This window comes from Amphibalanus amphitrite, unplaced genomic scaffold (assembly GCF_019059575.1).
Source record: "Amphibalanus amphitrite isolate SeventyFive unplaced genomic scaffold, NRLGWU_Aamphi_draft 000663F_arrow, whole genome shotgun sequence".
NCBI lineage: Eukaryota > Metazoa > Arthropoda > Thecostraca > Balanomorpha > Balanidae > Amphibalanus > Amphibalanus amphitrite.
The window spans coordinates 77,644-197,774 of NW_024882157.1; the positions used below are offsets into that span (position 1 = coordinate 77,644).

Below are 120,131 nucleotides of genomic sequence, written 5' to 3' on the forward strand. Positions count from 1 at the left end.
ACAGCCCAAATGCTACATGTTATACAAATTTTTAAACGGAAGTAAAAGTTGCCATTTTCTAACGAAATTTACGTTTTATTAATTTTGAATAAAACTAAGAGGAGGAAAGCTTTGACATTTGTCCTCGAGTTAGTTCTGCCGATGACAAATGAATAGAGGCCAAAGTTATTTCATTCACTTTTATCAGCTTTCGTACAGGTGGGGGCGGCCAATTTACACCACCGGCCAAATTACCCCACTCTCCCCTACTCTCACGAAACTAATTATTTGATTACCAATTCGTGTTCTTTACTTCTAATGTTGATAGTAAATACAAAAAAGACAGCATATAGTTTTAACCCGCGCCCCGTAGGGCTACCGGCGGACCCTACCACCCGTAGGGGGGGGGGGCCGTTTCGACCGCCCCCTAAGATCTCGGAAAGTTACCGGCCGATTTTCAAAATTCAAACGGCGTTCGATAGCCCCACCCGGGAACTACCTTGTGACCAAATTTCATTGACCTAGCTCAAACCGATGACGTCACAGGTCAGGTCAAAGGTCAGATTTTCACCGTTCACAGGCAATTCAAGAAATGTCCTGTGAAAGCGAGTAAATTGGTAATTTATTGAAAACCATCGATGGTACATTGTTCGTCAAACACATACTTTGCTATCTGAGGTCACTGATACCAGGTCAGGTCACAGCGAGGTCAGGTCACCGGGGGTCACAATATGAATGTGTCGTGTGATACATGTTTTATGGTCCATTTTATATGACAAATGCGATTATGTGGGTTAGGCAGCTTTTGGGGCCAGCCTAGGTCACGTTTTGGTGAAGGTCAGGTCAAGGTCAGGTCAAATTAGGTCAAATTTCAAAGTTGATATTTTTGCATAAAATGGGTATCGATTCGATGCAGCTCGTCACGGGGAGTCTAATGGTGGTCTTCGTTTTGCTCTACGAGTTCTAGAATTGCCAAAAATTGAGTTTGAAAATTTGACGTCATCATTTTTGAACAGTTTTTTCGCTATAACTTGGCCAAAAAACGAGGTATCGATCTGAAATTTGGTATGTGGATAGAAGACGGTAGGCACTATCACATATATTCCGGTTTTTTTCGAAACTCAAAAAACTTTTTGGATTTTTTGGCGAATATATCCAAAAAAATGTTTTTTTGATTTTTGGGGGTCAAAACTCAAAAAATTAAAAAATTCGAGATAGCAGTTTTGTAGCCCTGTCAATTCTACACCTTTTACGTATTGATCTTTTTTCTGTATCTTCAAAGCTGTAGTCCTGACAGGTCTTCTCGCGAAGGTCTTTTTTCGGTCGAAAATGACAGAACATGACGTCACTCTGACGTCATTTGTGGCCAACCTATCATAGCCTCTAGAAAAATTTTTGGTCACAATGTGTAAAATCGATGCCCGGAGGGGTCCTGAAAGTTTGGTGGCGATATCTCCGGCCGTTTAGGAGATATCGACCGAAAAGGACAGGGGGGCCGTTTCGGCCCCCCCCCCCTACGGGGCGCGGGTTAATAAAATGCTGTATTTCACTATTTCGCCTACCTGCGAGCAATTCATGTTTAGGCTAATCAATATGCAGTGAATTCAAATAAAATATATGGGTAGTGGGTGGTACGTCCATGCATGGGTTTGAGTAGCAATTTATTAGGAAGTCACATAACCGAGTCAGCATTTGCCTCGATCATGATCATAGAGGCTTCTGTTGGCTGGTTATGACTTAATTTATACAAGTCAATCCTTCTGATTACATTTCCTGGACTGGGGCGTCAAAATGACGAATGCATACGAGCTGTGGACACGTTCGCTAATAAGCATTTATAGAGGCAAACGACGTGCTATGACAAGGACGGGCGTGATTATGACACCCCTGACGCGGTAATTGGGGGCGTCAATCAGCGTCTAGCGCCGGTCATTTGGTGAATCGCGGAATCCATTCGGTCATGCCGCCGTCCGGCAGACGGGACCCGGTGATGGCTCGATTCGCTGTAGTCGGATGCACTCAATTCCTTGGCCAGTAGCCACAAGTTTGGGCATTAAATGTTCGTAGCGCTCGAAATCATGGCTGCTGACGAGAAGTAGTTTGCATGAAGGAGCAACATGGCGAGAGGCAACAATACTTTTGCTGATTTACATTGCATTTAATAAACATTGATGTTACGTCAAAGTTAGAATCACCTTTTTCATCCCTGCCATCACCAGCTTCGAATTCGCAACAACACACACAGAACCGACTAAAAATTAACCCGAGCAAAACTGAGCTGTTGTTTTGTTTGTCAAACCTAAGCAAAAAAAAAAAAAATGTGACTCCGTAACAGTGAAATTCGGTGACGCAAATATCAGTCCATCTTCCCATGCAAAAATCCTTGGTGTTTACGTTGATTCGGCGTTGTCATCATGGGAAAAGCAAGTCTCTCAGGTTACCCATCACTGTTTCCATGTCCTGGTCGGTTTATCTAAACTGAGACACAGAATATCTTTCGAAACCAAGAAACTACTGATTCAGGCACTTGTGTTCCCTCATGTGCATGTTTAAAGGGACCCTCCCACCTTAACATTACATTTGAGTTGAGATAGCCAAAATGGGGTCCCTGGCTCACAATTACCGGTTTCGGCACTCACAACATCGAGAAATGCCTTAAATCGGAAATATTGAATTTCAAAATTGCAGCATTTTGATTCAGAGGGGCTAATGCTTAGGAATACCCCTCTGAATGTGTGACGTCAGCGCAAATATCTAACGATTTTTAAATGTTTGACTAAAACGTTTTGTAGCACGCGGTGGTATATGCTATTTGCGCGCAGCATCTGCCGCAAACGCCGCACTTCTAAAATAAAGTCGCTAGAAACAGCGGAGATCCCAAAAAAGTAAACAAAAGTAAAAGTCTAATATCTTGAAAACCGGTGAATATTTTTCGGTGAAATTTGGTAGATATTCGTTTTCGATCTTTCTGAACCGAGCGACATCACTTTCATGCCAATTCATAAACTTCTTTGAAGGTGGGAGGGTCCCTTTAACTGTTTGGGGTGGTTGTTCTGCCACGCTTCGTCACCGAGTGCAAAAAGCCCTAAATTTTGGAGCCCGTATCGTCACTGGTCTGTCCCGGCGTGAGCATGTTACACCTGCCCTGGAGATGTTGGGGTGGGAGAGGTTTGAAGGCATGTTGGAGGGGCGTAACCTGGCCATGCTGTGTAAGCTAATGTCACCCGATGCACCGCCGGCGCTGGCCGATCTCGTTCAGAGCCGGTCCGATGTATTGGACAGGTCCACCCGCGGGACGTGTGGGCTGGGGGCCAACTAGAGCTCCCGAGAGTGAAAACTGAACGTACCAAACGGGCGTTTCCATTTAGAGCCGTGAGTGCATGGAACGCGCGCAAGACTCATTCATAACTGTCTAGGTGTGTGTGTCTCGATAGGATAGATGGGAACATTTTATCATGCTGTGTTTTATACTTTTAGTAGTTTTAAGTACCCTGGCTTTTAATCGTGTTTATGACGTGAGAACAGAAAAGCCATGTTTTATGGAGTTCTCAATAAAACTGACTATGACTATGACTATGACAATGCACACTGGTGGATCCAAGGGATATCCGATTTTGGCAGCAAAAGCAAAACCCCCTCCCCCACAGCGCCCGAAATCGATGAAAATGTATTACTGTTTTTTCCCAAAACAAAACGTGAGCAGAACAACTTTCATTCGGAAAAGCTTGTTTTAAACTGCACAGCAGTGCGTGAGGAAACGAAATGTGAGGAGCTTTTGAAGCTAGATAAACTTTTTCGGGCGTATAAGCCCCCCGCAGCCTCCGAAACCGCAATTCTGGATCCGCCAATGACAATGTATTATGTAACCTGGCATGCTGTGATATTTGATTGATTGCTGACTGAAGTTGGTTTAAAAATTGGGGCTAATGCTCGTATACCTCGTATGGTATCCACTCCCAGTTATGAAGACTGGCATCTGACCAGCTTCCCGTTTTGCTGAGTGGTTGTAACAGGGATGCGAACTTGTCGAACAATACCAATAGAACTTAGCCAATAACTGATATCCGATTGAGAACCGGGAGCAAGAATATAGAACTGTTAGCATTATCCTTTTAATTAGGATTAGCCGAAGTTGCGATTAAGTCGGCATCGCACTAAAGCCAGGGCGTTGCCCTGACAGCTCGACATTTGGGCGAAATATGCGAGCAAGTTATCCGGAGCAGGCCTCGTCAGCGCCATTATTTCGAAGTCGTCAAATAACGGTACTCATTGTAAGCCAACGGGTCGTCTCATCTGAATAAGGATCGTTTTAGAAGTTTCATACCTCGTTTATGACTTTGCGAGAAGACGGCATGGCATCAATTGTGCCGGCGAGCGACCGAGGAAATCGGATAATGATGTCTAATTTATCAGACCAAACTGAGGAGCCCGAATTTATTATGCGAGGGCCAGCTGTGGAGACTTGATAAGCTGGATAATGGATACGCACACGCAACGCATTACGGGGTATGCATTGCTTCAAGGGGAAATGAATTAATATAGACTTATCTATTATGATTTATGGACTCAACTCATATTGTTGCACCTATCTGCGTCAGACAAGCGCATGCCAGGCTTCACCGCTTTACAGTTAACTTATCTCCCACATAGTTATGTTTGACAAGCCCAGTCGTTGCTTGTTGATTCAGTCGGACCATGCCAGATCAGTTCCACTCAGGCTCCACCCGAGGCTCATTTGATAATTGAGCCCACGGCCACATCTACATGTCTACACCTAGCTGTCCCATCACGCCACGGGCCTGACAATTTCAGCAATACAGCGGCCACCATTGACGAGATCATGTATTAAACTCAATATCATAATAGCGCAGCAGATTGCGCTGGCAAGATTTAGTAGAACCAACATAATACCGGACAATTTCACAAGCCTTCACCTTCTGATCACGTATTTCAATAAGCGTGCAGCACCTCTTTCGGTATTGAAGCTAGGAGTCAATAAAAACGTGCCGGGCCGATCAGGCATAGAATGCATCAGCCTGCGATATAGGAGGCGATAGCAGTATCGTCTCGGACGGTCCAAAAGCTCTGCCCCTACTTCGACGCCTGCACCTATCTCGGCCCGTTTATACCCCTCCGATGCGCATGGTCTTTAGTTTGTAAGCGTCTGGTCTGTAAGCCCCAGGTAATACGCTTCTGGCCTGCGCGCTCTTGTTCTGTTATATACTTGTTATTTGAGGTCCGCTCCGAGATATGAAACTCTTTGTCTGTCTCTGTAAGCGATTGATTTCCAAGCACGATCTTCACGCGTGATCTATGTCATGCGCCTGATGTCCACGCTTCTGATCTTGATAATTATGAACTTCAAGCTCCTGTTCTGGAAGCATCTGAGCTGCTGTGGCTGAAACTGTGGCGAGCTTCTCGTGTCTCTTCAGCGAACCATGTATCGGTCTCCAGAGAACGGATTTTGGCGCCTGATCCTGGTCCAATGTCTGGTGCAAGCAGTTCACATCCAACGTCCAGTAAGCACCGATAAAAGTTCAAAAAGTATTGACCAAAAGTTCGCACTCAGCTTCCACTGAACGACCGCACTCTTCAATGAAACGCTGCGCTCACCGCTTCACATTTGGACAAATGAGCTGCAAGCAGACGCAAACAACCGTTGACCGTCAAGAGACGTGCACCTTTTCTTCGACGGTGATTGAACACAGAGGAACACCATTCTTGTGTTTGCTGCTAACGCTGTCCGCGGCTTCCACTGCTGCCGCTGTCTGCTCCCGTGTCAGGCCACGCTGGCCGGTGCGGTCACTGCCGGCTCTCCATCTGCCCTCGCCGGACGGTGTCACTGCGATCACTGCCGGGGCTCTCTATCTGCCCTCGCCGGCCGGTGTCACTGCGGTCACTATCTGCTCTCTGTCTGACCACGCCGGTTGGCGTCGCGGCAGTTTACAAACGCCGTCTGCGCCCCACTGACTGTCCTCGAGCACAGGATTGCCGACACGATTGGACGATAGGGGGCCGGCCCGATAATTGTTCGGCGACAAGTGCGCGCCGGGCCGCGCCCAGGTGGCAGTGTGAGGAGCTGCCAACAGCCGTCACATGCAGACACTGCACCAGACCCTAATTTATCAAAAAGACACTGACGTCCTTGAGAAGGAGTTCCGGGTCACATCTGAAGGACAGCACTGAAGTGGTGGGTCACAGCTCAGCCACCATTTTTTTTTAACTTTTCGGGATAGTTGTGATATTTTATATCAGTTCGTTCGTATAAAAAGCTGTGCTTAGGCTTAACCCTCGCATGTGTAGGGGGGGGGGTCGGATGAACCCCCCCATGGTTTTTCGCGAATAACTCGCGTAAAAAGCGGCCGATCGCGACGAAACTTTCAGTACCCTCTCATTGATCAATTTTACATCTACCCTGAAAATTTCATGACCCTGACCCAAATGACCTTTGACCTGTGACCTCTTTTCCGAGACCATGTTTGGCCTGAATCGCGATTCCGCGTATGTCGGCTCGCATTAGCCGCGCGTTTGCAAGCTTTTCGTGGTTTCAAACGTTCAAACATGTGATTTGATGTTGCTCCCATGCATTAGAATGGGTGTCAAGGTCACCTGAAGGTCAGGTCAGGTCATTGACCTTTGGTGACCTCGGGTGACCTCGGTTCACTTTTTCGAGTTTTACATGTTTCTAGGCTAGTTTTTGGAGCTGAATTCGAATTTAGCAACCATTTGAACATTTACGAAGTAGTTTTGGTGCCTTCGTAACATGTTACGAAGCTGTCAGAGGCGGTTGACACGTACTACGAATACCCGTCACAACCCCTACTGGTTGACCTGACCTGACCTGACCCGACCTGGTCTAAATGCTTAAAGACATCATCTGTGATGAAAACTAACACGATATTCGTGATGAGCACCCCGAAAAACCCCTTAGCAGCCACACTTTACGACTTTCTAATAGGTCCCGATTTTCCCGACTTTGGGTCATTGACCTGACCTGGAAGGTCAACCAATGACCTAGGACCTTAAAATTGGGTATCATCGGCTTCCTCTCGTCACGGGCAACACGCTCGTTTTTTCCGCGAAGCTCTAGCTCGATCAGGGGCCAAACGGCAAGGGGGGTCCAACCGACCCCCCCCCCCTACACATTAGAAGCTGGCAAACGCCGCACACATGCGAGGGTTAATTTGAGCTAATCATTGTCACTTCAGAAATTCTGATACCTATAGTTCCTTGAAAAATATTTATAGAGAACACACAAAAGAAGAAAATGTTAGGAAACAGAGGGCAAATTTATCATATACCGACGTGCAAATGAGAGGGCATCGCCGGGGTGTTCAAAATATCGCTATAAGCATGCCGTTTGAAAATCGCCTAAACATATCGACCAAACATAACATATAAAGAAGGGAGCTTTCGGTCGTTCTGGAAATCAATAGGTAATAATGCCGGCCCCCGGTCAACAGACATGGTAGCCCAAATCTAGTCGGATATGAACATTCTTCTAAATCCATAGACTTTAATGTTAAATTGACTATATTTGAGAGGGTTTTATGAAGATACATGACCAGATACAGAAAAAAGCGAGATGCTATCTTGTAGATTAAATCGTCGACTATCTGCGACTTTTGAAGTGTTTTTCAATCTGAGGTACGGAAATCGTGTTCCCAAGAGACTGAAAGTAGCCATGCTTTACATTAGACCCAATGGCAAAAATTCGGAATCTGACGAAATTGGCCATTTTTACGTCTGATTTATGAAAATTATAGACAGGATATGTAAAAACCCGAGATGCTATCAGGTGGGAAATTTCATTGTCTATTTCCGCTTTTTGAAGTGTTTATCGATCTGAGACCGGCAAATCGTGTTCCCAAGAGACTGAAAGTAACCCTGTTCTACAGCAAGACAATGGCAGATTTCTAATATTTGATGGAAGATATCTTAGGTGATAATAACCTTACTACTAATTGCAATGCTTCATTGGAAAGCTCAACACTGGCACTATCATCGGTCTTTGTATTGCTATTTCACAGAACAACAAGAAATAACGTTTTGAAGCCTCTGAATATTGACTTACTTTTCATCGACGGGCTCGATCCCCATTACCACCAGCAATTTTCCGGGAAGTCAGGATTTTGCAGATATTTAAGCAGAATTGCAGAGTTGTGTTAATACTACGGCACTTAAATACACATTTTAAGAAAACCGCTTTTTTCTTAGCATGAGTTAGGTCTCAGAAACAGCAATATGTGGATATAATGAGGAAAAATAAATGCAAATGATCGCGCAAGAGAGTATCCTTAGCTCCCTAGCAACCACCTAGCAACGTAAGGCAAAATAGTAAACAACTTCTGTTGATATCAGATACTCAGCCTTGGAAGCACACTAGAAGTTCACCATACTGGGCTTCATACTGAATTTTGCATACCAGAATGGGTGTTTCCAACTAAAATTATTTTTTTGCTAAATTTATCTTTGTTGCCCTACTATTTTTCGTAAAACCGAGATATACAAACTTCATGATATCAAAAATAATATTGTGATAATGAAGAGCGCCATATAAAACAAGATAATTGCTGAGATCATGCCTACTAAACTTGGTCCTACCCCCTAATTCAATATACCCTGAATAATGCGGCATTAAAAACACACACTGGGCCATAAACCAGTTAACGTGACTAAATGGTGCGGGAACCTTGCTGTGTTTTTGACTTTGTACTCGCCGAGATGAATTTGTTGACAGAAATCTTTCATGACGATTGATCCTTCGGGTTTTTTTCTGATATTCCTTGCACCTATGCAGCATTTCTTCACCTGAAACAATTACTAGATAACACCATTAATGCTTAGAAAACGACTTTAAAAGCAACAGATACCTACATATAGGTACAGTCCACAGCAGAAGTAATGTGTGGTTTCAGTCATGGGTATGTTCTGCTTCTGAAGCCTAGGAACGATTAGCCAGACTGCAACGAGACTTTAAATGTAGCTTACATGTATCTTCACCCTTTCAGCTACAACTTTATCTATTGACGTCTTCTTTTCAATCAGTCCGCATTTAAAAATCGTCGGTCAAAGCCATCCGTTGAGATTGGTAAAACCACACATTACTTTAGCGGTGGGCTGTACCTACACTGTAAAAAATATTGACGAGCTATGTGTCAAAACAAGGGTCTCGAAACAGTCACCAGGTTGTCAATGCTTCCGGTACCTACCACTTGACTAGTTACCGCTTAGTTAGCTTACAGGCTGAGAACTATCCAGATCGTTATGATCCGGTATTGTTATGATACCCTAGGTGTACCTTTGTTTTGAAGTGCTGAATTAACTATCAAGGTTGTTTGACGTTTGTTTTCGCCTCAATCCGAAACGAGGAAGACCCTCATCAAATTATTAGGTGAAAGCCAGCCTCAGGATGATCAAAATACTAGGGGTAGTTTTGTCATAGTAATCTGTGAAGGTTGAGGAACAAGCCGTAGCAATGCACTCGTCACTAAACCAGCCTGAGATTATTCGCCAGGTAGCGGCTGCGTTTCCCCAGGTATATTGGCGTTTCCCTACTTGCTGAATCATGTTAGCAACTTTCCATTTCCAGACACTTTTTACGGCAAATAAATTGTTGGGTTATTTGGAAGGTGAATGACAATTTTATTTCTATAAGTCAATACATTTGTATTTCCGATTGCCCTAAAACTTTTTTTTTAATCGTTTGCGGTAGGTTTTTATTGTTCGCAATAAAGTTGCGCACCTGTGAATCCTTCACTTAATGCGTTCCCGGCTTCCCGGCGCCAGCTGTTGCGCTGTGCCGTGCCGCGTTCGGTCGGGGGTGCGCGAGTCTGTGCAGTGCGAGTGTTTATCACTGGGCAAACCTGTATCGTTTCCATTTGTGCAGTGTCTAGTTATGAAGAATTGCTTGCCGATATATGACCTGCAGTGATCGACGTTCTGATTCAATAACTTGCCATAAGCCATTATTCTCAACGAAATCGCGCAGAGACGTTTGCAAAGTTGTCGAGGGGGGGGGGGGCGAAACAAGAGCGATTTTAAATGAATTGCTCTCCATGCAGTGCAATAGGACTTAGGTTTAATTTTTCGAAAGTTGTGGAGCCGCCCCCGGTGTCCGGCCTGGCCAACTCTCTCAAGAACCGACAGCTAACGGAGCACTGAAGTTTCACTACGACGATTTCCGCCAAAGTTATGAAGAAAGGGCAAGTGCAAGAAGTACAAAACTTCTCTTGGTAATCAAAACTTAGGTTTGGCAAATTCCAAACCCTAAGTCACTACAACTGTGGATATAAATAAGCTGGTTATTGACGGCCAAGCTCTGGCCAATCTGAGGTTCAGACCTATCATCAAGTTCATGAGGCAGCTGCGGTTGGGCGGCTCACGGGCTCCACTGCATAGGCTCAGACAGGTACTCTACAAAATGTCGTCTGTGTTCTTAGGTTCAGATCTATCGATAGGTATGTGCATGCTTCTGATTCGATTGATAACTGTAAACGGGCGCTGGAAGTGAAAGATTCGCTTGATATACGAAAGGTGCATTGCAAGAAAGCATATTATTTCAGAAATACACTTTCATTTTATCTTGAGCGTTTTTGGAATGGGCCGGATGAATTCGTCATCAAACTGGTAAGGGATTTCGTTTGAAGACCACCGATATTTAATAATATGATGGTCTTCAAACGAATTCGCTGGCAAATTCGATGACTGGATTGGGCGGCGTAGGATCTGCTGGTCATCTGACTATGGGTTGAGCAATACGTTAGTTTTGACCTAGTTTGAGCTTCATTCGTTAAGTAGGAACAAGACGATGCTTCTTTTGAGCATCGTCACTAAACAAGCCGCCCTCGTTTTGACATTGTTTTTCGTTATTATTGTTACTAGGTACTTTGTTATCATACACAGCATTAACGAGGACCTGCTTCCAAAACAAGGCAGAAACGCTCCAGCTATTTTTGGGACGTGGTAAAAACTAACCGACACCTGGTAACTGTCATCTGACGAACACAAAACAAGCCAGGGGCTCGCAGCGTGTGTCAAAAGTAGGATGCAAAACTAGTCTGTACCCCCGACATTTAGCGTTGACCTATTTATTACGGAATCAATTTTACAACTCGGCAACGTTTCAAAGCCTCAGTAAAGTGTTTAGGTAGGTAATTTAGGGGCTTTTGGTAGAAAAAACATGATAGGTACCTACGAGTAGTAAAGTAATCTTGGTACCTACTACCTAATCAATGATGTTTTCGATAGACTGCTGAAATTTTGACGTTGGTCACCAGCGTGAAATTTTGGAGATCAAACGGATCAAATAGGTGCCCACTGCCCAATATTCCGACGTGAAAGAAAAGGGCTACCAAACACGAACACTTCATCTGAGCAGATTGCGATACGGCATAGTTAGGTGCCTATTTACCTAAAAGTGACCTTACGAATGTAGCATATCACCGGGTGTCAGTATTCGGAACAATTCATTTTTTCGAAGATTATCTGTGATAGGTAATAGGTATCCCAGTCGCATGCTTTCAGTAAGTAACGCAGTATGAGTCTTTGCATCGTGATTCACGGGTCTTGATTCGAGCAATTTTATTGTTGTTTGTTTTGTTGGGTTGGGCCCTTTCGGTCTGACCAGACCATTTCATGGGGCCGGAAGGATGATAGGAATTAGGTATATGTAGGTAGTACATTGATCTGGTCGAGCACCCTGGTGAGTCGCCGGGGCTGAACCCGTCCAGAGGGAGAACAGGCCGACCAGCCCCCCCCCCCCAAGCACTCACCGCACCAGGCTACGGGCGTGCTATTACGGGCAATCCCGCATGGGATGAAGTTGCCCGTCCAGCCCGGAGCAGGAGAAAGAGGCGTGGAGGAGAAGGAATTGTATGTCCCGTCTCCGACTCTCCCGAGATGGAAGACATGGGGAACGAAGGTCGATCAATAACCGAGTATAACCTTTAGGTAAGAAGTGCGATTAGAGTGACTACCGTACCGATAATGCTAACCAGGGCATTGGCAGCCGAGAAGAAGTGAACACAGCCGAAAACGCAGTGTCTGCCTGCCGCTGCCGCCAAAGAAAACTGGATATATAGTGGCGACATCTACTTCAAAATTCTTATCAGTGAGCGACGAGCGTCACCTACGTTAGATCAGACCAGTTCTGAGACATTACCTTACCTAGTCTAGTACCTACCTATTAGGCAATTGTTAGAGAATTTATCACTTTGTGCTCATTGATGCAAACTGACTAGCCACATTCTCCTAATTTATTTATTCAATAATTCGAGTTCTTGATTCCACCAGAGCAGGGGTGTCGTTTTCCGAAAATGATTGGTAGGGCCCAAAGGCGGCGGCCGGCCATATGTGACGGGGCTTAAAAGGTAGGGTACCCCCAAATCTGCCTTTCTCATCGGATTTCGGCCACTTATTTTTTCGCCCTGGTCATTGACAAGACAAACCAAAATCTAAAAAAAAAAACATTTTGGAAGTCTAGGTCCTCACCGAGCTCCATGCACAAAACGTGCAGTTAAATAGGCAGTTATAATAGTGTCGGAGGAATGCACGCCATTCTGAAAGAGGCCCACGGCACGGCTGTGCTGCAAGGGGCCAGGAACGGTTTTGATGGACCGCGCCAATTGCAATTTGCAGGGTTCGACAACTAACAAGGTCTCGAAACACCACGATAGTTAGAAAGGCCTGCTTGCCAAAATAAAAGGATGACAGTACGAGCCGGCATTCAGAAAGTTACATGCCCGATCATGAAGAAGTAGAGAGATACATCATCGACTTATTAGACCAACAAGTTCATTTATTCAAATAACCACCGCTAAGACAAACACATTTCGCGCAGCGCTTCGGGAGAGCCCTCAAAGTCTCCATAATCAAGTGGGTTTCGGACCCATCCCACGTCCAAGACGGCTGCTTTAGTCTCCCTGCAGTCAGCGAAGTTGCCACTGCTAATTTCCTTATGTTGGGGAAGAGGTGGCAACCAGAGGGTGCAGGGTTCGGAAAAAAGTGGATGCGACAACAACTCGAAGCCACATTTCATCGCTTCACTGATCGTCACCCCGCGCATGTACGCAAGTGCGTGGACGTGGATCAGGTGCACACTTAATCAGCTTCCCTATAGCCTCTCCTCGATGTCTATCGAATGGACGCACATCATCAATTGTGCGCCCCTGTTTTAGAAAGTTGACAAGCAGAGCCCCGTCGGCATTCCAAAATGCAACCACTATCACCTTGCCGACTAACTTCAACTCGAAACACTCATTTGGTGGCCGTTACTCGGTGTGCTTCCACTTGCGCAACTCGGCACGGTGTCCCTTAGTGACACCCACGTGACACCCACAATTCCTTTACGGTGACAAGTCAATGACATCTTCTAGATATTCGAAAATGTTTATATTACTTGTATACCGCTGACGAAGTGACAATAATAGTCACGAAACTGTCCGGAAAAGCCGAGTACTTTAATTCTAGATATTCGATAAAGGGGCCAAAAACACCGCGCTAAGCCTCCTTTCGAGCTTGCCTTTTCTCTGCAGAGTCCACAAACGGGGGATACATCTTGCAGAGATCTTAAACATAACATGATAGATTCCAGTGGCGTAGCCAAGTGAGGGGGGGCGGGCACAGGGGGCACGTGCCCCTCCCATCGGGTCCAGGGGGCCCTTCGGGTCCCTGCGGCGCCAATCGGCCGCTGAGGGTCCACGCTGGCCATATTTCGTCTCAAAGGGACCCCACAGGGCTCGTCAGAGCTCAGCAGCTCTAAGGGTCCCACGCATATCTGTGATGGCCATAAACCAGTGTATCTGAGGACCCCGAAACGGCGCTTAAGAGAGCCCTCACCGGCGACTGTGCAGGTCCCACACCGGCGCCTCTGAAAGCCCCACACATGTGCATCTGACTAACACCCACCGGTGACTTTTGCGTGGCCCACACCGGCTATTCTGAGGATCCCACCAGAGTCTGAGAGTACCGTGCCGTTCTCTAAGGACCCCACTGAACTTCTGAAGGTGCTGCCGGCCTCTGAAGACCCTTTGCCGGTCTGAGGAGTGAGGACCCCTTGCCGTTCCCTAAGAACCCCCTGCCGGCTTGCGAAGGGTTCGCGACAGCAGCTCCTACGGCCCAGCAGGCTACACACGTCTGTGACGACTGTACAAATATGCTTGTTTGCTTATCTGTTTATTTTGATTTTTTTGCCAACTGATAAGTGACAAAAGATTGGTAGGGCTCAGCGAACATTGGTAGGGCCCAAATAAACATTGGTAGGGCTCGGGCCCTACCAGGCCTATACAAAACGACGCCCCTGCACCAGACAGGGGTGGAGAATTAGGGGTTTTGGGGGTGCTCAAGCACCCCCTGAAATTCAAAAGAGTCACCGTGCAATAGTGCTCCAGCGGTGCTTAACTTACGTCTGAGACACAAACTGCTTTGCGTAAGCCGCGAGGTGAGTGATGCTGCTTGGAAAACGTACCTTTACGTGCTTATCTACGCAAGAATTCGAAGCTTCCATTCGCCAGATGCTAGAAAAGCACCCCCTGGGATTATGACAATTCTCCGCCCCTGGCACCAGAGTCAAATAAGTCTTGAGTTGTTGACTACTTTGTATTGCTAATTGCTATATCTCAGTCATAACTCATCATGATCAATGCAATGTTTACACTATAATGGTATCACCACCCTGGTTGAATTTTGAATTTAAAGGCATGGTGATAAATCCATTTGATAGATTTATTCAGAATTCAAAAATTAATTCAACTTTATAACAAAGCGAAATTGCTGAAAGAACAACTTTGGAGTAGGGAGGTAAATTTTCTAAGACTTCAAATATGGCAGTAATTTGGTAGGAATTTCAGAAGATGTTAGTGACGCGTATAAGACATTTCGGAAAACTACGTCCTACGTCCCTTATAACATAGGTACACAAAATAACACAGTGTCAGTGTGATATACATAGACCAAACATAGACTTTCTGTGAAGAGCTTTCAGTCTTTTCAGTAATATTTTTTATTACTGTGTACTAGTTTGGTAGGTATGTACCTACTATCGGAATTGATTTCACAATTCTGCTGTTAAATTGAATACCATAAGAAGATAGAAGGGCAGACTACACGAGGTAAAGTAAAGCACATCATTTGGCTTTTGCCAGCTCAAGCTTACATCTAAAAAGCAAAAATATTTGTTGGTTTATTGCTCAACATTCACCGGTGCTATAACAACGGTTTTGAAAATTGAGGGAAATGCTTAATGAGGCTATATTGAATGCAGTATTAGCTTACAGTGTGGTTCTCTATGTATTCTCACCATCTGGGTGACGTGCAATTCCATTCCCAGTTTTTATAATTCTGATGCTTTGAACATTTGTGCTGTCAAATACATTCTTTTGCTGCTGAGAGGCTGCCTTAATGCTAGAATTTAAGAAGTAAAATCCCTCAATTTCATTGGTTAGAAAAAATATCTTTGTCTTTGACAGGAATCTCTTCATTTGAAACTGCTGTCCAGTTGTTGAATATATCTGCTATTCTGCTGTTTCAGATGATGCTGTGGCCTGTTGCTGTATGTTTACTGCTGCTGCTGCTACTGTTCCTGCTGTGCGACTGTGACCCAGTGCTGGCTGTGCTGTCGGCACTGGGCCGTGGTAGGCCGGCTCTGCGCGATCGCGTCATCTGGCTAACGGGAGCCTCCAGCGGGATCGGCGAGGCGCTGGCCGTGGAGCTGGCCGCCTGTGGCGCGCGGCTGGCACTCTCCGCCCGGCGGCCGGCCGAGCTAGAGCGCGTGCGCCGCAGGTGTCTGGAGGCGGGCGCTGCGGCCGACCAGGTGCTGGTGCTGCCACTGGACGTGACCGAGTTTGAGCAGCACCGGCCGGCGCTGGACCGGCTGCTGGCGCACTTTGGCCGGCTCGATGTGCTGGTAAACAACGCCGGCCGGAGCCAGCGGTGCGCCTGGGCCGACACGCGGCCGGCCGTCGACCGGCAGCTGTTCGAGCTGAACGTGTTCGCGCCGGTGGAGCTGACGCGCGTGGCGCTGCCGGAGCTGGTGTCGCGCCGCGGCGGCCAGGTGGTGGTCATGTCCTCCACGGCTGGCACCTGCCCGGCGCCCTGCTCCGGCTCCTACACCGGCTCCAAGCACGCGCTGCATGGCTTTTTCGGCGCGCTGCGCTCCGAGCTGTCGGCGGCGGGTCTGCGCGTGACGCTGCTGTGCCCGGGGCCGACGTTTTCGGACCTTCTGCGCAGCGCGTTTGTCGCCGAGCCGGGCCAAGTGTTTGGCGGCGAGATGTCCGCCTCCGACCGGCGCATGACCGCCGAGCGCTGCGCTCGGCTCTGCGCAGTGGCCATCGGCGCCCAGCTGGCCGAGGCCTGGATTGCCATCCAGCCTATTCTGCTCTTCCAGTACTTGAACCACTACACGCCGTGGCTCATCAACTTTGTGTTCCAGCTGACGGGCGCGCGTCTGGCCATGCAGCTGAGAGACAGTCGCAACTCGGTCCCAGTCGAGACCAAACAGAAATGAATACCGCAGAGATGAAGATCAATGACGGGAGGCCCGGTACGCTGTCCATTCATCGCTGTTTTTTTATACCCACCTTGTACTGGATTGGATATAAGGTTGAGGAATCTATAAGGGTAAGGATTTAGTGGGACTTGTTAGCACACATGTGTCGCCAATTCATGCCAATCGATAGTGTGTAATGTTGTATTTCCCAGTAAATAGTCTATATTTCAATATTTCGACCAGGGTACCAACATCGTAGCTATGGGCGGCTATCCACCTTACGTGGATAGGAAAACGTAGTTTTTCTGGCAGCCAGTTGTTTGCATTCGTCGCAATCAATGCCGTGTACGAGTTACAAGGTTATAAATGTTTTAATAGATATGAAAACAACGGCTAGAAGTGATAATATCTTAGGCATTTTCCGATGTCGCAGCTTTTTTCTTTTGGAAATTATCGAGCAATTTCCATCAAACCCAGACGTTTATCTGAAACACTGTTTGCCAGTCACCAAAATGTTGTTGTCCATAACCATTCTGCAATTGAACTGGAAATGGCTGTTCTGTGACCGGTTGATGAGCTTATTACCTCCCGCAATCGTAGCCGAGAAACTGTTGCTATTTTTACGTGGTGCTATAGGTGTAGCAAATGAAGCGCGTTTGTACAAGCCATCGATTACTATGTGACGGGGGATAAATATTTCGCAATATACGCGATAAAGAAAACAGCTGATGCGTCCTGCCACGTCTATGTAGTACAGTAGTAGTGTACAGTAGTAGTACAGTAGTAGTAGTAGTAGTAGTAGTAGTACTTTTAAGTTGAATTTTGAGGTCACAGGTCGGGTCAAGGTCGGGTCAAACACCTGAAATCGGGCTTTCAGTAGCATGGACTTCAGGACTTCGCAATGGGCGCCTCTCGTCACAAACTCGTTTTCATGTAGGGGTCAGTCAAGCATAGGTCAGGGTCAAGGTCAGGTCAACCGGGTAGGCACATATCCCCGAAAATCAAAACTGATATTCGCAGTCTGTGACACATGTTTTATGGGTAATTTGGGCCGTAGAACACGATGGTGACATTCATTTTATCATATGTGTACGTGTTTGGCTAAAAAAGTTCAATTTAAGAAATGCATACAGTAGTACAGTACAGTAGTAGTAGTGTATACAGATGCTAAGTCTGTGTCGTGTTAGTTCCAAATCGAAACGAATTAGTTGCAAATCGTTTACGTTTCAATTATTTGAAATGAAGAGTCGTTGGCAGGAAGCAGATCGCCCCCCCCCCCTCGCATCAGGGTTTGTGCGTATTCCACTTTCCGAATGCTAATGAAGGAACATTTCGGAGATGTCGAAATAAATTTACCATATAATTCGCTGGACGCTGGTCGACGCATAAGAAGCCACCAGCCCACAGAGTCGTAGCTGTCCGTATAGTCCCCACTCGCCTCATGCTCAATGTGACATTGTTCAATGACGCACTAGATAGGAGTTCCATAAAGGTGTCCAAGCCTTCCCGACCCACCAGTCCTTCGAATAAGAACTCGATAGAGCATCGATAGAATACTTGGTTTATTTCCATACAAAATATCTGAACGACTAAAAACATAAAATATCGAGGCGCGTCTCACCCCGACCAGGCCTGGCGGCTGGATGGCCGCCAGGCGCTTCGCGGCACGCACAGGAGATGACAAAAGTGGCTATTGATCGGGAGCGGCAGCGCACGAGGCGCGTGCAGCTCGCCGCGGAAACAGACAGACACCGGAAGACGGCTGATTCCCGTTGTACATTGTCCAGCGTCCCGCCCACTGGAGGCGCGTCAGTCGTCGGTGGCACGCGGCACGGCGCGCGCCCTAAAACGGTCCCTATCAGTCCTCAGTCGGCACCCCAGTCAGCATCACAGTGTCTCGGAGACCAGTCTCGTGTCGGGCGACGAGCGCCCCGTGTGTAACGCGCGCGGCCGCTGCCGCCGCTCTCCTAGAACTGGAAGCCGCCGGCCGTGGCCGCGTCCGTGTCGACGCTGAGCTGGAAGCCGGCCGCGTCGGCGGTCGGCGCCGCCACCTGGGCGTCCTCCTCGTCGTCGTCGCCGAAGTACTTGCCGATTATGAAGACGGCCTTGTTGTAGATGGTCTCGTTCTCGTGCGTCTGCAGTGACTCGATGCGGTCCAGGCCGCCGCACTCCTCCACCTGGAGAGCCACGGCGCCCTCCTGGCCCACCTGCTCGGCGTACTGGGGGGCAGACAGACACAGACGGTTACAAGCAGCACGGCACGTCGGATAACCAGCGGAAAGACGGCAGACTACAGACAATATAGCTAGTGGATCTTGCTGTAGAAACAAAACAACATTATCGAGCAAAAATACGCTGTCGCAATAATAAGAACTAGCCCCACGGTAGCACAAAGCCCTCTCACGAACAATTCCTTGGGCCGCTGTCACCAGCCCACAACGCCCAACTTCCAACTGAGAGTGAGCCCCGCCAGGAGCCCGTCGGGCCAATATCCCTCGCGTCCACTCACCCGCAGCACGTTTGACAGCGCGTCCAGGATGACGGTGATGAGTTTGGCGTCCTCGGCGGCCAGCAGGTCACAGAGCGGCTTAATGACGCCCAGTCGGCAGAGCTCGGCCACCTGCTCCTGAGAGCCGCCCGACGTCAGGTTCAGGATCACCCAGACGGCCTCCCGCTGCGACCGGTAGTCACCCTGTAACACGAGGAGAGGAGAGATGGGTCAGACACAGTACTGATTCAATGGTGAGCGATAGTCGCCGTAGACTCACAAATGGACAAACAGACCAGAAACGGAGTGAGCGGGTCTAACTTTACACGGCGACAGCACCGCTCAGAACGGCTTTTTATCTTGGCATCTTCACAAGACCTGCAGAGCGATGAACAATATTAACCTTTCGTCAGTTGATTGGCTACCAAAGACATTCGAAGGTCACAGAGACGCCAAACTGGCGTACCGTGCCGCGCCACACGCCGGACTCCCCAAACTAGGTCATCACGCGACTCACGCACACAAACATCGGCAGCCTTCAAAACACCCACTCCCCAACCCCACACCACCGGCTAATTAACGGTTCCACGACCCCGCGCCGCCTACCGTACCTTCTGAAGCACCTCCAGGACGGGCCCGAGGAGGCCGGCGTCGATCACCGCCTGGATCTGCTGCAGGTTGCCGGCCGTCACGTTGCTGATGGTCCAGGCGGCCTCCTTGACCACGTTGGCCTTGCTGTGAGCCAGCAGGCGCGGAAAGTAGCGCATGGCGCCCGCCTTGACCACGGTGTCCGTCTGCGCGTCACTGCCGGTCACGATGTTACCGAGCGTACGCAGCGCCGGAGAGATGATAGCGGCCTCCTGGGGACAGAGACGGGATAAGCTTCACAATGGGAGATTAGTCGTCACAATAATAGCAGATTTTTCAGAATCACAGAATCCGTGAAACACATCACACGATGGTTTTCTACCATATTCATAGTTAGAACCAGGGCTGCGGAGTCGGAGTCGGAGTCGGTCGGAGTCGACAGTTGTGACCGGAGTCGGAGTCGGAGTCGGAGTCGATTTTAGAAACCCAAGCCGGAGTCGGAGTCGGAGTCACCGAAAATCTGTCGACTCCGCAGCCCTGCTAGGTCTGCGGAGTCGGAGTCGGGAGTTGGAGTCGGTCGGAGTCGACAATTCTGCCCGGAGTCGGAGTCGGAGTCGGAGCTGGTTTTTGAAAGCCGGAGTCGGAGTCGGAGTCGCCGAAAATCCATCGACTCCGCAGCCCTGTAGAACTATTTTTCAGGGTAGAGAACATTAAAAAGCAGATCGGCCATGCCAAGCAGCATCCGTACGGTTATCACGAGCCTTTGAACTCCGGTTGCTAAGTCCAGTAACTGCGTGCGTGACACAAGTACATAACACGACAGTTGGAGCTGATCAGAAATATAAATAAACAGTATTACCTTCGACCATGAGTGACCACGAGCCCACCGTCGGCAACGCTTAGCAACCCAAAAGTTTATGTCAAGCGATCCCTCCCCCCACACCCATCCCACCTACTCAAAAGGCAGCAATCCCGTCCGTACCTCCGACCCGAGCAGCTCGACGAGGCGCGGCACCACGCCGGCCTCGATGACGTGCTCGATCTTGTCGTTGGATCCGTCGGTGAGGTAAGAGAGCGCCCAGCACGCGTCCGTCACCACCTCAGTGTCCGTGTGGTGGATCAGGTGCGCCAGCGCCGGCAGACACTGGCGCACCGCGTCGAACGGCGGCGGCGGGTTCTTGTTGCGACACAGGTTGCTTATGGTCCACGTCACGTTGCGCAGAAAGTGGGCGTTGGTGTCGGGCCGCACGAGCGCCAGCAGCGGCGCCACGATGCCGCACGAGATGGTGTAGTCGCGCAGCTCGGGCCCGTCGCCGGCGATGTTGCCCAGCGCCCAGACAGCCTGTTCGGCCACGTGCTGCTCGGTGCTCGACAGCAGGGTGATCAGGTGCGGCACGGCGCCCTGGTTGGCCACAAACTGTCCGAAACACATAGACGGGAGCGGGGCGTCAGTCAGAGACAGACAGACAGAGACAGGACGGGAAGAACAGGCGCACTGCATGTCCTCTAAACATCTTCACATGGCTATTTCTGAGTCTAATGAGTGATCATTGAAGATTCATAATACAGCAACATCAGCTGAACACATTCACGAATACAACTGTTTATAGTCCATAAGACATTAATTATCAAAAGAAAACCGCAACTTTATATTAAGAGCGCGTCTCAGGATCACTGCTTACATAATATAATAAATAAAACATTTCGCGCATTAATCGACGCAAAATAAAGTACAGACCAGTCGCTTGCGAGGCCCACCCATTAGCTGATAACGCCGAAAGATAGACCCTCCCCGGCCCGGCCGTCCGTCTACCTTTGTCTGCTCGGAGGTGCCCGAGGCAATATTGGTGAGCGCCCAGGCGGCCTCGAACTGCAGCTGCGGCTCGTCGGCGTGCGTCAGGAAGCGGATACAGTGCGGCACGATGCCCGCCTGAATCATAGTGTCGATCGGCGGGTTACGCTCGCGACTCAGAATCTTCCTCGCGGCCTGCACGGCCGTCAGCTGCATCGACTTGTCCGAGCCGACAATACCTGGGGACAGAAGCGCAATTAGACGGTCCATCGGGACAAGCAAACTGTGCATCGATTTCTTATTTGGATGTTTAGGGGAACACTCAGACCGGAAAAAAACCCTAAATGGAAAGTGAAAGTTCAACAATCGCCTATCACTGAATAAATATAAAACTGTTAAAAAAAAGAAAGGAGCATAACAGGTTTAGGGTTAAGCTGACAATCATGGGCAAGGTCATATTATTGCTTTGTAGCTATGTTTCCATCGAACATGAAACTGTGTGTCACGGTGATGCGTATTCGTTACGGGGTACCATCCGCTGTTTGCGACAGTCCCCGTACCCGCGTCTCACCTGCCACGATCTCCTCCATGGTGAGCGAGGGCTGTTTGGCGGTGCTCGGCTTATTGGTCGACTCCTGCAGCGGACTGGTGGCCGTGTCCTCCTCCGTCAGGCAGATGTTGCGCCGCTTCAGGATCTGGTCATCCTTCTTGGCCTTGCGCAGCTCCACGCTCGTCTCCTGACGCCGGCGGCGCAGCTCGTCAGAGTCCTTGCCGCGATTCTTGAAGTTGCGCATGCGCGCGGCGGAGCTGCGGTCGTCGGCGGACATTGTGGCACAGCTGGAACGGGATGAAAATACGTCGGTTAGTCAAAATGCTTCACTTGAAACATTCTTGGGGGATGTAAACTACTCTGTTTGCATTAATTAAATGCACAATACTTGATCCAACTAGAATAAGCTTTCACGGTTTGAGTTGGCCAGGAACAGCTCAAAAACGGGCCAGGAATAGGCTATTCAGCGGCAGTGAAGCATCACTAGTCTCCTCTCACACTTTTCCAACAACGTCATGAGATTCATATCATTTTTTGAAGCACTTCACTGCATATCCTTAACCCTGTTGTTGTTGTTGGTCTCCCCGGGTCGGCTCACGGCCGACCGTAGCCCAACGGCTCTTGGTGACTGAGGTAGCCGCGGCTCAAGGCCGCCACGGCCCCGCCGTCCCGAAGCTGCGTAGGGTCCGGTCTGATATTGCCGAGTAGGCGGAGCCTCGCGCCAGCCAAGCACGGGCACCTCAGCAGCACGTGCTCCGGCGTGTCTGGGCCCTCGCGACACACCAGGCAGCGCGCCGCCGGGCAGGCCAGATCACTGCACTGTGGGCAGTCGCGCTCGGGGCGGCGTCCGATTCTGTGAAGGTAGCTCTGCGAGCGGCTCCAGTGTCCCGCCCGCAGCTGGTGGACGTTGACCGCCTCGTCGCGAGACTCCAGGAGCACCGGCATCGGCATCCGGTCTCCCATGATGGTTTTGAAGAAGCTGTCTGGCCAGCTGCGACGCCATGCCTTGGTGGCGGAGCGGCCGACTGCCTTCACCATCGAGCGGACGTCCGTTGGGACGGCGTCTTGCGACAGGCTGGATGCCTCTTTAGCCAGCACGTCCTCTCTCTCATTGCCGGGTATTCCGCAGTGCGCTGGGATCCACTGCATGAAGACTCGGCGTTCTCCGTCCTCCGATCCTTAACCCTCGCCGGACCTATCAGTTTTCTACATACGCGCCGGCCGAGGGGGATTGGTACGACCCCCCCCCCCCTCGCCGTTTCGTCCCTGATGGAGCTAGAACGTCGCGGAAAAAACAGCGTGTGCGCCGTTAGACGCAGCGACTGGTACCCAATTGTAAGGGCTCAGATCAACCGATGAACTCTGAGGTCAGGTCAAGCGGCCTTAAAGGGACTATCCCACCTTCTAAAATGTTGTTAAAACCAGTTGAATTGTGCCTGACTTTATAGATTTGATGACCAGGAACACGGTTCTGGCATTTATTTTTCATTAAACATCTTAGGCTTCCCATATTCCAAACACAAACTTTCAAATATGTGACGTCACAGCCCAAAATTACCTCCTTCCCCAGGCCACATTACTGTCATAAAGCTGATTCTTTTTACTCTGTAGGCACCACAACAAAGTTCAGACCAAGTTTTAAGCGATTTTTCAACGACAAACCCATTTAAATCAGAATGACTAAACGAGGTGACGTCACACTAACGGTCGCTCCATGTTGAAGATAGGGCCTTGTACAAGGCCCATTTTCAAATGAAGGGAACGAATTTCTTCAACACCAAGAGGCCGCGGGGGTTGCAACCTAGATAGATAGTGGTTTCTGAACCTCGCCGCAAACTTGGCTATCTCAACTCAAACCCCATGTTAAAGGTGGGATAGTCCCTTTAAGTAGGGGTTCGGTTTTTGGTAAATAGCTTGTCGAAAAACGGCCGCAGACCCGCGATTTTGGCATCATCCTGTTCGCCTTGCTCAAGCGCGTCGAATGCTTTACTTTTTGTTTGGGTGAGGTCAACATGAGGTGTTGACATCGGGTCACGGTCAGGTCAGAGCCCCCAGGCCACGAAGCTGGTCGAAGGAGGTCATGTTGCATATCGTGTGATTCGGCAGATTTTCCTGAGGCCATTGGTGGCTTTCCCAACTCGCTAGGTCAATTTGATCAGGAGTTATTGACGAAAAATTCTTGACCCTAGTGATGTCATAAATGACGTCACACAAGGTTAACAATGCAAAAGTGAAGCATCGAAACTTGCAAGGAGTGCATGAAATCACGATTCCGTGCGGTTGAGATAGTACGAGATCGTCCCCGGCACCAAAATGGTAGCTTTCCATTTTTCACCATCGACTTTTAGGTAATGGTAAAGTCACGTTCAAATCTTTGTTCGCCCATAATATGCACGTGACTGACCTGACCTCATGTGACCTTTAGGAAGAACTGAGATATACAAGTTGTGAGACCTCTGGAGAATACTAGGCACTTGTAAGCTTCATCTCCCTGTGAAAGCTCCTCTGGCACTGAGGGCATTGCAAAGTTGCGACATCTGAGACCGTGCAGAGGTTCACTGATCACGTCATAGGTCAGTGACCCGACCTAACCCAAAAATGCGGTTGGTGTCAAAAGATCAGGCGTGAATCAAAGGTCAGGTATGTCACGTTTCTGGGCGGTGTTTCACGGGATGCTGCTACCACGCTGCTATCAAATTGCGCGAGCTGACGTCACACTTGTGGTAGTGTTGGAGCAATGGGCCTGTTGATGTTTCCATGGAAACCCAATTTGACACGTGTAAAAGCAGCGTGCTGCTATCACCTGTGAAACAGGGCCCTGCTCTATCTCCAGCGTGTTCGAAGCTATCGTCTGGCGGGGGCGGCAGAACCCCCCCCCCCCCCCCCGCGGCGACGAGGGTTAAAGAAGGTACAATAAAGCGAAATCAGAGATGCGGAGCCGTGAAAATTTCAGACGGCTCCGGCTCCGGAGAAAAAAATCGGCTCCAGCTCCGGCTCCGGGTGAAATGTCATGGCGACCCCGGCTACGGCTACGGCTCCCGCTCCGACTCAGTACATCCCCTATGTGCAGTTATGCGGAGCCGTGAAAATTTCAGACAGCTCCGACTCCGACTCCGGCTTCGGAGGAAAAGATCGGCTCCGGCTCCCGGTGAAATGTTATGGCGGCTCCGGGCAAAATATGCCGGCTCCGGCTCCGCGACCCTGACCGAAATATTTAAAATTTGTCATACATCCTTTAACCGCAGCCTGCTGGGGATCCTGGATTTCCAAGCCTGGAGGGGGGGGGGGGTGGAAGGGGCTGAAACCCCCTCTAACTCGGCTCCTGGTCCTGGGCCACGTAGCGATACGGGGTAGGCGGCCTGAGAAAGAACGTCAAAAATAATGACGAAATGACTTTGGCCACTGTTTGGGTTAAAATGTCAGGTCACCAGAGGTCATCAAAGGCCAAATTTTGCCAATTTTCAGGCCAAATGTCGGCAATTTCAACAAAACGGACCATGACAGAAAACCAAGCTACAACGCCTTGGAGAAGCACATTTGCTTTTTCAATGCTTTTTCTGAATACTTCCTTCAGATTTGACAAAGGTCAACGGTTTTGCCTGCAAGGGACAAAAACTGCCAAAATGGATGATTTTTTTTTAAGAAATAGCTTTTCTGCAATAGCGTTTCACTCAAGCATGACTGTGGCGTGGCGGCTCTAAATCCCAGTTACAATACAAGGTCAAACAGTGATTCGCAATTATGGCGGATTGAAACAGACACGCCAAAAAGTGTAAGCACCACCACGGTTTTAAAATGTCATTATCTTTACTATTTTGTATGTTTTTTTTCCAATTGTACCTAGCTAAATTAACATTTTTAAAATTGAATATATTTATTGTAATGAAACTAAATCTTATAATAATTTTCTTTCAAAATACTGATCCATTTATGGAATGGCCAGCTGATTGCAGACATGTGCATGGATCCGAGTAATGGATCTATGATCTCAGTGGATCTCGAGGCAAATTGAAGGTTCGGATCTATGATCCCACCGAATTCGGCGTGAAAAATTGTCCTGGATCTATGATCTCACAGGATCTGACAATAAACCAAAAGCATGCATCTATGGTCTGAGTGGATCCCACCATGAACAACATTTGAAACCAGGCTTCCAAGTGTTTCTCTGTCAATAAGTGCCATAAAACTATGGATTATGACGTGTTATCACATAAAAGCACTAAATAAGAACGTTTGTGAGTTATAACGAGTGATCTCTTGGGATTTCTGTGTTGACCAAAAATAAATGAGGATCTGATCCCACTGGATCTCAATCAAAAATACTAGATTCTGTTCTATGATTCCTACGGATCTCTCGATAAATTAAAGAGCTGGATCTATGATCCAGTCTGCAAAACGTGGCAGCCAGCTCGACGAGGTGTTTGGGGCAGCCGGAATACTGCCCCAAATGGGGCAGTTGACTTCCGGGCAGCCCAATTTCTGCCCCAAATGGGGCATCTACTCGGGGCAGGTTAGATTATGCCCTAAATGAACTATGTATGGCATAAAAACCACACATATAAATACATTACCCGTGCAAATGCTGAAATCGGTCGCGGTATGATTCTTACTTCTTAGGTCTGGGGCGATTTGATTAAGGCTCGTGAAATTCACACACAAACCTTTCCTTGGTGGCTAATACGAAACACGGCGCGGAAAACATTCATAGCCCTGATAAAGGGAAATTTGAATATGGCAGCAGTTTTAAATGACAATTTCTGCGCTTTAGCGACGATTGTGGCGCAGCCCACTTTTTCTCGCGCGTTTCAACAATACTCCGCTTCTTTATTATTTTCTCCCGGTACCGTGCGCCCCGCCCCCGGAATAGCCAAACTCTGCCCCAACTTCTCAAAAGCTGCCCCGATTTCTGCCTCTGCCCCACTGTGTCTGCCCCGACGAGATCTCGTTGAACCCTGCCACGTTTCGCAGACTGGTCTATGATCCCGACGGATCCGAGATCAGGATCTGTGGGATCAGATCCCAGATCCATTTTCTTGGATCCATGCACATGTCTGGCTGATTGTGATGCCCAGAACCTGCAGAAAGGCTGTTTTTCTATTGCCATTTTTGAGTGAATGTGTCAAATTTCAAATTGCTCTAATTTCTAGTGGAAAATGGAAGCCCTTTCACTCTGATACCTAAATGGACGCGATACCGCAGGTACCAGCACGTTATACCGTTTTTCATCTGTAGTAGAGGGCTGCATTTGTGCCCATATATCAGTTGGTGACATACCAGGGAAATAAGCTAAAATTAGAGCGCTCTATTTATTGCTCCTGCCCCATGTTGAAGAGATACCCCTAAAAGCGTGATCTTTTATCGGCCCTTACGCAGCAAGGCAGTAATTCTCAGACCGGTGGATGGTATCAATAGAAAGAGAATGCGTCAAAGATTAACATGAATTAATTAAAATAACATTAAAATGTTAATTAAGCGTGGAAATAAGTCCCAAACATAAGCTAATTATTGCTCCTACCTCGGCGACGGCGCTCCCCGCAGTCGGCGGAGAAGCTAAAATAAAAGCCACCATCCTCCTCCGTAAGTCAATTTTAGAGCGGCCGAGTGGGCCGATGCGGGGCCACCAAACTGAGGTGAGACGTGGCTAGTAATTGCAAACCGCCATAGAAATCAATATCTTAAGACGTACCATATGGGATGATTACTCTGAAGCTGGAGTGAAAGCATGAGTAGATTGCAAGAAACGAAATGCATAGATTGGTTGAATTATGTACAATAGGCACAGCTCAGATGAAGCCATTTCTATGATGTTGATATATGACATAACCCTTCCTCTCCTCACCTATGACCTAAGTGCATTGGCAGTTACCGGCAGTTTTTGAGCACGAGTGTAATTCGCCATCGGACCGCAATACATGTTGCCAGGCTGCTGCAATTACAACGAACATACGAATAATGCCTTCATTTGTAGGCGTTTGTTTTTTAGGCGGTCTTTGACGTGCAAGGGGGGCGGGGGCATACCTGTCGACAACTTGAGTTTCTCCGAATTTCAAAAACTCCCAGAATTTCAATTCCTTATGCACTGTTGTAGGTACAGCTATGTTCACAAGTTTTCGTTTCCTCCTGTTCTAAAAAGGATGATATTTGTCGATTTCGTGCGTCGCTGATAGGAGGGTGCGTTTAATAATTAGGCCCAACGCTTTCTGCATCCGCGAGTACCTTCAAAAGGGAACAACAGTTTCCATTTATTACACTATGGGACATGTGACAAAATGACCACTGGAACACGCATGAAACGGAGCTCATATTCCTAAAAATGTCTACAATCACTTCTTTTCTGACACTATTAGCAAATACCATCTCAAGTTAGGTGGTTGACAGACAGTTAATGCCTAATGGAGATCTGGGGAGACTGAGTGATGCCAATTCACCACTTAACTGATAATGAGGGCCGAGGGAAGAGAAACATGCAACATGCACAACTGACAACTTGACAAGTGACAAAACACTACCACTATTGTGCAGTGCAGTGTGCACAACAAATTACAGCAGCCAGCCCAAAAATGCTTTTGGTGGCTAATTGCAAACAAGTCACTAAAAAATGTCTTAGTTGCAGCTGAACACTGCACAATAATCACACTGTTCACACATTGAGTGAGATGCCACAGGTGGTTTGAATCACACTTTGGTTCAACTGCAAATCTGAAGTGTTGTCATGAGGTTCATGCCTCCATGATCACAGCACTTTGGTTGTGGTTGGCATAACACTTGTAGTCTGCAGAGTTCCACATGAACTGCAGACACCTCATCTGGTGGTCTTCATGTTGCTCAACTTCTTCAGGAGGCAAATGTCGACCACCCAGCGGAAGCATGGCCCTGCAGAAAAGAAAGGTAATGCATAAGGTACAAACATTATCTGCTGAAACAGCTCCTTCTGTTGGCTGTTATTAAACTTTTAACATAGGTAACATAACAACATGTATTCCATGTATATTACATTTGTTGAAGTAAAATACTGCCGGCTATTTCAAAACCAGAAAATGAAATTATATTGTGGCATAATTCACCTGCTCAGCTATCAGTATCAAATAATAATTAATTTAATATTTGGCATATTCTATATAACACATTCATAGAATATTATGCTTCACGTTACAAGGACTCACAATCTTTCTGTTGGGTGTTTGATTGACGCATTAACTGAGTTTGTCTTAGGTTTTATTATTGCAAAAAATTCATATTGCATTATTGTATCAAAATACTGCCAGCAATAACAAAACAAGAACATGAAATGCCAATGAGCAAGCCGCCATTCCTTAAAATGGATTACTTTGAAAGGAATTTTAGTTTCTTTTAAGGAAAAGGAGAAATGATTATCAGGTAATTATCAGAAAATCACTCAACCTGCAAGTGGCTGGGTGGTTTCACAGCAAACATCAAGCCAAAACATATACTTACATCTATCTAACAATTGAGCCATTTGACTACTACAAGGATATGTGAGCAAAATAAGAATCCAATTATCCAATGTTGACTTCCTTGCAAAGTTTATGCCTTATTTTATGAAAATGTGTCACTAGAATATGATACTTATCATCGAATATTATTTAATTTACGATTTATTTCGATCGGAATGCACATGGAGTCCCGCGCCATTTTCGTCGACGATGAATATGATCGTGTTTCATGAAGAGATAAGGGGTTTCAATGGTCTTTCAAAGCAATAATTTGATGCAAAAATGTGTAGGAAATAATATGAAGCTGGTTCAAATGGCCATCAACCATTTAAAACACCGAAAATACTCACAACTCCGTCCCGACGACCACGCAGCACCGCGAACGCCACACTACTGGCACAATGCCAAAACTGCTGTCACAGCGGAAATGTTTTTTTTCTCGATTGCAATTGTGGAATTATTAATTAAACAGAAGGTGATCTTTCCGAAAAACCGACTCATTTCATACACAGATGCATGGAAAATAAAAAAATCCCGGTAAGTTTATTTGTATTGTTTTGTCGATTTTGACATGCTCCTAGTTTGCAGCCATATTTCGATATGTTCTACAGGGAGTTCAGAATTATTTCAGGACCAATCTTTTCCTCATTCATTTTCCCGTCGATCATGAAATTTTTAGAGCGGAACAATTGGTTTCCAGGCGGTCCGAGCGATTTTCGTGAGAAGGGTGCAAAAATCGGCGTCATTTTTAGAGCCTCGACACCAGCTCAACACAGGACCCTATGGGAGACGGTGAAGTAGCGGGAGCAATAAATAGAGCACTCTAATTTTAGCTTATTTCCCTGGTGTGTCACCGACTGATATGGTCACCAAAAGTCTACTTATTGACCAATCAATTTTTGGATCTAAGCCTTGTAGTTTCCCTCGAGCTGCGCAACATATGTTATGAAAGTGACATCAAAATAACAAAACATGAAGAAATCGTGGTATATGGGAAAGTATTACGTAACTGAAAATGTCATCCAGCGCCATTTTCAGATTCCACCAAAATTCCAACTCTGCACTTGAGCCATCTTTACAATTATGTTTTCAAGACACATTTGGGCAGGGCTATTGAATATTTTGCATAAAAACACAGGAATAATAACACAGAAATCAAACGGAATACTTTTTAATTGATAAAAAATCAATAATGTTAGAACAATGCGAACAGCACGTGTTGCGCCGGGTTCGTCTCAACATCTCAAATAATCATGTACAGCTCAGTATTTGACGGAATATGGTGTAAACGTTATCCTTTGCATCAACAAGAATAGCATAGAAATATAACTCACCAAAATAGGCCCGGGAAAATATATAAAGAAAAACGTCACTCCCCAGTCACTCCGACCGACGCCGCGCCAGAAGTGAGCCGGAAAGTCAAAATCCAATCCGAACAGCTGATGCCAGTGACGATTGTTTGAATACACCAATCACAAAATAGGTTACAAATGCTGATAGTGATGAATAAGTCAGAGAAGATAACTTGAAGAACTAAATGTAGGTCTTTTTTCAATTTTATGTCATCAAATATATTTTTTAAAACACCCGAAACAACAAAAAATTTTGTTTCAAAGAAAAATCACTTTTATTTTTGCAAGCAATAGTGACGATGTTTATGTAAAGAAAGCTGCCACTTTTCCCGGTGACTTGCACGGAATTGGTGGGAATTGGCATAATTTGCATATGACTTATTTCTGTGCATATCATCCAACGACATTGATAATTTATAAAACATAATTCCTTGATTAACGCGTCAACAGGTTTTCCAGGTCCTCGTCTTTCGTTTCCCACCCATTTTGGCTGGTTTCATGCATCCTGCCGTCCTCCGGAACGCTTAATTTGAGATCACTACAATGTGCCGGTTTTTTACTTTGACCTTGACCTCTGACCTTGATAACTGACCTGAGATAAAACAAAAATTGGGTGCTTTAGAATCTTCCTGTGCAGATCTCTCGTCAGGTACCGTTTGTTTCCGTAGCTCCCTTATTTGCGGAGTTAGTAGGGGGGGGGGGGGACGGAAAACGGCCCCGGTTGCGGTGGTTGGGATTACCCCTCGGGTCCTCCTCAGATAAACCAGCGCAAGACTGAAATAAAGCTAAGTTTCAATTCGCGCCAACGTTGGCATTCTTCGTACTGAAGTTCGCATGCAGAGTTTTTGTAGTTTTAAAGCTATGCATGTTGTGTAAATATATCCTATAAGCACCTATATATCACCTGAAAAAAACTATGTGTGGATGCATACCTAATTTTCGAAGCTAGTACGTACTCCGTATATTCATTTCGTATTTCCATACTGCCACGATTCAATCATTGCGTGCTTACATACATCGTTGCACACGGACAAAGGTAGGTGATCTGTGCATCTACATATGTACTGCTTGTATTATGGCCCAGTCTAATGGTGCCAATCGGAGCTTGGACATTCGAAATTACAATCTTGTCCAATATCCAGTCCGGAATTTTGTTGGACAAAAGCAGCATGTTTGGACAACATTGTACACCTCAGCATTCCTACACCTCATCATTTTTAGTAATCGTGTAAGTATCTACCATTTTCACCCGGTTTAATCACCCGGTACATTTAGCATTGATTGGCGAATGGAAAGCTCAACTCTCGATATGATGAACAAAATTGGGCTGATAATAGTACATTCATGCATATTAAATAACAATGTTGAGTGTAAATTATTGCGTTGTTTGCGGACGTCTTTAGGCAAATGGCTGGCTTGGACATCGTAGGACGGGCAGTCGACGAAAACATCGGACACTGGACATACATTTTCCGAAACTTTCACCACTAGTTCAGTCCACCGGCTACCGCCGCGCTCCGCTGGCCGAGGTCCTCGCGGTGTGGGTGTAGGTAGACACCAGCGACCGCTGCCTCTCAGCCTGACGGTGGCCGGTGACGGTGGTCGGCCGGGGCACGGTGAGACGGGTGGGGCCGGGGCCCGGCGGCGGCGGTCCGGCCAGCCTTCCCGTCCGCTCGGCGCCGGCAGGCAGCCGCAGACTGTGCACCGTCAGACACAGCCGCGCCAGCTCCTCATCGGGAGCAGTCGGACCCTCGCCGGGAGCCGCCGACAGCCCCCAGCCGGCGAACTTGTCCCGGTGGCGGCGCTGGCGGCCGCTGCCGCACCTCTCAGTGGTATTGGGGCCGCTAGCAGCGGGGACGCGATCGGCACTGCTCACGGGTGACCGGCTGCCGCTCGGACACGTTACACCAGGGCGAGGGTTTCGTATGCTGGTGCCGAGCCCAGTGACACATTTTTCGTGATCGAGGCGTCCGTCGTATACCGCCGACTTTACCCGGCCCTGTTCTGAATCTGATGAACCAGCGGGGGTTACAAGTCCCACTGGTGTTGGCTGCACCAGAGAGCTGCCTGGCTGATTTTCAAACGGGTGCTTATCGTGCTCCTGACACTGAATGTTGAAATTAACCCGTCTGTGATCACTGCGCGTTTCAGCTGGCTTAGCAGCACATCCAGGAAGGTGTTCAAATGAACACAGTCTGTAGCCGTGCGATTTTAGGGCCAGAAAATTGTATCCGAGTCCTGTTTGGATTTTTGATGCCTGTCGCTCATTTGCGTCTTGAGCATCTATTTGAGCCGTAGCAACTTTGCTCGCGGTCTGAGGCATCATCATACCGCTTTTTGTTTGTTTGTGGTTTCCGAACCGCCGTTGGCGCGGAAATTGTCTTTGATATTCCTTCGGCGAAAGATTCTGGTCCATCAAGACAAATCCTCCTCCGTGGTTTTTACGCAAAAATGCATATTTTGACTGAGAGCTTTGTTTTACTATTTCGTAGCTTGATTTCGCTTTTATCATCGGCACCTTTGCACGAACCTTCTCTGGTCGGGGATGGCGTTCATTAGCAGTTTCTGACGGACTCTCCTGCCAATTATTTGTTGCTGATATCAGAGGAGACGACAGTGTGTCCTGAGAGGACCATCGCCTGACCAGACGAGAGACCAGCGGCTCCGACGACGAGCGTGTGTAAGTCTTCACGCGACGGGGCGACTTTGGAAGACCTCCGCGCTCCTCGGAGTGTGTGCTCACTGCTGTCGGAGTGGTAAGACCGCGAGCCCCTCGTTTGAAACTCTGGTCCGAGGAGATGTGACCTGACGAAGATGTTGCCATAAGCGAGGAATAAGACGTTTCAGAGTGCGTTTTTCCGTCTGTTGTTGGTTGTTGATTCTTCTGAAAGTGTTCGGGAGTAATCACCACTCCGCCACTGCCACGATAGCCCAGCTTGATGATTACTTCAGCCAGGTCCTGATCCTGAAAAAAGGAACGCATAGGCTATAAACTCCGAATACGTATTCGGGCTTTAGTCTCTGTCAGAATGATTATGTGATGTAAATGGTGTTGCCGATGTTCATGCTTTGATATAAAACTTATCGAGACGAGTGATAAGCATTATTACATCATGAATTAAAACATTTATGCTGGTCAAAGTTCAGATCAATTTCGGACATGCTCAAGTTATGTTAAAAAAAAACTTTGAAACAGGCAATAATTTAAGCGATTGTTCATTTTTGGTGACAAAATAAAACGATGTTATTACATCCGTGCGACGAGACAACAATGCACGGCTTTTTGTACTATTCATAAAAGGAAATGATAAATTGATGATGCTGGTAAATATTTATAGATCTGGTAAACATCATTTGTGATCCATTTCCTCACCTCGAGGTAGAAGAGGTCGTCGAGGGTGACCTGCGCGGCGACGTACTGCTCGTAGCTGCTGTAGAGCTGGGTGACGTCCTGCTCCTCGTCTGGTGACTCTGGCTCGAACACGTCGTCGGGAAACTGCATCGGACCTCTAGTCACCATCCACCTGCCACGTCGCAACAGACGGCAACGGCGGACACTGAACAGTTCCGGGTAGCGCAAAATACAGACAGCGAAATAGGTAGACCGGCATGGGCCACCATAGACATAATAAGTGAGACTTAGACAATTCCACAGTAATGTCGTTTTACATAGGTACGGAAGCGCCTGAGCCTTGTCAATAATTAAATAATTTTATTGCAACAAATGTAGGTATATGCTGCGAACAACCAATTATCCAGCGAAAAAGTAAGTACCTAAGCGGTAACCGACGGCTGATGCGCCTGGCTCCACCTCGCCGAGCTGTAGCTGCTGCACCCGAGGCCAACAAAGCCTGAGCTTCAACTGATCACCGGGTGGTCTTCCCCAATCGTGGAGCCCGGCAACCAACGAAGCAGGCGAGAGAGAGGGCAGGAGGCAGGACAGAGAATGGGAGACGGGGATAGATGGCCAAGGGTAGAAGAGGATGGAGAAAGAGAGAACTAGGGAGTAGACAAGAGAGTGAGAATAGGCAAAGCGAGAGACTGCTATAAAAAACGGCAAAGAAAAAAAGGGGATAGACGAACAGACACACAGACAGACAGATCAGTGCTATAACCCTGCTCGTTTGAAAGCTGAACATGGCCGCCGATTAAGCCTATTTGTTACTTAAATTTGCTCAATATTCGACATGAATTGGTCCTATTGTAATTCCATATATCGGATATAAACAGCTCCATTTCAGGTAGCTGATACGTGCTTAGTAGAACCCTGACGCGCCATCCAAAATCTAGGACCAATTTATATGATTTTTCACAGTAGTTATCGGTACCGTACTACCGTACCTTATATCAGGCCGATATCATGCCGTTTCATGCTTTCAGGCCTGGGCAGTGGTTAGCAGCACTCTTTCGTCACTCACTATTTACCCAGAAAAAAAAAAACGTTAAACGCGACGAGACAACGACTGACAGACCAACGCATACTTACGCTGTCGGCCGAAGGCCGCCCGGCGGCACAGCATGTTCCAGGCGCCATATCCCAGAGCCATCTAGTGAGAGTTCAGGAAACTGCTGTGCCATGCGGCACAGCATCAGTCAGGCGTTCTGCTTGCAAGACATCTAGCGGCAGGAGCAGAAACTAAACAGCCTGCTGCTCAGGACTCGCTACTCCGTGATGATAAGCGGGGTCGAACGCCTCATCGACACGATTTTTCGTCATTCAAGAACAGGTAGGTACGCGGGCTGGCATCCCATCGGCCGTCCCGAAAACCCATCCGAACGTCCACTCTGTCCCTGTCCACTCTGTCGCCTGTCCCGCTGCTGTCCGGTTCCACGATATCCAGTTACCCCCCCCCCCCCTGCTGTCCTGCTGCCCCCGCTGTTCCCTCTGCTGCTTTATCGTCTCTCCCTCTGCTGTTCGGCCGCTGCTCCACCGCCCCCCCCCCCCCTCCGCCCCATCGCTGTTCACCTTTCGGCCGAAGTCGCTCCAGGTTCCGGTCAGCACCAGCCCTGATCGGGCGCCATTAGGGCGTTCAATAGGACAGCGCCCGGCCGCGACGTCGGCGGCCGGCCGTGTGAAGAGGCCATCAGTGCTCGACAGGTCAGGGTCACGAGCACGCCCACACCGGTGATTTGACAAGCTCCGCACCATTAGACGTGTTTGTAGGCGCTCGTGTGAGGACATGAATGGACACTTGTCGTTTCAGAAGTTATGCTGTGTTGATACAATTCCGCGCTTACACGCTAGGGTTTCATATGAATATATATCTGAATATATATATATATATATATATATATATATATATATATATATATATATATATATATATATATATATATATATATATATATATATATATATATATATATATTTAGGGTGGTCCTTATTTTCGAAAATCGTATTTGGATACCTTGCGCCCCTTCAATCGGTGCCGTTTAACGAAAAAACATGTCTGTCAAAATTTCAGATCCCTACTTCATTATTTACTGGTAGCTCAACGCTCGTTCGTTCGTCAATGTTCGCTCAATGTCCGTTTCGTCGATCAACGTTCGTTCCCTCTTCCTCAGGTGTAACGGTTGTCTGCGTCGCAAACTTCTGGGTACATGGTGTCCCCCAGTTATGAACTCCTTGGCTCCAAGTTCCCAGTAGCGGCGGAACACCTTCAATTAGGGGGGGGGGGCACTGCCGACTTTTGGTCCCATTCTTTCCATGCAACGCCCATAGGGTTATACTAAAATGGCAAAATTAATGGGGGCACGGTGCTCCAGTGCCCCCTCCCGTTCCACCACCTATGCAAGCTCCCATCCCGCGGCCAATCTCTCGCCTACTTCCTCCACCGCCACCAAATCCTCTAGGAAACGGTCCGGGAAGTGGCCAACCGGACGTTAGAGAAGGTACTAGAGTAGAGGAGTTCTGGGCCAGGGCCAGGAATCCCACCCAGCACAAAGGGAGAGCGGTCAAGAAGGTGGAAACTCTCTTCGACGAGTGGAAACGCCTGAAAAAGAACAAGAACAGGACTTCCGCCACCCAAACAAGCAACGAGGACGTATTCAAGAAACAACTGGAAAATATCTTTGATATCGCCCACGGTGACGCAATGTCCTTGATACCTAACCATCCCGGAAGATCGCGCCTTCCTTCTCGCCCAACGTGAGCCAGGGAGACGGGATAGAATGACAGAGGCAGACATGGCGCTCCATTCCCAAGAAAAGAAGAAGAGGAGGAGGGATGACGCCGAAGAGAGGAGGAGGAGCAAGGCGTCGCGTCGGAGGAGGCGCGGGCGGCAGCCGACCAAGTGGAGCTGGAAAGCATAACCTCGAGTAGCTCCGAATCGTCCCCACTTCGCGGAGCCGTGAGACCTGGCCCCAGCATGGGTACAGCCACTCTGTCATCCCGAAAGCGTGGTCGAACCACGGCCATCACGCCGCAACTTTCCGCTATCGTCTAACGTGTGTGTGTGTGGGGGGGGGGGGGTCGGTTGGACCCCTCTGCCTTTTGGCTCCAGATCGCGCTAGAGCTTTGCGAAAAAACGAGCGTGTTGCCCGTGACGAGAGGAAACCGATGATATCCAATTTAAGGTCCTAGGTCATTGGTTGACCTTCCAGGTCAGGTCAATGACCCAGTGGTCAGAAAAATCGGGACCTGCAAGAGCTTCGTACAGTGAAGCTGTATTGTTTTTGGGGGTGCTGATCACGAATTTCATGCTAGTTTTGATCACATATGATGTATTCGTGCATTTAGACCAGGTCGGGTCAGGTCAGGTCAGGTCAGCCATTAGGCGTCCTGCCGGCTACCCATAGTAGGTCTCAACTACCACTGGTGGCGTCGTAACACATAACAAAGGCACCAAAACTACTTCGTAAATGTTCAAATGGATGCTAAATTCGAAATCAGCCCGAAAAACTGCCCTAGAAACATGTATACCTCGGAAAAGTGACACGAGGTCATCATAGGTCAATGACCTGACCTGACCTGACCTTCAGGTGACCTTGACACCCACCGTAATGCATGGGGCGAACATCATTTCACATGTTTGGACGTTTATAATCGCAAAAATATTAGAAACACGCGGATAATGAGAGCTGACATACGCTGAATCGCGACTCCGGCCAAACATGGTCTCGAGAAATAGGTCACAGGTCAAAGGTCATTTGGGTCAGGGTCATGAAATTTTCAGAGTATGTATAAAATTGATCATCTCGAGGATACTGAAAGTCTCGTCGCGATCGGCCGCTTTTTACGTGAGTTATTCGCGAAAACTCATGGGGGTCCATCCCACCCCTACACATACGAGGGTTAATATGCATTGAGCCACCAAAAAGCATCCGCCGATTTCGCTCTTTTTGCTCTTTTTCCACGTTTCTAGACGAATGGCATCATTTGAGGGGGCGCAAGCGCGAAAAAATAAAAATAAAAATTTTGTATGGAAATAAGGACCACCCTAATATATATGTTACAGGCAATGTGTGGAATCAGGCATTCTATAGAATGCCTAGGCATTCTATAGAATGCCTGACCGACCAGGCATTCTATAGAATCCCTGACTGCTTAGGCATTCTATAGAATGCCTGGATTAAGCTCCCAGGCATTCTATAGAATGCCTAAGTATTTTGATTGTCCGAAACACACTTCGAAAATAAGGGGTCAGTGGCAGTAATGCTATTTGTTTACCTAATTTTCATTGTTGGCCTAGGCCGGTCGTCACCTCACACCATTTCAGGGCAATGAGCTGAGAGGAAGCGAGGGAGGTATTGGGCTATGCCGACCACCAAATGGTGCGCCGCAAGCAGCAGCTGATCCAATTCCGTTGGCACGGGAGAGCCACGGCGCAAGGCACGCGGGAGAGTCACAGGCCAACCAGTCGCTTAAACGGTTACCCTCGGAGGATTATGCTGCTACAGATACGAAGCTGCATTAGAAGAGTGTTGGCTGGGAGGGTGGACCGTAGGCTTGAATCGAAAGTGATCGCGAATGACGATGGTTTTGTTCTGATGTTAGAAATGAAGGTGAAAAATACACCAAAGGTCACATTTTATGTCGTCATAAGCACTTCGTGTAACGACTCTCAATATACATACATGGACAGCTCAACCTACACCGTAATGTCAGGGAATAACCTGAAGAAATGGTTCATTATTCCACGTCTGGGCGGTGGCCCGGCCGTAACAAGAGCCGGATTAGGTGTTGTTCGATCTCCCCTTCCAGCTTGACTTCTGGGCCATGCGGTATTCGAAAGGTCGTCAAAGAGTCAAAATTATGAAATTTTACTTCAGTTCTTCTTTGGCAATGTTCGAAAGGGTGCCATTTCTAAAACAAATAGCTAAGCCATTTTTTAGGTCAGCCCAATTTTTGTCCATTTTTGGCTCGTAGCCGTTTTCTTCAGTTTGACCTTAAATCAATTCCTTAGAAGGCAAACACCTCCAAAAATGGACGATTTGTCAATTTTTTTCTGTGTAATTTTTTTTTTAACCAAAGGCGTTTCCGATATTGACATTACCACCATCGTCTTTCTAGCGTTAAGATAAATACTCTGTACTCTCAGAATGAAATCCTGATACAATTTGACCTAATAAGGTCAGATTGAATACCTGACCGGAAAATTTGACTGAATGAACATTTGACTGAATGCACATAAATAGCTGAACGCAAGGTAGCCTGGCAGAAAATAATAATGTTACATGTCGGTCTGTGCTCATAATCTTATACAACATACACTTATATGTTGGAAAGATTCGTGTATTTCCTAGGCATTCTATAGAATGCCTGAAAATCAGGCATTCTTTAGAATGCCTAGGGATTCTATAGAATCCCTGGTGGGTCAGGCATTCTATAGAATACCTAGGCATTCTATAATGCCTAGGCATTCTATAGAATGCCTGATTCCACACATTGCCTGTAACATATATATATATATATATAATATATATATATATATATATATATATATATATATATATATATATATATATATATATATATATATATATATATATATATATATATATATATATATATATATATATATATATATATATATATAAGTAAATTCAAACTTAATATCTACCTATACCTACATTTTACATGTAACTAACATACATGTAACTATAGGTATAAGATGAGAATTTGTATCCAGCAGTCCAAGAGTGGGTGTTGGCGCACCTGGCGACCATATTGACCGCGAGCGCATTTGATGCCCACATGGCACATACCTATGACATGTATGTATACGCATGCACACGCGCTCGCTCTCACCGAAAAGTCCAGTGAGCTGATCGGGGCAGCCCCAGTCGCGTGACCCGATGGAGTTCAACTGTGCGGATTCATCGATTCCGCCCGAGCCGATCGGAATTAATTGCCCGGTCCAATCCCCAGCCACCGCTGTTTGGCTGGCCTTCTGACGGTGGGCGGTCAGACGAGCGAGCACAGGGTAAGTGTCACGTGACAAATAATAAACATCATTTGACACATTGACTCGCTTATAATAATGTTAGTCTTAGACACGTAGAATCTTTTGGAAACTTTTTGAGGTATATCTATTTTATTGATGTAACTGCATGGCTTTTTTCGTCAAAAAATGGCAAATGTAAAATCGACAAAAATCAAGGCTTAAAACCCTCGCCGGGACGGTGCTCCGCGACTTCCGCGCCGGGCCGGGGAGGGGGGGGGGGGGTGTCTGAACATCCTCGCCGTCTAACTCGGCTCCTGGGCCACGTAGCGACAGTGACACGCAGTAAGCGGCATTCGAAAGAGCGTTAACCCGGCAGGCGGTGGGCCTACCAGCGACCTTCCGCGCGGTGGGGGGGGGGGCACTTTTTTGCCCCCCCCCCGTATCTCCGAAACTACTGGACGGATCCGGAAAATTCAAACGGCGTTCGATAGTCCTGTCAAATTTGTCGAGGGAAACCAAATTTCATTGACCTCGGGGTCACCGATGACGTCACAGGTCAGGTCAAAGATAAAATGTTTCACCGTTCACGGGGCTTCTAGGGAAAGCGCTACAACACCGAGTAAAACGCATTTTGTCGAAAATCAGCGATAAGGCGTCAGTTGTCTAGTACATATGTTGCCTATTAGAGGTCACTGGTCATACCAGGTCAGGTCACAGGTCAGGTCACCAAAGGTCACCAAGGGTCACCACATGAGCCCAACTTTACTAAGGTTATGCGATGCATGTTTTATGGCCAGATTTTCATTTCCAACTCAATGGTGTTGGTTATAAGACCATCAGGTACGGTTTAGGTCACTTTCTGGTGGAGGTCAGGTCAAGGTCAGGTCAAAAAAGGTCAAATTTCAAAGTTGATATTTTTGCATAAAATGGGTATTGATTCGATGCAGCTTGTCACGGGGAGTCTAATGGTGGTCTTGGTTTTGCGCTACGAGGTCTAGAATCGCTAAAAAGTGAGTTTGAAAATTTGACGTCATCAATTTTGAACAGTTTTTTCGCTATAACTTGGCCAAAAAAAGAGGTATCGATCTCAAATTTGGTATGTAGATAGAAGGCGGTAGGGGCTATCACATATATTCCGTTTTTTTTGAAATTCAAAAAACGTTTTGGATTTTTTGGCTATTATATTCAAAAAATCTATTTTTTGATTTTTGGGGGTCAAAATCCAAACAATTCGAAAAACCGAAATAGCAGTTTTGTAGCCCTTTTAATTCCACACCTTTTATGTTGAAACATTTTTCTGTATCTCTAACGCTGTAGGCCTGACAGCTCTTCCCGCGAAACCTTTTTTTGGGTCGAAAATGACAAAATGACGTCACTCTGACGTCATTAGCAGCCAACCTATCATAGCCTTTGGAAAAATTTTTGGTCACCATGTGCGCTAGCTGCTCCCGGGAGGGTACTGAAAGTTTGGTGACGATCGGCGCAGCGGTTCTCGAGATATATTGAAAAAACTAAAGGGGGGCAAAAAATGCCCCCCCCACCGCCTGGAAGGTTAAAAATAATGACGGAAACAGTTCAGTATTTTTTTTGGGTCAGGTCAAAGGTCAGGTCGCCAGAAGGCCATCAAAGGTCAAATGTAGTCCATCTCAACAATTTTGGAAACTGCCCACGGCTAACTCGGGAACTAATAGAGCTACAGCGCCGCGGAAAAGCGCATTCGATAGCCCTTTTACAGACCTTTCTGGTTATTGTTCTCAGAGTTGACGTCACGTCAACGGTTTACCCAGCTAACAGGAAACGTTACTACAACGTTGTCACAACGTCGTGTTTCGGTAAGTTGCGAAATTACGTTTTAATTACGTTGTAGCAACGTTCTGAACGTTGTGAAGCCATGGTTTGGTCCGAAAGTCGTGGTAAAACGTCGTGACAACGTTTTATTGGTACGTTGCAGCAACCGCGCACTGGCAGCATTATTTTTTGATAATGCATGGTGACATATATGGCCATATAATGCATTTCCTTTGACTTTCAATGCGCATATTCAGTTTTCATCGTTAAATTTGACATATTTTAACACTTGGACTGTTCACGTTGTCAGCTGGTGGTCGCCAACACGTTGTTAAAGGTAGTGTGCCACCTTTGAAAGATTTCCCATTTTATTTTTCCTAGGATAAGAAGCTTCTGTTTTTACCTAATATCGCAAAAAAAAATCAAAAATGGGCCTGGAATAGTGCCTTTTTCGCCTAAAAGTTTTTCGGTTTTTAGATATGTATAACAACTGTAGTGGGCTCACCTGCAAACAGGCGTCGGGCAACATTCGCGAATGCGGCGCACTTGTGACAATAAGCAAAGGTCATTATAGTGTTACGACCATACGACGTACGGGAATGAGTTATCAGCTGTCTAATCGTAGACAACACAATGTCGAGCCTTAAACTGTAAGCCCGTATTGGTATTGTTTCTTTTATTTGGCTGTCGAACATTATTTATGGTTTGAAATATGATTTTATGTAAAATAATTGATATGAAAAAGCCGTCTTATAAGTTATGACCCCATTTCACCACACGCAAGTGGCAGAAATGACAATGATCAGCTGACGCATTTTTCTTGGCCGAAGTCAGAGCGCGCGGCCCGACGCACCACGCGTATTTGGAAATTCCGACCTCGACGAGCATCAGAAGCCACCTAACAGGCGTGTTCGAAACCGCAGGAGATGATGATGAACGGGTTTATCGAAACTTGATTGGATGAGCATATCGGTAATAGCGATTTCAGTGTGTGCATTTATTGTTCATAGTGGTGTGAAATGTGGTTGGGGTACGACCGACAACCCGTCGGGGCGAATTTCGCACTGGGGTACTCAAAATTTGAAGAATTTAAGACGTTTCCATGAGTTTTGAAGGTATGGATAAGTTCTAAAAATCCGGTTCTCCTTATCTGGGCCATTAACTCCATACGGTCCAAGAAAGCTGGCACACTACCTTTAAAACGGTTTTTCACAACCTTGACATTATAGGTAGGTACTGAATAATTAGAGGTGTTTTTACAAGTAAATTCTGATACCTTTCTCTCTCTATCTCTCTCTAATATATATATATATATATATATATATATATATATAACATGTGTAAATTGCAGAGCGTCCTTGGCATGTTTTGCAACATCACAGGCGGAGCTAGAGGCTTGCAACTATCCCTGTGTAAACGCGGCTGTTATCCGCGGCTGCCAGCAAGCCACGCGGGCCGCCACTCAGGCGAACGGTGCACACAGGGCCGATCGCCAGGTCTAGCACGACATGGGCAAAAAAATCGAACTTTGTGGATGTGCAATGAAACCTATACCAATTTGTTCAGAAATGATCATACTACACTGCTGTGGTCTTTGTTTTCCAACACAATTGCTATTTCATGGCGAAAACTCAGCTTAAACACGAACTTCGGAATCGTTTGGACCGAACTCGTCCCCCGCACTCTTCGACAACGTATCTTTGATCCGCGAAAACAATCACAATTTGAGGAGGAATTCCACATTTATATACATCAAACGATAGCTCCGGGTCTGCAGAATACACATAACCACATCAAAATGGCGAACTCTTACTTGGTTATGATGTATTGGCACCGCAAAGATTTAAAGACGAAAATATAATTTCACATAATTGATGTCACACACAAATAGACTTTTAAAAAAAGTACCGCAGAGTACCGCTTCGAAAATCTCGCTACATGTCAATGATTCATTGCACTACAAGATCCAACAGTCATTTTCTGCGACTTTTTGCGACTTTGGATGTAGCAGCCAAACATCAACCCGCGCCGGACCGGTGCTCGGTGTCAAATGCGCCGAGCCGGGAGGTGTTGATTGAACACTCCCCTTCTAACTCGGCTCTTGGGCCACATAGCGACACGTAGTAAGTGGCATTCGAAAGAGCGCCCGAAATCCCAGATGGAGTAATTAGTCATTTCTAGGTCAGGTCAAAGGTCACGTCACCAGAGGTCATCAAAGGTAAAATGTTGCATTTATCAACACTTATCGAAAACCGGCTCTTACCTCGGGGACCAATAGAGCTACATCGTCGCGGAAAAGTGCATTCAATTGCTCTTTTAGCGGTCTTTCTGAAATAAGCCCTCAGATTTGGCTTAACCCTCGCTCCTAGTGGTGTTTTTCCAGCCGCGAACGTATAGAAGGGGTCCGCCGTTTCGCCCTTCGACCCCCGCCGTTTCGCCCCTGATCAAGCTAGAGCTTCGCGGAAAAGACGAGCGTGTTGCCCGTGACAAGAGGAAGCTGATGATACCCAATTGTAAGGTCCTAGGTCATCGGTTGACCTTCCAGGTCAGGTCAATGACCCAAAAGTCGGGAAAATCGGGACCTGTTAGAACGTCGTAAAGGGTGGCTGCTATGGGTTTTTTGGGTGCTGATAACGAATATTATATTATTTACGAGCATAGATGATGTCTTCATACATTAAGGCCAGGTCGGGTCAGGTCAGGTCAGGTCAACTAGTAAGGGTTTTGCCGAGTATTTGCAGTAGGTGGCAACCGCCTCTGACAGCTTTGTAACATGTTACGAAGGCACCAAAACTACTTCGTAAATGTTCAAATGGTTGCTAGATTCGAATTCAGCTAAAAAAACTAGCCTAGAAACATGTAAAACTCGAAAAAGTGAACCAAGGTCATCAAAGGTCAATGACCTTACCTGACCTTCTGGTGACCTTGACACCCACCCTAATGCATGGGAGCAACATAATATCCCATGTTTGAACGCTTTAAACCCAGAAAAGACTGCAAACCCGCGGCTAATGCGAGCCCACATACGCTGAATCGCGATTCCGGCCAAACATGGTCTCGAAAGAAGGTCACAGGTCAAAGATCATTAAGGTCAGGGTCATGAAATTTTCAGGATAGCTGTAAAAGTAGTCGTCGCGAGGGTACTGAAAGTTTCGTTGCGATCGGCCGCTTTTTACGCGAATTACTCGCGAAAAACCAAGGGTTCCGTTCGAAGATTCAGGCCCTGTCGCGCTAGAATGGCATATCGGCCCACTGTGCGGTGGCTCGCGCCCTGACCTCGCCTGAGGGGCCGTGACGTCAGTGTCACCGGCCGGCGTTCAGAGCCAGCCGGCCGAGCCGCAGTCTACGCGGCGCGAGCGAGCAGTGAGGGCCGGCGGCGGGCGCGGCTGAGATAGCTGGAAGATGAAAGATAGCGCCAGTTGTCTGCGTTGATGCGATTGTTGCTTTGACTGGTAAGTCAAAGTACCATTTACGAGTAGCATTTGCAAGATTGTGCCTTGTAATATCGTGCGGTCTAGGCTATAGTTCATTGTAGCTCTAGCCTCTAACCCTCGCCCGCACATGCCATTTTCCCATCCTAGAACGCACATGGGGGGGGGGGGGTGGTTGCCACCCCCCCCCCGCGCCATTTCGTCCCTGTTGGAGATAGAGCTTAGCAGTAAAGACCAAAAAGATTCTTTGGGAAGAGACGAATCCAATGATACCCAGTTTTACCTTCTCAGGTCAGTCATTGACCTTCCAGGTCAGGTCAAACTAAAAAATATTGCTGTTTTAGGTCACCGTTGGATATCAAGTGCGCTGCTTATCAAATACCGATGACGATGCTGTTTTCTGGTGCCAAGCCAGCTAGAACCTCTTTGTCACACTATCCGACCAGAATTTTGCTGCTGAGGTCATTTCAGGTCAAGTTAGGTCAAGGTCAATTACATGTGTTTGTATGTCTGTGTGTGTCTGTGTGTATACTGATGTGTGCACCGATTGTTTTTGGGTCCATATCACATGAAATCATGATCTGAGAAGCTTTTACAAAAAATGCAGTCAAAAAACTTCACAAAAAGTAAATTCAGCTTGCCTAAAACGCAATTATCTTAGATGACCTAGGTTGACCTTGACCCTGACCTTGACCCCTGTACATCGTCGAACAACATGTTCCATGATAGGTGGGAGGTAAGACTGACAAAAAAGGCCGAAATCAGGGTGTCAAAAGCTCACAAGGCCCATGGCAAACGCAAGATGTTGAGAATTGGCCATTTGGGTCATGACATGACCTGAAAAACAAGGTCATATCTCCTAAACCAAAAATCACAGAAACTTGAAATTTTCAGTGGACATCAAGAAAGGATAGACGAGCAGCTATACGAAAAATCAGCCTTCGCTCTAAAAATGTTGAGTGGAGAGCAGAAAGACTGCCTGGGGGGGTGGCAACCACCCCCCCCCCCATGTGCGGGCGAGGGCTAAGGTGTTGACATGTTTGATCTAGCCTGTCGCACTGTTACCGAAAGTGGTGCAGGTATTTTTGTGATTTTTTCATGAATTGAATGTCTGATTTTCCCTCATGTCTTCCCGCAGACGTCCTGCAACTCGTCAGCGCGCCTTGTGGCAGGCCTACTGTCGGCAATGCAGTAGCGAAGTGGCTGTCTGGAAGCTGCGACCGGAACGGGGGGTGCGCAGACCGTCTAGTCAAGCACTGCCAGCTGCCTATGGACATCGAGGCCGCAAATGAGCCGGTGGCTAACGGTCCGCCGAGTGATCCTCATCCTCCCAGCGGGGGTTAGTGAAGAAGTGAACTTCCACCAGTTCTGGCGTGCTAGCGGCTAGCGCCAGAGCCGGTAGAACCCAATTCCGTCCCACGCCCCCATGGGGGCGCCCCTGGGCCCCATGCCCCATCACCGATGCCGCCGCCGTCGTTTTTTTTTTTGTAAATTGACCTGTGTGATGTATTGAAATATACACTTCTTACATGCCTTTTTTTACAAGTCTAGAGAACGGGAAGAGAGCATCGGAAACACATTCTGAGTATGTTGCGAACACGTTGAGAGGGCGTTGCGAAAATGTTTAGGACGTTTACTCGGGGTCGCAGGGACAGCAATACGAAGTAGCGACAGCGTGGTGCGCACGTGATAAAAACGTCGCAGAGACGTTGCCAAAGCGTTCTATACTCCTTGTAGTCACGTTGCGGAAACGTGGTGACAACGTTCCAGAAACACTGTTGGTACGTTACAGAAAACATTTCATAACGTTGGCGGGACGTTGTAAGAACAGTTTTGGGACGTCACGGCCACGTTACAGAGACGTTGTGATGACATTCAAATGCATGGTCGGATGACGTTGTCACGCCGTTGTCTGGAGTCTACAAAATTACGTTGTCACAACGATAAATCGGGACGTTGTGGTAACCATTTGACAACGTTTAAACGACGTTGTAACAACGGCAAATTGTTAGCTGGGTAGCCTCTAGAGGGCAAAAACTGTAAAAATAGCAGTTTTCACGAAAACTGTTTTTCGGCAATAACTTTTGACTCAAGAGTGCCACGACATTACTTTTGGCAGCATCATGTTCCTCTCGTCGAGACGCGTCGAATGAGCTATTTGTTGACATTGAAAGGTCATTATGAAAATTTGACCTCAGGTCAAGGTCGACTGATATGCAGCCTGACCGAAAAGGGTCATGTTGCATATCAGTCGATCCGTATCGTCAATATGAATACATCTGACGAATTTTCATCGCTCTAGCACGTCTTTATCAAAAGTAATACAAAAAAAACTGCTAGTGACCGTTCATGACCTGAGATGACCTATGGGGCACACAGAGGTTGTCACAGGTGCATTTTTCCGATTCAGTATGTCATGGTTACCTGAGAACCGATGTTTGAGAGGGTTGCTGTCGTGGGTACGGAAATAGCCCAGGCGGTGCCACCGTGCAGCCAGTTATACGAAAGCAAGAACCAAGGAATGTTTTTTAGGAAGCTTTTGGAAAGCACACCCACACACACACCACATACACAAGTAGGTAAAATTTGTCAATGGTTTGCTCTAATATGCGGACCTGACGTTGATTGGCTTGTATCCTCATCTCTCAATACATTTTCTTGTGACGTCATAAGACCTTTCGTTTGGAGTGAATGTATCTGTTAATTGATACTCGTATATTCGAAACCTTGACAACAACAATCGTGTGTGTTTCGCCCCTTTTGGTGGTGGCTCGTGAAAAATATTATTTTCATCCGAGTTTATGTGCTTTCCGGCTTGATTGACATTACTATGATATGTGAAATTCGTTGGGTAACGTAACTGGTCAAAGGAACATTTATTTTTGCTTTCATTCAAGTTATATAAAGCTCTTAAGAAGGGAAAATGGAAGAACAGGCTGTAAATGGTTACCAGCCTCAGATGGGGCTGAATGGGCATGTAAGTAATGGAAATCCTTCTTTTATTAGCTGTTTGAAGCTTTGATCATTTCAAGTTACATTTTTACCGATGATCCAGGTTGCAGTCAAAACTCCCATGTTCAATTTTTGCTTATAATGAAGAGCCACTTTATGGCCTTGATTGTTTCCATCAATTTTTTCATATTTTAATTTTCTTTTGCAAACTTTTTGAAAGGTTAGAGAGTATTGCTTATGTTCTTAAGGTAAAGCTTAAGAGTATTATTACTGCTTCATCTTCCAGGCCTCTCCACAATTGAATAGCTAAGGTGCACTGACCGGGGAAAATTAGCTTACAGGCTACTGCATTATGTTTCTACTTAATATGGGTGTAATTCAGGCAGTTTATGACAAAAATGGAGGGTGGTATTTGTTACTTCAAATGACATTCAGGGTTTTCTGTACCTTGTTTCTATTTTAAGTTTAATTTGACTTGTATGTACTGTTGAGTGCTGATTTAAAATGTGATTTATGTAAATTTTGTAACTTTTTTGTACTAGTATGAGTTGACCCCTATTACTTACCTACAAATATATATTTATTCTATGCAGTATATTTTTCAGGATGCCTCTTGCTTAACAAAATTGCATAATTTTCAATCATACGCCACTCAGGTTATGGAGATTTATGGCATCTGAGTTGACAATACGTTTATGAATATTGACTGGTTTATGATGTTTCATTTGATCATCCATGATTTGTGATAGTGTTTGCTTTTGATATAGCACTATGTATAGTTCGTTTTTTTTTTTCAAAAGGACGCTGGCTCCAAGTATGTTTTTCGAACAAGCACGTGTTTTAGCGGGCAGAACGAGCAAAAACTGAACCTGAGAAAATCGAACGTCGACTAATTTTAACATGTGATTTCTTCCCCATAATTTCCATATGTGCGTTTTGGAACCAGATAGGAGAACAGTGGTGACGTCATGCTGTCGAACATGTATTGCAGTGTAACGTATAACTTTCATGGACGGAATCGCTCACTCGATTATAAGGTCGGCATCAGTGAAAAACTAAGTTTCACCCAAACTCGTTGACACTTGTCCCATTGCACGGACATTTGGGTGCCTGCTGCCACCAGTGACGTAATCATAGCATGTTCATTTTTAAGCAACAATTTCCAGCTACTTACCGTGCACAATTTGAAATCGATTATTTTTTCGGTAAGAAATTCTTGACCAGCCACTGAAGCTGCCAAAACTCACGTGAGAGCTTCGATATTGAACTTTGAGCCAGCGTCCTTTTGAAAATAAACGAACTATAATAGTTAAAGCAATCACTGTTGTGTTATGAAGAGAGTCTTTATGCATGTTTAGTTTTGTTGCTATCATGGAATTTCTATGTCAGTCCTCCATCTCTGGAAAAAGATATCTCTTAAGACTATTAGTTTGGTTCCCAGTGCACACATACATGACTTGAGGATGAGTCTCTAATTTTTCATGGACACTGAGGATAAGATAATACAGCATGGTCATAATGTAGAATGTCTTATACAGTGTGCTGTACTCAAGGTAGGTGCAGGCCTTCCAATTTCACCTTTCTGGTGAGTGAAGCAGATGTTTTTAAGGAGGACCCTGAAAGGTTACATGATACAAATTGCAACCAGACATATACCTCATAAGCAATGTATGTTGAGGAAAAGCTGGATTAGTTTATGTGAGGTTTGATTGTATTTGGTTGAGATTTATAGGTACTCTCCTTTGAATTTACCCAATGGAAATATCAAGCATCACATTGTTTTATAACAGGCAACAGTTTATGTCAAAGTAATGAATGTCATTATATTTTGCATTATTTAATGGATGTTAATGAGTGAATTAGATTTATTTTGCTCTCTTATTGAGTCAGTTCACTTAGGTATTATTTCTATATGTTCTGGCTTTTTCATATTCCCAGCATTGAGCGTATTTATGTACCAGTCAACAATTTTATTGAACAAGATACAGAATTGGTGAAATAGCCTTTCAGAGTGATTGACTTACACATAGCATCCTGCATCAAGTTCATTTTATACTGACTCAGGTTATCTAAAATTCTAGCCATCCTGGCTGGTGATCTAACCATCAATATTTGCTTTTGTCCCACCAGCTGGAGCCCACCAAACTGCTGCGGCTGAAGGTCATTTCGGGCCACAACCTGGCCAAGAAGGACATCTTTGGCGCCAGCGACCCGTACGTGCGGATCGACCTGATCCGGGGTGACGGCGACGACGAGGAGGTGCTGGATGCCGTGCTCACCAAGACTAAGAGGAGGGTAGGTCTCAGAAGGGGCAGGAGCGTCCGCCAGTTGGATATCTCGGGAAGGGAGAGACTTGCTGATGTGCAAATATTTTAGGTATGTTGTCCGGAGTTTCCAGTCATTAAAAGATGATGACACGGTCAGGTCACTGTTTGAACACAGCTATGGCCTAAAATGTTGACATGCGGTCATTTTTTGCTTGGAGATGTTTGTCTTGGAAATGGCGAACGGCCCTAATGTCTGCTTCCCGCCCCCGACAGTGATGTGCCTGACGGGTATGTACCCCTGCCTTCCCTGTGACGACAGACGCTGAACCCGGTATGGAACCAGGAGTTTCTGTTCCGTGTGAAGCCGGCCGAGCACAGGCTGGTGCTCGAGGTGTACGACGAAAACCGACTGACGAGGGACGACTTCCTGGGCCGCATCGAGCTGCCGCTGGCCAACCTGCCCAGTCAGCGCGAGGGACGCACCATCTCTGAGAAAAACTACGTGCTCCGACCGCGCAGGTATGTCGGGGACGCAGCCTGTGCTCCTCCCGCGGCTCTGGCTGTGTCGGTATGCATACTATTCAACCTGTCCGAAATATCTATGATCAATAAGCTAGAGAGCCTGACTTTGTCGATATACTCGCAGATTTATGTGAGGCTGATTTACTTTCCGGGGAAGTATCGTTAGATTTATTGAATTCCAATCACGTACGCAATCGGTGAATGGATGGTTCACCTACTAACTACTCACTTTAGCGCTTATTGCTTCTGTTTTTCGTATGCTGAGTTGATATTTTTAGGGTTTGTATTTTCCCATATCAGCTTATTTTTTAAAGTTGAAAGTCAGGTAAGTCCTCCATTCTCGATTCTGCGAGCGACATTCGACAGTGAGGCCTTCCTCTCTCGTAGTTAGCGACAATTTCCACCAAGCCCCCAAACCCCACCATCTTCCCGTCCCGTGCGTTGTCATTGAGTCAGCGCGTGCTGTGGCACAGATCAGCCGTTCCCTCTGCGTGGTTTGGTTGGATATGACCGTGTGGCGGGTTTGTGGATCGAGCCTGAGACAGCCGCCCCCGATGAGTATTCATGTGCGCGCGTTTCCGGCCAGTGGTGGCAGCAGGTGCGTTTTGGAGCCGAGTGCGACGCTGAGACCATCGAACCTGGTTTGTGATATCCTCTCCGTGTTTGCGCACAGTGTGGGACGGGTAGCTGAGAGGCCAGTCAGAGCGCAGCTGACCGCGCATGACTGTGCCGGAAGAGTGGGAGGGCGTGGGTAAGGACTAAGTGGGTATCGCTGGGTGATTGGCCTATCCGTTGGTGGGGTCGGGTTGGCGAATATTGCGGATCTATGTAGCCCGGATATGAAGTTTGGGTCGGGATATTTCGGATCCAGACGGTACCCTGCACAGTATATTATGCACGAATCAACTTTGTTGACGTGTGTATTATCGCGTATTTGCGATAGTTTTGCCTGTAAACTACGATAAGGGGACTACTATCGCGCTTTTCGCCACCGATTTAGACCGGGCTATCAACTGACCCACCCACGCGTCTGTAGGGAGAAGCAGAGCTGTGTCACCACCTGAGTTGCGGGTTGAGCTGACTGTTTCTTGGTTAACGGGCTTGGTGACCATAAGGTGAGCTGGATAAGACGAGTGTTGATCGGGTAGGTAACTCCACTCACTCCGACATTGACTCCTGCTGCCGCCCGCCCACTGTGATGTATGCCGTGCGGCGTGCCGGCTCGTGCCGTGCTGCGGGACTCGGCTGCCCTCCCAGCTGTGTGCCTGTTCCCGTGCCGGTGGTGGTTCCATGGCGCCTCTCTGGAGCAGCGCCCACCTGCTATGCTGCTGGCGGTAAATAGGGTTGGTATCCCTCGAGCAGGGACACTGCCGTGTGCCTACAGTGGCCGGGCGTCTTGCTCGGTCTATTCTGACGACTTGTGTGTTTCCTTGCCAACGTATTTGTTTACGTAAGGGAAGTCGCTGCGTAGTGTGCTCATGACGAGATAGCTCACATCGGACAGATTACTCACAGTCGACCGCTACGTGACAGTGGTTAATTCAACCGTCATATTATGTAAGTTGTTGTTAATGATGAGGATGACGTATCCGTGTTGGCTCAGTGTAATGAATGTCCTCCACCATCGATCCTTATTCTAAATATGCTACCAATCCCTCGGTAACACCCATTCGGCGTAGTGTACGTCGGCCCCTCGTTGAGTCACCTTGTCTCTTGGGATTTGGGATCCGTAGCTTCTTGACTCGTTTGGCTTCATGGCCGGGTGTGAGTGGGAGCAACGGTGACCTTAGCTTATGGTGTGCACGGCGATATTGAGAAAGAGGAGGGAAAAAACAAATAAAGTGAGAGATGAAGGGGAGGAGATGTGTTCCTTGGGGAAACCCGCCCGCTACCTCGCCCGCCTGCCGCTGAGCCCAGCTCGTTTTATGTTTGGCCGGGAGAGGGCCGTCCATCTCAGGGTGCAGCGAGGCCACGGTGCGCCCAAGGGCGGCGCCTGGCGCTGTGGTGTGCAGCGGAGTACCGATTGGACGGGTTTGTACCCGCGGTTGGTTAGTCGGGGGATAGGCTTTGTTAGGGGTGGTTTTATATCAACATGCTGCCTGCCTGCTGCGTGTCTCGTCTCCTCGCTAGTAAAATTTACGCGAGATATGCAGCTCACCGATGAGAGGCCGAGAAACGCCAGCAAGAAGTACCTTCCATTTATGGGAAGACCGGTAGCTGCTTATAAAACCGCACACAACAGCACTCTGGTCTTGTCGGTCTCCGCGATCGGTCTCGGTCGGACCGGCAGCTGACATCTGGCCTGCGGGCGGCGGCGGCTGATACGGCCGCCCCCGCCCCCGCCCCGGCAGGAGCTGCGCCCGATAGCGCTCTCCGTGGCCGGGATTACCGCATGACGCGGCTCCTGGAGTGCCCCCGGCCGGCGTTAGCTCACCCTACCTGACCGGCTGGGAGGCGTCGGTATGCCGGACTATCGATCATGTTTGGCTAAATCCCAGCAAACACGCTAGGTAGTCACGACTTTCCTTTTCTTTCTTGATATCTGCCAGGACCAGGAGTTATTGTTTGGGCTGGCCTATCTTATCTAGTCTATCTTGGTCTGGGCGTCCTCTAAATCCTTCCGGGCCCCATGTGCCGGCCTCCTTATCATCCCTGTTTACAATCACAATGTGTTCTCGTCTCCCGGGTGTGTATTTTGGCCACCGACAACCTGTTGTGAACCATGTCCAGCTATCCACCTGTCCACCCCGACTGCCCAGCCGTGCTGAGTGCCCGTGTTCTCACTGTCAGACACGCTCCCTCCGCCCCGTACTGACAGTAGCAGCGGAACACCTTCAATTGAGGGGGGGGGGGGGGCACTGCCGACTTTTGGTCCCATTCTTTCCATGCAACGCCCATAGGGCTAATGTTAAGATGCCGAAATCAAAGGGGGGCACGGTGCCCCGGTGCCCTCCCCGTTCCGCCGCCTATGCGTACTGAACCTGTGTCCGCCGGGACAGCCCTCTCCCTAATTCCAAAAGGTCTGGAGTGACAGCCCCGCACTGAGCTCCCATGCCCTTGTTCTCCACAGCGCCCGGTCTCACGTGCGCGGCCACCTGCGACTGTACCACGCGTACGTGCCCGACCCGGCCGGCCTGCCGGATGACGAGGACGCTCTGCAGGAGACGACCGAACACGATCCGGACTGGGAGGTGGTAGAGGATGGCGACACGGATACCAGCGAGACGCCAGCGCCGCAGGTGAGGATGGGAAGGGGGACGGGATCCGGAGTGGAGGGTTGTGGGGGGGGGGAGGGGATGGGACCCGGACTGGGAGGTGGTAGAGGATGGTGACACGGACACTAGCGAGACGCCAGCGCCGCAGGTGAGGAGGGGGAGACCGGCCGGGAGAGGGGGGGGGGAGCGATTAGAGCCGAGCTATGGTTAGGGCGTGGCTGGTGTGGTGTTTTATAACCGCCGTAAACTTGCTTTAAACTTGTGATCTGATCTCTTGACAGTGACCATCATTTGCTGTTAGTAGATGTTACAAATATACTGCCGACAATAGATGATTGTTAGACACATGGGCTGGTTGTTGAACACTGTCCATGCTGTGCGAGTGTTGCCTGTCCAGTGTCCACGCGTCATCGCCCGCCTCCTCTGTGTATTCCCATGGTATATTATCACTGACATCATGCCCTCCGTCGTCAGCCGTCCACGTCAGCTCCCGCCGCTCCGGCTCCCCTGCCCAGCGACTGGGAGGAGAGACAGGACGCCATCGGTCGCGTCTACTACGTCAGCCACGCGCTGCGCCTCACACAGTGGGAGCGGCCCGACGCCGGGTGAGTGGGGAAGTGATGTGGGGTAAGAATTGTGAGAGGGGTGACAGTGGGCGAGTGGAGAATAACGCTGAGATGCGGAGGATTTAAGACAGATGGCTCTGTATCTGGATTCAGTGTTTTTTTTTTTCATTCATAGCTGACTAGTATAGTATGTTCGCCCTTGTTAGACTATGATTACGGAATACTTTGAGTCACCCGTGTTTGGGGCAAGTGTTTGCTAGGCTGAAATTGTACGGTGACCGGCTTATCTGGTACATTTGTCGCATCGACAAGCTGTAAACCAGTATGTGGCATACTCGCTGACGACGGTCGCAAACGTCCTCTCTGACATCCCGCCTCCAACGTCACGCCCCCCCCCCCCCCTCCACCGTGCAGGACGACCCAGGGCGCCACTTCAGACGAGTCACAGCGGAGTCTGGACTCGGCGCACGAGGTGTACCGGCGCCGGTTCCACATCAGCGCCGATGACTCTGACTCGACGCACCAGAACAACCACGCCATCGTCGACCAGGTGGGGAGGATGGCGGAGGCGTGGTTAGAGAGACGAGGGATGGGTGGGTTGGATGAAGAGAAGTGTCAGTTTGGTGCGTATTGCAATCGACGCCTTGAGGAGGAAGAGGGTAAACTACCGGGGTTCTACATGGCCTGTGTGAAACTGAAAGGTGGTAGTTGAGTGCACTTGTGTGCGGTCTTTGAGGTTGAAAATGTTCACGCCGTATCTTCTGAATTTTGTGTGTGTTAAATGCCTGGGTACGGACTTTTGCGTTTTGCGCATCGATATGCGCGTGGTCCGTTTGTATGTCAGTGTTTGTGTTTTGTACGGTTGCTATGAGGCCTATCAGCTGCGTGCCGGCGCTACGTTCACCTGTTCTGTGCCTGTCCGCTACCCGTCCCCGGAGCAGGCTTCTCTCTCCACGGCGGAGGAGGAGGAGTCCGACTCGGAGGATGAGGAACGCGACCAGGTGCAGGGAATGGGAGGACCGAACCCGTGGCACTGCACCGTATATTGTACTGAATACCGTCCTAAACTGTATTACAGGCGACCTACCTGACCAGACCCTACCGTACCGTTGTACTCCAGATGTACCGTACTGCTGTACATTGGTACCACAGGCGCCTGTCACACCCGTACCATTATGTATCACCAGATAGTCTCTGTCCCTGCCGTAGTGTTGCGCCCAGACCGGTGTACAAAAGACTGTGTGCGTATAATCGTCACTCGTATTCATTGAGAGTTTGCAATACCGCACTGTGTGATAGAGCCGGCACCTCCCCATTGTACCGACAGCTGACGCACAACCTCTCACTGCGAGAATCAGACTCACGGCGCAGCTCCGTGGTCTCCGCCAATGTACCCACCGATGTAAGTAGCGCCCTCGCTCACCGACCCTCTCACCTTCCACGCTCACACTGACACTCACTCATTGCTGATAGATAGATACAGTACGTTTGAGTGCTATTAACTCTAAGGCAGTTTAGTAATGTTCATAAAACTTGTTTATTGCAACTTACTTCCAGGAAGACAATGCGCATAAGATTATGATCACTCATTTCCCTCGTATGTTTTCCTGTAAACTCGCGGCAGGTTATCCCTTCTATATGACATTCTGACGTCCTTGGCAATCTGCGTAGTATGTCTCACACTCAGTTGCCGTCAGAATACCGGCTATGTGTGTCTCATTTTCCCGGAATGTGTCTGATGACGCGTATGGCGCCACCGCTGTGTGTGTGTGTGAGGGGGGGGGGGAGTCCGGTAGGCGCTGGTGGCGTCCCCTGTCATGACCCGATCGCCCTGACTGCTGACGTGTATGCCGCAGCCGGACCTGAGTCCAGAGGGACTGCCTCCCGGCTGGACGGTCCAGAGGGCGCCCAACAACCGGATCTTCTTTATCGGTGGGTAGGGGGATGTAGGCAGGAAGGTTGTTTGACTTCAGGATGCATGAGGGATAGGGCAGAATAGGGCGGAGTGAATAGTCAACCGGGGTATACCGCAGATGATGGTCTGCATGTCGGTGACGTCGCCTGACGAAGTGGTTAACATGGGCTAGGTGTACCGTCATTGTGACGTGTTTCAGTAATATCAACCTCAGGGGGCACTTGGCAGCAGAGTAGACTAACATACCAACATACCGACGTCATAGGTGTGGTGTTTACCAACCATTCTACTTGTAAATGTGTCTGTGTTTGTTCTTAAATCTGTCATTGTTTGCACTTACGTCACTTTCTGCCGCTGTGTCAGTCATGTCTGAACTCTGAGGACTTACGTTTCACTCTCCCTCTCTGTTCCCGTTGGCCGTTTAGTGACGATTAACACCCTCACCCCCGGCAGACCACTGCAACAAGACCACCACCTGGATCGACCCACGCACCAACAAGCCGACGCCGCTGCCGGACGACCCCAACCAGCCGAAACGCGCCGACGATGAGCTGGGGCCTCTGCCCGATGGCTGGGAGGAGCGGGTGCACGCCGATGGGCGCATCTTCTTCATTGACCACAGTGAGTGGGCGCCGTAGTGCGGCTGGGAACGAGGGAAGGGGCGGAAAACACAGAAGGGAGGCCCGGGAAGCAGTGAGGATTGAAAAAGCAGAAGCGATAGGAAACCGGAGACGCAGCTAACTTTGAACTATACTGTAGTTAGTGGGTATGGGAGTAGGATGTCTTTTTACTATCATCATGGTTCTCATATTGTGTTTCGCGCAGAGCGGCGTTCGTCACTGCGTATGGCCAGTCTAGACCGATAGCAGCTGATGTCCAGACGACTGACTGAACTCCCGTTTTCAGAGAACCGGACGACGACATGGGAAGACCCGCGCATGCAGAACCCCAACATTGCCGGCGAGGTGGTACCTTACAGCCGCGACTACAAGCAGAAATACGAGTACCTGCGCAACCAGCTCAAACGGCCGGTCAGTCGGGGGCGTGGGTCATGACCTTTGTGGAGTAGGACTGAAGGGGGTCAATCAGCCAGCCTAGAAGAACGTCGTGGGTCACGACGTGCTTTTTGGGAAAGGGTGGGTGGGGCCCAAGGGTGTGTGGGGCCAGTCATTCGAAGGGACGGGTCACACCTTATTGTGAATGTGGATGTGGAGCGGCTACATTCACCGGTTAGAGAGGACCGAATATTATGTCCATCGTTTGTTTTATGTCGGTCGTGCGTCAGCATAATATTCTGTCATGGCTGTGGGATTGTGCCTGAAACTGTGTAACTGTGTGACACGGAGGCACAGCGACTTTCTGTTAGCCGCTGACTGGTTTCCGTCGAGGGCACTGAGCACCATCTTTTGTGGTTTGACATATGTCAATATAGTGTGAGTCAGCGCCGCTCCTGGAGGAAAGGACCGCTATTGAAATTGCTGTTAGGCATGCGTCCCCTAAGGTAAAGCAGATGTGCGTTATTTGCGCTTGGATGAAGACGAGCGCAGAGTTGTTCCCGCACAGCTGATAGAGTTGTGAAAAAGCTCATCCGTGATTCGGAAATGTAATTTGGAGAACTACTCTCAGGGATATAGGCATACCTTGTCTAGGGAACGAACAGGGAAACTGCAACAAAGGAATTTATTGCTTGTTAGAATAGTAAGTCGCTACTCGCTAGCCACATCCTAGCGTCGGATCCCGTGCCCCGCGCCACGTTAGACCACACCCCGCCGTCCCGGGTCTGACCCCAGTGTGAGTCGGGCCGCGCGTCCGAGCCCCGCCACCGGTCTCGGCCGTCCTCGCCCAAGGCGCACCAGCACCAGGAAGAGCACCACCGCGAGCACCACCGCGAGCACCAGCTGCCGGCGCTGCTGCGCCTGCGCGGCCGCAGCGCCAGTAGGGACAGACACGAGCGCGTGAGCACCGGGAGGAGTGCCGTGGGGACCCCTGGTCGAGGTGCCCGTCACCCACCTGTAGGCGCTGCTCAGCTCCGTCAGAAACCGGTGGCGCTGGCGGCTGCAGTGGATGGATCTTTTCGGCGTGCCTCGCGCTCCCTTGTGCCAAAGCTGCTCGCGAAACAGTATTATTGCGCTTCTATGCGTTCTTAGCTGTTAATCAATCAACATTTATCCGAAAACTGCTCTAAAAAAGTGGACATTAGTGTTCGCCGTTCAAGGTAAGAAGGTGCGTGTGTCTCGGTGTTGGTGTATAAATTGTTTGCCCTGACTCCTGTGTGTGGTGTGTGAGTGTGTTTGACCATGACCCGCAGTTTCATCTGTACTGTGAATCTGTTGCATGCTATTTGTTTGGACAAGGATGTCAAAACTTCACCATTGTTTTAAGGCCCTACTGAGTGCTTAGAAAAAAAAAACATATTCACATGGAACATCTCGTCATACAAAGGGAGGCTCGGAGACTAACTGATTTAGTTAATTGAACATTTGTCATTTTCTGATCAGAAGCGGGTATTAAATTGCGGTCAGCACAAAATGTTTGGCAAAGTTTTAAAACTTTTCTCGTCACATAAATATTCAGGAGCCTTAAAAGGACGTAGAACTTCAATTTTCTATCTGCATTGTCCGTCCCTAGATTCCCCTGCAGTTTCTCCCGGCCGCTGATCGCTGACGAGCCTCCCGCTGTCGTCTGCCCCCAGTCGGGTGTCCCCAACAAGTTCGAGATCAAGGTGCACCGTACATCCGTGTTCGAGGACTCGTTCCGAATCATCAGCTGCGTGACGCGCGTCGAGCTCCTGAAGACCAAACTGTGGATCGAGTTTCACGGGGAGGTGAGCTGCAGAGTCCATAGGTACCGTGACGACATATTGAAACGCCGTACCATGCATTGTCAATGGTTCGCTTTTTCTTTGCAGATTATTCTCGTCTTGTTTCAGGTCATGTCTGATGATGTGTGCACGGAGATTGCATTTACTTTGACTGCCGCCACCATTGGATATTGATTTATTCATGACAGTGCTATGATATCAGATTCGTGGCATTTGTTTATGCCTTGTTGTTGATTTGTTCGTGTTATGCAGTCAATACGTAGGCCAGCTGATGCGATAGGGTGGCATTTGAGTCTTTCAGTCACGTTAGGTCATTGAGTGCCGTCTGGCGAACTGTATCTGACCAATGTTTCGACGCCTCCACAGCCGGCATACGACTATGGCGGTCTGTCCCGAGAGTGGTTCTTCCTGCTCTCCCACGAGATGTTCAACCCCTACTACGGACTGTTCGAGTACTCGGCCATGTGAGTGGGCGATGGGGAGAGGGAGGGAGGGGACATAGAGACCGGAGGGGACGGGACGGTGGAGAGGAGAGGGGAGGGGAGGGAAAAACGGGTGGGCGTCTGAGGCGAGTAAGCTACTTTGGCAGCCAGTTTGTATGGCTGTGATAGTGTTGGTACCTGATTGTGATGTGTCGTTGTATTGAGATATCTTACCGATCATTTCATTTCAAATATATTTCAAATATTTATTGCTTTGAGCGTTGAAAACCGGATGACAAAAATTCACACCCATGTGCCTCATGAAAATATGCGAACCACATTAACTCTGTATAATCTGGCAAGGTCGTCCGCTCGTTTTCACTACCCGCCGACGTATCGTACCATCACAACGTGTACCCCACAACGTCCCCGTCGTACCATCGCTGAGCCAGTGTACACGGGGCCGTGTCAGTCAGTCAGTCACTTTCCATATCGCTATTGTATGTCATTGTCAGTGGGCGCGCCTGTGAGCGGTTACTGCTCCCGGCCCCCTGCCCAATGGGTGCAGATCCCCGTGTAACAGCGGCCCCTCCTCTCAACAGGGACAACTACACGCTGCAAATCAACCCGGCTTCGGGCCTCTGCAACGACGATCATCTGGCCTACTTTAAGTTCATCGGCCGCGTGGCGGGCATGGCGGTGTTCCACGGCAAACTGCTGGACGGTGAGGGGCCGGCTGGGGGCCTGGGGGAGATCACAATTCACAGTCACAGGTCACACAAAGTCACAGGCCACACAGTCACACTCAGGCTACTTTTGAAATCACAGTTACAATCCACACTGTGGTAGTGTGCATAGAAACTTGTATAAGGTCGCAGTCACAGATCACACAGTCATACTCAGATCACACACTAGGATATGCAGTCCAAGTTTGGCTCCCATGTAGGAGGAGAATCCGGATCACGGTCACGGTCTATGTGGGTCAGGGGTTGCTTGGTCGCGAGTTCGCGTCTCCTGCCCAGGGTACAAACGTTTACTGCAGTAACGGATAAACTCTGGTGACACGGCAGGTCGAGCGTCCCAGAATAGCTGACCTTTAGTTTCCGACGGCGCTCCATTAGCAGTGAATAACTGCAGGTCGCACGGCGTTGGAAAGCTTCTGTGACACTGCATTGCGACATGCAACCACGGTGTTGCTTTGAACTTCGCGTGTCGTGTGCGATGTAGTTGGCACTGAAGATGGACTGGAAACACTTAAATGTATCGCGTTGTGAGCATCGGCTTAAGCGGGTATAGCGAGTACAGTGGTCTGGAGTAGCCGCTCGTAATGCCCTACTGTACCGTACTTACCGCTGTTGGTCATCCTAGCAGACTGTCTTTGTGTCCCATCCACGGTCTATAGCCGTACGACGTATTACACAGTTGTGCGTGCCGCCCCTGGTCGTCCTAACCCTCTGTGACTGCCGCCAGCCTTCTTCATCCGTCCGTTCTACAAGATGATGCTGGCCAAGCCGATCGAGCTGAAGGACATGGAGAGTGTCGACTCGGAGTACTACAACTCACTGATGTGGATCAAGGTGAGCTGGGCGGACAATAAAGGTGGCTACTTGTGCTACGGTGGATTGGAGCGGTCACGTCTAATATGCTAATCCGTCGACTGATACCTTTACATAGCTTTTACAGATTGATGGACGATGCATTTTAGCCAGACATCTCAGTTGTTATATAGCTTACTTCTCATACAAGTAATATCCAGAATAATTTAATCATTCAATCAGAAACAAACTCACTCTCTCTCTCTCTCTCTGTGACAGTATCACGCTGGACCAAATATATCCCGTCCCGTACCCTGGCCCATGACCTGACCGTTTACCTGACCTCACCCCACCCTCCCAGGACAACGACCCAGCCGACCTGATGCTGACGTTTGCCGTGGACGAGGAGAACTTCGGCAAAAAGAACGAGCGGGAACTGAAGCCCAACGGCGCCGTCATTTCGGTCACCAACGAGAACAAAAACGAATATATCGGGTAAGTGGGGCGGGAGGGACTCTGCCTGACGAGTAGGTATATCGAGTAAGTGGTGCGCTGGCAGACCGCCGACGAGTTGGCAGGGCTTCGTTGGGTTTGATTTAATGCTTTCAGTCATTGATGTCAATATTTGAAAATCAGATTATTTTCATTTTTCTGTGAGAGATGGAGATTATTAGTGGTAACGAGGGAAACTGTTACTTGAAAACAAACCAACTGCGCATCAGATTATTGGACTGAGAACGCCGTCTCGTGGCCTAAAAGCGACGAGCACCAGATGTGTCCCGTCGTCTTATCAGCTGCCTGCTTCTCTCCACCCCTTCCCTCGGGCCTGACTCCCATCCTTCCTTCCACAGGCTGATCATAGAGTGGCGGTTCGTGTCGCGCATCAAGCCACAGATGAACGCCATCTTGGAGGGGTTCAACGAGATTGTGCCCCTGCCGCTGCTCAAGATCTTTGACGAGAACGAGCTGGAGCTGCTGATGTGCGGCCTGGGCAACATCGACGTCAAGAACTGGAAGCAGAACACGGTCTACAAGGGCGACTACCACGCCAACCACATGGTCATCCAGTGGTTCTGGAGGGTACGAACTCAGGCGAGAGGCGGGGATTATTTGTGTGGGGTTTCTGCGAGAGGCGGGCGGTGTAATCCCTTCAAATTTCCTCCAGCTGCTGATATTAACTGCTTTATTGTTATGATAGGGAAATTCGAAAAGTAAGCCTCCTTTACATCAAACCTGTAAAAATCGGTACCCAAATTGTTTAATCCCTCTTCGACTAAGCTCTTCCGAGGTGACCATGACTAGGTAATAGTTATTGGACACTCCGCACAGTTCTCCATGTTACTAAGAGAATTGCGGGTCGTTGATCGTTGCACACTTTTAGTTGTCGGCAGGCTCTCCTTTCCTCCCCGCTCTAACACTCGCCTCTCGCTGCAGGTGGTCCTCTCGTTCAGTAACGAGATGCGCGCGCGGCTGCTCCAGTTTGTTACGGGCACCTCGCGCGTGCCCATGAACGGCTTCAAGGAGCTGTACGGCAGCAACGGACCGCAGCTCTTCACCATCGAGAAGTGGGGCGCGCCCAACAACTACCCGCGCGCGCACACCTGGTAAGACTCGGTACTGGGGGCGGTCAAATTCTAGAGACAGGATGGGAGGGACTTCTTCTTCTTCTTCTTCTGTTGTCCGGCGATTCCGGCGGGCCGATCATCGAGCCTCCGGCAGGAGGCCAGTCCTCCTGAAGAACCTCAGCACCGCGTCCGGGTCCTCTTGTAGCACCGTCAGTGTCGGGGTGTGGCCGAGGAGCGCAGACCGCGCCGCCTGGTATTTCGGGCATTCACAGACCACGTGTTCCGTGTCCTCCGGCACGCCACACTCGGGACACAGGCCGTCGGTGTCCGGCCTGTTCCATCTGGCTAGTGTGGCTTGGAGCAGTGGACAGCGGTTCGCTCGCAGCTGATGGAGCAGAACCTGGTCCCGTCTGGCCCATTCACTCTCATACTTCAGGCAGCGCCCGTCCGTCGCTCTCCGGTGTGTGTGCTCCGGGGGCACGGTGGTGTGGTACGTGCCAGACCATTTCTTCCAGCACACACCACGGATGGCCACTTTCGCCGACGGGAGGTCGATCTTGGCCGTTTCTTGAGGGAGGGTCCTTCCGGTGTTTGCAGCCTGGTCTGCCTGCTCATTTCCCGCGATGTCTACGTGGCCAGGGATCCAGACGATTTGCACGTTCACTTTTCTGCGACTGAGATGGTTCAGGCCTGTCCATATCTCGGTAAGGGTTTCTGGGGCGGGCCCTCTGGTACCCTGTTTGAGGAAGGTTACCAGTGAGAGTGAGTCGGTGCACAGGCGGGTCGTCTTGACTTCCTTTGGGGCTCCCGCTGCGTCCCTCACAGCTGCCAGGAAAGCCACTTGCTCGGCCCGGTACGAGCTTGACCACTTGCCGGCCGGTACGCTCCAGGTCGCGTTGCCTCGGCCTTGCTCGATGCGGACAACTCCCCCTCCGCCAACTCCAAACCCCTTCTCCGTGGAACCGTCAGTGTAGTAGGTTGAGTCCGTGGGCGGCAGGGATTCCAGGACGCGCTCTGCTGCCGCTCGCCTTCTTTCCGGTGGATCATGTCTGGAGGTGGTGTCACCAGATTCCGTGTGGAAGCTGATCCTTCCTTTCCCCATCGACAGCCACGGGGGGCGCGGTGGCAGGGACATTGCCTCCCTCTCCGTCTCCTCGAGCAGCGCTTCCTTCGCGATCTTGGTCGCTTCTTCGCGCCAGGTCTGCCGGTTCACGAGCCGCTTCCTCATCTTCCTGGTGACCGTCTGTCGGGCCGGGACGCTGTCAGGGAGACGGATGACCCTCTCTCGCAGGATCGCGCCTTGTTCTTCAGCCAGAGAAGAGATGCTCCGGATGTTGGCCTCCGCCATCACCACCCTCGTCCTCGTGCCGGCTGGGCAGCCCGTGATGATTCGGGCTCCGGCGGCCGCGACCTGGTCCATCTTCTCCCTGTTCGTCTTCCGGCTCAGCGACATGTACGCCGCGCTTCCATACAGCGCTACGGGTTGGATGAACTGGCAGTACATCCTTCGCAGGGTTACTGAGCTGCAACCCCACGTGGTTCCCGCCAGAGCCTTGGTGACTTGCAGTCGCTTTGCCAGCTTGCCCTTCAGCTGCTGTACATGTTGGGTGAAAGACAGTTGGGTATCGAAGACGACTCCCAGCACTGTGACTTCGCTGGTTTGCTGTATGGTCGTGTCCCCCAGACAGATGTCCACCTTTTTCTTTGAGTTTACTTCGTGTACGTTGGAGGTGAATAAGATTGTCTTGGTTTTGGTGGCGCTGATTGTCATGTTCCAGGCGTAGGCCCATTCCTCTACTTCGTCCATTGCCGCCTGCACCTTGGCCTGGGCTGTGGGGACGCTGCTGTCACTGGCGTAGATGATCAGGTCGTCTGCGTACATGCCGATCTGCACGTCGTGTCGCCGCAGCACTGGTGCCAGGTCGTTGATGTAGCAGAGCCACAGGAGCGGTGAGATCACTCCTCCCTGCGGCAGGCCCTCCCGCATCTTCACCTCTGCGGATGCCGTCTCGTCCCATGCCACTCTGGCTCTTCGATCTGCCAGGAAGTTCCTGATCCACCTCATCATACATGGTGGAACATCCATGTCCGTCATCTTGTAGAGCAGACTGGTTTTGTTGACACGGTCGTACGCGGCAGTCATGTCTACAGCCACCAGGACTGTTCTCTTGGTGGGCTTCGCTTCCATGGCATCCATGATATCTTGGCCGAGTCGGGCGATCTGCTCCTCTGTGCACCGGCCGGATCTGAAGCCCGCCTGTTCTGGGACGAGGGTGCCATTCGCTTCGAGCAGGTACGCCAGTCGGCCCTGGAGGAGGCGTTCGGCCAGTTTGCAGATGCAGCTGGTGAGGCTGATTGGGCGGTACGACGACGGCTGTTCCGGGGGTTTCCCGTTCTTGTGAATCGGTATGATCTTGGCTCTGCGCCAGGCGGTGGGCACCTCTCCCGATGCGAGACTCTTGTTCAGCACTCTGAGGAGCGTCTTCCTGCCCGCCGTGCTGAGTTCCTTCAGCATCTGTGGCATCACTCCGTCCGGGCCGGGGGCACCTGTTTTCATGTGAGACAGGGCCACTTCCAGCTCCGTCAAGCTGTAGGGACGGCAGACTTTGCCCCGGCAGTTTGGGTGTTGCTTGCATGGTTGGGCTACCGCCTTGTTCACCGCCTGTCGTCTGGCCTTCTGGTGGTCTCTGAGTTCCTGGTTTGAGGCTGAGTATTGTGATTGGCTGACTTGGGCATAGTGTTTAGCCATGACATCTGCTTTTTCCTTCGCTGTTTTTGCAGATCTTCTGTGCACTTTCAGGATAGCTGTCGAGGAGGGACTGGAGCAGAGGGTGTAGTCGATAGTTGATGCGGAGTTGAATAATGCTCAGTTTGAATTTTAATGGCGTAGCAGACGGAAGGAGGTTGAGGGGAGTGTTCACAAGATCAGTAGGACTTTAACTAGGATCGGAAGTTGGTAGTTCCTGGCTCGCCTCCTCAGCTGCTCCATTCATCGACAATATTTTGATTAGACTCGATGGCCGGAAAAGCGAATGCGGCCGTGTGATTATACACTGTTCATGTTTCAGAACTGTTAGTTTTCCTGGTTCATAACCATGCTTCATGAGTGAGCTATAAAAGTTAAATAAGTTGGGCGCTAACAAATTTGAATCATAATTACTCGACGGCTGCGCGTATAAAGTGAAATCACCGTCATTTCTGCGCCGTAAATTTCGTCATAGTTTGCCAGTTGCCTTTCGCTCAACTTTGCAGGTCGCGCCAGATCGATCGATGAAACGAGTCAGTGGCTGGCTTCCGTTTCGCTGTGAAATGTTGGCAGCGCTGATTAATATGTATCATGGAACGTTGAACTTAATTTAAAACCTACTCAGAGATGACTGGCCCTGTTCAGTTTACACCCGGATATGGTATTATTTTTGTTGTTGCGGTCTGTAGATAATTGAAAAAATTTGCCCTTTTCAGGATTTTCTTTATTTTAATTGGTCTCTGAGCTCTGTGTGCCAGGATATTGACTTTCAAAGTGTATTTTGACATAAAAAGTGAGCGACGTCATAACCAAAGCATCCATACATATCGACTTTAACATATATCCTCTTGGCACTTGCGCCCCTCCCGCTAGCTCAGCGATCGCTCCACCAGCGCCCTTCTCTGACGTCACTTCACTCGTTTCTCCCTCTGCAGCTTCAACCGGCTCGACCTGCCGGCCTACGGCAGCTACCAGGTGCTTCGCGACCGACTCGTCAAGGCCATCGAGTCACCGCAGGTCTTCGATGGCGTCGACTAGTCGGCTCGCCGTGGTGCCCGCCGCGTCTCCTGCGTCTCCGTCAGTGTCTCCGCTGCGTCTCTCCATGTCGCGGTACGTCCCCGCTGCGTCTCCTCTCAGTCTGTCGCCTCTTCCTCCGTGCTCTGTCAGGCGAAACTGCGGGGGCGGCGGGCGGCGGTCTGCGGGTTCTCCTCGCCGCCCGACCGCCGCTCTGATAGGGTCGCTCTGATAGGCTGACGATAGCTGGGGACAGGCACCGATCTAGGGGACCGTGCTGCTGTCTCTGTCCTAAAACTGCTCTGGACGGAGGTTAGGCGGCTTGACCGTCTCGCCAGGCGGCTGGAGGGGACAGGGGCTCGCAGTAGAGTCTACGGGTGCCCGCTGCTCCGTGGCGGCGCTAGATGAGCGGAACGGACAGCAGAGACGGGTGGTTCCGGACAGTGCGGCCTGTCTGACTCCCGATCGGCCGGGGAGCGGGGGAGGACGCGGCGGGGCTGGCAGCTCCGCGGGTGGATGTTCATGGGCGGCCGACTGTTCGTCTGTGGGTCGGCGCCGCGTCCACGGCACCCGCCGCCGCTGCCGTCGCTGCCGGACGGGCCCCCGGGTCGTACCGTCAGTGATATTGGTCGCGGTGTCTCCGTCAACTGCCCCCTGCCGCGGCCGTGTTGTGTTCGCATTTTATTTGGTGACCCGGGCCTTCGCAGGCCCAGGTTAGCCCCTGTGAGGATGGCACCTACCCGTGGTGGGTGGCCCTATATTGTAGGTAGCAAACTTAATGTGAAATTCTCTATACATCTACGGAGCGACGAGCGATGAACTGAGGTTGTGTTGGTGTCATGTGTATGCTGCGATGCTGCTAAGTTAGTCATGTTTATGGGAGGGGATATGAATAACTATTCTACGGATATGTCCTTATAGAGTATGCACTCTCTTAATGTCCAATCAGTGCTGTTTAGGTGGTATGACGCGCCCTGGCGTATAACCGACTGATTCATTGGACGCATTATTTCTCAGCGGTACTGATCTGTTTGGTACTGGACGAAGACAGCAATAGATTACAGACCTTTTATATGAACTCTGTCAGCTAATGTACGTGTGTTTGATGTGTGGTTTGTGTCCCCCCGTATCCTTTCCCAAATTCCGGAACCCTGACTCCCTACGCTAACGGCTCCAGTAGTCGGTGACTTCTGTGAAGTGAGCACATTCCCTCATCCAGTATATCAAATTTAGCGTTTATTACCCTGCAGTGGTAATTGGTATTCACGTATTTTCGCTTCGCACGCTCGGCTTTTCGACAGGATCATTTGTTTACGGGGTGCCGCGAGAGTGGCCTGTTCAAAAATGCTTTGGAACGTCTAGGGTCGCCTCGTTTGAAGAAGCCTACCAAATGAAATATGCTAACACTAGTTCGGTATGTTTTATTCTGGATTTCCCCGTCGACTTATGTTATATAAGCCTAAAGGGCACCCGCCTCTGCTCTAGGCACCTGCCTCCGTCTGTTGATATTTGCTCAAACCGCATTCCCTCCCCTACTGATTCCAATCCTAGATCCCACCTAACTATTCCACTCCTCGTGATCGTGGCGTATTCCCGCAATGCAAGAGGCTACCCAGCCACACCTTCTTAACCTTTGTGTGTTTCACCCGCCCGTCATGGTTTTAGATTATGTATGTATGCTTATAGCTACTGCGGACGGCGCTCGGCCCGTGCTCCTTGGTTTCATTGATGTAGTTCTCTGCACGCTGGTGTATCACGTGAAGCAATGTTGTGTCGACCGATGAACGGTATCGCCTGGTGGCACTGTATGGGTATGAGCGATCAACAGGCGGCAAGTCCAGCCCGGATTGAAGGCACGTCAAATGAGTCGTCACCGGTGTGTTCAGAGAGTGTCCAAGCGCGTGTCCTGGTGTCCAGGCGCGTGTCCTGGTGTCCAGATGTGTCCGCGCTGTCCGCGGGTGTGTCCGAAGTCCGTGTCCGGCTGTGTGAGACGAGTGCTGACCGGCGGCCCACGTCGGTCCGAGTGCAATATTGGCGCCTCTGCAGCAGCTCACTGTGTGTGTGCGTGTGTGTGCGGCTGGGCGCGTTGGCAGCTCGCTGGCAGGACGGCCGATGTGTACCGCGCACCGAAGAACCTGTTGCAATGCCAGCCGGCAGTGACGGCGCTGGGACTCGGTTCACAGCTGTGCAGTTTGAGGTAGATCTGATGGATTACTGACCGGCTCCCGGCCGTCACACGCCGAGTCTGGACAGTCGGTTACGCGTGCGCAGCTGTCTGGGCCAGCCCGTGCCTTGTAGTGGAGTGGTCCGACTGAGTCTAGACGCCGCCGGTTCCAGCGCAGCCCAGTGGAAGCCGGCCCGCGCCGCTGCTTCAGCTGCCAGTGCCAGAGATTGCGCGTCTACCGCCCCTGTATGCTGTGCGAGTATCGTATTCAATATACATACAAACTATTGGTGCTTATCGTGTGTGATAAGTCAGTGACGTATTGACTCCGGACTGCTGCAGTGACTGAGACGAAGCGAATCAGGTCGAGCAGACTTGTGGGCATGCATAGAGTGGGGCGAGCTCATTGGATTGGAGCGTTCAATAAACATGGGACAGGGCGACGATGTAGCAAGGAGGTGACCTGTTGCATCACCTGATGTAAAGTATCCATGACAGTTGGATAGCGACAACTCAAGAAACTCAAGATTACTTTCAAACGATATTTATTTTTAAATTACTTTTAACCCTATTCCTGGCGGGCTCCGCCGGGACAAGAAACTGGCGGGGGGCCGATTCGGCCCCCCCCTGAGATCTCGAGAACGAAGCAAGATAGCGACAAGCGGTAAACGGCATCGGATATGCACGGCCAAGATCTACAATTTTTACTAAGGTCATTTTCAGGTCAGGTCAAAGATGACGTCACAGGGGTCGAAAAAGTCAAAATGGCGGCGCTAGATATGGAGAGAGTTTTTCTCGAATAACTTTCGAATTAGTCAAGATAGGAACAAACTAAGGGCATCATCGTGATCCTCTCGTCAATCCGCATCGAATGATATATATGTTGACCTCGAAAGGTCAAGGTCAAAGGTTGACCTCAGGTCACGTGACCTCGAGGTCATCATGTATATCATTCGATGCGTCTTGACGAGCTGAACACAATGAGACCATCCACGCGTCTGTATCTTGTTCCTGTACGGAGTTATTGGCCAAAAACCTTTGGTGACCTTTGATGACGTCACATGACCTCACAGCTGCCCAACAGCAAAACAGACCTCAAGGTAGTGAAGGTTGATCGTATATGAAGTCATGTATGGTATATGGGGCCATTCCGACCCGTTTTAGTGGTAAAAACAGGGAGTTGATTTTTCCCCCATTGACTTATAATGGGGAGGTCGCGAAATTGACCTGACCTTAGGTCACCGATATCAAAATTCCGAGATATACAAATTGCACATACTGGTACCATAACTAAACCCTGAAGAGAAGAAATTGATCGGTCAAAAACTCTAGCTCTGGCGTGATTGCAAACTTTTCTGAGGTAGGGTCACCAAACCGCCTCTGGTGACCTGACCTGAGGTCAGATCAACTCAAAATTTTCAGACATGTTGCGTAGAAGCCTTTTAGGAAAAGTCAGAAAATTTGAGCTTCCTAGCTCAACGCGTTTGGGAGAAATAACCAAAAAACCTCAGGGGGGGGGGGCTCCTGAGGCCCCCCCCCCCGCCAGGAATAGGGTTAAATACACAAAGCTTTCGGTCACATACGACCTTGATCACTGTGTTTCACAATGTTTCCAATGAAACATTGTGATTTCATTGGAAACATGAAATGTTTCCAATGAATGTTTTCCAATGAATGTTTTCCAACAATGTTTCCAATGAAACATTGTGATTTCATTGGAAACATTTCATGTTTCCAATGAAACATTGTGAAACACAGTGATCAAGGTCGTATGTGACCGAAAGCTTTGTGTATTTAAAAGTAATTTAAAAATACATATCGTTTGAAAGTAATCTTGAGTTTCTTGAGTTGTCGCTACGCATCACCTGATCCTTAGAGGAATGATGATGTAAACAACCTCGCCTTTGTATCGTAAACAATGGTTATGGATTTTTACTTTGGTCTTTTTATTTATTTGTGCTTTGGAGAATGGAATCAAGGCATCAAAATACTTTTGGAATGCGGGGTAGAATGTATGTAGCTAAATGTCACACTGCGCAATTGAAGAATCTGCCGTGATCAAATTGGGAGTTTGATGTGATGAAACTTGAAAGCCTTGCACTGGTGACGTAAGTAAGCATCCTTTTCTTTTGCCTACTATGGCGTGTTTTGATGCTTATGGTGTGCACACCTATCGTTTTTGTAGATGCATGACAATCTGCATGCCTATCATTGTTTTCGTGGCGAACTACCAGAACGTCAAAACTCGGCAACTCCTTATGTAACGTTTAAGGCTCGACACATGCAAACGGAAACTTCAAAGCAGCCTACAACGTAACTTGGTTTGGCCCGACATTGTAACAGCAGTGTCCACCGCAGCTATTGCGCAACACCGTCCGACTTTACTCCTGGAAGTTTGTCACGTTAATACTTGCAGCAGCTTCCGCATCCTCCGGGTGCTCCTCCGCAGGGCCCGGCCCGTTTCTCGACTCCTCCATGCTCTCCGGTTCCTGCCGAGCTCTTGCTGCTAGCTGTCTGGACAGCTCCAGCCTCGCTCGGCTGACCTCCCGGGCCGGCGCCGGCCGCGGTGGCAGCCAGCCGCGATCCTAGAGAGTTGTTGACCACCGTGCCGCCCCTACCGGCCGGCCTGCCGCCCTGCCCATTGACGTGTACGTTCACCACGGCATTGCTGGCGGCCCCGGCGGTTGCTCCGCCTCCGGAGCCGGAGCCGGAGCCGCCGCGGGCCTGCACGTTCTGCAGCTGGTTCTGGTGCACGTTGATGTGCACGTGCTGCACACTGGGCGGCCGCGTGGGCGCCCCGTGGTGAAACACGTGCACCACGTGCGGCCCACGATCGGAGCTCGAGCGGGCGCAGTGGTCACACGGGGGCTGGCTGTTGTGACCCCGGTACGGTTCTTGGTACACGGGGTACTGCGTGCCCTGATAACCGTGGTACTGTCTCGGCTGGACCGTGTGTGAACCGGGAGGACAGTGGCTGGAGCCAGGCTGACACGGGTAGGTTACCTTTCCGTCCGGCCGGCTTGGGTACACCCCATAGGTACCGGAACTGGGTGGAGGCCCTCCTCGCTCCCCTCCAGAGCGTTTTCCAGGAGGTGGTGTGTGCGGGCGAGTTGGTGGGTGCTTCGGCTTCTTGGGCCAGTGTTTCGGATACCCAGTTGGCGGGGTCTTCTGCCTCCGAGGCGTGGTTGGCGGAGTCCGTTTTCTAGGTGGAGTTGGCGGAGTCTTCGGCTTTCTAGGCGGAGTCGGCGGGGTCCTTCGTCTTCTGGGCGGAGTTGGAGGTGTTCTCCTTCTAGTTGGGCGCCGGGTTGGCGGAGTTCGTCTTCTAGGCGGGGTTGGTGGAGTCCTCCGTCTCCTAGGCGGGGTCGGCGGTGTCTTCCGCCTCCTGTTGGGAGGCTGGGTCGGAGGGGTTCTTCTCGGACGTCTAGTTGTTGGCGGTGGCCGTTTCCGTATCACCCTCGCGCCTCTGCAGTGGCTGGCCAGCTTCGGATTTCCCATCAGTTTATAGGCCACCCAGAAGTCGGGTCTGCTGCGGCAGTGCTGAGCACCTACCTCGGTCAGCTTCTTGTTCCAGTGGTTCATGCAGAAGCAGTTGGAGGGGCCACCGCCGCCCGGCAGCGGCTGGGCGCGGCGGATGAACACGGCAAAGAAGTAGCCAATCGCATGACAGCGGCAGATGCAGGCGTCCGCCCGGTGAGCCGGCGGCGGCCTGTGTCGATTGGCTGCGCTGAACGGCGGCCAGAGGAACCGAGCCGGCGCTCCCAGCGGTCGGTAACAGGTGAACCCGGGCAGCACGGTCCCCCAGCCGAGAGCACCGGTGCCGCTGCCGACTCTGATCAGACACAGCACCGCCAGCAGCAGCAGAAGCGGCCACGGGCGGCTCATCGCTCCGTGTACCGGTCCAGGGGAGCGGCGGCACAGCATATCGGTCCCGCTGTCGGACACGACTGGCGCACCCGCGGGCGTCTGCCGACCCGGCCTTGGCATGTCGGTGGTCCGAACAGCCGCTCTGACATGACCTCTTGTGACGGTGACGGCTTGAACAGGAGTTGGACGACATTAAGTTGTTTTGTTCAGACTACAACTGACGTACTTGGCAGCACATTGATTGATGTGGCTGCGTCAGATTGGTATGCGGGTTGGAACACGAAAAAATGATGCAAATATTGCAAAGCCGCAAAGAAGCTCAGCAAGAGCTCCTTGGCAGCTCCTGGTTTTCGGCCGCTTTCGTGTAGGTGTCTCGGCTTCCAGGTGTTTACCTATCCACAGCCGCTTCTGCTTCTCTGAGGGCTCTTGGTTGCCAGACTGTAGGTATCCGGCTCCCTTGCAACTCATACAGCTATTGCCTTCGTTGCCTGCCATCTCCTGATTCCCTGACCGTTTCTGGATCACCGACCGTATCGTTCGCTTGAGGCGTGCATTGCGGTACAGCCTACGTTCAGGCGCTTACCACTGCTGCCATCTAGCGGCAGGAATATCAGACTCGCACTGTGAGGCAGCTCATCGGACCGCGGTGCGAAAAGTCGCTGATTTATCAGCACGCATATTAGGTGCCAGCGGTGAAGAAATCGCAAAGTGGTGATCACCAAGTCATATGTCGAAAGCTACCACAAATGAGCCTGGTAGAATAGGAATGACCCGACTAGGGAAACATTGACCGCGTGAGTGAAACGCATGGGAGGGAGAGGGCGAACACATGTGAAGATCGGGGAATCGTGACGAGATTACATAGCTCCGGCAATGCAATTATTTAGCAATGAAGTTCTTTGAATGTTAAGGTAAAATATGTCCTACGGATAAAAATCCTAACAATGGCACTCTCGATTCGCTATTTCGCCGAACACAGTATCGAACCGTGTTCACGGGTCCAATGAAAATGCATATCAATTAACAAAATACATCAACTCCTATCTGTTCTAATCCTCTGTACCTATTTCTGTTCTACCCCGCCGTCTGTCTGACTGTCTAACTGCCTGTCTTGTTCTGTTTGTGTGTGTGTCTCTGTCTCTGTCTCCTCGCTCCTCTGTTGGTCGGTCACCATCCCTGTCTATGTCTCTATATTTCTATCTCCCTCCCCATTCCGCCACACTCCGGCGCGCGCGCCATTGCGTGGACACGCACCGGAATCGACGGACACGCACGCGGCTGGCTTGAATGGGTCGTTAATCACTGTTTTAGTGGGCCGCGCGTCGCGTCCTATCCCAACAGCGCGGCTCTTCGCCGGCCCGCCGTCGTCGACACCAATTTGTCGACGACGCGTCACGACGGTCCGCCCCCCGCCCCCCGCTCTGCCCTTCCCCCGCGTGGGTGGGACCCGCCCCTCGGCGGGTGCCGCCCATCCCCGCTCTTTGTTGGCGCGCTCGATAGGAGCACTACCTGGTGGCCGGTTCCCGAACTACGGAATGGCGCCACGAGGAGCGCTTTGGCATAGGCGGCGAATGGAGGGCGCCTGCTGGTGCGCCGTGCATCACACCATTGAAAAGGCAAGGTGGCACCAATTTCATGACTGATACAAATTGATAGAGAAATGCAGTTTATTACCGTATCAGTTGCACCCTGTTTTATGGTTTTAGGCCGTTGGTTTTAGGGAATAGGTAATTCGTTCACTTCGAGGGATAAAAAATAATAGCATTAAATTTTACAAAGGTCAAAGTTTAGGGCCTGGGGTCAAAGGCACAAGCAGACGGTGAAGCTGACCAGTGACCAGTTGACACTGATGTCTTTTTTTTCTTTTTTTCTCGTTGAAATGTTAACAATGTTCACATTTGCTGTTACATTCGTCGTTACATTTTTTTACATGCCAAGCATCACGATCCCCAGTTCATACTTCATTGTGTATGCAATATGCATGCTGCAGCTCTTACCTCTGATCTTATGGTATCGTCATCCACTGTCCCAGGTGAGGTCTCGGCACAAAGATAGTGGCTGGAAGGGTGGGCGTGCCTTGCCCGCGGCTCTGCACCGCCCCCTCCCCTCCCCTCCCCCGCGGCCGCCTCTCTCGCGCTCCATCGCCGGCGGCTGTTTTGCAGAGATCAATCTCGTAAAGTTGATGCGATGGCGCGCGTCCGTCACCCTGGAGAGGTGCTAAACTGGAGCGATGCTGCCCCAGCCCGGCTTCGTCAGCACGACAGGAGGGTCGGCTGATGCAGCTGCTGCAGCCCTGTGAGCGCAACAGGCCGTCGCGAGCGGCAGATCATCTGAACCATGCAGTCCGACAATTGATAGCATATAACACCGCCGGGCATATTCATATGTTCACTGAAAATATTAACTGGTATGCATGCAGTTGTGGGATCCATACAAAAAGTCATATTAAGCTGTCGAAGTTCGAACACGTACAAACGGATCGAACGGTGCCATATTGACCTGTCGGACACACTTAGACTCCGTCTCATGAAGCTGTCGGTCGGGCACATTCAGCCGGAATATGCAGCTGATAGGACGCGTTGCGAGGATTGACGGCAGAGTGTTTTCCCATTTCCTGGGACGTGACCGCCGCCGTGATGCGTGATCTTATGCTTAAAGTGATCGTGTTTGCTGTTCAAGTGTTAAGCTATGAGTAAATAAAATTAACATCGCCGTGTCGCTCGGGCTGCCTTCGCACATAAACCGAGTCCGTCTAACCGAGCAGCATGTCGCTGAGCGAGGCGTTTCTTCGCAAAGGGTTCTGGTGAGGAAGGTAAAGCTTCTGTCTGAGTTTCTTACGAAGCTGGTCTAAATCAGACCTTCCGCTGTCGCTATAAACTATTTATCAGGACAACAAGTCCTGGGTATCGTCTGGTCCGACGGGCAGATATGCTCCATCATCCGTAGCAGCCATGAAATGAGATCAGCAGGCGTTAGGAGCTCCCAGGTGAGGAGCACTCACGTCATCTCTATAGGATTAGTCTCGTACCCAGATAAAAGCTTTGTCTTCCAAGAGGATAGAGCGAATGCAGCGTGAAACTCCTGCCATTTAGCGCGATGCTGGGACTGCTCAGAGCCCAGCATATGGACTTACTAGAAACGGAAACGTTTAGCCATGAAAGGTAAGTATGCGTCATCATTTTAAAAGTTACTTCATTATGCAATTGTACGACTTTAATGCTGTATCGTCTAAGATCCAGTTCATGCAGTGCAAGTATTGTTGCAATTATAGCTACAAATTATGATTGCAGAGCATACTGTGGAAGCAGTGCCTATAGGTAGGTATCAGGTATGCACTGTGTGTAGTAAACGACGCTATTTTCATTGTGCTATAGGACTGGCGCCAGTTAATTATCCTAAACTTAAGGTCTTTGTGAAATCTAATGGGGAGTGCAATTAAGAAGGCCGCAAAAATACATTTGATTTTCATTTTAGTATTAACAATAACTAATCCAGACTTCCTTTTAATATAAAAACTGAAGTGAAGGCCACTCGCCATGCCGACTTTTCCACATGTGATTTGAGAGAGCCGAGAAGTGACGACTCATTGTGTGCCCCTTCGCCGTCTGTCGCCGGCCGCCGTTTTAAAAAGCATGACTCGGCCGATTCTGCCTGCACCAACAACCCGTTACCGCGGCGCCCAACATGGCCGCTGGCTGGTCATTTACCAGACCCATTGTTCTCGCAGCGAAATTCAACTACTTCCTCTATCTTTAGCATTAGTCTTATCGCCCCATCTATCATGCCGTTCTCATTTTTCACGTTTTTTTTTGTGCTCTCCCCTCCACCCCTGGCTGCCTTTTTATGTGGCTTTTTATCACCGCGCAGCTCGGCGAAAAGTGCGTGTAATCAAACGCACTCCGGCGTCATCCCAACAAAGACATGGGCAACTGTTGCCAAGGGAACGGCGGCCCACAAAGCGGCCAACGGCGCCCCCGGCTCGCCGCTGAATAGCCCTCTCGCCAATAACAGGCCGCTCGGCGGCCCGGGCGGTGCCCGCTCCATGTTTGCCGATGGGGTCCGCCGGCCTCGGGCAGCATCCCGCCGACTTAATTGGGTCACTCACCAGGGCGATTTACGAGCAAACTTTGAATGGATGTCCCGTGCCCTTTGTGTTGTAAAATGGTCTCATCTCGCCTCGCTGAGACGGCTGTCACGGGTTTTACACGAGACGAATAGCGAAGCGCCGGTGAAAGCTGTTAGAAAAGAAAGCAGAATATGCACCAACTGAGATTATCGCCAATGAAAGGAACTGTCCCTACCGTAAGTTTTTTAGGTTATAGTAGCTGGGCTAGTCGTTTAGGCTTCGATAGCTGCCTCAAAATTGAAATGTCCATTGCCCATGGCCCAGGCTGCGCACAGACTTAGCCAAAAAGTGAGCGTACCACTGACTCAAGCAGCTCTATCTCTGTTATTGATCTAAAAAGTCCGTGTCTCCTCTTTTATTGAGGTATCTTATCAACCTCTCCCCCTCTGCCTGCCTCTGGCTGTCTGTCTGCCTGTGTTGTCAGTATTGGTCTCTGTCTCTGCATCTCCTCTCTTTCCGTCTTTTTCTCTCTCTTGCTCAATCAATTCATATATTTACCTCGCGATCCTGTTTCTCACATTTGCTTCAACGTGTTTTCGTTTCTGTATGTATCATTTCCTTACCGTCATCTGCAATGTTTCCTTTTTCCCTTATCACCCTTTTGCACCATCTAATGTTCCTCTTTATATCTTCCTTCATCGCTCTCTGCATCTGTTCTATTCACTTATTTACTTTTCTCTCTGCCACCCTCCTTTGTTCTCTCTCTTCCCGCTGTCCTTATCTTATAAGGGGACATAAGCAAATACACATTGCTCAGGCCTACTGCGACAGGGTATGGCTTCTGCAAACAATTGCTGACGGAAAGCTCCGTGCCTCGGTGAGTTGACCTTCACCTATTGCGCAGCAAACTTAGCCGCGCGACAGCTGCGGCCCACCCGGGGCGTTCGGCACCCCCCCTCCCCAGCCCCTCCCCCGCTACTCTCTGCCGCCCCCCTCCCCCACGACACACCCAGTCATCGCCATGGGCTGCACCCCGTGCACCACCAACATGTGGGCCCCGGCCGTGCACGTGCAATGTTTGCAAGAGCGATGCAGGCCGTCGCGCGGCGAACAAAGTCGCATTCTATGATGTGTCCAAGATGGGTTTGGTACTGCGCGGCACAATAACTAGTCTGCTCTACAAAAGATCAAGGCGCGATGAAAACTGTCGTCATACTACGTCTTACAGTTGTAAGAACCTCGCAGAACAAACACAATTCTATTTTCCTTTGATAGGCACTCTCCACGGATGAGTGCATTACAACATATTTACATTAAATGTGGAAAGCTTTGCTCAAGCCAGCGCATGTTCGGAATCATCTATCAAATATTGCTCGGAGAACAAACACACTGCAAGTCATGAGCCTAATCGGCAAACGTTTGCTAGCTCCTTCATATAGGACGGCATGAAACTAAGCATCGTTTATCCGTAGTTTGATGTCTGTAATACCTCAATAGTTTCAACGTCTCCTGTGCTTTAACAGACACTTTTTCTCTTTCTAAGGATTAAACATATTTTTTTTCCAGTGCCCATCGAAATATAGCGTCTGCGTCCCCCACGTTCAGCTGAATCCCGGCTGACGGCGCACAAGTTTTGCGGCACAGCATGTCATCAGGCGCTTTACACTAGTGCCATCTGGTGGTTGCGTAGAGAACTACGGCACTGTAGCTGAGTCAATAGCTTTTGCTATGTTCTTTTCGCTACAAAAGGAACGCACGTCCCACATTTAGGTACAGACAGGCATACCGTAACACTGACTGAACAACATAGCTAGCGCGGTAATACTCACATCAACTCATATTGTAAATGTCTACAGTCGTCTGAATGCCTCTAGGAATAGTGCTTACCTACGTTACCCTTTTCCGTATGTGATTTCGGCACTAAAAAAAAAAACTTATATAAAGATAGTTCCACCGATCACAGCCGCATGTCATGCTATATCATTGGTTACAGTAAAAATGATCAGTTGTTCCGTCATCAGAACAAATCCGTCCTCATCTCTGATCACATTACAACCTCCCTGTCCCGTGCTTACGGACATTCCACCCCAGGGGTGTCGATTTTTCAAAATGGTTGGGGGTGCTCAACCCCTGCACCGGGTGAAAGATTGCAGCTTTGCCATGGGGCACAACCGTGCAAGGCATGGTTGGGTATCCCCATAAGGTACAGATAATCACGGGATTCCCCCCCCCCCATCAGGTTCAGGGGCCCATCGGGTTATTCGGGCCTGAGGGGCCCTGCGGCGCCAATTGGCCGCTGAGGGTCCACGTTGGCTATATTTAGACTCAGAAGGGCCCCACAGGGCTTGTAGGCGCCATGCGGTTTAGTAGCCTGTTCCTGCGGGCGGCCGGCCCTCCCCTCCCCGGCGCATCCCTCCTCCCCCCTTGGGCCGGTGGCTGACCTTGCCGATCAGCTGATCGCCGGCCGCGCCCTGGTGGTGGGCGGGGGGCTTGTGCCGGGGATGAGCTAAGTACTGTGAGGCTGCAATGTTTGTTTCTTTTCTTTTGTGGGTATCTGATACTCTATGCCTATGATTTTGCGAACTTTGGGCCTTTGAGCCTTATTTGTAATACCAATAGCGCGTGATTCGTCAAGCTTTGTTCATGTTTCGAAGTACTGGTATTTGTTTTGCGTAGATCCAGCGGCGCCGCCGCGCTCTATTGGCTGCCATGTTGGCGAGCGGGGCGAGTGCAGGCATTTTGGTCCAAGATCGGTCACGGGCCGTGATGAAGAACTTGTTTGTCTTTTGATTCGCCTTAATATAGGCGGTTGCCCTTGTCGGAGTAGTGGGAGGCGAGCAGGCCCGACGAAACGCGACAGTCGGTAAGATATTCATTGATAAATGCTCGTGTTGGTAAATTGAGCGTCTATTTGATAGATGTGTTACGATAGTGACGCTGGTGTACACGATAATGGATGATGGTGGCCGCAAGAACTTCTGTGTATGTGGCCTGTGTGTCGATTGTGAGCCATATTTTCGTTTGCAGAAACGGTACAATACAAGAACCAGTTCCGACAACCATCGTCTGGGTGTTCAGGCGGCTACAGTTTCGACTCGACCTCTGAGTCGGCTGCACCTCTGCTCCCTCCTGGCTTCTGGAGAGTTCTTCTGCACACGAGCAACTACGGCTACAGCTGCCACACACCGCTGCTGCCACTGCTGCACATCTGGATGTGGACGAGCAGATCTGCATCCTGGCGGCTGGCACTGCACCCGCTCGGAGAACAGTGAGCAGTGGGTATGGTGCTAAGGTTGAACTCTGAACTCTAGAGCTTTTGCAACTGAACTGTGCTAGGGGGTGTGCTATCACTACGCACATGATTGAGTAAATCAGCGACACGAGAAGTGCATCTGTAAATGTATTGACGTTGACTTGTGTTACTGTTTATGCCTGTTGCCGTTGATTGTTGGGCAGGAATCGAACCTTGAACTTGCTATTGGGTACTGGTGTGATAGCATTGAACGTAGTTTCCAACTTTGGGGAACCCTTGACTGTTATCACATTGGCCATTGGGCGAGTGACATCATTCCTGTCCAGGACAAATATCTTGATCGTCCATTTGTTACTATTATCTTGCTACGTCGACCTCGTATTGAAGTTGGACCTCACACCACCAGGCTTCAGAAGATTGCTTTGAATTTGATAGTTAAAGTCTGGATACATTCGCTATAGGTTGCTAAGCAAGAACAGAACTGATTGATTAAGGGCACTCACTGATAGCTTCGGATTCCTGACACATTCCTGAAGCTGGCCACGCTGAACCTATTTAGTCTACTTCCATGGTTGTTTAACTTGCACATTGATAATCCATGGGCTCTCAGAGATTGAAGGCGTGTCACCCATTGATCTTCATTTTGCTTGGTCTTCAACTTGTCTCCTTAATCTCATTGAACATGGACCTGAATGTTGAGCGGCTCAAAGTGCAAGAGCTCAGGGATGAGCTTGAAAAGAGAGGACAAGATACAAGAGGATCAAAGGAAGTTCTGAAAGAGAGGTTGAACCTGGTCCTCAAGGAAGAAGCCTTTGAAATGGCAACTGACCCAAGAACTACTGGTGAGCTGCGGGCAGTTACCGTGGAGGGGGCTGAAGATGGTGCCTCACACGTGAAAACCAAGCCACCAGATGGAGACGTTCAAGATGTATCAGAGGTTGGTGATAGCGCTTCACAGCTGGCAGCTGGACCCCAAGTGGAACATTCAGTTGCATGTGGATCGAGGTGCTCAGGGGGCTCGATGCGATCCCTACGTGCACAGGAGTCTGCCAAACGTGCTGCTGCAGAAGTGAGGCTTCGATTCCTGAAGGAAAAGCATCGTCTGGAAGCCCAAGAGAGAGAGCTGGAGATGAAACGAGAAGAACTCAAACTTCAAGAGGAGATTGCAGAAGCAGAGGCCAAGGAGGAGGCATTTGCGATGGCAAGCCAAGCGAGCTCCCATTCTGGTGTGGCACACAAGTTGAAGAAACAGCAGCCTCGATCGAATGGCGCTGCTGAGCCAAACCCTCAACCCGTCCTAACCAGAGCTCAGCCCCCTCAACCTCAGCATGATGGAGAGCAGGAGGTAATCAAGAAACTTCTGACCGCCAGCCTGCTCCCAATACCCGATATCCCAGTATTCTCTGGAGATGTGACTAGATTCACTCAGTTCCTCCGAGCCTTTGACAACAGAGTTGCACACATTGTCCAGGAAGACGACAGTAAATTGTTCTATCTGGAGCAGTTTACGAGCGGAGTGCCACGCGACATCGTCCGAAGTTGCATGAACATGGCCACTGGAGGCTACCAAACAGCGAGGTCTCTGCTCGAGAAGAGATATGGAGAGCGAGACAAGATAGCTGATTCATTCGTGAACAAGCTGATGAACCGGCCTACTGTGAGGGCTGATGACGTCACGACACTCGACAACTTCGCACTGGAGCTCCGGACGTGTGAAAACGCAGTCGGAAGTCTCCAGCAAGGCCTGAACGAGTTGGACCATCCAAAGACGTTGAGAAAACTGCTGGAAAAGTTGCCCTACGCGTTACAGGAGAGGTGGAGAAGGGAGGTCGACGATCTTACAGTTCGGAAGGGTCGTGCCGTGCGCTTCTCTGACCTGGTGCGCTTCGTCGAAATCGAAGCGAGAGTGGCATCAAATTCCGCGTTTGGGAGACACATGTTCCAGAAAACAGGAAACACCAAGCAAAGAGAGAAAGAAGCCAAAGTGAATTTTGTTCGCCAAGAAGAGAGCGAGAGAAGAGAGATTGTGAAGAAGCCAGTCTGTCCCTGCTGCGATGAAGCTCATACGTTGGAGAACTGCTCTGCGTATGCGAAGCGCCCTCTCGATGCCAGACGCCAGCTCATCAGAGATAAACGCCTCTGTTTTGGGTGTCTGAAACCTGGGCACCGTTCGAGGGAATGCCGAATGAGACTCACCTGTGGCGTCTGTGAAAGGAAGCACCCGTCTGTACTTCATGTCTTCCAGGTGGCCTCAATGGGAGTACCAACGGCAGGGGAAGCGCCACCTGCACCAGCCGTTGTGAGCGTCATGTCCAACAGCGGGACGTCAACGAGGATGCCGGCGGTACCAGTGAAGGTGCGGTATGGAGATGGTCCTATCGTGGAGACGTACGCTTTTATCGACAGTGGAAGTAGCCTGACGTTCCTGAGCAAGGAGCTCTTGAGCCAGTTGGGCATCACAACAGCAAAGAAGTATCAGCTTACTCTAACCACGATGGCACAACAACCAGTCGAGCTTCATACTTCAGCCGTCGACAACCTCCAAATGTGTGACATGGACGAAAACGAGCAAATGCAGCTTCCGGAAGTGTTCGTCATCGACAAGATCCCAGTCAGCAGGACGGAGCTTTGTAAGGCCGAGGACGTGGAACCCTGGCCTCACGTAAGGGACGTGCTTCCAGAGGAGATCGAAGCAGAAGTAGGCCTTCTGATCGGCGTGAACGTACCAGAGGCCTTTGAACCCCTCGACTTCGTTCCCAGCTGTGACGGTGGGCCCTTCGCTGTCAAAACTCGCCTCGGCTGGGTCGTGAACGGCCCCGTCCGGTCCAGAAAACTGACTGAAGTAAGGGCAACGTCAAACAGGATCAGGCTGCTGGAGAGGCAACTCTACCAGGACGAGGGTCTAGCAGCTGACGAACGTGGATGGTCGATCGAAGACCATATGTGGATGGAAAAAGTGGAAGCTGGTTGCATCATGAAGGACGGACACTACGAGGTTCCCATCCCACTGAAGAAGGAGGGAACCATGCTACCAGACAACCGAGAGATCTGCACGAGACGGCTACAAGGACTGAAAAGGAAGTTCCGAGACCAGAGGTTTGCCGACCGATACAGCGAGGTGATGAAGGACATGTCGAAGAACGGATTCGTGGAGAGAGTGAGGGCAGAAGACCTGACAAGAGACGATGGACTTGTCAACTACATTCCCCACCACGATGTCTTCGGGAAGAAAGACAAACTCCGAGTTGTTTTTGATTGTTCGAGCACCTTCAAGGGCGTCTCCTTGAATGACGCAGTCCTGCAGGGCCCGTCTCTCTGCACTCCACTGATTGACGTTCTACTGCGGTTCCGCCAGGAAGAAGTAGCTTTCATGGGCGATGTCAACTCAATGTTCCATCAGGTGTCTGTACCAGCCGACCAGCGCGACCTGCTCCGCTTTCTGTGGTGGCGAAACGGTGACCCTGCTGAAGACGTGGAAGTCTGGCGCATGACGGTGCACCCGTTCGGGTTGAGATCCAGCCCGAGCTGTGCGAGCTGCGCCCTTCTACGGACAGCCGTCGACTTTGGCGACCTACACTCCACTGCAGCCTGTGAGACGATCTCAAGCAACATCTACGTTGATGACCTGGTGAAGTCGGTGACGAAGATCGATGAAGCCATCGACCTGGTCAGGGAGGTACGAGAGCTGTGCAGCCGGGGTGGATTCCACCTAGCCAAATTTGTCAGTAACCAGAGGAAAGTCCTACAATCCATCCCACCAGAAGACAGAGGGAAGAACGTGAAGCAACTGAACCTCGAGAAAGAACTTCCGTTGGAGAAGACACTGGGGGTTGAGTGGCGAGTCAACCCGGACGTCATCGGCTTCTCAACCACGGAAGATCGGAGAATGCCATGCTCGAGGAGGGGAATGTTGTCGGTCATCGGATCATTGTACGATCCGATGGGGATGGCTGCACCATTCGTCGTGTGCGGTCGTATCATTCTACAGGAACTAACACGACGACGCTACGATTGGGACGACCCGGCACCGGAGGACATTCAAGCTCAGTGGGAGCAATGGATCCGCGGCAGAGGACTACTTTCGACCATCGGCGTCCCTAGATGTGTACAGCCAGCTGGCCTTGGACCTATTCAGACCCGAGAGCTCCATCACTTCGCAGATGCAAGCTCTGTCGCGTACGGCACGGTGTCCTACCTTCGAATCGTCTGTTGTGACGGACAAGTTCACTGTGCGTTCGTCTTCGGCAAGGCGAGGGTTCTGCCCCTGAATGGAAAGCTCACCGTCCCACGAGCGGAGCTGACAGCAGCCACTCTGGCTGCTCGCATTGAAGCCATACTGCGACGCGCTCTGCAAGTCAAGATTGATGAAAGTGTGTTCTGGACGGACAGCACAACAGTGCTTCGCTACCTCCAGAATGAAACGACACGTTTTCACACGTTCGTCACCAACCGTCTGGCCGTGATAAGGGACGTATCTTCTCCGGCACAATGGAGGTACGTTGACTCAGCGAACAACCCGGCAGACGATGCATCGAGGGGACAATTAGCGGACAACTTCATCGCGAACCCGCGGTGGTTCGATGCTCCGGCCTTTTTGTGGAAGGGACGGGATGAGTGGCCTGAGCCCCCGGCTGGACTCGATCGTCGAGTAGAAAACGACCCAGAGGTGAAGATCACCAGCGTTGCAGTCGCGCACGCTGGCTGCGACCCGTTGGAGGAGCTGTTTTCTCACTACTCTGTCTGGTACAGACTCGTGCGCGCTGTAGCATGGATCCTTCGCCTGAAGCGCTGCCTGGTAGAACGATGCCGTAAGGTGTCCGTACTCGGATCCGAGCCGAAGGCTCAGGTGAGACAGCGGCTTGCTGTACCAGAACTTGAAGCAGCTGAGAGGGCAATAGTCACAAGGATTCAAAGAAGTGAGTTTGCCGCTGATTTCGCCTCGCTGGAAGGGAAAGGCGCCGTCGGAATCACCAGTCCTCTCGCACGACTGGACCCGTATCTGCACGACGGGATGATCATGGTAGGCGGACGTCTACGCCACGCACCAATCCGGGAAGATCAGGTGCACCCTCCTGTCCTCCCCAGACGTCATCATGTTGTCGATCTGATTATTCAGAGCATCCATGAAGAAGCAGGTCACTCTGGAAGAGAGCACACTTTGTCGCTGCTGCGCTCGAGATTCTGGATCCTGCGCGGAAACTCGGCTGTCCGACGCGTCCTCAGTCGCTGTGTCAGCTGTCGTCGTCGTCAGGGCCCGTTCCTGAACCAGAAGATGGCGAACCTGCCTGAGGACAGGGTGACCCCGGATGAGCCACCATTCACAAACACCGGGCTGGATATGTTTGGCGTCTTCTACGTCAAGAAGGGACGACGACAGGAGAAAAGGTACGGAATCGTTTTTTCGTGCCTCGTCTCGAGGGCAGTACACATAGAAGTAGTTGAGTCGATGTCTACCGATTCGTTCCTCTGCGCTCTGAGACGATTCCTTGCTAGACGCGGGCAAGTTAAGACCATCCGATCAGATCGTGGCACGAACTTTGTGGGAGCAAACAATGAACTGAAAGCAGAATGGGAACACCTCTCGAGGAGTGAGGACGTCATACATGAGAACCTGCTGCAGAGGAAGATTCAGTGGAACTTCAACGTCCCAGAAGCTTCGTCACATGGGGGTGTCTGGGAGAGAGTCATTCGTACCATACGGAAGGTTCTAGATGCACTGATGACAGAACAAGTGCTCACCGAAGAGACCCTGACAACTCTCCTCTGCGAAGTCGAGTCCATTATAAATAGTCGACCACTGACGTACGTGTCCAGCGATAGCGGTGACCCACAGCCACTGACTCCCAACCATCTCTTGCTGGCGGGAGGCGCGCTATCCGTCCCGGTGGGAGTACTCGGAGCGGGTGACCTGTACTTGAGGAGACGGTGGCGCCAAGCGCAATACTTGGCCGGCATTTTTTGGTCCAGGTGGATCAAAGAATACATTCCACTCTTGCAGCAGAGGCAGAAGGCCTTTCGTGTTACGAGATCACTCATGGTGAACGACGTCGTCCTGGTAGCCGATAGGGAGCTCCCCAGGTCTCGCTGGCCCCTGGGCCGCGTCATTGAAACTTTTCCGGGCAAGGATGGCCTGGTTCGTAGTGTTAGATTGAGAGCAAAGGGCGCAGAGATACTCCGCCCTGTCAACAAACTGGTCCTCATGTGCGAAAACGAGTATTGTGAACGCTAGGACTGTGTTTGACTGCGCGTGTCTCGTCTCATGTGTTAGTTTAGGGCTGTTGAAATAGGCTAAGACCAGTGTTGAATGCGCGTGCCTTCAAAGGGGGCGGTGTAGGCGCCATGCGGTTTAGTAGCCTGTTCCTGCGGGCGGCCGGCCCTCCCCTCCCCGGCGCATCCCTCCTCCCCCCTTGGGCCGGTGGCTGACCTTGCCGATCAGCTGATCGCCGGCCGCGCCCTGGTGGTGGGCGGGGGGCTTGTGCCGGGGATGAGCTAAGTACTGTGAGGCTGCAATGTTTGTTTCTTTTCTTTTGTGGGTATCTGATACTCTATGCCTATGATTTTGCGAACTTTGGGCCTTTGAGCCTTATTTGTAATACCAATAGCGCGTGATTCGTCAAGCTTTGTTCATGTTTCGAAGTACTGGTATTTGTTTTGCGTAGATCCAGCGGCGCCGCCGCGCTCTATTGGCTGCCATGTTGGCGAGCGGGGCGAGTGCAGGCATTTTGGTCCAAGATCGGTCACGGGCCGTGATGAAGAACTTGTTTGTCTTTTGATTCGCCTTAATATAGGCGGTTGCCCTTGTCGGAGTAGTGGGAGGCGAGCAGGCCCGACGAAACGCGACAGTCGGTAAGATATTCATTGATAAATGCTCGTGTTGGTAAATTGAGCGTCTATTTGATAGATGTGTTACGATAGTGACGCTGGTGTACACGATAATGGATGATGGTGGCCGCAAGAACTTCTGTGTATGTGGCCTGTGTGTCGATTGTGAGCCATATTTTCGTTTGCAGAAACGGTACAATACAAGAACCAGTTCCGACAACCATCGTCTGGGTGTTCAGGCGGCTACAGGGCTCGTAAGAACACCTCATGGGCCCACAAGTGCCAACATTAAGATCTCCATAAGGGCCCCAAGCCAGCCTCTGAGGGCCACTTGCCGGCCTCTGGGGGTCTTAACCGGCCTATAGGGGGCCAGCTCTAGGAGCTGCACACCCGCCTATAATGGTCCCACACCCATTTCTCTGAGGGCCCATATAACGGCGACTGTAAGGGCCCTCACCGGCGCCCCTGAACGCCACGCCGGCGTCCCTGAGGGCCCCACACCCCTAACTCTGAGGCCCTACACCAATGCCTTTAAAAACCCTACATGGGCGGTTCTGAGGGCCATTGTCAGTTACCAGCGACCCTGACGGCTCACACAGCTGACTCGGAGGGTCCCAGCGGCGTCTGAGCGCACCATGCCAGTCTCTGAGAACCCCACAAGGCTCCTGATGGCACCGGTGACCTCTTGATATCTTCTTGTCGGCCTATGAAGGGTCCGTTCCGTAACAGCAGTTCTGAGGGCCCCACGCGCGCCCGTGATGGCCCTAAACCAGTGTCTCTGAGAGCCCCCACAACGGCGCCTGTGAGGGCCGTCACCGGCGACTGCGAAGCCCCCACACCGGCGCCTCCAGTCCGAGGGTCCCACATTGCCATATCTGAGGGCCCCACACTAGTGCCTCTTAAGGCCCTATATCGGCGGCTCTGAGGGCCCAGCATCGTAGCTTCTGAAGGCCCCACTAGTGCGCATGTGACGGCAACCCTGCCACCGGTGACATTTGAAGGCCCCACACCGGCGACTCTGAGGGCCCCATCGGCGTCTGAGTCCGTTCCGGTCTCTAAAGACGACCCCACAGGGTTTCTGAAGGTACCACCGGCCTCTGATGGCCCTTTGCCGGCCTCTGAGGGCCCGTCGCCGGTCTCTGGAGCCCCCTGCCGGCTTGTAAAGGGTACGCACCAGCAGCTCTAAGAGTCCGACACCCGTGTGCGACGGACCCACACAAGTGTCTTTGCAATTTAACGTCTTTTTTCGCCCTTCTTCTTAAAACTAACTTTTCTTTTCTTTACATCTTTATTTCATGCCTTGTAAATTGCGTAATTGTTTCATTTTTTTGTAGTGAAAGACTGCAGAACAATTATTTTCCTCATGCAGAGTTAGTGGGAGTTATTGAGGGACAAAATCATTGGGGGTGCCCGGAAAACCATTGGGGGTGCTCATTTGAGCATTGGGGGTGCTGCAGCACCCCCAAAGGTATACAAATCGACACCCATGTTCCACCCATAGACGACTACTATGAACGTCAAACCCCTTGAGACCCCACTTTTTTGCGATAATTTTTAAATGCGTCAACTTTCGTTGACAATATTCTGGCAATGTATGTTTCAGAACCTGCCGAAACTTTTATTACTAAGGTATTTTGACGCCAAACGATTATGGAAGGTACTTCTCATTCACTCGTAATGCTAAGGTCAATTCAGGCCCGGGGAGAGGCTTGCGCTCGGCCACGCTCGAGCCCCGCCACCAGCGCCATCTGCTCTAAATGCCATCTACCAGCGCCCGCTACCGCTACCAGCTACCGCCCACCATCAAGCCTGAATGGAGCGAGAGACGCGAGTGACCGGTCGCCGGGCAAGGAGCGCCGGAGGGGTAGGGCGGAGCTTAGCGCTGACGTCATTACGTGGCTCCGCCCCATGAGCGCGTAGCCTCTACCCAAACAGCAGATACGTTCCGTGAAATTTAACATTACGAGTGAATGAGAAGTACCTTTCATAATCGTTTGGCGTCAAAATACCTTAGTAATAAAAGTTTCGGCAGGTTCTGAAACACACATTGCCAGAATATTGTCAACGAGAGTTGACGCATTTACAAATTATCGCAAAAAAAACTGGGGTCTCAAGGGGTTTGACGTCCATAGTAAGTGAGGTGAGGGCAACTCCAGAAGCACACCTGTGCCCAGGGCTGGGTACCGGATCAGCTGTTCCCCTTAACCCAGTCGTCCCACAGGGAGGGGCTCAGCTGCGGTGGTGCGCTGGCATTTTTTTAAAAAGAGTATTGCAATTCCAACGCACATCGTTGCCAATTGGAGTCCCTTGGCACAAGCGTTCTCCCTTCTAACACTTATAGAAGCAGGCATTGCGCTCTTTATTCAGCACGAGAGGCCCAGAGATCAACGGAGCGAAAAATCCTAAAGATTATGCATCAAGTAGCGACGCTGATAATTCATGATAATTTAAATGTGTACCTATTTACATAGTATTGGGCACAATTTAGCTAATGCTTAAAACGGCATATGACAACTGCGAAATTCATTCCGGTCTGGATCCAGACAGTTGGTCGTGTTCTTAGATAAAGGTAATAATACCCGGATGTTGGTATTTTGTTTATTAGGTATCCATCGAAACGTCACGCTGGTGACCGCTGGCTCGTCCGTCTTCAGGTTTCATACTCACTATTCGGCCAGTGATAACCAGCAATGTGCAGAGGTGTGGAGCAGACAGAGCACTGTACAAATACACTGCACTGAAAACACCCCCCCCCCCCCCCCCCACACACACACACACACACGCAGCGTCGGCCGGACCTACGCCAACAGGGCTGGACCGGTCTCAGGTTGACCTTGGAAAGGGCAGCTGTCAGACAGTATCTCACAACGCACAATTGGCACCTCGCCAATCGCCTGCAGTTGGACGCGAGTGAGAAACATTGATGATGAAGTGGACAACTTGGGGAAATAAAAATGGGAATGTGGGATGAGGTGAGGTAAAAATGAAAGGTTGGAATAGAAGAAAAGCGCAATAATTGAGACATTCATGGAGGGGATGAATGGGTGGGATGAATGAAAGAACAATCTGCTGTTAAAAAACGTTGCTTAGTTGAGTTACTTGGAAAAGATGGATGGGTAATTATTACTGAGGGTGGCGAAGAAATGACAAACCACATGCAGACGGCACATGTTGCATGGTGCGTATTGCGCAGCAAACATTGCATGCACCAATACAATGTTTGGCATTTGCTGTTCGTCAGTGACAACAAGGAAACTGATCGACAGACACGCCACGTCGTAGTAAAGAGATGTCTCATAACACCACCTGATCAGGGCAGATCTAACCCTCTTTTGAGAGGGAGACGGCCCGTTCTGCTATATAGCTGGTTAGTGCTCGGCCCCATGGCTGCTGCCAATGTGCCTGGACTGCCAGTAGCCGTCCCCACCTCTGGCCGGTTTAGGCTGCAGCCATGACTGACCTTGAGCGGAGCCGGCAGCCGCTTCGTGACACGGTGGTCACGGGGGGCCCGGCTGGGGGCCCGACCGGGGGGCCAGTTGGGGCCCACGGCAGGGTGGTCCCGGCCGGACAGTCACCGCGGCACACAACAAACAGGAAACTAACGAGCCGGGAGACGGAAAAATCCCCGGACATGTATATTACGAAATATTTGTGTGCAACGAGGTGTCAGATTGAATATACGTAGTAGAGTGACGTCATTGCCCGCTATTTTTGTTTGCTCACTGATCTGTGATTTTATTCAGGGAAAATACCTTATTTCAGTTGAATAGCGTAAATGGTAAACAAGCTTCCTCAGCTGTGCAATTTGCAGACTATCATACGTAATAGCGTCAATTAAAGCTTATAGGACAACATGAATTATTATAACAACAAAGCATATCAGGGGCGGATCCAGGAAAACTCCAAGGGGAGGGTCATGAATCGAAGTGGTGCCCCTACCTATACCCAAAATTAAAAACTCAACGGATTTCGTCCACTTCATTTTGGTGGTGCCCCCATTTTCAGTTTTTTTCTTTTTCTTTTTATTTTTAGTCAGTATCTTAACTCTTAGCCACAACCACATTTACCAATTGTAAGCAAGTACATATGAATGTGCTATGTGTATATATGTTGTGGACGCTGAGTAGTGAGTACTTACTAGGAGCGTTATCAGGTAAGCAAATCGTTGTCAGTCCGACGAACTTGACCCTGGCGTCTAAAGGGTCTGTCCTTGACACTTCAGGCTTGCCAGGGGCACCAAAGTCCTTCCAGGGACACCACAAACCTGTCAGGGGCACCTACGGCCTTGTAGGGGCGCCACAGGCCCGCCAGGGGCACCACAGGCCTGCCAAGAAGCAGGGGCACCACAGGTCTAGCAAGTATACACGACAGGCCTGTCAGGGGCACAACGGGCCTGTTGGGCCCATGAGCACCCCTAGGGGCAGGGGCACCACAGTCCTTCCAGGGGCACCGCAGGCCTGTGAGGGGCACCAGCGGCCTAGCAGGGGCACCAGTCAACACAGGCCTGCCAGGGGCACCACAGACCTGCCAGGGGCACCAGAGGCCTGCCAGGAGCACCACCGACCTCGCAGGGGTAACTTGGGCCTGTCAGGGCCCAGGGGCACCACGGGCCTGTCGAGAGGCACTTCAGGCTTTTCAGGGGCACCATAGTCCTCTCCGGGCGCAGGGGTAGCAGGGGCACCAGAGGCCTGCCAGGGGCACTACAGGCCTAGCAAGGGCACCACTGGTCTATCAGGGGCACCACGAGCCTGTCATAGCCAGGCATCTCAGGCTTGTCAAGGCCCAGGGGCACCACAGGTCTGTGAGGGGCACCAGCGACCTAGCAGGGGCACCAGTCAACACAGGTCTGCCAGGGGCGCCACAGACCTGCCAGGGGCACCACAGACCTACCAGGGGCACCACCGGCCTCGCAGGGGCACCTTGGGCCTGTCAGGGGCACCACGGGCCTGCCGAGGGGCACTTCAGACTTTTCAGGGGCACCAGTCCTCTCCGAGCGCAGGGGTACCAGCGGCCTAGCAAGGGCACCAGAGGCCTGCCAGGGGCACCACGGGCCTGTCAGGGGCACCTCAGGCTTGTCAGGGCCCAGGGGCACCACAGTCCTTCCAGGGGCATTACAAGCCTGTCAGGGGCACCAGAGGCCTAGCAAGGGCACCACAGGCCTGCCATGGACACCACAGGCCTGCCAGGGGCACCACCGGCCTTGCAGGGGCGCCTCAGGCCTGTCAGGGGCACCACGTGCCTGCCGGGGACACTTCAGGCTTGTCAGGGGCGTTACAGTCCTGTCAGGGCCCAGGGGCACCAGGCCCGTGGTGTCCCTGCTAGGCCTGTGGTGCCCCTGGCGGTCCTGTGGTGCCCCTGTCAGGACTGTGATACCCTGATAGGCCGGTGGTGCCCCTGGCAGGTCTTTGGGCCCCCGGGCCTCAAGGGGGGCCATGACCCATGTGACCCCCCCCCCCCCCTGGATCCGCCACTGAAGCATATCGCACTACAGCCCTATAGAGGCTGCCTTTTTGTCCTGCTAAATGTCATTGTTATTGCGCGCTTATTTCACTTGTAAAATGATACATTGCATACATATGCTATGTAAGGCAGACGCTGGCAGAGGTGCGGATAAAAGACCCATACCCTTGTCACCATTTACATCGGGTCAGCCGGGCCGGATGAGGCGAACGGCCGCCCCGAAGGTCGACCAATGTTTGACTCTGCTGTGAAAGTGACATCACCATATTCCACAAGTGTCGCCAGTCCCACTGGCAGCCCCCGCCTCACAGACCCAATCAACGGAGTGACATTTTACCAAGGCCAGCCAGCCTGGGGTCAGTGACAGCACAGCTCTGCGCCCCCTGTCGGAGTGACCCCATTGCATTGCATTACATAAAAGGTATGAACGTCATACAGTGCAACTCAGCATATGAAATTGAAGGCGATTGCTGGGAAATTCAACGGCCTTGATGTCGCTGAAGAGCAGCCAACGCTAAAATGAGCCTGCCCGAATTGGTTCAAGCCCAGACTGTGACGTGACCAATGGCGGGCTAATGCGGAGACCCCATGACAGGCCTATGTTCGGACACGCCACGGTACCCTGACGAGAGCATAGTGAAATGGCGGGTTTGTTGGGGGCACGTAAAAGAGCAATTTCCCTCCTGTCAGTCCCCAGTCCAAGGGAGGTATAATTTGTTGGCCTCGATTCTGTGGACTGAGCTGCTGTCAATCAGCTACCAAACCTATTACTGTACAGCTGCCTTTTTTGTCGGCCGAGACCCACAAAAAAGTAGATTTTAGGAATAGTAGTTATCGATGAAAGAGAACAGCGACAGTATTGACAGCGACAATGACACCCAATTAACCCGCACCCATTAATTGGGCCGGGAAAGGGAGGGATAGAGGCTCCCTCTCGTCTTCTTCCCTCGACCCATCCTAAATTAATGTCGATATCGGTGTCGTCCCTTTTCATATACTATTTTCGTACATGCGGACCGAAAAATTGTGGTATGACAGTTTGACGTTTGTGAAAAGCGATAATGTGAACACATATATATTGCACAAACCGGTTTCGATATAGATAGATAGATAGAATAAATTCATTACATTAATCAGAACACGTACAAAACAATGCTTGCCAATTGGTGCAAAAGCAATATTGCTTAAATCGCAGCACCTTTCGGCTCTTACGTGCTATCGCCCGAGTCGGATCACCTCACCACTGCACGCACGCCCGCGCCGCACCCGCAGCGACCGCCGCCACGCCGCCGCCACCGCCGCCGACCCGCCCGACCGCTCCGGCTCCGGCCAGGCCCGAGGGGCCAGCCCGCCAACCCGATAGACTACCTGAACCGTCCTGTATCGGATAAGAATTTTTGAAAGAGCTGGGCCACCACTCGGTCGCCACCTCCCGCAGGACTGGGTCCATTTAATAACAAAGTCAGCAACTCAGAGGAGCGGAGAACAGGAACGTTAATTTCTAGACGGATACTCAAGGCTCTAAATAGGCGATCACGAACATTTCGGTAAAGAGGACAGTCTAAAAGAAAGTGACGAACAGTTTCACTGGGTGACCCGCATTGACATTGAGGGGAATCAGAAAGCTGTAGGGGGAAAAGGTGAGCGTTGAGCTGAGACATCCCGACCCTAAGCCTAGTGTGAACCCTGTTCCCAAATTTGGTACCGTAGGAGAAATAGTGAGGAGGGGGAGGGGTTCCCAAGTGCTTAATAAGGGCCTTTTTGAAACGTTTAAAGGGACCCTCCCACCTTAACATTAGATTTGAGTTGAGATAGCCAAAATGGGGTCCCTGGCTCACAATTACCGGTTTCGGCACTCACAACATCGAGAAATGCCTTAAATCGGAAATATTGAATTTCAAAATTGCAGCATTTTGATTCAGAGGGGCTAATGCAAAGGAATACCCCTCTGAATGTGTGACGTCATCGCAGATATCTAACGATTTTTAAATGTTTGACTAAAACGTTTCGTAGCACGCGGTGGTATATGCTGCTTTGCGCGCAACAAATGCCGCACTTTCAAATAAAGTCGCTAGGAACAGCGGAGATCCCAAAAAGTAAACAAAAGTAAAAGTCTAATATCTTGAAAACCGGTGAATATTTTTCAATGAAATTTGGTAGATATTCGTTTTTGCTCTTTCTGAACCGAGCGACATCACTTTCATGCCAATTCATTAACTTTTTTGAAGGTGGGAGGGTCCCTTTAATGGATGTTTCACTGCGGATGTAATTAGGAAGTGTGTTCCATAGCTTGGTGGTTGCTGGCACAAATGAGTTTTGAAATAACGTTATCCTGTTCTTGGGCAATGTCTGGGTGCTGGAATTTCTTAGGAGTCTGCCGGTGTCTTGTGATCGAGTGTTAGGAATGATGGAAGTGATGTATGTAGGAAGTTGTGATTGTGGTTGTCTGAGTGCATAGTACATTGTGAGTTTGTGAACGTTCCGTCTCGTTTTGAGGGTGGTCCATCCTAATTCCTGTCTCAGTTTGTCAGTTGATGTCCTACGTAGAGTTCCTGTCACTAGTCTAGCTACCCTGTTTTGAAGTCTTTCCAGTCGTAAGGAGTCAGTCAGTGTGATACTTCCGTCATAAATAATGTCGCAATAGTCAAAGTGGGGTCGGATGTATATGCGGTAAATGAGATCGAGCACATGTCTTGGTAAAAGTGCTGATATAGGGTAGATAGGGCTTAAGGATCTATTGACTTTCAAAATGATATCATTTACATGTTGGTGAAAACGCAAATCTTGAGAAAGGGTAATACCGAGATGCTTGTGGGAAAGGGATATTGGAATTGGTTTTCCGCTAAAGAGAAGATGTGGTGATGTTGCCGGATTTGAAGAGTTTGAGAGTGTGATTTGGATAGTCTTTTCAGGATTAAATGCTATTATCCATTTCTGGCCGTATTGCTGTATTTTGTTCAGGTCGTTCTGGAGTGATTTCTGAACGTTAACTATGCTAGTGGATGTATGAGATGCGTGCAAAGAAGTGTCGTCGGCAAAAAATTGGGTGTTGTTCTCCGTTATTTTTGATAGTTCATTAAGATAAAGAATTGCAAGAAGCGGCCCGAGGACTGACCCTTGGGGGCAGCCACCATTTATTGTTCGAAAGTTAGAAAATGACGAGGATATTTTGACGCGATGCTTACGATTTTGGAGGTAAGATTTGATCCAAGCCAAAAGCGATCCTGTAATTCCAAATTCGTTTTCGCATTTGTAGATTAGTCCTTGGTGCCAAATTTTATCAAAATATTTTGAGATATCGAGAAATATAGCCGTGAAGTCGTTTCCTGAATCGAGAGACTTATACAGATTGTGGCAGAGATAGGTAAGTTGAAGCTGTGTGCTATGTTTCGGCCTGTACCCACTCTGTTTTTCTGACAATAGCTGATGTTCCGAAAGATGACTGTATATGTTTTTGAATACGATTTTTTCCATCACCTTGGATAAACTTCACTTCACCTTGGATAAGATATCACTTCATCAGTGTGCAAATATATAAATAAAACACACAAAATACAAAACGGAGACGAAATAGGTACAAGGTAAAAGGCTGGGGAGAAGATTGGTCAGGTTGTAGCAAAAAAGAAAAAGTGTGACCGTAGTGAAACAAGTTTAGTGTATAAAATACCGTGCAAGGGGTGTACACAGCCTTATTTCGGTGAAACGTCGAGAGGGCTTAAGAACAGGTTAATGGAGCACAAGAGAGATTTTAGGAACCACAATATTAACAATGCAATGGTGAAACATGCCGAAAAGTGTGGTAGTTTACCTGATTGGGATCGCACTGAGATCATACGAGATAGGTTAAGTAGGTCCGATAGAAAAACGATTGAATCGTCCCTCATTGAATCTTGTTTGGGTGTAAATTCCAAAGCTGGTGACATACGATTGGGAAAAAGTTTAGCCGTTCTTTTGGTGCGGAAGCGTCTTGGGATCTCAATCACATGAGGTCATATGAATGTATTTGAAATTAATTTGCTCTGCTGTACGTGCTGTACCTATTTCGTCTCCGTTTTGTATTTTGTGTGTTTTATTTATATATTTGCACACTGATGAAGTGATATCGAAACCGGTTTGTGCAATATATATGTGTTCACATTATCGCTTTTCACGGACCGAAAAATGCTTCAGGCTTAGAGTTTTTAGTCGAACATGACGTAAAAAAGTTACTTCAGACCACAGAAAGGTCTGGAGAAAGAACATTGAAACTTGCCCTTTTGAAAGCATATGACATAGTATGCGTATACGGTACGGTTGTAGGTTGCTATACCGTATACGTAGGTGCATACCTATCTTTTTTTTTTACTGGGACTAGCAAACGGTTATCTCGGACTCAATTATTACAATGAAGTTGTGAATTCTTAGTCCCCAAAGGTGAAAGCTTATTTTCTGATATATATAAATGGTCAACAATATATTGCTAAAAACCAAAGCTCGTCATGAAATCGTTCAACACACCAACTACTGGCTATACCTTCGAATTTACAGGCCAGAAGCTCAATTTTCATTTTCGGCCTAATGAGCGATGATATCTATTCACATTGCTTGCAATCCAGCTCCATCTCAAAAGTGCTTACAGGCGACGGCAGTGACATGGGCCGCCACCGCCCGTGCCGCCGCGCCTGGCCTCCGTGCCGTCTCGGTCGGCTGGCCCCGCCGCGCTGCCGCAGCCGCCGCCATGAAATGGAAATGCGCGCTGGAGCGAGCCCTGCCGGCGGCGGTGGCCGCCCAGGCGCGCCTCCTCGCCCAAGGTCACGGTCAAGGTGGACGGGTTGGGCTGCCCGCCGGTGCCGGGCCCCGGGATGGACCAGAAGCTATAGATCCGGGACCCGTGGATCCGCAGCGGTGGTTCAGGATCCGGAGCCTGAGAACAATGGCATGGGTGGATTGATGGCCTGCCAGGCTGAGCTGAGGGCATGCGGTGCTGACTGAAAGCTGAAAATTGGGTAGAACCGGCGGGGGCTGGGCGTATAGGGCTGCCTGAGGGCTCGGCGGTGCCTTCTGGGGGCTAGTGATTCCGTTGGGGGCTAGGCAATACCGAGTATGGACCGGGTTTCCATCCGAGGGCTGAAGCCTGGGTGCGCCCGACTGTGGACCAGATTTCCGAGAAATTATTTGACAAATCATGTGTGTGACATGTGATAAGTGTATGTGATTTGCACTGGAGCTGAACTTACAATATAGGTTTCTGTCAAATCAATTTGTCCCAAACAGGATTAGAGCTTGAGCACCAGTTCAGATCCCTCCCGCACGTATTATGTATGGGTTTCCTGACGAAGACGAATTGAGACTGCCTGGTCACTGGCGGGATCAACCACAGCCAGAGCAGTCAAAGAAATAAAACTGGCCATGTCCAAGGTGCTGGATTTATAGAAGGCTGGCATGCCTAGGGTAGGGTGGGGTAATTTGAACATGTGGGGCAATTTGAACATAGTGTGAATAACACAAAATTACGGAAAATCCATAAGTGGCATGACAATAAGACCAATGAGAGAAATTATCGTAACCAAAAGGGCTATCATATGAACGGGGTTTAAAGTTTCAGGGAATGTAGATGTTGACGCACAGTGTAAAAAATCAATTTCGCAAGGAAAAACGCCTAACAACACTTCATTGCAACTTCATTGCAGCGCAAAATCTTGCATTGCTAGCGCCTAATACGCAACGGCTTTTGTTGTACAATGACCTAATCAGTGCCTTCAATCCAAGAAATTTGCTTTTGAATCCTGTTTTTAAAAATGGCAAAATAACTTTTAGCGTGGGGTAATTTGAACATAGTGTGAGAATTTCAATGAAGATAGGGATAGCTCCGAAAAACAACGCTCCCAGTTTTTTTTTTGCCAATATTTTCGACCCAAAGCAGTAGCAGATAAGTGATGCCAGTTTTAGAAAATTTACGTCTAATATCCGTCTAATGTCCGGCATTTTCGTTGATTTTCCGTCCAAAAAATGTTAAAATCAATTATTTGTCCAAATATGTCCGAAAATTATGCAGCTATCAACACTCAAACCGTCATTTATATTGCTTATCATGTAATTTTACCAGCCGAAAGGTGTTCATTATATTGAGAGCTTAACAAGCTTTCCATTCGCCAATCAATGCTACGCACGATTACTTGATGAAAATGCGTAAGTGTGGCAGGCTATCGTCCAATGTTGTCCAGACTACTATACCTTTGTGCAATCAATTCCGAATTGGACAATATAAAGAATCGAAACTCCGAATGTCCAGGTTCCGATTGGCACCACTATAACGGATGAAGTAAGGTTTGGTAGGGTTTTTATCGAACGGAGATGATAGACGCTCTGTTCATTGAAGAGAGGCGAATTCTGTCAACTGACCGGTGTGCAGCGTGCAGATATTGATACTCTGCAACTGTTATTTTTGTTGTTGTGCTGCTTTTTCAAATGAAACTATGTTTAGAATTGCTCTGCCTATTCGTTTATGGGTCAAACAACATCGGTGCTGGCGAGACTATCGTTTTTATGGCAGATAAAGGCAGTATGTTCAAATTACCCCACGGTGGGGCAATTTGAACACACCGTGACTTGGTGGAGAAGTGATGCTATGCTTTTCAAGGTATGCTCGGCTCGTCCAAAAATGAGGCTTGCATGGTGAAAGCAAGTGACACATGCGCTACTGAAACAGTTTTTCTTCATCCAGGGTTGAGCTGGAATTTGGCACAACGGAGAAGACGTAAAAATATGTTCAAATTACCCCACACTACCCTATGTCCTATGTGATTTGTGTCGGCAGCTCATATTTGAGCTGATCTGTGCCGTTCTTGATTCGCCAACTCATTTGGATCAGATGTTATTGACGGAAGACGTTAACAGTGACGTATTAGGCAGTTACGTCATGTATGTGACACAAAATCTATTATTGCAGAAATGAAATATCTTATCAAGCAAGTAGGGGATAAAGTCATACTTGTGAGCACTTGAGACAGGACCTATATTGATCCTGGCCCAACCTATGTGCGTTGCAATCTGGGTATCTGTCGTCCACATCTTCTGCGCACTGGCACTGGCCGGATTCTCTGAATGCCCGATCCACTGCGCAGCGACGAAGGCTTTCTCGCGAGGATCACGTTTCGCGTGGCTCGGCGTGGGGCTTCGCCGGCCAGCGGGCTGGGTGTGTCACTGTCAGCTCTAGGGGATGGAACGACCGTCGCTCATAGTTGGAGAAGCACCACCTCTAAATACCACCAGCATACGCGTGGGAACAGGGGACGGCACGGCTACGACATAGCCGTTCGACCTGCATATGATCAGAAATGTGTTCGTTTGGAATGTTGAGGTCGAAACTTATTCATACTCGGCGAATGACGTGTTTCCACTAAACGGTCAAATGCTCAGGTTATATGCGTAAGGACATGCCTTGTAGCAGTCGGCTCACTTTATCAAATGATGAAGCCTGCCTTAGCTTTATATACCGACTGCCGTTTTCGTAATCACTGATGCTGCACTGGTGCGCCAAAAAAAGAGTAAAAACATAAACGTCATACAGGAAACAAAATAGCCTCTGTTATTGTCACGTTTAAAAACATGAATGAGCAAACATGTGTATCACGTTTGTAGTTTACACAAAGACATTTTTGGATGGAGTGCGTATCCGTCACACGAAGCGCATTCGGAAGGCATCCCTGTATTTGCATGTTGGCATTACCAAACGCATGCCGTCGCTGTATTTACATGTCTCACTGAACTGAGCCCCGAGCTGGCGCGGTGGCGCGTTGAGTCAGTCGGAGTTGTATCCGAGGCGGCCTGCATGCCGCGGTGACGCAGGGGAATTCTGAGCGGCCTGCCGGGCGTGTCGAGCGATGACGCTGCCCTGGGCGGCGGCGGCGCAGACAGGCCGGCGGCCCGCCACCGCCCCTCTCCGCTCGCTCGCCCCGCCCTCTCACGTACGCCGGCACGTTATTGATTCACACGCGGTCCGAAAAACAGCGCCGCGCCGCGCTGGCCGCCGCGCAAAAAGCGTCGTCGCGCGGCGCAAGGGGAAGTGAAGGTCAGCCGGGCGGAGTCGGTCACGGCGCACTGCGCCACAATCGCCAGCGCGCCGCGCGGCGGTCGGCGGTGACCGGTGGCTCACAACATAGGCGGCGCTAGAGCGAATGATGCACCGCGTGCACGTGCGCGACTAGACACGGTCATGAGACAAACACGAATGAAATCAGCCTCGCCAAATAAGCGGTGACCTGTAATGCGAAAATGCCAAGATTTATGCATTCTTTTCAAATGCTCTACAGAAACCATTTGTTCTTGACCTCCGAAGGCGGAAGTTGAGATCTGACCATACCTACCCGTGCCTTCCCAGAAGCAGAGGTTCCAGCAGTTCGCTGTTGAAGCTGACAGTTGGCCCACAGGACTGTCATCAGTGAGAAATGTGCGACTGCGTACCCATCTCTCCCCCTCACACAAACGCCCGAGGGCATATCAAGGTCGGGCCGAATGCCCGGTACCGAGGGAATAGCGGAGCACGTGCTGTAGTCTCCCCCCCCCCCCCACACACACACACATACTCGAACGTGCCGACAGTCGGAGGGAGGGTGCCCTTCCAGCCAACCCTCGGGGCACGCCGCCACCACGTGATCGTTCAATATTTCTGTCTGCTGTTCCACATCGTCCCCCACTCGGGAAAGCCGGGAACAGCGGATGGGCACGTTGGCACGTCGGCTGGAAGGGTAGAAGTTGGGGAAAACGAACATCGACGCCAAGTTGATGGGCTGGGTCTAATGTAGCTTCACCTGATTGAATGAACGGATTTCAAAAGAACGATATGAAAGGAAGTGAATAGTTTATTCCTTGGCCAATGACCTTGCAAAAAGGCCAAGTAAACTTTTTCAGTCCAGCTCCATCCGACGGATTTCCTGCCAAGACATATGTACATACACCAGTTTTGTCGTCTAACCACCCATTCATTCCAGCCTGCCATCCGTCAAGCAGTCCCTCGGCCTTCTTCCCAACCAGTACGAATAATGCATTCCCTCAGCTCATCGTCCAGCAACCCTTTCGTCCAGCAACCCTTTCGTCCATCAGCACTTCGTCCCGCAGCCCTTTCGTGCAGCCAGTGGCGTATCCAGGGGGGAGGCCAAGAGGCCATGGCCTCCCCCTTTGGCATCAAACATGCAAGTGGGCCCTTTGGGTCACTTGAGTACAGTGACGTACCCAAGGGGGGCAATGGGGCCCTGAGGGGCGCCCTGCTTACCTGAGGGTCCCCCTGGTCATCTGAGGGTCCCTGGTTATCTGAGGGGCCCTGGTTACCTAAGTGGCCCCTGGTTATCTGAGGGGCCCATGGTTATCTGAGGGGCCCCTGGTTATCTGAGGGGGCCTGGTTACCTGATTGGTCCCTGGTTATCTGAAGGACTCCTAGTTACCTGAGGGGCCCCTGGCTACGGGGGCCCTGGTTATCTGAGGGGCCATAGTTACCTGAGGGGCCCCTGGTTTCCTGAGGGCCCTGCTTACCTGAGGGGCCCTGCTTACCTAAGGGGCCCGTGATTGCCTGAGAGCCTCTGATTATCTGAGAGGCCCCTGGTTACCAGTGGGGCCTCTTGGTATATGAGGGGCCCCTGGTTACCTGAGGGGCCCTAGTTATCTAAGGGGCCCCTAGCTACCTGAGGGGCCCCTGATCCCCTGGCCAGTGATCTGAAGAAACCCTGGTCACCTGAAGGGCCCATGTTTATCCGGGAGTAGGTACCTGGTTATACGAAGGGCCCTTGCAGTCACATAAAGGCCCTTAGTTACCCGTGGAGCCCCTGGTATAACCATCCCCTGGTTATCAGAGGGTTCCCTGGTCACCTGGTGGGCCCTGGTCAATTGAAAGACCCCTGGTCAATTGAAAGGCCCTGATCAATTGTAAGGCCCCTGGTCACCTGAGAGGCCCCTGATTACCTGAACGGCCCGTGATCACTCGGATTCAATGGTATGGCCAGGGGCGAGGGGGCACGTGTCCGTTATAGGGTTTAGGGTCCACTCGGGCCCGAGAGGCCCTGCGGTGCCAATTGGCGGCAGAGGGCCCGCGCTGGCAACGCTTCAACTGGAAAGGAGACCACAGGGCTTGTGAGAACACCCCATGGGCTCTTGTGTAGCCACACTTATCTCCAGAAGGGCCTCACGCCAGGTTCTGAGGGACCTTGCCGACCCTGAGGGCTCTTGCCGGCCAATAAGGGATCAGCTGTAAGGGCCCCATACCCGTTTGCTACGCATAGGCGGCGGAACGGGGAGGGCACCGGGGCACCGTGTCCCCCCCTTTGATTTTGGCATTTTAACATTAGCCCTATGGGCGTGGCATGGAAAGAATGGGACCAAAAGTCGGCAGTGCCCCCCCCCCCTTAATTGAAGGTGTTCCGCCGCTACTGTTGCTATAGGCCCCACGGCCCACACCGGTGTTTCTGAGGGCCCTCACAACGGCGCCTGCGAGGGCCTCCACTGCCACCTCTAAGGGCCCCACACCAGTGCCCCTTAGCACCAAAGCCTACTTAGGCGGCTCTAAGAGCCCCCACACCGGCGCCTCCGAGGGCCGGTGCATCTGACGGTCACTTACCAGCGACTCTGGGGGCCTCTTACCGACCTCTGAGGGTCCCTTGCCGGCCTATGAAAGACCACCAGTAACTTTCAGGGCCCCACACACGCCTAAGTGATGGCCCCCACCAGTGTCTCTCTAAGCCCTAAGGCCCTCACAACGGCGCCTGTGAGGACCCCACACCAGCGCATCCGATGGCCTTTCACCGACACCTCTGAGGGACTTATGTATACAGGTGACTCTGAGGCGTTCGCTCGCTTCACTTCCTCATAAAATACCGTGCATTTTATGCACACTTCTCAAGCAAAAATGATATTTTTACCTGCCAATTTTGCACATTTTCTCAGGGCATAGACAGACAGACAGACAGACAGACAGACAGACAGACAGACAGACAGACAGACAGACAGACAGACAGACAGACAGACAGAGGGGCCCGTCTGCAAGGGGGGACCGGACCCACCATGTGCCCAATCCCCTCATCGAAAGGTTCTGGATACGCCCCTGCCTGGGTTGACAGCGGCATCCGGGTGACCCGTGGGCCCCTTTGAGAGCAGGCGGCCCCCTCCTGGGCGAAATCCTGGGTACGTGCCTGCTTGAGTGTCCCAAGAGAAACGACCTTCAGGGCCTCATCCAAAGTACTGGCCCAAGCATAAATAAAGTCAAACTGCGTCAAACTATCTTAAAATGCCATTTGATGGCCCTCATAGGCCCTCAGAGGCCAAGGCCGAGCCCCCAGAGGCTAGCGTGGGCCGCTTTGGTCGCTTTGGCGGCCATAAAGAAGCTTAGACGCTGGTGTAGAGCCCTAAGGACTCCTTAGGGCCAGTAAGGAGCCAACGCTAAGCCCTCTAAGGCCAGCGTGGGCCCTCTAAGGCCATTGTGGGGTCTTGTAAGGCCAGTGTGGGGCCTTGTAAGGCCAGTGTGGGACCCTCTATGTCCAGCATGGGGCCGTCTATGTCCAGCGTGGACTCTTTTAAGCCCGGCGGCAGCGACATGGGCCTTCTTAGGTCAGATTGAGGCCCATTGGCCACCGAAACTAGCTTGGGACCCTCTGAAGATAATGTGGAGCCCCTTTAGGCCAGTGTGGGGCACTTTGTGACCAGCGTGAATCCTCTGAGGCCAGCGTGGGGCCATCTGTCATCTGACTTCAGACTTCAGAGGCTGGTGCTGGGCCCTCAGGAAACAGCGCGGGCCTTCATAGGCTGGCGTCGGGCCATTAGAGGCCACCTCGAGGGCATCGGCAGCCACTTTTCAGATCTTATGCATGTTTGAGCCCCCTGAGGTAGGAGTGGCCCTTAAAGGCCGTCGTGGGACCGTCAGGGGGCATCATGGGCTTCTAGAGACCGGCGTGGGTTCGAGAGCGGCATAGGGTCGTCAGACTGACTCAAAGACTTCCCAGAGCCAGCGGGCGGGGGGGGGGGGGCTATGAGGTCAACCATAGCATGGGTCTCCTCCTGAGGCCATTATGGGGCCCGGAGGCCAGCGTGGTTCACTCTGTTGCCGGTGTGGGGCCTTCAGAGGCCAGAATGAGCATTCAGAGGTCGGAGTGAGGCCAACATAGGCGTAGGAACAGGGGGGGCCGGGGGGCCATGGCCCCCCCACTTTCGGAGGTGGGGGGGCCAGCAATGTTAACTGGCCCCCCCACTTTTTGCTGACTTAAGTGTCTGTCTGTACCTAACCTACCACCCGGTAACTTGACAACTATTCAGCTTGCCCTTTAATGAGGATTCCTTTTTGTTTCTACAGCGTTATTGACCGCAATTTCCTTCACTCAATGAAGGAAACCATATCAGAGACAAGACTGTGAGTCCTGGTGACAGCATTTTGTTGAATACGAGGCGCGGGACAGCGAGCACTAAAAAGGTATAGGCAATACCAAGACAATACTAGCACGGTGCAGGAGAATGCATATACAAACGACCAACGCTTGACCTTATCTGCTTGGGGTCGGCATAGTTCGTCAAAGGCGTACTAGCTGGGGGCCAGGGTGACCGTGCCTCAGCCTCCTCGGTTCAAACAGGCTGGGGGCCAGCAATGTCTGTTTCTGCCCCTCCCCCTTCCACTTTCAGTGCAGTGGCGGTCGCAGAGGGGGATCAGGGCCATGCCCTTCCCCCCTCCAAAGGCTAATCAGGGGGCCATCATATCATTTGGCCCCCCCAAACAACCAATGGGCCCCCATGGGCGTATGGGGCTCTGGCTCTTATTCGATTGTCACGAGACTCAAGAATCCCACGCTAGCTATTAACAGCTCCCAAACCAGTCTTTGAGGGTCCTACACTGATCTCGGAGGGCCCTTCAGTGGCGGTCAAGCGCCCCCATTGACCGCTGAGAACCCACATTGACCTCATTTGAGGGCCCCTAAACCGGCCTCAAGGGCCCAGCCGGCGTCTGAGGGCCTCACACCGGCCTCTGGTGGCCTCATTTCTGTCTCTGGGGTCCCAAGACTAGCCTTTAGGTGCCTTTGAGGGCCCTGCACTGAATTCTGAAGACCCGATGCCGGCCTCTAAGGGTCCGCATCGGCCTCTGAGGGTCCACCTTGGCCTGAGGGGTCCAACGCCGGCCCATGCCGGTCTTTTAGGGCCCCACACTGACCTCTAAGGGCCCATGCTGACCTGTAAGGACCCACATTAGCCTATGAGGCCTTGTACGGGATTCTGAAGACCTGATGCCGGCCTTTGAGGCCCATCTTGGTTTTTGAGGGCCTTCTGCTGGTCTCTGGGTTCCAACACCGGCCCATGCCGGTATTTTAGGGTCCCACATTGACCTCTAAGGGCCCCGCACTGGATTCCGGAGATCCGATGCCGGTCTCCAAGGGTCCGCATCGGCCTCTGAGGGCCCACCTTGGCCTATGAGGGCCCTCCGCTGGTCTCTAGGTTCCAAGTCCCGCCCATGCCGGTCTGTTACGGCCCCACACTGACCTCTAAGGGCCCATGCTGGCCTGTAAGGACACGCATTAGTCTCTGAGGGCCTTGCACTGGATTCTGAAGACCCGATGCTGGCCTCTGAGGCCCATCTTGGTTTTTGAGGGTCTTCTGCTGGCCTCTGGGGTCCAACACCGGCCCATGCCGGCATTTTAGGGTCCCACACTGACCTCTGAGGGCCCATACTGGCCTGTAAGAACCCACATTAGCCTCTGATGGCCCAAGTCGGCATCTTAAGGTCTCATCCTGCCCTTTGCAGGCCCTGTACTGGTCTCTGAGGGCCTTAACCCTCGCCGGCGGGGGGGGGGGGCGGGTGCCGCCTCTCCATAGGTTTTTTTTCGCGATAGCTCCGAACACGCCGGCGATAGAGAGCTGAAACTTGGCATACCTGACCTTTGAATCAAACGGGATCTTTTGACACCAACCGCATTTTCGGGTCAGATCAGGTCACTGACCCATGTGGTCATAAGTGAACCTCTGCACGGTCTTCAGATGTCGCAACTTCGCAACGCCCTCACTGCCAGAGGGGATTTCACAGGGAAATGAACCTTGGAGGACCTAGTATCCAATAGGAGTCTCTCAACTTGTATAATGTTTATCTCGGATTTTTCCTTAAGTTCATATGAGGTCAGGTCATTTTCGTGACCTCACCATTAGGTATAAGTCAATGGGGATAAACTGAAAACTTTTTCTGGCGCCGGGAACGATCGATCTCCAACTATCTCAAGCACACCGAATCGTGATTTCATGCACTCCTTGCAAGGTTCGATGCGTCACTTTTGCAATGTTGACCTTGCGCGACGTCATTTATGAAGTTATAAGGGTCTTATTAGTTTTTCGTCAATAACTAGGTACCGATCAAATTGAGCTAGCGAGTCGGGAAAGCCACCTATGGAGTCAAGAAGTCCTGCCGAATCGAATGATATGCGACATGACCTCCTTCGACCAATTTCGTGACCTGGGGACGCCGACCTGACCGTGACCCGAGGTCAACACCCTAAGTTTACCTCACCCAAACAAAAAGTATATCATTCGACGCGCCTGAGAGAGGCGCACACGATGCTGGCAAAATCGCGGCTCTGCGGCCATTTTTGGCGAAGTTATTCACCAAAAACGGAACCGTGCATTGAGGCACTTGACCTGACCTCAGAGGTCACCGGTTTTTGTTTGTTTTGTTGGGTTAGACCCTTTCGGTCCAATGAGACCATTTCAGAGCCGGAAGGATGATAGGATATAGGGGGAGACATTGGTCTGGGCAGGCACCCTAGTGAGTCGCCGGGGCTGAGCCCGTCCAGACGACAGGCCACCCAGCCCCAAGGCACTCACTGAACCCGGCTACGGGGTGCGCTCCCTCGGGAGCAGCGGTGCCGCTCCAAGGGAGCAGCCCGCATGAGATAAAGTTGCCTGTCCAGCCCGGAGGGGGTTGCGGTGTGGAGGAGAAGGATTTCAGTATCTGAGGATAGAAGCACGGAACGGTGTCAGAGGTCACCGGTTGACCTAGGACCATAAAATCGGGTATCGATCTCTGCGTCTCGTAACGGCGCACACGCTCGTTTTACCGCGACGCGCTAGCTCCACCTGGGGCGAAACGGCGAGGGGGGTCGTACCCGCCCCCCGCCCCCTCGGCCAGCGCGTATGTAGAAAACCTATAGGACCGGGCCGTGGAGGGTTAAACTGGCCTCTGAAGGCCCAGACCGTCTAAAAGTCCCACACCGGCCTCTGATAAGTGATAGTCAATCAGCCCAGTTGCAGTGGTCGCTGATATAAAACCTCTTAAAAACGTTATAGGCCTGGCTGAGCCTAGCTGGGCCGTCCATGCTGATTTTTATAGGTATATTGAAAAGACTCGCTTTGCACGTTTCACGCTTGCTCGTAATGAAAAAGTTGCTGGATGCCTCTGGAATTTGCATGGGTGCCAACGGCTGCGGAGGACAGAGGAACGCGTCCATCAGTTTGAGTTTATGGACGGGAGACTCCCTGAAATTTCAACCATTTTTTTTCTTTTTTTTTGTCTCGATTTTTTTTTACCTCTGAGCATGTTTGCGAAAACAAAGTGGCCGAAATCCGAGGAGAAATCGGATTTTGGGGGTAGGTTAGGTTTTGGACCTCTGGGACCCTGGCCCCCCCACTTTCGAAAACGTTCCTACGCCTATGGAGGCCAATGTGGGCGACATTGAGCCATCAGAGTCTAGATCAGAGCTCAACCCGAGTCGGGCCCTTCTAAAGTTCAGGGTATCAGCCCTCAACCAGTGCAAGACACTAAGATAAGAGATTGACATCTGCCCCTTGAAAAATGTTACAATCGTAAAACAAATTGACAAAACATTTTGCTTATGATAATCTTTAGTGGCCCCGGCGACGACCAAAGCAAAAAAAAAAAACTGTATGCCCACTGCTGAAATAGATTGTACACTACATACAGAGCTATCGATGTCGATGGTTTTTCACGTTTTTCTTTTCTTTTTTATATTGCCTAGTGTGCCTAAAAATACCTACTTCCTCACATGATGAAAGTGGCAAAGAACCGCACCTGGGCGTGGCATAAGGACGCCACTACTGGGGCCCCTAAGGTAAGGGTGGGGCCCCTTGAGCAGGTTTGGCCTCCCCCTTTTCAAGATCCTGGATACGCCACTGCGTGCAGCGACTCATCCAGACAAACTCGCGTCTCTCAGCTCCGTGTACCGTCTGTCTGGCCCTCAGCCAACTCCCAGCCGGCCAGTCGGGTCGGCTGTGTGCGCCGCTCCCCGTCTCTGGCGCCACGCAAAAACGGAATACCGATTGCAGGAGGAGGGCGGGCCGGGCTGTGCGGCCGCTCTGGGACGGCGCGGGTGGAGGAGAGGGAGGGGAGGGGGAAGGGCTGGACTGCACGTCTGAAGGTGGCCACAAGGTCAGTGGGCCCGGAGACCTGCCGGACCGCCGCGCTGCGCTGAGACGCGGCAGAAGCGGTCGGACCCAGGTAGCCGACACGGTGCCGGCAGGAGGAAGACCAAAACGGACCAGCAATACTGCGTAGAAGAGAAAGAGGAGACGACATAAAACGATGACTTTTGACTGGTTTACTATGGAGTAGGTTAAAACTGACCCAAAGCTGACCATAGCTGGGCAGCATCATCTAAAATATTTCAGCCTATTATTGTTATTATTTTTAGATATTGTTTGCATTATTTTTTATTATTTTTATTTTTATATGACTTATTATTATTCTTATGGCATATTTATTATTTATGTGTGCGGGTATTGAAAACAATTATAAAAAAGAGGAAAAAACTAGGTATAGTCTAAAAATGGTAAGGTCGTATACGAGTGTGGTTAGGTTAGGTTAGTCAAAATTAGGTCAAATAAGGTTAGGTTTTTCTAGGACCATCCTCGTTTCATAATGGATTTAAACAATGCATATATCGAGGACGTTCTATGTGCCTTTGGGTTTCAAGTATGAACTAAAATGACAATCGAGCGCGACATTGTCACTCTGTGATTTTGCATTTCGCGGTCGAATATAGTGATTCCGCAGCCTACTTGTTTGCATCTATTGCGCTCTTAGTTAGTCGTTTTAGTTTACGCATTTTGCTACACATAATTCCTTTTTACGTGATTAATGCAGAATAACTGATGTAAGGCTTATGGCACAAAATAGCCACATCATAGTGTATTCTCTCTCTCTCTCTCTCTCTCTCTCTCTCTCTCTCTCTCTCTCTCTCTCTCTCTCTCTCTCTCTCTCTCTCTCTCTCTCTCTCTCTCTCTCTCTCTCTCTCTCTCTCTCTCTCTCTCTCTCTCTCTTTCTCTCTCTCTCTCTCTCTCTCTCTCTCTCTCTCTCTCTCTCTCTCTCTCTCTCTCTCTCTCTCTCTCTCTGTTCTGCTCTTTTCTCTGTTCTTCTCTTCTCTTCATCTCTCTTCCTTTATCTTTTTCTCTCTTTGTCTCTCGCTCCCTCTCCTTCTCAAACCCAATGCTCCAAATATTCCCTCCCCTCGTCACGCTGCGTCGGTCTACCGACAGCGGATTCCGAGCCACTTGAACAGCTCCCCCGGCGGCGGGGCGGCGCCTCCGGGCCTGTCCAGACGGACGGCAGTCCGACAGGCGAGGGCGCCGAGCCGCCCTGGGCCACCATCATCCATCGTGCCGCTAATGACACGGTCTCCATTTAAACCACGCGGCCGGGCCGATTTCAGCCGCGCCTCAGCGCGGGCCGGCAGCCGATGTGGCCACCGCCGCGCGCTGCGTGTTGTCTTTGTAGCTGAGAAAACACGGCTGTGAATTCCCGCGGGCCGCGCTCTTTGTGCGTGTTTGCGCCCGTCTGCGGGCTGCGGCGCCGGAGCAGGGCCGCTTGCCGCTTCCCCTGCGGAAATATTCGCTGACCCAGATCCGGTGAAATATATGACGAGGACCGCACATCGCGGCCGACCGACAAAAAGCGCTGGCGCAGATCTATCAGAGAGGGCCACGCTGATCCTTCTGTCTGCACCGCCTCCGAAGAGCTGGCACCGACTGCCCCAGAAGCACGGCGCTGGACAATGTGAAAGAAGGGAGGAGGTATGGAACTGAACTACGGTTAGGACCCCGTTGCCCACGCCATCTCACCGGTCATTCTCCCCAGGTGGCTGTCAGTGGCCGGAACCACTCGCGTCGGCTCGTTTATAGGGTAGGATAGCCCCTACAAAACGCCGAGCGGAGCTAGAGACGGGGAACACGGAGGGCTAGGCCTATGGGAGAGGCGCATGAGTGTCGTTTTCTATAGGTTTGGAAGGGCCTGAGCCTTACCAATAATTTTGAAGAACCCTACCAATGACTTTCGGAAGATGACGTCCGTGGAGAGATGGACCAAGGGTGGTGGAGACATGGCGGAAGAAATATGCTTTGGAAGTAGTTATATTCGGGTAGGATCAAATCATTGTTAGATATTAACCGTTTTCACAACGGGCTGTCTGACGAATGCATCAAATTTGACCAAATTTGCACCAAATATCTTTTACAACAAACATCTTCATATCATGAATTTATTTCAGTGTTTTAATCGAAAACAATGCCTGGTAATTTGAAAAAAGAGGTATGTAAGCATCTGTGCAACCCAAACTGATGATTTTTAAGAAACAATGAAACCAATTTACCCAAATCTGCACCAAATTTGCACCTAGCCTGCACCTAATGTGCACCAAATGTATCCAAGATGGCCGTCGTGGAAACGGGTAGGTATTATCATTTTTTTCTGTATGTTTTCTTAGATGCATCAATTAGGTACTTTATAATGCAATAACTATTCTATTTTTCTTGTATTATTTGTTCACGTAATTCTATTTTCGAAATATACAACTGGCTAGATGACAATGTTTTAGTTATGGTTATAAAGGATGAGCTGCCAAGATAGGAAGTAAAAAAAACACGACAGTTTTGGATTTAGCCCATTATTAAATCTTTAAGCGGATTGCTTCGAAGCTGAACATCATAAAACGGCTTCTTCGTGGAATACCCAAACAATTGTGTTTCTGCCTATCACATATGCATGGTATACACCTATGAATAAAAACGTATCCGCCTTCATGTCTGGTTGTATGCCCTTTACATCGGCAACTGCCGCACACTCCCCCCACAGCACCGTTCGGTCTCGGTATCTTGCAGCCATAATGCTAAGCATAACAAGGCACATCAGACCTGTTACGGGCAGCCGACTATAGCTAACCAGGAACATCATGCAAACATGGACAAGATTGTGACACCTTCGATATCAGTGATGTTGAAACTTGAAAGGGTCTGCATAAAACGTCTGCAAGATCCACCTATATTGAAAGGTCTGGGTGCCTAGTAGAAAGTAATGCGACTGCACTTCAGAAATCTCATTGCATCGCGGTTTTGAGAGACAAAGAGATCACTATGCCTGTTACTATAAAGGTCTATACACAGAGGTCTATGTTTCAAGGAAAATCGGATCGAAGTCATAATGGGACCATAAAAAACCATTGACCATTTCTGTTTATTGGCTGCCCTTCCATGGTAAGGCGTAAGATAGCAGATCTAAGCTTGCTGAGCAGCTGTGCTCGCTGCTCCGGGCTCGCTGGCTATTGGGACACGGCTGGCAGGGCCTAACGATGCTGCCACACACTGCCACACATATAAATTGTCCTGTTTCTAATTACTTTGGCAATTAAGTCGGTTTTTGTGGAGGTATTTTGCGATTAACATGATTCATTGGGCGAGTTTGTCGGTGTTTTTACGCGCCAGCCCGCTCCGCCCCGCTTACAGCGTATCTCAATCATCCGCATTGCCCTCAGTTTCTTTTTACGACGGTGCGATACGCGCACGCGGGGCTAATTTCGCGCCGCGGCTCGTCGGAGGGGGGTGCTGATCTGACGGCGGACATGTGACGAACGAGCTCTCTGCTGGCACCGAGCCTCACAACACCACAGACACCTCAGACAGGGAAAGGCTTCCCGGACTGATAGCGCCGAATGTGAACCATCCTGGCTGTAAATATAGTCACTTACAAAGTCACTTCTTTTTGTCACCTATGCTTAATGACAAAAAGCAGGCATGTTTATACGCGGGTAGTTCATAACTGACCTCCCGCCTCGAGATCCCTGCAAGGGATACTGTTCGCCGAGTAATTAACACATAAAATTAAATGTTAGAATTTAAGAACATTTACTATTTTACGATAGAAAAGCATACATCTTTAAAAATGATGTGTGTCGCCTGTTTCCTGAGCCTGTGACTCAATTCTTTGTCACGACAAAGGAACACAAAGGGCAGTCGTGTCAGTCCTATGTCGGTCACGTGACTCGCGTGTCTGAAGACGACAAACGTGAGAGCCGGCCCATTGATTTTGTCTGCAAACTGCGCAAACCATTGGCCGTTTCCATTTCACGCTCGAGGGCGTTCGTGTCGTGTCTACCTCAGCCCTCTTCAAGAGCCGCTTACGTCTGACCGCGCCACGGCACAGAAACGTAACGCGTTCTGTCCGGCCGCTTTTTATTGGCCCCCAGCCACCATAAATTCAGGCACGCTACCCGTGGTCAACAATGGCCCGGGGGCGTTTGGCGCCGCCGGCTGGGCGGCGGACGGACCGAGCTGTTGCCACCAAAACAGCCATCCGTCTGCGAGGGTTTTGAATCTAAATGGGATGCCGCCCGCGGGGCCGCCTTAGCCGAGAGCCCTCAGCTGGTGGTCCGTGCGAGCCTCGCTAATCCTGTTTTCTTCTTTAGAAAGGCCGTCGGCGCAGGTTTCGGGGGAAATTGAACAATCTTGTGCCCCTCGGCGAGGCGTTCTGTCTAATGAGTCGCTGATATTGCCGATCGAGATGAAAAACTGCCCCATTGTTGATTAGATCATTTGGCGAGGATTTTCGCGTTAAATCGCTCAGAAGCTGGCGATGCCGCTGCGTTCCCCGGGGATAGTTAACAGACGTTCAACTTCCTCGGTTCCTCTAAGCCACGCAATCCTTTCTAAAAACCTTAGAGCCAATAAGGATCAGTCGGAGTCCTTATCTTCATTTTTTCGAGACGATATATTCGAGTTAATCGAGCGTGTATGATATATGCTTACCTATGAAGTTGTTCGCGTCTAACTTTGCACGGTGTGCCGACTGTCTGTTGACTCTGTTTCCGTGCAGATGTTAACCCGCGCCCTGATGGGGGGGGGGGGGGCATTTTGCCCGCCCCCCTGTGGTTTTTCTTAAATAGCGAGAAAACGCCGCCAAATTTTGGTTACATTCCCGGGCATCAATTTGACACTTTCACACTAAATTTCAAGTCACAGGTCGCCTTGGGTCAGGAGTTATTGAGGTCAAACTGAGGTCATGTTCGAGTAAAAATGGGCAAAAAACATGACATCTTGAAACGCTCACCAAATCTACAGTTAACAAGCAATTTTAAAGTTCTTTATGTGGTTGTGTAGAGAAAAAATGGCGCTACAAAACTGCTATCTCGGATTTTCAAAATTTTGGGATTTTAACCCCAAAAAATAAAAAAACTATTTTTTAGGAAATCTCAAAAATTTAAAAAAATCGAATTTCGAAAAAAAAAACAGAGTATATGTGATATGTGATAGTCCCTGCACTCTTCGATTTACATACCAAATTTTAGATCGATACCTCCTATTTTAACCAAGTTATAGCGAAAAAACGGTTTAAAATTGATAACGTCAAATTTTTGAATTTAATTTTTAGCAATTCTAGACCACGTAGCGCAAATTAAAGACTTCCATTGAACTCCCCGTGACGAGCTGCATCGAATCGATACCCATTTTATGCAAATATCAACTTCGAAATTTGACCTAATTTGACCTGACCTTGACCTGACCTTGACCTGACCTTCACCAAAACATAATCTCAACTGACCCCAAGGGCTGCCTGTCCCACATAATCGCATTTGGCATATAAAATGGACCATAAAACAAGCATCACATGATATTTTTAATTTGTGACCCTCAGTGACCTGACCTCTGTGACCTGACCTGGTATCAGTGACCACAAATAGCAGAATATGTGTTTGACGAACATTTCCCCATCGATGATTTTCAATTAAATGCATTTTACTCGATTTTACAACGCATTTCTTGAAATGCCTGTAAACAGTGAAAATTCGACCTTTGACCTGACCTGTGACGTCATCGGTTAGACCGAGGTCAATGAAATTGGGTCACAAGGTAGTTCCCCGTTGGGGCTATCCAACGCCGTTTGCCGCTTGTCGCTATGTTGCGTGGTTCTTGAGATCTTAGGGGGGGGGGGGCAAAATGGCCCCCTATCAGACCGTGTTGCTCGGCAGACATTAAACGTAAAAAACGAAATTTTTGGAAGGTCTAGACCTGTTACGACTCGAGGACAAAAATGCACCATTCGATTCATTGTGAAAAACTGCATCAGATGGACACCTTTCTAGTTATTAACAATCAACTTCAAAATTTGACCTCACTTGACCTGACCTTGACCTTAAATTCATCCAATTGTGATCCATGTCACTATTTGAGTGTGCCTATTGAATTCTACGAATAAACAGACCCATAATTAGCATGTGTCGCACATGTTTTTTTTTATATTTCGTTTGCGGTGACCTGACCTTACCTTGACCTTTGTATGGCCTTGTATCGGCAACGCATCTTGTCTTGGTGGTTTAAGAATGCGTTTTGGGTTATCAGTCCCAGTCCATTCTTCGCCAACTGAGCTCCAAAGCCGATTATAGCTGTTTTCACGACGGCCATCTGGTACACATTTGGTGCACATCTGGTGCAGATTAGGTGCAGATTTGGTCAACTTAGGTTCAGTATGTCTCTTAGTAGCTATCAGCTAGGGTTGCACTAATTGCTTGCCTTATATGCCTGCTTTGCTATATTATCAGAGAGCACCATCATCGGTTAAAACAATGAAATAAATTCATAAAATAAAGATATTCACTGTAAAAGAGATTAGGTGCAGATTTGGTCAAATTGGGTGCACTCGCCGGATAGCCCGTCGTGAAAACGGCTAATGTAGGTAGATATTGGCATTTTGCACCCTTGACCTGACCGCTGACATGCGTAAGCAAAACTAAAAAATGACATCAAAGAGAGAGCTTTCGATTGCCGTTTTTCCCAGCTTTCTACGACCATCGGTTCGGAAGTTAGACAGGGGAAGGGGGAGAATATCCCCCATCCCCCAGCAGGGTGCGTATGGATGAAGCCTGCAGCGGGACGCGGGTTAATTTTTTTTCTGTCGTCTCATACAGCTTGATTTGTATTGTACGCAACTCGTAGTTTCTACAGACATATTCCCCATATTCTTATTAAAATGAACAAAAGTTACAAAAATACCCTCATAAGTGCCCGCATGGACTCTTCTCTTCCGTCATGTGGAACATGGGTGCCTGTGCTTAGCTAAGCACTAAATACCACATGTAGGGTAACTGTGGGGAAGACGCACCCCTGGGTTAAACGCCTCCCCTAAAAAAATCGTATTTCTTATCGACGGATAGGTGTTTTATCCTGTCTTTCAGAACAGTCAGCTGCTTGTTTACGTAGGTCTCTATTTCCGGTTCTGCGTCTTGAGGAGCAGCGTGGGTAGGTGCTGATGTTGGTTTTGGGTGTTGTTTTTGTTGTTTTTACAGAAGATTCCTAACATTTTGATGCCCTCTTTATATCACAAAACTTGCTATTGTGCACATCACTCAAAACTGCGTTTTATTGTCATTCTGTTGAACGTATTATCCTGCGGCGTTAGTGGCGCGTTTTTTGTCAATATTTTGTTGACCGGAAATGGAGTGGATGGGGCAAGACGCCTACTCGATGCATGGGGCAGGACGCCCCCAGTTTTCTGAAAGGGGGGCGTTTTGCACGGTGGTGAGAGTGCAGGGTAGCGCCCTGTAGGTCGGGGCCGAAAAGGCCTCTTCTTGTCCTTTTTTGCTGATATATCCTAAACGACTGCAGATATCGTCACCAAACTTTCAGGACTCCTCCGGGCATCGATTTTGCACATTGCAGCAAAATTTTATTCCAAAGGCTATGATAGGTTGACCGCAAATGACGTCAGAATGACGTCAAGTTCTGCCATGTTCATCATTTTCTGTTGATGGATGGGGTGGGGGCGCTTTGCACATGGGTGTGGGCGTATTACCCAGGGTATGGGGCAAAACGCCCTTTTGTAAGGGTATGCGAAAACCTTTTTGGGGGGTTATATACCACACGCAGGTGTCTTTTCTTGGTCTCAAAGCGTAGTAAAAAGAATGAGCTACATGATGGTGCCCAAAGGTTTAAGTAATCTGTGTTGGGTTGAGTGTCAGAAGGTTTCGCGCTTAAGGGGGGCGTTTTTGACCTATTCACCCTAACTATCACATGGGTGGAGCTTTTCCAAGAAAGTTGATGGGGCAAAAGGTTGTGATATCTACAATATCCATTTGTTAAGTTAGATAAAATACAACAATAAATAAATTCCTATAATTACAGAGATATTATTTTGCATTACACAGTCACAGACATTTCAAAGCTCTTCAATGCAAAAACATTGGTTTGCTAAGCAGTAAAGTCCTGCAATCGGCTTAAGTTGGTGGGGCAAAACGCCTATTGGTGGGGCAAAACGCCTATTGGTGGGGCAAAATGGCAAGTTGGTGGGACAGCCGCCCCTCCAAGTGAATAGGAAGCTCCGCCTGTATAGGTAGGTAAATGCCCTCGTAACAATTATATGCTTACTCTCCATGTCAAGTTTTCGGATCAAGGGCATGCAAGGAAATGGTGATTTGCCCCTACCGCCCTACATTGACGGTAGGGGCAAACCCTACAAACCCTACGTTGTGTTTCTCGCGTGCAAAAATTTTCTTCTTGGTATAGTTAATCATGAACGACATGTGGTGGCTACCACCCTTTGTTGGTCGGCGGATCCCGACAATCCATTTCGTTTCCTCCAACTGCGTCGTGCCGGTCCATCGGATCGTCGATCAATTCTCTGAGGCGGAGCTGCGGACCTTGCCCCGGGTGACCGGCCGCCGAAGACAGAGAACAGGAGCTCGGAGAGGGGTACGGCCGGGCTGGAACATCAGGATACAGGTGCGGCCGGGAAGGCCCCAGCGGCCAACTATGGAGCGCTCCATAGTGTGGTCGAGCCGTTTTTGGAGCTCCTACGTCTTAGACTGGCGAGTGAAAGGCGAACTGAAGCGTCCTGCTCTGCATATCAGTGTCGGTCCGCCACTGACACGAGACCATTCAGCCAGTCTGCGGATCATTATTGACAAGTGAATGCATGCATCTAAAAGAGATCATAGGCCGTACTGGAGCTAGCCGATTCTAGCTAGCCGAGCTATGGCTGAATCATGAGCCAGGAACCCGGAACTGGTGGTGGCCAACTGGCAGCCACCAGGCGTGACCGACTGATGAGTAGCGCGGCGGCCCACCGACCATGCTCCGCGAGCGAGTCGGTGTGTGTGTGTGTGTGAGGGGTGGGGGTTGCACACTGCACAGTGCACACCAATGCTGCAATACATACAGAAGGGAGACGGAGTGACCTATTCCGTCACTGTTCGATGGGATGCTGAATGACCCGCGCCAACAATGTTCTGCCTTTGGATGGGGAGGGGGGGGGAGGTACGGCAAGCCGAAAGTGTCTAATTATTTCGACTAATATTACATTATCTGAATTAGCATATGGCGAAATGTTGCTTTGGCGACATATGGCGACGACACTACCAATAACCAAATATGTAAAGAGCGTTCATTGCTCTGCTGTCGGACGTTGATTGGATCCACACAGTAACGCTAAATACTCTACTGTAAGTGACTGAGCTTCAGAAGCATTGTGATTTTTGTGTTTAGTTCGTATAGTATGGTGTATGGAAATGTTTACAATGCAACGCTTCATCCTCCCCCCCCCCGACCCCCCACAATCTCGTTCACTGCCCAGTCTGCAAATGCCTTATATTCCTCTTGACCCCATTCACACTAACACTCATGAGAAAGGCACGGTGGGCGTTTTGCTGCTTTATTCAGTCGTCCAATATATATGCAACACCAGCGGGAGGCGCAGTAAACGACATTACCGATAAGCAAAGCTATGGTGAGACAAACGCGCGTGCACCCGCCACCGAAGCGTTGTCAGTCCGACGTAGGCTCGGCGACCCCCAATCGGCCTCCGCTGGTAAACGGGTACAGAACAGAGAGCCTGTATCGCGGCGTCGCGGGTCGACAAAACCAGAGACAACCTAGCCCAAAGACGCGCGAGGGACAGCGCTAAACGCAGCACAGAGATTGAGACCATAGACGGACCGGCGGCGAACAGAGAGCAGACGCGGCGGGACGGGAGGGAACAGCGGAGACGCGTCGAGCGGACCGAACACAAAACGCCCCGCCGCCCTCGGCTGGCGCCGGCACGACAGACATTAGCCGAAAACTACCTAATGCTACATCTAGTACATCCAGTGTTAGCCCGAAGGGATGTGGCGGCGGAGACCAGCCTGCCTGACGGGCCAGGGGCACCGGAGGGGCAGACCAGCGGGACGCCAGCTCCGGTGCACCCTGGCCGAAAATCTAATGTGGGAGCCCCTCTCGAGCGGTCCGGGATCGGGCGGCACAAGACCTATACAGAGCAGACACGGCGCCCCCATTCGGTGGCCCTCCTTATCCAAAATAGCGCGCTGCGCCGGTACAATGGAGGCGGCTGGCGCGGTCGCCGGCCGGGCGGCCGCGCCGTGGCCGGTGTGGGAGCGGTCGCCGATCCGGCGACCTCGTCTGACCTCGGCTGACCGGAGCGGCGCGGCGCCGGCCGCTCGGCGGCGTCCGACGGCGTCCGGCGCCGCGCCGGGCGGCGGCCGCGCCCCCACTCAGGTACACGCTCTGGCGCCGGCACGTTTGTACTCGCTTTAAAGTACCCGGGGCTGCGGCGCGGCGGCCGGCCGTCGGCAGGCCTGGCCGTTCGGCGCGCCCGCCGCTGCTTCTAGTGAGCACTGACACACATACACATACACACACACACACAGAAAGGGGACGGCGCCGGCGCGCCCGCCGCCCGCACAAGCGGCCACCTACCACACAACCTACCCGAAACACGAGCGCCACAAAAATACAACAGGTTTCCGCATCAATTTTCACTCGCTTTGCGTTCTTTTCAGAGTGTTTCTATGAAAAAGCATGCAGCCCAAAATAGTCTGGTGAAGCCGGCGGCTGCGGCGCCTGCGCCGGCCGCAGCGGGCTGTTCCGAACGTCGCGTCGGCGCCATGGTACGACGCAGTCGGCGGCGGGCCGCCTCGCCGGGACCGCCGCACCGCCGCCCAAAGTCAAGGTCGAATAGAGGTGAGCCGGCTGTTCGGCGGTAAACATTTGGCAGCGCTCCAGCGCGGCCGCGGCGGCGGCGGCGGCGGTCCCGTCGGCCCGCGCCGGCCACGACGCCGAGTCTCAACAGGCGATGTTGGGGGGGGGGGGGGGAGGGTAATGGCAGGTACTTCAGGTACGGTACGGATCATGGACACTGATCGCCCTTCGCAGGGCGGCACAGAGGCTATCGTAGATCAATATTTTTGTAGCGTTTTGTGCGTATTACAATGGCACTGGACGAAACTAACTTAACCTAATCACAGCGGTTTCGGCTATGGTTGACACTGGTTAACACAACGAGACACGCAATCACATTCGAACAGCAAGCTACACAATACACATATGCCTACGTCAGTCAGAACCAGACACTGACACACAACTCGGAACCACTCACACAAACACACACTAGAACCAAACACTACAAAAATCGA

The 120,131-nt window shown here is 50.1% G+C and overlaps 5 protein-coding genes across 6 annotated transcripts; 2 read left to right on the plus strand and 3 right to left on the minus strand.

Moving 5' to 3' along the window:
- The first annotated feature begins 14,879 nt into the window (after window positions 1-14,879).
- LOC122364231 (dehydrogenase/reductase SDR family member 7-like) lies at window positions 14,880-17,182 on the plus strand. Of its 2 annotated transcripts, none has more exons than XM_043334420.1 (2): window positions 14,880-15,089; window positions 15,509-17,182. In XM_043334420.1, the coding sequence occupies exon 2, from the start codon at window positions 15,509-15,511 to the stop codon at window positions 16,481-16,483; it is 975 nt and encodes a 324-aa protein (XP_043190355.1). In that variant the 5' UTR covers window positions 14,880-15,089; the 3' UTR covers window positions 16,484-17,182. The 2 variants fall into 2 exon arrangements, with proteins under 2 accessions (XP_043190355.1, XP_043190356.1); XM_043334421.1 differs by having other exon boundaries at window positions 14,958-15,001.
- An 827-nt stretch (window positions 17,183-18,009) lies between these two features.
- On the minus strand, window positions 18,010-31,125 carry LOC122364233 (importin subunit alpha-5-like). The gene is made up of 7 exons (XM_043334422.1): window positions 30,672-31,125; window positions 21,905-22,170; window positions 21,355-21,572; window positions 20,524-20,958; window positions 19,565-19,813; window positions 18,975-19,157; window positions 18,010-18,684 (listed from the first exon to the last, which is right to left on the minus strand). The coding sequence occupies exons 2-7, from the start codon at window positions 22,158-22,160 to the stop codon at window positions 18,433-18,435; spliced, it is 1,593 nt and encodes a 530-aa protein (XP_043190357.1). The 5' UTR covers window positions 22,161-22,170; window positions 30,672-31,125; the 3' UTR covers window positions 18,010-18,432.
- A 1,068-nt stretch (window positions 31,126-32,193) lies between these two features.
- LOC122364239 lies at window positions 32,194-34,472 on the minus strand. Its single transcript, XM_043334440.1, has 2 exons — window positions 34,063-34,472; window positions 32,194-33,654 (listed from the first exon to the last, which is right to left on the minus strand). The coding sequence occupies exons 1-2, from the start codon at window positions 34,207-34,209 to the stop codon at window positions 32,194-32,196; spliced, it is 1,608 nt and encodes a 535-aa protein (XP_043190375.1). The 5' UTR covers window positions 34,210-34,472.
- Window positions 34,473-47,911: 13,439 nt separating this feature from the next.
- LOC122364234 (E3 ubiquitin-protein ligase NEDD4-like) lies at window positions 47,912-69,290 on the plus strand. The gene is made up of 18 exons (XM_043334423.1): window positions 47,912-48,271; window positions 50,377-50,541; window positions 50,833-51,032; window positions 54,106-54,274; window positions 54,725-54,855; window positions 55,231-55,366; window positions 56,144-56,218; window positions 56,673-56,748; window positions 57,185-57,352; window positions 57,638-57,762; window positions 59,424-59,555; window positions 59,919-60,016; window positions 60,577-60,698; window positions 61,445-61,551; window positions 61,871-62,004; window positions 62,361-62,589; window positions 62,944-63,113; window positions 66,756-69,290. Exons 1-18 carry the CDS (start codon window positions 48,218-48,220, stop codon window positions 66,856-66,858), a joined length of 2,394 nt encoding a protein of 797 aa, XP_043190358.1. The 5' UTR covers window positions 47,912-48,217; the 3' UTR covers window positions 66,859-69,290.
- A 2,061-nt stretch (window positions 69,291-71,351) lies between these two features.
- Window positions 71,352-72,880, minus strand: LOC122364240 (basic salivary proline-rich protein 2-like). Its single transcript, XM_043334441.1, has one exon. The coding sequence runs from the start codon at window positions 72,878-72,880 to the stop codon at window positions 71,402-71,404; it is 1,479 nt and encodes a 492-aa protein (XP_043190376.1). The 3' UTR covers window positions 71,352-71,401.
- Between the last annotated feature and the right edge of the window lie 47,251 nt (window positions 72,881-120,131).

Bases quoted from the DNA above. Each gene is read 5' to 3' on its own strand.
- LOC122364231 (XM_043334420.1), top strand. From the start codon at position 15,509: ATGATGCTGTGGCCTGTTGCTGTATGTTTACTGCTGCTGCTGCTACTG.
- LOC122364233 (XM_043334422.1), bottom strand. From the start codon at position 22,160: ATGTCCGCCGACGACCGCAGCTCCGCCGCGCGCATGCGCAACTTCAAG. The intron at 21,573-21,904 runs GTGAGACGCGGG...TTCTGTCCCCAG, and splicing joins CATGGAGGAGATCGTGGCAG to GTATTGTCGGCTCGGACAAG. The intron at 18,685-18,974 runs GTGAGTGGACGC...TCTGCCCCCCAG, and splicing joins CGCTGTCAAACGTGCTGCGG to TACGCCGAGCAGGTGGGCCA.
- LOC122364239 (XM_043334440.1), bottom strand. From the start codon at position 34,209: ATGGTGACTAGAGGTCCGATGCAGTTTCCCGACGACGTGTTCGAGCCA. The intron at 33,655-34,062 runs GTGAGGAAATGG...TCCTTTTTTCAG, and splicing joins ACGACCTCTTCTACCTCGAG to GATCAGGACCTGGCTGAAGT.
- LOC122364234 (XM_043334423.1), top strand. From the start codon at position 48,218: ATGGAAGAACAGGCTGTAAATGGTTACCAGCCTCAGATGGGGCTGAAT. The intron at 60,017-60,576 runs GTGAGTGGGCGA...TCCTCTCAACAG, and splicing joins CTGTTCGAGTACTCGGCCAT to GGACAACTACACGCTGCAAA. The intron at 62,590-62,943 runs GTACGAACTCAG...CTCTCGCTGCAG, and splicing joins TCATCCAGTGGTTCTGGAGG to GTGGTCCTCTCGTTCAGTAA.
- LOC122364240 (XM_043334441.1), bottom strand. From the start codon at position 72,880: ATGAGCCGCCCGTGGCCGCTTCTGCTGCTGCTGGCGGTGCTGTGTCTG.